Consider the following 137,610-nt stretch of genomic DNA (forward strand, 5'->3'; position numbering starts at 1 on the left):
AAAATATGTGTGCTGATTGCAACTACTATGGCAGTAAGCAGCTCTTAGGAGGACTGCAAGTGACCTATTGTCCACCAACCATTTCTAAAGCCCAAGACGTCATGACAGCCATTTGGCAACCTTTAAAAAGGAATAAGACAAGACAAATAACATTTATATTGCGCTTTTCTCCTTGCGGACTCAAAGCGCCAGAGCAGAGCTGCAGCCACTAGGGCGCGCTCTATTGGCAGTAGCAGTGTAAGGGAGACTTGCCAAAGGTCTCCTACTGAATTAGTGCTGGCTTACTGAACAGGCAGAGCCGAGATTCGAACCCAGGTCTCCTGTGTCAGAGGCAGAACCCTTAACCATTACACTATCAGCCAACTGCTATGCAGGATCTCTCCCTTAACCATCGTAGCATTACATTTGTTCCCAGAAAAAAATATGCAAAATGTCTTTTTTCAGCAAAAAAAACCTCTCATAGTGTCTAAGAATGAAATAAATTAAATTAATTAAATTAAGAGAACATTATTAAAGTATAATATGACTTTGTTATTTCAGCCACTAGATGGCAGCAAAACACAGCCAAGCAATACTCCATCTAAACTCTGCTTTATATTTTCATTACTAGATGGCAGTAAAAAAAAAATGACTGAGTAGCACTGAAAGCAGGGTCCGTATAGGGCCAAAACTAATATACTGCAAGCGCTGCAGAGAGTTAACCAGTTTTACATTTTTTTGAAATTTAAGCACGAGTATTGATCAGGATTAATACTAAGGGAGTAGTTAAAATGTACCCGAGGTGGCGTGACATGGCCCCATATGCTCCTAGGGGATATTTTCACATCTTATAAATTAAATGCCTTTTAAGCTTCTACCAACAAGTGAGAGAATACCTAGAATAGTTTTGTCAGTACTTTTTCACCTACTTTTGGTATTTTTTAGCATTGCAAGTTATTTTAGACAGAACATGAAAAATTACCTTCTATGAAAAACTTAAGTGAAAAAGTGAATTGGACCATGATGAGATACGCATGTTGATGTTGTACCAAGCAAGTTAATAACTAGGCTGTGTATATTTTTTTTCTTTTCTTGCCTGAAAGTTTTAAGGCCTATTTCCACTACGCCCGAATGTAGGCCAAATCTGCAGTGCTTCCCCGCAGACGAGAGGGGCTAGAAAACGCTGCCTATCACTTTCATGGCTTGCTGTCCAGATCGCACTGCAGTGTGTATCTGGACTGCATGTTGCAGATTTCTACAGAACGCACCAGAATCTCTGGAGCTGTGCATGGCACGGCTTAGCTATTCAGCTGAGGCCACAAATCAAAAAGGGAGCCACGGCCGAAATGGAAATGGCTGTGGCTCCTAGTGGAAATCAGCCCTTAAGACATGCAAGTGACAGCTTCTCTCTTGGTGGAACCTTGTCAGGATTATAGCGTAACCCTCAATGATAAGGAATTACTCCCATAATAATGTAGGTGACATCTGATAAATAGCATTACTAGGCGGTGCAGATATTGGCAAAGGGTGTGTTAGGCATTGGTAGAGGCAGGATTAGTGTGACAAGAAGGTTAGACAATAGTAGAATAATCGATAAAGATTACAGATATTCTACTATCAGAATTAGCTATAGCCCAGTGGTTGGTAGAATATTGGTAATTTTACCAATATTATAGTAGCAGCTAACTCCAGTGCCCAATTATCACACTGCCTTTTTTAAATGTTCTTCCCTGAGATCCCTTCTAACTTTAGTTACAGAGCGTTAAGCTCACAACCTAAATGCAATTAGGTGCAGAGATTCCTCAGGCTGGTTTCATACTGTATATTGACGTTAGCGATGCAGTGCGTCGTGACCGCCGCACTGACAAAAGCAGGGCTTCAGGGAATACCACTCTTTTCTCTTTTCCCAAAAAGAGAAATGCTTCTTGTCCTGGGTCAATAATGCCATGCCCCATGTTCCTGCATTATATTAGGGTATACATATTATAAAATTAAATTATCTGGCAGGATTTCATGTAAAAGGCATATCAGCCAGCACAGTGGTGTAGTAGATAGCACTCTCGCCTTGCAGCTCTTGGTTTTTGGTTCTCATCCCCACCAGGGCACTATTTGCACAGTTTGTATGTTCTCCCCGTGTCTGTATGGGTTTCCTCCAGGCACTCCAGCTTTCTCCCCCCCCCCCCCCCCCAAAAAAAAAGAAACATTCAGATAAGTTAATTGGCTTACCCCTAAATTTTTCCTAGACTACAATACATACACTACACAATACATACACAGACATTTGACTATGGTAGGGATTAGCTTGGGAACCCGTCTGAGGGACAGTTAAGAGACAAGATATACTCTGTACAGCACTGCGGAAGATGGAGCTATATAAATACTAAATAATAATAATTTATACTTATGAACAACTTAGTACTTTCAAATTAGGTCTCATAACCCAAACTAGATCGCAGTACACCTGTGTGTGCAAATCTCCCCCCATAATAGAGTAGCGGAGCATGTTAATTTACCCAGTTCCAGCAGCAAAACTGGTCCTCACTTCTCCATTCAGTGTAGCCCCGTGCTGCGCAACCATCACCTTACAGCTCCCGTCTCTGCATGTCATGTGACAGGCATCAGGAGCTGCAAAGCAGTACAGGGCGGAGTTGCAGAGTAGAGGAGTGAGAAGAAATGGTATCACGGCTCTTCTGCTCAGCACCGAATTGGCCCCTGTTCCCCCTCGGTGGCTGGGGAAGTCGAGGTTACTGTTACAACCCTGTATCTAAGAGATACTGGCAGACAAGAGTGAACAATTTTTGCCATTTGCCAGTGGATAGAAAATGAGCAATAAAGGCTCTGGTCCTTTACAGCTAACCCCAGTACTCAAACACCAAGGTTGGTCTTTCTGGATAGACTCACAGTATTCCAGACTGAGTACAGTTGTCAAGGTTGCAAAGAAGTGTAATCTAAGCCAATGGCGTAGCTACAGAACCATGGGCCCCAGTGCAAATCTGATACCAGGTCTCCTCAGGTCCAAGGGCTCTGGTCAGGGCCGGTTCTAGCCACAATGGGGCCCCAAGGCAAAAGTACCTTGGGGGTCACCCTAGCAACCCCCCCAGCACCCAAGCTGATTCCCAGGACCCATCCCACCACACTCCCAGCCACACAAAATCATTGTGTCCATCATATGTCCCCAAAAGCATTGTTGGCGACTCCATTATTGCATATGTATGTGTACGCTGCCGGTGAGCTGACCGCAGGGTGAGCTGAATTATACTGTTGCAGCTCAAATCCCCGGCAGGGTAAAATGCTATTCCCCCTCTAAGTCGTTGCAACTTGTAGGGAGATGTAATTCGGGGTCCAGCGATCGCCAGAGCCCCAAATAACCCTTACAGGACTAGCACAGTATAACCGTAGTATGATGCTCAGCGAGCGATGTGCTCCAAAACCACCTACTTCACCATTATTCCCCTCCTCCTTTCCCTACAAATTCAAAGTGTGCAGACAGCGAGGTCTTACCTAATCCAGGCAGGACAGAGGAGGCAACACCATGTTCTACCCTCTGGAATTCTCTCCATGGCGCCTCTCTTCCTTTTTCCCTGCAGGCATGTATGAGGTCACCAAAGCTTGAGGGGAGGGGACACACACCTGGGGGGGGGGGGGCAACAGGTTCTGGGGCACATTCCTTGGAGGGGCCTTACAGGCTCTGAGGCCCTGGGACAATTGTCCCCTTTACCTCCATTGATGTGCCAGCCTTGGCTCTGGTGAAGTCGCAACCTCCGTATCCATGGTCCTACCCCATTAATTTGAGTTTACTGGCAGTTTTGGAAATTCTTTGCTGGGTATGGATGCACTGAAAGGAAAATTATTTTTTTTTAAATATAAAACTGAAAAAAAAAATTATGCATCAACAATCTTTATTCATGACATGTTTATAACACAAGTGGAATTACTTTTCAACAGTTACTGTGTTGGATAGATCAGCATTAATGCTTTGCTTTGTTCTGGCTAATACTGAGCTGTCTTACAGTACTTTAACTTACTTGAAAATTGCTTTGGGATTTATGCATCAGCGGGGAAAGTTTATCAAAGCGTAGATTCTGTTTTATGTGATGACTATATGAGGAACTTCAGACTGTCTTCCTGAAGGAACAATATTTGTTTTCCATACGCGGCCATTCAGAGTACTGTGCTTTAAAAATGCTGTCATTTTTATTTGTATTTTAAAGTGCAAAGGCACTCACACCATGACTATACTAAATCTGTGTCAAACTGCCCAGTGATCAATAATGCAACTATAAACCATGACTAATTTTTCTGTTGTAAAGCAACTGTGAACCCCGCTAACCAAGCATTGCTTTGTATGCTGCTGTATACACAAGAAAGAGCATTGCTTAGTGTATGTGCACATGTTCTCATTAGGAGTGCAATATACCATACCTTCCAAATATACATCTAGTTTACTACAGCAAATTAACTATTTGCATGGTTCTGCCCATTGCTCTGAAGTGATAAACAAAACACACAACATTTCCTGGCAAACTCAAAACACTTCAGAGCTGTAGCCACTTAGGGCAGGCTCCACAGACGAAAAGGGTTATTATGGAGCCTCGACCAAATACTCCTTACTGTTTTATGTACTAGCTTGAGCTGGGATTTGAAACCTGGTCAAAAGCTCAAATCCTACATCAACAACAGCCTTAGCCAGTACACTATCCAGCTGATCCACCATCAGTGATGCAACATGGGTGTTGTTTTTTTGGACACACAAGTCATATACTGCTAATATTTTTCTGTCTTAAGGGGGCAGATGTTCTTCTAACAATTGAATTGTTTGTAAAAGCTGAAAATTCAATTCATGCTTTTGCTTCATAAAGTAAACTTGTGAGGCTTGGGGTGGTGGGGCAGATACTTATCTTAGGAGGGGGAGGCTTCTGCATCCTCCACAGACTTCCTCCATCTTCCTCCACCAATTCATTTAGGAACTAGAACCCCACGAAATGTGGCCGCACTGCAGCTGCGCAGAAGCACAGACCCATTTGGGCTTTGCTGGAAAAAGCTGAGCCAAATCGAGTTCATGCTACTTTGCAGGCACAGACAGCATGCGCAGTAACACGGTAGTAACGCGCAGTATCAATTTCTCCTTTGAATTGATAAATATATGGCTTGTTTATTCCCTGCTCCTGATGGTATGCGTGTGAGGTGGTTGCAGTTACCCATTCCTGGTTTGATAGATGCTACTGTACATGCGCAAGCCATTAACAAGGGCCTGAAAGCTATTTTACAGAGGGTCAGCAGAGGAACGGTGGGAAAGTGGAAGACGCTGGATCATCTAGTGACTTCCATCTATTAAAGTAAGTGCCCAAAATGGGCACTTCCCCTAGAGGTTTCCTTGATGCATTACATCGTTTTTTTTTTTGTTTTTTTTACACTGCATTCCAAATTATTATGCAAATTGTACTTAAATGTCATGAAGATTAAATAGTTTGTTTTTCAATTAAACTCATGGATGGTATTGTGTCTCAGGGCTCTTTTGATCACTGAAATAAATTTCGGACATCTCTGATAACTAGTCTGCCAGGTGAGCCAGATTAAAGTAAAAACTACTAGAAAAGGGTAATCCACATTATTAAGCAGACCATTATTTTCGAACAACATGAGAAAGAGAAATAATCTCTCTGCTGCCGAAAATTGTGAAATAGTAGAATGCCTTGGACAAGGTATGAAAAATGTTATATTTCACGAAAACTTAAGCATGATCATTGTACTGTTAAAAGGTTTGTGGCTGACTCAGAGACACACACACCGGTTTGTGCAGATAAAAGCAAAATGAGGAAGGGTTCTGCCAAACAAATACATCATATTAAAGTGGACCCAAATTAAAAATACAAGATTTCAAAAATAAAATCTATTTTCTAAGTTATAATAATAAATAGCAGCCTTTTTTCAGCTGCATGATGACAAATATAAATATTTGACATTTATTGGAGAAACCCCTCCCTTCCTTTCAAATTGCCGGGACAGGATCCGGCAAACTGGTGGAGTAGATGTATCCAGCAAAGGAGGAATTGCTAATGGCTGCCACCTGTATAACCCTAGTTATGAAAAGAGAAGGGTGAAAGGCAGTCACTGAAATGCTCATAGGCTTGAAGGAGTGTTTATTTATCTTTGTATGTGTCAGAGTGGTGCAACTAAATATTTTGAATTAAAAAAATGTTTGGTTTGGGTCCGCTTTAAGAGAGCAGCTGCTAAAATGCCATAACAAAGCAGCAATAGGGTATTTGAAGCTGCTGGTGCCGCTGGGGTCCTGTGAACATCAAGGTGCAGGATCCTCGAGAGGAATGCAGTTATGCATAAACCCCTAACCAATGCTCACAAGCAGAAATAGCTGAAATGGGCCCAGAAGTACAAGAAGAAGAATTTTCAAACAGTCTTGTCTACTGATGAGTGCTGTGCAACCCCCTGGATGGTAAAGATGGATGGTTGGTGGATGGCCACTATGTCACAGCAAGGCTTGGACATCAGCAAGAAGGTGGTGGGGTCATGGTTTGGGTAGGAATCATGGGGAGAAAGCTGGTCGGTCTCTTTAGGGTCCCTGAAGGTATGATATATGAGGATGGGAGGCAGTTTACACCCAAACAGCAGCTCTAGGCTATTCTGACATCCTGCAAAAAAATTCAAGCAAAAACTCTAAAAAAAAAACACAAGCTCAGGGCAGTTTCTAGGCTAAATTGCAACCAGGGCGAGAGTGTAAAAATTGCGCCCCCTTCCCCCCACCCCCGTGGACTCGTGAACCCTTACTATTTAGGAACAGAAACACAACCACAGGTCACAAGTAGATCTGCCTACTTTCTAGTGACCAGCCGCTCATCCAGGAGGAAGCAGGAAAACACCCAGGCGAGGAGAGCCCGGAAAGCAGACTCCTCCATGGGTGCCGCGCACTCACAGCCTGCAGTACCGCTACAAGACATCAGGTGTCATCATGTGGTGGTGACATGATGATGACTTGAAGTCTGACACAGGCAGCCTAGGAGGAGTCAAGGAAGGTGATCGCACTGGTAATCTTCTTTCTTCTTCCATTTGGCTGCACCACGCTTCACCAGCTCCCTAGCGGTAATGTCCTTCTGCCTGCGCCCCCCTTCTTCTACTTGCTGGTCTGCGCCCAGGGCGATCGCCCTGCCCGCACTGCCCAAGAAACTGCCCTGCACAAGCTCAATGGATGCAAGAATTCTGAAGCTGCTATCGAATAAGGGGTCATATGTTAATCCATAACTTGACCTGTTGAGATGTTTTTGATTGAAATAGATTTTGATTATAGTAAATATGACCTCCTAATGCTGCAAATTCAAACAATGACTATTTTCAATTCTTTACAGCCTATAAAATGTTTTTGTTTTACAACTCTGTTGTGCGTAATAATTTGGAACAGTGCATTTTAAGTTTTTTATTTTTTTTAAAAATCCCTTTATGAGGAGGTTTGTTCAGTAACATTTGAATTATGCTCTAATTGTTGATGACTAAAAGATGATGCTGACTGCCACTTGCATCTACTATTTAGGAAAATCAGAGGGAAATATGATTTGCATAAAAATTTGGAACGTAGTGTGTTTTTTTTAACGTCAAATAGGACCAGAGATTTTACTTTGCAGTCAGTTGTGGACCTTTATAAGGCCTCGTAAGCATGCTAGACCAGCAGTGGCGAAGCTCTGGCACGCATGTCAGAGGTGGCCTTCCGAGCCCTCTCTGTGGGCACGCATGCTGCTGGCCATCACCACTGATAGATCTTCATCTCTCCCTGCTAGCATAATTTAGGCCCCCATAGGTAGCCAGATGTGCTCTATTATGAGGTAGCTCCCATATAGGTTGCCAGATGTGCCCCATTATAAGGTAGCCCCCATCCCCAGTATTATGCAGTTCCCTCTGTCTATACTGACTCCCTCCCGGCTCTGCAAAGCAGCTTGTATGAGGAGACACTCAGCACCTCCCACGTTCCATCACTGGCATCTTCCTTTAGCAGTGCCCCACCTAGCATCATCTCCTGAACAAGCATGCAGATCAGATGTCAATAAATTTTACATGATTAGCTGCATGCTTGTTTCAGGTCTGAGATTTAGACCCTACTGACCAGAAAGAGCAGCAGGGCTGCCAGGCTGGTATTGTTTAAAAGGAAAGAAATATGGCAGCTTCCATAGGCCTCACACATTGGGTTCCTTTTGCAATCTATAAAAACAAAAAAAATGTCCAGAGTAATAAGAAACCTGGATTGCTGTCTGACCACCATGAATGGCATATGGGAAAAGTTTCTCCCCACACGGGTAAGAGTCTTGTGGTCGCACTCCAGAAAAGAAAATAATAGATGTGACAAATACTGTCCACCTCCCAACACGAGTTACAATGGAATCTGGCAAGGGACACCAGAAGAAGATGAAATTAGTAAGAGGTTGAAGTAAGTGTTGGATTACCTTCAGGCTTGACAGAATGTACCGAACAACCCATTTTCAAAATATTCAGTTCTGGGCACCACATTACAGGAAAGATATTGCAGTTTTAGAGCAGGTGCAGAGACAAGCAACAAAATTGATACGTGGGATGGAAGGTCTCACTTACCAAGAAAGCAAGAAGTTTTATATCAGGATGATACCATTTATTGGCTAACTAAAAATGAATAAAAATAAGCAAGCTTTCGGCCTTGCAGCCTTCGTCTGGCTTATATCCTGTTAGTTTGCAAACTGGTGGTACAGACAGCTTATATACATGCAACATCAAAAGGGAAAACAGATATTTTTTCAAGCATAAATACATGTCATTAAGATGCCTTAATTCACACAGACCATCGACCTGAGGTTAGAGGTTGTAAGCTAAGATAAGGACCCTTGTTTACTCCCTGCTCACATACCTGGGAGTTGGACTGACACAGAGGTATCGTAAATTCTTAGTTCACAAGTTCAGCTATAATGGCTGAGAAAAGTTCAAATATCATCAGTCTCATACCAATATAGAAAGTTGTTATCCTTATTCAAACCGTTCTGCACAGCTTTGAACCAATTTATAAATTTTGTTTCTGCTATTAAACGATCATTTGACGTTTTAAAGCAACCCTTCAGGGCAGTGACACGAAGATCATCCATGCTGTGTCCGTTGGACCGAAAGTGTGTAGCAACTGGGAGTCCAGATTTGGTATCTTTAATAGTGTGCCTGTGTCCATTCATACGTTTGCGCGGAGTTTGTCCAGTTTCTCCCACGTACATAGCATTGGGGCATTTAGCACACATGATCAGATATACCAGATTGGTGGAACCACAGGAAAATGTACCTTGTACTCTGTACTCCTGCTGTGAACCTGGTATCGTTACCCTGTCAGTGGAGTAAATGTTTCTGCAGGTCCCACATATTTTTTGTCGGCAGGGTGATGTTCCGTTTTGTTGAGGCCTATTCAAAGAACTCCTGACAATCATCTGTTTTAGATTGTATGGTTGCCGATATGACAAGAGTGGAGGTTTAGGTAAGAAAGGTTAGATAAACTGGGTTTATTTAGTCTAGAGAAAAGATGCCTTAGAGGGGAGCTAATTAACATATATAAATACATCAGAGGGCAATATAAAAGCTTAGTGGATGAACTTCTTGTCCCTAGGCTTTCACAAAGGACTAGAGGACATGATCTGCGCATGGAGGAAAAACGTGTTAGCCATTTATTTAGGAAAGGGTTCTTTACAGTAAGAGTGATTAAGATGTGGAATGCATTGCCACAGGAAGTCCTTATGGCAAACTCTATACCTGCATATAAAGGGGGATTAGATGCTTTCCTAGGGTTGAAAGACATCCATGGCTACAATTACAAGGTAATGCCTAATGATGTTGATCAAGGGATTTTATCGGATTCCCATCTGGATTTGGGAAGGAATTTTTCCCCTTTGGGGCTAATTGGACCATGCCTTGTAAGGGTTTTTCACCTTCCTCTGGATCAATGGGGATATGTGAGGGAGCAGGCTGGTGTTATACTTTGTTCTCTGGTTGAACTTGATGGACGTATGTCTTTTTTCAACCATAATAACTACGTAACTATGTAATCATTAAAGATAATGCATTTTAACATGTTTTTAATGATTTCATATTCTTTGGGCACATCTTCCCAGTTTCCTTTGCCTGTTAGAAAAGCACTATTTAGTTGCAAAAGTTATTGCGGTGCATCCCAGAGATCCTAAATGGACAGGTGTCAACACTCAATCCATTTTTCTTGTGCAGACAAGCCTGATGTCACTTAACGAATCGTGACAGCCACCCATAGTGGTGCTGTTTTTAGGGAAAAGATTATTGAATTAAAATACATTTCAATTAAAAAAGTTTTTTTAATTCCTTTTACACATCAGTTAAAATCAAAGCACAACGATATCCACCATAGGCAACAACGTCATCAGCAAGGTTAATCGATTTTACAGTAGTCTTTTGTTTCAAGCCATCAGTAACACTATATGTATATTGCCTTTTAATGACATATTAAATGCTTAAAGGGAAATTACATCAAAACACCATGGCATGCTTAATTTAGTATGAACAGTATGCACTGTAAGAGGTTTGCTTCTCTTCTGCGGAGGTCAAATTCATTAGTAGACATGGCAATCAAAGCACTACAAACAGCTGGCAAGAATGATTAAAGAGAAACCTGTAGATGTCTAACTGGCCAATCATAACTCTTTATAACACATTAAGTCCGGCTCTGAAAGAATGTGTGTTCAGATTGAGAAGTTGTTGCCGCTCAGTGGGGTTGGTAATCATTTTTCTTGCATGTAACACGTGTCACAGAGAAGATAGAGTAAGTCCTTGTCTGGTATGGCTGGCAGACATCTCTGGAGTATAACTCAATCATTTCATTATTTCCAGCTCTGTGGAAGCCTTAGGTCCCCGAGTCACTTAACTTGGTAGATAAAATGGTTTATGATGCTGCAAGGAAATCAGAATTCCTGTATGTTCCTTCACAGGCTACAGCTTTGTAATGGGTAATTTATTTAAATACCCATTGGGAAACGAAAGTGGAAAGATTATTGGAGTATTTCTGGAAACGTTGAGACTTTTCAGGTCGGGGATATGGTAATATTAGGTTTAACATCTCAGTGTTTGTGGTACAGCTGTTATCCAAAGGTAAATGCAAGCTATATTTACATATTCCAAAGGTTATTAGGTCTTCCAATAATGGTAAGTCCATAGAGAATCCAGCTATGGCAGTGTGAGCATGCTGCTCCATATCTAGACATCGGAGAGAAGATTCCAGCAGCTTTGATGGTCATTTTGTTGCAAGAGGGATTGCGGTATCGTATAACTGTGCACATCACTTTTAGGGTGCGCACAAGCACACGAGTACCGTCACCTGCAGGGATCAGGGCTTGATCCTTCAGACGACAGTGCTCATGTGTGTGCGCACATTAAGGTAGCCACATACACAATACTATAAAAAGATCCCGTTTTGCTACAAAGTGAAAATAGGACATAAATCTAGCATTAGCAGTCCATGCAACTGTTGTGGCTCCCTGCAGCAAGAGGGACCTAGAACTGTCCATATAAAGGTACATACAGGTAGAAAAAGAATTTATCAAGTGACTCTGCAAACATTGCGGTAACGCACTGTAACCGGTTATACCGCAACTCTTCCAACGCATTGTGAACATTGTATAGGTGTTGCAGTGCAGTGCGGTAAGCCACGTTATAAAGCATCTGTTACACCAAAACACAACACTCCACTCCACTATGAACATGGCCTTCGGTTTTTTTTAATTTTTTTTTAATGTTTTTCCTGCCTTGCCTTAAGGACTTGCATCAGTGCCACAGCTAAAAAGCTATGGGCCCTAGTGCAAGTTTTACATTGGGACCCCCCAAGCACTCTATACATAACAATTGATATGGCACTCTAAATCCTGCCAAGGAAAACCACAGTGTCAGAGGAGGAAGAAGGGGATGGGGAACAGCTTGTTAATGATTACTACTATTCAGAGCATCTATATATGGGATTATTACCAGCACAGGACCAATGGAGAGCAAATGCTGCAGTTGAGGGAGGGCCCTTCTGGCCCAAGTGCCCCAGGGCGGTCGCAACCTCTGCATCCCCTATTGCTGTGCCACTGGCTTGCATAGAAAGAATTTTGAATTCTGGTTACTTTATGTAATAGAAAATGGAGCCCCATGCCTTTGTAAAAGATAGACCCACCTTTTAGTGATATGGTTAATATACAGTAGTCAGTAAGCATACGGTTTCATAGAACTTCATTTTGAATCATTTTCATTATCGAAAAGTCAGTGGATCATTCTCAAATTGGAAACTGGGCATAGATTCCAAAACATTGTACGAGTGTCTGTAGGTCTGCAACAGGCTGCGCCCAGCAATGAGATTGTACTCTTGGAGATGCTTTTATGTTTGCATTTTGTGTATTGCTTTTATACTGTACATCTTACAAGTGGCTTATAGAATTCGAGAATACAATAATCCTCACCGTACGCTAGCTCCAGTTCCTTTGTATCGTATGTACAGTTCAGGAATAAGAGGTTAATCATATTCTTGCTACATCAATGTATTGTACTATTCATGGTTAATCCTTTTTGGAGCTAATTGTACAGTGGTTACAATGCAAACATGATAACCTGTAATATGTTATATTTTGTCCCAAACATACAGTATCTGATCAATAATCTTAACCACTTGACTTCTACAGGTTGTGTTACCCTTATGGCTAGTTCACAAAGAGGGCGATTTTTCAGCTCTTTGCTGATTGCCGGCGATCATGCAAAGCGCTGCTACTAATGTATGCCTATGGATACATTCACACAGCAGCGTTTGCGATTTCGATCAAATGCAAATGCGCTGTATGCAGCGTTTCAGGGACGATTGCACTGTGATTCTCATTCTATTAAACAGGAATCACAAGCACAAATCGTGTGAATCGCGAGATTTTGCCCGCAAATCGCGGTCGTAGAGCTGAACGTGATCGTGTGCAAGTGGTGCTCCAAGCACCGAGTGTGAACCAGCCCTTATAGACCAGTGCGATTTCCACCTTTCAGCACTCCTCCCATTTATTCGCCAATTACTTTATCAGTATTTATCCCACCGAAATGATCTATTCTTTTTTTTATCCACCAATTAAGCTTTCTTTGGGTGGTACTTTTTGCTAAGAATTATACATTTTATATGTATTTAAACAGAATTAATAAGAAAAAATGGGAAAATGCATTATTTTTCAGGTTTCCGCCATGGTAGTTTTTAAATAAAATTGAATTTGAAGCTGATACACTGCTTGCCTTTAAGGGCATACTGAGGCTTGTAGTTCCGCTACAGCAAGATATATATACATAGATAGATAGATAGATAGATAGATAGATAGATAGATAGATAGATAGATATGATCATGCAATACTGAATACCGGACCCTACAAAATAGGATTAGACACACTCATGAATGTGTACTATCACATGATCCATATTTACAATAATTGGAAACAGCTTGCACAAATCACAAGCTCCATATAGCAGCAATTGCACCAAGCAGAGGTCACACAGTAGGATGTAAGTAAAAAGGGAGAGAAAAGCAACAGATTAGCTGGATCTCTTTTGTCTGTTAAATCCACATATCTGTATATTGTTTATAATTCAGTTATTGAAACATTTAGCTTCAAGTCACTGAATCACTTTTGTAAGGAACAATACTGATTGCTAGAGTGTGTTTCTGTAAAATAATAGCTGCATTCCCAAAGGTGTCCATATGTGTCTGTGTTCTGGATGTGCAAATTTCAGATTGTTTTCCGGTTATATTAATACATGAGAAAAACAGACCTTTATTCCAAATGATCTTTTTCTGCCATCTAGTGGGGAATTTGGTGTAGTGAAGATTCAAAGTTCCATAGATCCAGAGATTTAGCCAAAAGAAAATCATTCTGCAACCAGAGGGACAAATCAAAAAAATAAGTAGCCCCGTTAGGACCAGAGAAAGTTCAGGATTAACTTAAAGGACAACTGTAATGAGAAGAATATGAAGGCTGCCACATTTATTTCCTTTTAAACAATTGCCTGGCAATCCTGCTGGTCTGTTTGGCTGCAGTAGTGTCTGAATCACACAAGAAACAAGCATGCACCTAATCTTGTCAGATCTTACAATAATGTCAGAAACACCTGATTTGCGCATGCTTGTTCAGGGGCTATGGCTAAAAGTATTAGAGGCCGAGGATTATAAGTGCAGCCAGGCAACTGGTATTACTTAAAGGCTGGGTGCACACATGGCTGTGCATGAAAGGTCACAGTTTCTGTCATGTGCATTTTTGCGTTTGTAGTGCGTTTTTTTGTGCATTTGCATTTTCTGCATATGCGTTTTTTCTTGCGTTTTGCATGCGTTTCAACTCGTTTGTGGTTCGCATATACAAAACGCTTGTGTTTTCCATGCGTTTTTCTGAAGGAAGACGACAGGAAGCGGAAATACATCAGAAAACAGTTTTACAAAAAAAAACACGCATAGAAAAACGCATGAAAAGCGCATACAAAACACATTACATTGCATTACCATTGACTTTCATTATGTGCATTTTTTGATGCGATTTTGAAAAATATGCAACAAAACCAGCGTTTTTAAAAATGCATATTTTAAAACGCATACAAAACACATATGCATTTTTTATATGCGTTTTTGATGCGGCGCATTGACTAGCATTGCAGGCAAAAACGCTCCGTTTACCACAACGCTAGCGTTTCTGCTAAGTGTGTTCTCAGCCAAAAGGAAATAAACATGGCCATGTCCTCCATATCTCTCTCACTACAGTTGTCCTTTAACCAGTAATAACTTTTTTTTATGATGCTTTTAAAGGACATTGACATTTTCTGCAGTACCAAAAAGTACTCTCAGCACTGGGTCACTAATGGCTTTTCAGAGGAGCTTGCAATCTAATGCCCTTGGCATGGTAAAAATATAAAACCATAGTCTGAGGCTAATTGGTTTAGAAGCCAATTTGCCTACCACTATGTTTTGTATAACTGTATGGAAGCTCATGCAGGCAAACATCCTGGTATAGCGGCAAGAGGTCAAGCCAGATATGGATTTGATTTAGGGGCTGCTTACACGTGTAAAGCTGGCCACTAACGGTCCAATTTCTAGCGAAAAATCATTCGAGCGATCAGAAATTCTTATCGGACGAAAAATCGTTCACTACACCATCAACTAACCAATCATTGCTTCCTATCTATCACGACCACCAAGAAAATCCAAATTTTCGTTCGGCGAAAATTCATTCGGGTGACATTTTTTTCACTCGTTCATAATCGATTGTGTCCACGAATGGAGATTATTTACAACCAATCCAATCAGAATTTCTGATCGCTCAAACGATTTTTTGCTAGTAATTGGACCGTTAGTGGCCAGCTTAAGAATTCTCTTATATCTTGCAGAATTGTGGTTTCTCTGTCATCACACACCTGTGTTGTTCTCATTCCTGCTGCATTCTGCAGTGATGCTTTTTCCATCTGTAATGTGACAATTCGATGTAATGTAAAGCTGGCCACTAACGGTCCAATTTCTAGCGAAAAATCGTTCGAGCGATCAGACATTCTGATCGGACAAAAAATCGTTCACTACACCATCAACTAACCAATCATTGCTGCCTATCTATCACGACCACCAAGAAAATCCAAATTTTCGTTCGACGAAAATTCATTCGGGCGACATTTTTTTCACTCATTCATAATTGATTGTGTCCACGAATGGAGATTATTTACAACCAATCCAATCAGAATTTCTGATCGCTCTAACGATTTTGCTAGAAATTGGACCGTTAGTGGCCAGCTCAATTAAAACATGTGCGGCAAACGTGCACCCGATTTATACGTTAATTAGATACATTCTCATGTATATTATGAACGGAAAAATTAAAATCGGAAAAACTCAGCGCCCCCCCTTCCACACGCACTCAAGTAGCCATCCCCAATGTGTAATTAGGGATGGTCGGAAAATTTCTAGGGATTTCCAAGTTTCCAACTGGAGATTGGGTTACTGCGGCAGAAATCAGTATGCAGAAATCGTAATTCCGCATTACAACAACTCGCAAATTTTAGCCCAACCACAGAACTCGGAAGCATTGGACCAAAGAATGCAGAAATTTCAGACCAATCAGAATGCTGAATTTTTCTGTGGAAATCGGATTACTGCTGTAATTTTAGGCCAATCAGAAGACTTTGGAAGTATTAAAGGACCGCTATCATGAGAAATTGGAAAATATAAAATACATGTAAACGCATACAAATGAGAGGTACATTTCTTCCAGAGTTAAATGAGCCATAAGTTACTTTTCTCCTATGTTGCTGTCACTTACAGTAAGTAGTAGAAATCTGACAGAACCGACAGGTTTTGGACTGATCCATCTCATCATAAGGGATTCTCATCATGGCCTTCATTCTTTATAAAGACACTTCCAGAAAAGGATTTTCGCACAGACTTCTTTGGCAGTTGGACTGAGCAATTGCCATTCACTAAGCGCATTTGAAGATAAAAAAAACACTGTGAGGGCCCGTTTCCACTGTTGCGACGCGATTTCACCAGCATTCCGACGCTTGTAAAAACGCATGCGGATGCGTTTCCGCATGCGTTTTTACCCGCAATTTCGCGTGCGATTTCGCATGGCAGGGTGCCATGCGAAATTAACCATGACACTGCCAGGGCAAAATAACATTGAAAAAGGTGCGAAATCGCGGGTAAAAACGCATGTAACAAACGCATGCGTTTTTACTATTAAATACATTAGCGGAGATTCGCACGGATTCCCGACGCAGGCGAATTCTGTGGGTCCCGTCGTGCAGATTTGGCCCGCCGCCAAATCGCTCCCGCACGCCGCACATGTGGAAACAGCCCCGGCCACTTCAGTGTAACAAGCGAATCCGCATCTCGTCGCCGCATGCGGATTCGCTATGGTGGAAACGAGCCCTGAATCCCTCATGAGGAGATGGGATAGTCCAAAACCTGTCGGCTCTGTCAGATTTCTACTACCGCAAGTGACAACAACATAGGAGAAAAGTAATTTATGGCTCATTTTACTCTGGAAAAACATACTTCTTATTTTTATGTGTTTACATGTGTTTTAAAATTTACGATATAATCGCAATAGTGGTCCTTTAAGCCAGAGAAAACAGAAGTTTACAGCGGTTGCCAATTGGAAATGCAGTTTCCTCACAATAGCGTACATCCCAGAAAAATAGCAGATTCCGCCTTTTTTTTTGTACAGTTAACTTTATTGACAAGAAAAAAATTAACATTTTGCAGAAAGCAGAAATTCATTGGAATCAGAGCTCGGCATTTCTGACCATTCCTATGTGCAATGCAATGTGTGCATATGCAAAACACGATAACCTAAAGCTCTCACAATTGTCAGTAACCTTTAACTCAGCATAATCTGTATAAAGCACAATAAACCTTTCATGAGGGGTGCTCCAAATTCAAAGCCGGCATGTTTTTAGAGGGTTGAAGGTTTCAAAGGTTTATTGCGGTTTATACAGATTATGCTAAATTAAAGGTTATTGACAATCATGAGAGCATTAGGCTGCGGTCTCTTGTATATGGTAAAAGGTTTACTACTAAGCACTGCCCTAGGTAAATAGGGTAGCTTGGAACTAAAAGGGCATGTTCATTGGAGTGATAATGCGTGCATATCCAATCCCTTGTGCTCTGTGTCCTCATGTGCTATTAATGTCTACTGAACTGTCATATTACTGAACCACACTAATCCAACATGCATGTCATTAATGTGGCAGCTCTGTAATATTAACAAGCTAACACATCATTGCATTCCAGAAGGTCTGGAGGTGTGTACTGGTACGGAAGGGGTTAAGAAGGTGAAATTCCGTTTTCACAGTGCTTAGTTGGGGCACTCGTCAATAACTCTTTCATTGCTAGGGGCTGGGACCAGGAAGACTTATTGGCATGGAAGGCAAACTAGCAATGGGCACTGGGACATTGAACCTAAAATGTACAGTATAATGGAAAGGAGGTATTGGTTAGGATTAGGTGCTAACCCATCAAGGCATGGACTCCACAAGACCTCTGAAATAAACAGGTGTTATCCGGTACTGGACATTAGGCGCAAATATATTTTTTTTAAAAAAGCACTGTAGTGACATGTAGTAGAATGCAGTAAATTATTCAGGATACCCTTTTATGGTAATTTTCTTGATCAGAAACACTTTCTATAACTATATATATTCAAAATCCAGGATGATTGGTTCCCAAAACCAAATATCTGGGTATATGGAATAGTAATAATGTAGCTGATGTTTATGAGAGCAACCTTCTGCCCTCGATCCTACATACTAAACAAATGGCAAATCCTTCTCTTATCCCTTATTGGCAGAACTAATCAAATAAAAATGAAAATACTACCTCGACTGTCCTGTGTGTTCAGAAATTGCCCTGTATGGATTCCTAAAAAATTATTTGCCCAACTAAACTCCATTTTCCTTAAATTCATATGGAATAAAAAGTCCCCCAGAATCAGTATTAAAAAACTACAGAGGCCATGGACAGAGGGGGTAATAGCCTTCCCCCACTTACATAAATATTTTGTCACCAGCATTCTAGTTACAGCGAATTGGTGGCTTTGTCCAGATAAGTCTAATGCAGCGGTGGTGCTAGAAGCTGCTCAGCTTGGCTCCTTTGACGCTTTAACCCAAGTTCTATACCGAGGCCTCCATGCCCCATACCCCTTAACCAGATCAATGAAAACTGAAATCAAAGCATGTCTGGAATTCACCCACCTCCAAAAATATATCACCCAAAAACCCCTTGTCGAACAATCCCACTCTTAACCACTTCGCATTCAGTCGTTTTCACTTTATGCATCCGAGCAATGTTCACCTCCCATTGATTAGTGTATAACTTTATCACTACTTATCTCAATGAACTGATCTATATCTTGTTTTTTCCGCCACCAATTAGGCTTTCTTTGGGGGGGTACATTTTGCTAAGAGCCACTTTACTGTAAATGCATTTTAACAGTAAGAATAAGAAAAAAATGGAAAAAAAATCATCATTTCTCAGTTTTCAGCCATTATAGTTTTAAAATAATACATGCCTCCATAATTAAAACTGATGTATTGTATTTACCCATTTCTCACGGTTATTTCACCGTTTAAATTATGTCCCTATCACAATGTATGGCGACAATATTTTATTTGGAAATAAAAGTGCATTTTTTCCGTTTTGCATCCATCACTATTTACAAGCTTATAAATTTAAAAAAAATATAGAAATATTTCATCTTTACATTGACATTTAAAAAGTTTAGACCCTTAGGTAAATATTTACGGGTTGTTTTTTTTATTGTAATATTTTATTTTTTTTATTAAACATTTTATGTGGGTATTTTTGGGAGGGTGGGATGTAAATTGTAATTTTTAAATGTAAATATATGTGTAATTTTTTTTTTTTTACATTTAGGTGTAGTTTTACTTTTTGGCCACAAGATGACAGCCATGAGTTTGTTTACGTGACGTCACTAAGCGTAACATGTACGCTTAGAGAGACGCATGGGGAAGCTAGAGCCAGAAAAAGCAAAACTTCTGAGAGAAGCGATCGCTTTTTCTGCGGGGGAGAGGAATCGATGATCGGGCACCATAGCCCGATTCACTGATTGCCTGGCTACCGAACCGCGGGCCGCGAGCGCGCGTACACACGCGCGATCGGCCGCGGGAGCGCACATGGCATCCTGGACGTAAGTTTTATGTCCAGGAAGGTTAATTGGTTAAGAACTTCTACACTATACCCGACCCTGTAATCTGGATGTCAGTCTGCCACTATTGAGCAATTTATTGATGCTTCAGTAAAGTATATGTTGCTGTATATTGAATGTAACCCTGCCTCTCCAAGTGATGTTTAGCTTAGGCCATTTCACTATGCGGAACTCTCCTCCCAGAGCATCCTGGGAGCTCAATCATTATGTCTACTGGCTTAAAGACTCTTAGTACACAAACATTCTGCAGAGCTGCACCTGACAGGACTAAAGAGGCTATTACCTGTGATAAATTGCAGAATGTAAATAATGAAGAGGAATGATTTTACAATGGGCAAAACTGACTGCCGTATTTTGCAGACTAAAAGAAGCTCCAGACTATAAGACACACCTACGTTTAGAGGAAGAAAAAAAAGTGTGTGCAGGGGCATCTTATGTACCTTTTCCCCCCAATTATTATGTTCCCCTTGTGCCTTCCTTGCACCACTTGTGTCTCTGTGTCTTCCTCTGCCCCACTGTGTCCTTTTATTCCCCATGTTGTTCTTTTCCCCAAAGGATAATACATAGTGGTATGGGTGCCCGCAGTTTCTGTCAGGTGGTGCAGAAGTAGCCACACATAGAGGAACAGAGGCGCTAGTGCCAGGATAAAATACGTATATATATATATATATATATATATATATATATATAGTAGTGGTGGACTTTTTTTTTTTTGATCAACAACAAATTTATTAAAAAACTCCACAATGCCTTTTCCAATTGGAGCCGATGGTCACACAGGTGGGACCATGGCTCCGTCATTGGGGCCAATCACTACCTCAAATGACGGAGCCATGGTCCCACCTGCAAGACCATTGGCTCAAATTAGAAAGGGGAGCAGAGCAGTGCGCAGCTGTGATTGGTGGGATTGGCTTCACTAAAGCCTTATGTAGCCCCTCTGTGTGGGATTACTTTCTCCTACTGTATGTATTAACCTTCAGGACAAAGAATGACATGGGGACAGAGGAGGATGGGGCAAAGGACGGACACATGTGGGCAAGGAAAGCCCAGAGGAAGGGGGTGTACGTAATTGTGGGGGGAGACAACACCTGGCTCCAGTCTGCATTATTCTGACTATAAGATGCACTGACTTTTCCCCACACTTTTGGGGAGAAAAAGTGCATCTTCTAGTCCAAAAAATACAGTACGGTAATTTATAAATGATTATTGTAAAAAAAAAAAAAAAAAGCAATTCTATTACATTATTTCCAGTACAGTTCCTCTAAAGCTGGGCATACATGGCTCATTTTTGCCACTCGATTCTTTCACCGCTTGATTCCGCAGACAATTCTCTCATCTTCCACTCGTTTTTCTCATCTTTTTCCATTCACTGCAATCCAGAATCGAGTGGTAAAACGATCGGGTGGGAGATTGGCCATGTAGGAAATAATCTATCGAGTCATCTTAACGGCTCAAAAGCGAGCCGTGTATGCCCAGCATTACTTCTTGCAATCAGGATATACTGTTACCAAAAAAGGAACACGTGGTCTGCAACAACCTTCAGGCAGGTGATACTTGTCAAAGTAATATTCACATGACTTAAAAGAGGATATGATACATTAGACCAGGCAACTGTTTTTCCATTGCTTTGTGGTTTAGTTCTGACATTTATGTTCAAGTTCTGTTTTTGGCAGTGGAAATGGGTCAGCTTAGTTACTATGATTGGTCTGGAGCTACACAAGTGAAATGGGCAGCGCAGTGGTGTAGTGGTTATCACATTTAAAAGTTTCCAAACAATTTTTGTGCTTGTTCTAGTGTTATTAGTGCTCAGGACTCCAGTTTCCAATTTCAACAGTATAATGCAATCAATATCTGCCCTCCACTCCGGTTTCCCCCCCCTTCAGTTTGGGACTCACTGAATGCTGTGTCCAGTAAAGGCGCATCAGAGCTTCTGGGATATAGCCCATCTCAAGGCCTCTCTGGCAATCTGCTGTCTCCACACAAATGGTCAAGGTCCAACAGTGGTCATCACACTTGGTCTCAATTTGTATGTCATCCCAGTGTCTGCATGGGCTTCCTTGGGACACTCCGGTTTCCTCTAACATTCCAAAACCATACAGATAAGTTAACTGTCTTCCCCCTTTTTGGATCATCAGCGCTTTCTGGTCGCTTTTTAAAAAAAGAACAAAATCAATCCCATTCACTTGCGGCAAAATCACGTAAAAATCACCACGATCACATACATTTTCCCACATTTGAGATTTTACATGATCACAGCTATTTTTACGCAATTTTACCAAGTGAATGGGAACGATTTTTTAAAAGCACTCAGAAAGCACTGATGACCCAAAAACGCTTAGAAAAGCGCTTATAGTGTGTCTGAGCCCTCTAATAACTTTTAAACATTTTACAATAGAAAAAGTACCAAAAAGATGGTGAAAAGTACTATCAAAATTATTTTGAGTATTTTCTTGCTTGCGGTTAGTTTAAAAGGCATTTTATGACAAGGTGTGGAAGTATCTCCTAGGGGAAAACTCAGGAGAAAAAGTGAATTGCATATGGGGCATTTTAAGTTACTGGCATACATTCCTATTAATAGAAAGAAGTTCTGAATCAAGAGGATACCAATGAATTGTCTAACTTAGAAGAAAAAGTAAGAGTTTATAATAAGCCTTCTTCAGATTCAATTCCTGTATCCTGAAGTAGGCTTATTAGCTTTAGGCCTGGAACCCACTACAAATCTCATATTGCTAATGCAATCACTAGCGTTTTTAAGTAGAGTTTTGTGAGCGATTTCATGAGCGTTTTCCAATTATTACAATTTTTTTTTCAGTTTGCAGTACTTTAAAATTGCACTACACTAATCCAATGTGCATACAGCATCTTCCCTAACAAGTCAGTAACAGCAGGTCTATACGTTCAACCAGTTTCTCATAATAAATATGTTCTAGCGCTGATGGGGAGCAGGGTGACATCTGTGCAGAAGCGCAACACCATTTGTGTACCCCTAGGGCAGCAGGATGCCTAAATCCAGTACTGACTGCACAATATGCAAGATGTATTTTTTCCTGCTGTCACTCACTGTCCATCATATTGGATTTAAACTAGAGGAAGTTATTATGGTATTCAGCACAAAGTACACATCTGAGTGGATGAGATTAAACGGTCTTCAAAATAAAAGCCTGAACTTTTAAAGCATGCACAAAACACTGGCTGCTTTGCCAAATTACATTTGTTCCAGTTCTCATATCCGATAAGATCTTAATTTGCTGTTGTGGGCTATAATGTTTCCTTTATGCGGATTCTTTGTGGTTCTGGAGGAGAAACACATTTCAAAACACTGACAAGTTAAAAAGAAGAGGAAGCTTTTAATAAAGGCACTCAGACAGGAAGTGATTAATAGAAGACAAAGCTGGACATGATGGAAAATCAGATAATGCAGAAGCACAATTTATTACATAAAAGGAACAGCAAATTAAAAAGACATTAACAGTTGACTGACAAGTTTTAAAAACATGGCCAATTGCAAGGAAACATTTACTGTATAATTCTGCTTTAAACATAATGGATGGTGCACAGCGATCCTCAGTAGTCAGGATAAGAAGAAACCAAGAGGCAGCAAAAGGTTTCATGATTAATATAAAGTGAAAATACAAGAATAAATTGTTCTGCACAGCGGACTACAGTATCAGCACAGGGATCTTTAAAACGTTTTGCAAGCCAGGCAGGACAAGCCAACAGGGAACCAGCAAAAGAACATTGCTTCTCATTGCGGGAGGAAGACATCACAAAGACTCTTCATAAACAAGTGGATGTTCTGCGATACTGCAATGAGAAGTGAAGAGGGGCAGGCTATGAAGCAATGCTCTATCAAGTTGTTCCTAAAGTCGTGTACAAGGACTGACACCAAGTAGAGATTAGGACTTGATCCTTCGGGTGGCTGTGGGGTCGAGGCTGTACAGAAGACATCCTGTAGCTGTGGGGTGGTGGTGGGGGGGGGATGCAGGCCGGGAGAGAAGTACAAGACATAGCACAGTTAAGGGGGAGGGGGGTGACATTGCCCTCAGAAAGCAATAGGCCTAGATGGTTTGCCCAGCTGATCACTGGCTAAGGTACAATTGGGGGCTGCTGTACACATGGTAGATTAGAGGTGGCCCTGACAGTGTGTACAAGGCTTATGGGGGGGGGGGGGGGGGGGGAGGGAGGCTTGTGTGTTCCTTAGCCAGTGATCCTGAGTTCTATAGCTGCGTGGAACTTACCTGTTAATCCTTGAGACTAGGACAAAGTGTAATCCTTTGACTTGGCACAAGTCCATAATGGTCAGAAGTCCATACATTCGATCAGTAAGCCTGTTTATTAGAATATTTGTAAATTGTTCCTACTGATCTTCTACAATTGGCTTTGTGAGACTTTTGCTTGAGTCCCATTCAACCAGCTCTCAAAATGTCCTCTTCCAGATGGCTAACCTAAGCCTCCCCAATGTAAACCTCATCATGGAGATACCCAACCCTAGATTCCACATATAACCCTTGCCAATTCTAACCTCAACAGGTACTCCACTCCCATAATCTGCTGTAAAGTTGAACACTGGCACCCAAATTGACAAATAGCTACTAATTTCTATTAGGTAAATACTGGCGCCCAAATCAACAGGGGAGCTACTTAACTGCTCCAGTCAGGAACAGGTTTTCATTGACCAGTTTACTACCAAGCACCATTTATATATGCCCCTCCACTGTGAGTTCTCCATACATAAAATGGCCCACTCTGCCCCATCAGAGTAATGCATTCTGTGGCAGCAAACTGGCACATTCCACAGTATGCAGGGCCAGTTTTAGGTACAATGGGGCCCTGGGGCAAAAGTAACTTCAGGGGGCTCCCCTGATGCCCCCCTTCCAACCAAATCACCCCCAGGGCCCCTGAGCTGCCAGGACAGAGCCAAGCCCCTCTACCCCATCCACACTATCATATGTCCCCTAAAAAGCATTTTGGGGTTCACATTATCCACCTCATTTTCCTATACAGAGTAAACACATAGCATCCCCACTGTCATGGGTCACCATAGCTGGTGGGGATGAGGGACACCTAGGGGGGTCCCCACAGGCTCTGTGGCCCTGAGGCAATTGCCTCCTTTGCCTCTATGGATGCGCCGGCCCTGCCAGTATGTTAGAAACACTGCGAACGACGACCATGTTAATTGCACATAAAAAAATCCCCAAAGTACTAAAATGGAAAAGGTTGCCTTTTATCCTTGAAACTCAGAGAAAAACCTCAAATCATTGAGAGTCTCTAAACAAAAGAACAATTGCTTTTTAAAAATCTCCATGCTCTGCCATGTTTCTCCTTTGAAGTGGACAGTTTTCCTAGTACCTGCTCGGTATGGCTGAATAAATACTATTAATCCTGAGTGATGCACATTTTATGCATGTTGGAAAATGACCAATGAGATGCTGCATAAAAATGTACATCAACTTCATGCACACAGAAGAGGAGGTTGTCTGCTCCTGGAAGCATGAGCCAGCTGCCATAGCTCCAGATTTTAACATACACTAAAGGATCAGCTCACCAGTATAACATCCAATCTATAGATTTGTGAAAAATGGACCTACAGGTGAAACTCAAAAAGTTAGGCTGCTGCTGTTGTGCAAAAATCCATTCATTTCAGTAATGCAACTGAAAAGGTAATACTCATATGAAATAGGAACCCTTTTGCGGGTGTTTTGGATTATTTAGCTGATTAGAGTGACACTGAGCCTAGAATATTGAACAGGGGCAAACGCAGGATTTTTAAGGGGGGGGGTTCCTGAAAGGTCCAGAAGCACGTATGTCCCGAGTGCTTCCGAATACAGGTGGCTCCATACTGCCCATGCACAAAAGTGCGCTGGCGTATTACGGAGCTGCCTATCTTTGGAAGTACTCAAGGACACTAGTGTTTCTGAGGGCTTCTGGTAGCAGCAAATGTGAACGGGGTACAGCGCTGGAACAACTCCCCAAGAGAGGAACAGGAGATAGACTTAGTTTGGACAATTCAGTGGAATATGTCACATGTCACATAGCGCAAGCGATACCCATATGATGCAGGGATATATGCATCTGCGGAAGATGTCGGCGCTACATAAATACTAAATAATAATATTTTGCCTCACCAGGATTGCACTTTTATTTAGCTTTCCTGTAAGACAAGAACACACAGTCAGCTCTAGGGGAAGAGGGAAACAAAGGTGAATGAGGGAGGGCTGGTGCACACCAAGAGTGCTTCTGAGCGTTTTTCAAATCAACAGTGATTTGAAAAGCGCTTGGCTAATGTTACCCTATGTGGGTGTTCCCACAGCAGCGTTGTGATTTTTTCAAAATCGCAGGTATACTGCATGTAGCATGTTTTTGAGCAATTCATTCAAAAATCGCTCTGAAAATCACTTCACAAAATCACACTCACAAATTGCTAGCGATTGCTATTGTCATTTTGGCGTTGCACTAGCCCAGAGAGAGGAGTGGAGAAATTGAGAATAGCCTGAGATGGAGCAGAGAACTTATCTGTATTGAAGTCCCATATCACACAGGCTACTTGCCTGTAATCGGACTCCTGTCCCTGTCAGTCTCTCACACAAGTCAGAAAGAAGCCCTCCTGGAGTCTAGGGACTGTCAAAAACTTTTCAGCTTGTTATCCACACCTTATCCACACATGCAGTCATTATAACAATGGGGAGAGACCAGACAGATGTTTGCCCACAGACCCTGAGTCCAGGCAAGCTCTGCATCATGCTGTGCATATTTACCAGCTTGCCTGCACTCTAATTTCATCATGTCTGACACTTCTGTGCTGTGGAGAGTCCAGGACTCCATAATCAACATTCTCTCACTGCAGGCTGCATCTTCTTGTGAGGGTTGTGAGGGAAGCTCGGCTGCCTCTCTCATTCTATTAGCTGGAGGGAGGCACCAGAAGTAAGAAGGGAGGGAGAATGAGGCTGTTTATATTATGCGGGCTTCCCTGGCTGAATACACAGCTCAGTGCAGGGGGGAGGTTCCAGACACCCGGAATAGCCCCCTGAGTTCGCCAGTGAGTCTAATGGTCTGAGACTTTAATTTGGGGGTTTTCATAACCTGTAAGCCATAATCCTAAACATTATAACAAGTAAAGGCTTGAAGTATCACGTTTTGCAGTAAGGAGTCTTTTTCATATATTAATTTCATCTTTTAAGTTGAATTACTGAAATAAATGTATTTTTGCATGATATTAAAATTTTTGAAGTTTCACCTGTATGGACAATCAGCAATTTAGCAGTAAGGGCTTGTTCACACTGGAGGCGCTTTTGGAGTTTAAGCGCTGGCCATTTTTCCAAATTGCCCTGAAAGCACTTGTGCAATGATTCTCTATGAGAATTCACATCTGAGCGGTTCGTTTCCGATCCGCTCAGAGAAGCGCTGCATGGGCCATTTTTGAAGCGATTTGCCTCAATGGAAGGTGCAGGCAAAACGCTCACAAAATCGCTTTGTCTAGCGATTGCGTGAGCGTTTTTAAGAATAAATACATTGGTATTTATTCTTTTCCAGATCAAAGAGTTCACTTCCTGGCTGACATCAGGAAATGAAAAAACAGAATCGCTCTGCAAAAGCGCTTACAAAAAACTGCTTACCAAAACCGCCCAACTCACAGAAATCGCCAGGAAGGGGAAAAAAATGTCTCAAAAAAACACCCAGCGCAAACACGATCAGATTGCAATGTGAATGAGGCCTAACAGCTCACGCTTATTGGAGCAAAAGATATCTCCTTAGTCATAGCTGGAGTGTAGCGTGTTCCAGACAGGTATATAGAGCAGGTATCACCCACCCACCGGGAGGTGTCCTACTTGCTCTTAAAGTGACAAATACACAATATGAAGTATAAAACCTGTTCCCGTGAGAAGTACACTAACATGCAGGGGCGTAGCAATAGAGGTCGCAGCGGTGGGCCCGGCTCCTGAAGAGGCGGGGGAGGGGCCCGGGGGGGCCCATGTCTTTTTACAGTGCGGCCAGGACTGAGTGCGGCCCGTGCGCCGTGCACGCTATTGGGAAGGGGGGAGCCGCAGCTGCGGGGAGAGCAGCCTGACCTCTCCCTCCCTTCCTCTCCCCGGGCCCCCCCCCCCCCCTTCAGATGCAGAGTGACGCGCACGGAAGCGCTGTAGGCTGAAACTCACCTCCGTCCCTGCGTTCCAAGCGCCGCTGATCTCCTCTCGCTGTATAGATGTTGCTACACACTGCTTCCGGCTAAACAGGAAGCAGTGTGTAACAACATCTATACAGAGCGGGAGGAGACCAGCGGCGCAGGGACGGAGGTGAGTTCTGCCTACAGCGCTTCCGTGCGCTGCGCACTCTGCATTTGAAGGGGGGGCCCGGGGAGAGGAAGGGAGGGAGAGGTCGGGCTGCTCTTCCCGCAGCTGCGGCTCCCCCCTTCATTATGGGGGGGGGACCTACCTACCTAATCCTGGGGGGCAGCTACCTACCTATCCTGGGGGGGCAGCTACCTACCTAACCTATCCTGGGGGGGCAGCTACCCACCTAACCTATCCTGGGGGGGCAGCTACCCACCTAACCTATCCTGGGGGGGCAGCTACCCACCTAACCTATCTGGGGGGGGCAGCTACCTAATCTAACCTATCCTGGCGGGCAGCTACCTAATCTAACCTATCCTGGGGGGCAGCTACCTAATCTATAATGGGAGGCAGCTACCTACTCTAACCTATCCTGGGGGCAGCTACCTAATCTAACCTATCCTGGGGCAGCTACCTAATCTAACCTATCCTGGGGGAAAGCTACCTAATCTATCCTGGGGGGCAGCTACCTAACCTATACTGGGGGGCACCTACCTCATCTAACCTATACTGGGGGGCAGCTACCTCATCTAACCTATACTGGGGGGCACCTACCTATCTAACCTGGGGGCACTTACTTGTCTAACCTGTATTCGGGGCACCTAGCTAGCCTATACAGGTGGCAACTATACTGGCTACCTATATTGGAGGCACCTACCTAACCTATACTGGGGGCACCTACCTATCTAACCTATGCTGGGGACAACTATTCTGGCTACCTATATTAGAGGCACCCACCTAGCTAACCTGTACTGGGGGCACCTATCTATCTAACCTATACCGGCGGCGCCTGCCTATCTAACCTATACTGGGGGCAACTATACTGGATACTTATGCTGGAGGCACCTACCTGGCTAACCTATACCGGGGGCAACTATACTGGCTTACCTATGCCTGGCTACCTATACTGGGGGGACCTATAGCTGGCTATAGGGATTTGGATATGTGTGTGCGTCGGGTGTTGCCGGGGGGGGGGGGGGGGGCCCACATTCAGATTCCGCATCGGGGCCCAGAGGTTTGTAGCTACGCCACTGCTAACATGTTTCACATTAACATGTTTGTGTACTACTGTGGTGGTGGTAAATGGGTCCTATTCAAACTGGGAAACTGTTAGCATTGGGTACTATTGTAGGTCTAATCTAATTATTAATGATCTAGTAGATGGAATACAGAGTAATGTTGTAGATGATACTAAATTATGGAGAGAGTTCTAAAACACTAAGTAGGATAGTGGCATTTTACAAACAGGATATCAACAGCATGGCTATATAGGCAGACAGATGGGAGACGATAGAGCAACATTTAAGATAAATGGCTTACACCTGGGAACATCAGACATGGAGGACTTGGGAATACTGATTGATAAGATAAACAACCATATTCAATGCCAAGCAGCCCTCAGTATAAATCACTTGGTAAGGTGCGTACACGCGCCGTACTTTTGCAAACGACGGGGTCCGTCAGACCCTCCCGCGGGGCGGTCGTTCTGCCGACATTTGCACGTAAACATAAGCTGTCGGCAGACTGATAAGACTGTTTTTGACTGATTCGCCGAGTGGATCAATCGAAAACAGTCTTATTAGTCTGCCAACAGCTTGTACTCATAGTGCAACTGTCGGCAGAACGACCGCCCTGCGGGAGGGACTGATGGACCAATCGTTTGCAAAAGTACGGTGTGTGTACGCACCTTAAGGCCACATCTGGACTATGGGATACAGCTTTGGGCACCACACTATAGAAAGGACATTAACATACTAGAATAGGGGAAGACAGGCAACTAAATTAATCAGGGGAATGGAAGGTCTCATGCTAGGTACACACTGAGATTTTCTGGCAGATTTACTGTCAGATCAATTTCCAACATCTGTTTTCCCATCGAGTTCTGAGTATGTTCCAATTGATTTCCTATTGAAGTGAATGGAAAACTGTTGGAAATCGGACATGTTGGAAACAATCGATCTGACAGTAAATCTGTCAGAAAATCTCAGCGTGTACCTAGCATCACTTGCCAAGAAAGATTAGACAAACTGGGCTTATTTAGCTTGAAAAATGACCGCTAAGAGGTGACCTGATTAACATGTATAAATACATCAGAATGTAATAAAGAAAATGTGGCAGATCAGCCTTTTATCCCTAAGTTTATACAAAGGATAAGGGGACATTATCTGCATATGGGGGGGGAGAAGTTTTGCCATCTAATTAGGAAGAGGTTATTTAGAAGTGTTAAAACGTGAAATATTTTACTACAGGAAATAGTCATTACAAATTCTATATCTGTATTTAAATTAAGTTTGGATGCTTTCCTTGCATTGAAGGACATTTGTGGCTATAATTACTAGTTAATTTCCAGCAGAGTTGTTCCAGGGATTTTATCTGATTGCCACCTAGAGTCGGGAAGCATTTTTTTTTCCCTCCCCCCCCCCCCCCCAAGTACTATAGTATTTGGGAGAACCAGAGTTCACTACTGATTCTTGTTGGTGGACCACATACACCACTGTAATCAGTATTGCATAACCAGGGATATATGACAAGAAAAAACAGGAAGCCAAAAGATACCGATGAACTTTTTCTTTTAACCTCCTTAGCGGTAATCCAGAGTCAGGCTTGGGACAGGAATCTGAAGCTCAGAGCAGTAAGTCCCATGCCCAAATGGGTTATATGCAGGAGCTGCTGCAGCTCTCTGTAGTAATTTTTTTTTTTTCATTTTTAGGGTCTAAATGCCTATTTAAAAAAAAAATTTGCACTGCTTTTAGACCCTAAATGTGGAAATAATCATGACGCCAGGGAGGTTAATGTCCCAAAAAAGTGCAGAATAATATAAACTTTTTACTCCATAGAAAAATCCACAGACAAAACACAATGTGGTATGGTGCATATCTATAAAATTATGAAAGGAAACCATTTATTGTAGAAAAGGTAACATCGATTTTGTCTGTGGATTTTTCTAAAGAGTAAAAAGTATGCACCTATGTAATTGCACCTGAACATGTGCTGTGTCAATGATCCTACACAATTTGGGATATACTACTATTCAACAAACTAGAAAACAGCCCATGAACATAAGGTTAGTGCAGTTTATTTCATATACAGTGTCAACTGTTCACAAAATCATAACAGTGATATGAAGTTTAGAATTTTACCACTTCTAACAGTACAAACAGAAAACTAAAAAAAAAACTCTTGGGTTGTAACGCACAAGAGATGGTTGATTTTATTTGACAAAAAACATGCATCATTTCTTACAAGCAATAAAAATACAATACATAAAATACAATACAGTTTATCTCCAGTTCCAAAGAATGGAATTTAGTCAAATAACTCCTACAAAAAAAACCGATCAATTCTGGTTGCCAAACACCACACATCTGGCTAGAAATACTGTACGGAAAATTGCCAAAACCTAGAAATTAGCTACAAATACTGAGTGATTTGACACAAACTAGAAAAAAAAACTCTGGCAACAAATACTATACTGGTGAACAGAAAAAAACAAAAAACAAAATAAGGTGCTACTTCTGTGCAAGGATGGCAATGCTTAGGAGAACTAGTAGACAAGCATGTGATCAGTTTGATCAGCTGATATATTTGTGAGGCTCTGATTTGCTGGTTATGATACTGCATTAAACCAGGAAGTCATCACAGCAAATCAGAACCTTAAAAAATCTATAAACTGATTACATGCTTCGCCTTGAGTTCTCTTAAGCATTGCCATCCCTACGTATGTGCCAGTGTAGCAGGAAGCTCCAGATCATGGTCTTCTACAATGGACAAGGCTGCCAGAGGAGGTCACTGGGCAAACCAATAAACTGGAAATATATAAAAGGTGAAACTACATAATTATAGTTGATAGACTGCTACACAACTGTATTTATAGGAGAACCGTGTTTTAGCTTCTCACTCACACAAGGCAGGTAAATTGCATCTCTACCAAGTATCCATTATGGCCAAATGTAATGCTTTGACGTCATAAGAAACTTTTTTTTTAGGAAAGAAATCCATTTATAAGATTGTCTCATCCTCTTGAATACGGTTTAAGGATTGGTATAGATCACATTTAAAAGCATCATCAAATAAAGAATTCACAAATTGGTTGCTTACCATGTTCTATGTAGTCTTCCTCAGTGTAACCCACCAAACTACCTCTACAAAGCATTATTGACTTATTTCGGGGACAATTACCTGAATATGGGTATGAATTCATTCAGGGGCTTAAAAATCCTTGAGCAAATATTGCCCAGTGCACCTTTGGTATAATTCTAGATTAGGAACACAAGGATCCTATTGCTGTCATACATCTGAAAAGACATGTATTCAGAAGTGAGTGTGATGTAAACCGTGCATATCCTGGCACTGCATGGAAGAGATGGGAAGAAAACAAAATCTACCCCCCCCCCCCCTCCAAAGAAACAAACAAAAAAATTAACAGTGGTACCGCTATAAAAGCAAAATATAAAAGTTAGGTTTTCTACAAATAAAGAAGAAGTTATGGAGCAAATATGGAATTCCGACGCCCCACAAATAAGTTTGCAAAACTAGGTGCAAATAATGATCTCACATCAGTAATTAAAAATGGGGCAAGTAATAAAAAGCAAGTATGCAGCATTTAAGAGATGGACAATAGAACACTAACAAAAAAAATACACATTTAAAAAGGGAGATTTACTCCAAATGAGTCAAACCTGGAACTCTTCCTAAAAACACCATAAATAAAATTGCAAAACCAGGTGCAAATCTCTCTCCCACTTCACATACGTAAACAAAATTATAAAAAGCAAAACGTGTGCCACAATGAGTATGGCCTCTCACTCCACAGACAATGGGAGAAAAACCAAAAAACATCCCCCCCCCCCCAAAAAAAAAACCCCTCTACAATAACACTGTAAAACTCGATAGGAGGATGAGGTTTGCTTCAAAAAACATATGGGACCAATAGGGAATTCTTCCTCAAAACCTATATATAAATTTGCAAAACTAGGTGTTAATCCTGATCTCACCAACACAATCGTAAATAAGAAATGGGACAATTAAGACTTGCAGGGCAGGTTAGGGTCTGATCTGATGGGTGGCAGTGACAGGTGGTGATTGACAGGTGATCAGTCGGTGATTACATGGGAGGATACATGTATACAGTACACGGGTGGGGGGGGGTGCTCAGGAGCCCCCAGGGGGCAGTTTAGGACCTAATCTAAGAAATAGCATCAACAGATAGTGACAGGGAGTGATTGATGGGTGATTAGGGGGGTGATTGGGTGCAAACAGGGATCTGTGGGGGTGATCAGGGGGGGGTCTGAGGGGTGCTGTGGGTGATCAGGGGCAGGATCAGTGTGCTATTGTGCTTACTAGATGGGCTGCAGCCTGTCCTGGTGGTCTCTCGACCACTGGGACCACCAGGGCAGGAGGCAGGCTGTATAATACGCTTTGTATATATTACAAAGCGTATTATACACTTATATTGTGGCAGAGTGGGGGTTAACAACCCGACGGCGCTCCTAATTGGCCGGCAGGTTGATGGGTGGGTGGAGCCTATTGCCGGCGGATGCGCGCACATCCCAGCGCACGATCCCCGGCCAGCTAGTCCCGCAGGAGCCGCCGCCAATCGGCGTATTGCGTTCGTTGCAGGGTCCACTTTGCCGCCGCTCATAGGTAGTGGGCAGTCGGCAAGTGGTTAAATATACTTTTTCTATATATAATTTATTATTTTGATTGAAGAGAAATGGAGGGAAAGGTAAAAAGTAAGAGGGGGGGGGAGTAACCAAAACAGATGAGAGAGTGTGTAGACTGTACTGCATTTAAGAGATTAAGAAAGGATAAAAAATAAAAAAGGTCTTCAATACTAGGTACTACCACAATTCAAAACAACCATACCACCACCTTTATCTGCAGACTTAACTATAATGTCTGCCTGATCTGTAAGAGGGCTTAAAGCTAGTGGCCCTTCTTGTTAAAGAGAATAGTTCCTTTATCCAGCTTCATTATGCTTAAAACTATTACAAATGCTTAAAACATGATTCAATGTACATCTAGTTTGGCTCTCAAGTGGCTTGTCTGAACGGACGGGGGGGGGGGGGGGGGGCAGGGAGTAGCAAATATGTGCAAGTGTGTGTGACTTAGTTGTGTAAAAAAAAAAAAAAACTGTACTCTTTGCAAGTTAAATATATATTGCTCCAAATTAGGTTATTAGCCCAAGCATGGCATGCTTTCTAAAAACCCCATAAATACAGTTGCAGTACCAGGTGCAAAGGTTATTCCACTTCACATATCTAAATAAAGTAGTACAAGAAATCAAAGCCACCGTGCAAAAAAAATAAAATAAAAAAAAAGTGCCCTTTAACTCCAGGGAAGGGAAAATCCCCTTTACAAAAAACAGTAATACGTCGATACAAACTAAACATAAAAGTGAGGTATGCTCCACATAAGATATGGAAGCAGTTGAGGAATTCTTCCAAAACACCATACATACATTTGCAATACTAGATGCAACTCCTGTTCTCATTGTTGCCACATTTGTAAATAGAAAGGAAGACCTGTAATGCAAAATGTATGCTGCATTGAAGAGCTGAAACCTTACAAACAACAAACCAGCAGAATAGATGCAAATCCTGCTCCCATTGCTACTCCACATCTGTAAATAAAATGAGGCAAATAGCCACAAAATAGGCTTTACCAAAGTGTTTGCTGCATGGAATACGACTTGCAATTAATGTGTGCAATGATAAAATATCCCATTTCCAGAATAAGCAGTTCTTATGGTATCTATGGTATCTAAAAGCCTTTTAATCATTAACAGTTTACACTTCTAACAACAAGTCTACTTAAAACACTATAAAATATATGGATATATTAAAATTTATAAACACACTCTCTCAGAGTTGATCATAGAAAGTGTGCAGCTTTAAAAAAAATATGGCCAACTAGGATTGGAATACTTTTGTGGGGTCCTAATGCAAAGGGGTGGAAATATGAAGGCCTACCAAGCCTTTCATTCTGTGCTGGGTACTACCACAATTCAAAAGAACAATACCACCACCTTTGTCTGCAGCCTTAACCATAATATCTGTAAGAGTGATCTGTAAGAGGTCTTAAAGCTAGAGGCTCTTCTGGAGGATCATGCTTTTATCCAGCTTAGTTAAGCTTAAAACATAAATTTTGCAAAATTAGGTACAAGCAATGATTTAGCTTTTTGGCCCCAACACAGAGCACTGTGAGGAAGCCTGTACATCTAGTTGGGCCGTCATCTGGCTTGTCTCAGCAGAATGCAAGGAGGGGGGAAAAAAAAGAAAAATCAAAAATGTAAAAAAAGAGGAGAGAAAGAAAAAGGAAAAATAAATAAATAAAATTGTGTGGGTACATATATATTATATATAGTGAATATTGCCACAATGCAAAACAACCATACCACCACCTTTACCTTCAGCCTTAACCATAATATCTGTCTGATCCAAGAGGGCTTAAAGCTAAAGGCCCTTATTGTTAAAGAGAATAGTGCTTTTATCCAGCTCCATTATGCTTAAAATTATTATAAAATGCTTAAAACATGATTCAATGTACATCTAGTTTGTCTCAAGTAGCTTGTCGAGAAAGGGAGGAAAAAAAAGAAAAAAAGGAGGTGAGGGCAGGGGAGTAGCTAACAATATGTGCAAGTGTGTTCCATGGAAGAGCTGGACATGGTTGTGAAAAGAAAAAAAAGAGAAAAAAAAAACTGCACTCTTTGCAAGTTAAATATAAAAAGGGAAGCTTGCTCCAAATAAGGTTATTAGCCCAAACATGGCATGCTTCCTAAAAACCCCATAAATACAGCTGCAGTACCAGGTGCAAATGCTATTCTTCTTCCCATATCTAAATAAAGTAGTACAAGAAAGCATAGCCACTGTGCAAAAAAATTCAAAACAACAATACCACCACCTTTGTCTGCAGCCTTAAAGAGAACCCGAGGTGGGAATTACTTTTACTATTGGGGCACAGAGGCTGGTTGTGCGCACTAAGACCAGCCTCTGTTGCCCCATCGTGTGCCTCCATGTCCCCCCTGCTCGCCGCTATACCCCCCGCATTGCTGGCTGTGTCGCCAGCTCAATGTTTACCTTGCGCTGTCAGTCAGCGCCGCTCCCCCGCCTCGGCGCCACCCGCCGCGTCACTTCCCTCCTATCAGCGGGAGGGAAGGGACACGGGCGGGTGCGCCGATGCGGAGGAGGCAGGGGAGCAGCGCTGACTGACAGCGCAAGGTAAACATTGAGCTGGCGACACGCTGCGTGTCGCCAGCAATGCGGGGGGTATAGCGGCGAGCAGGGGGGACATGGAGGCACACGATGGGGGCAACAGAGGCTGGTCTTAGTGCGCACAACCAGCCTCTGTGCCCCAATAGTAAAAGTAATTCCCACCTCGGGTTCTCTTTAACCAGAATATCTGTAAGAGGTCTTAAAGCTAGAGACTCTTCTGGGGGATAACGCTTTTATCTAGCTAGTTATGCTTAGAACATAATGTAGCAAAAATTAGGTACAAGCAAGACAAGACAAACAACATTTATATCGCGCTTTTCTCCTGGCAGACTCAAAGCGCCACAATGATGCAGCTTTTTGGGCCAAACGGAGTGCTGTGATGAAGCCTGTACATCTAGTTGGACTGTCATCTGGCTTGTCTCAGTGGTGTGTGTGTGGTGTGCGCGCGCGAGCGAGAGTGTGTGTATTAGGTACTGCCACAATTCAAAACAACCATACCACCACCTTTATCTGCTGCCTTAACTATAATATCTGTCTGATCTGTGAGAGATCTTAAAGCAAGAGGCTCTACTTATTAAAGAGGACAGTGCTTTTATCCAACTTAATTATGCTTAAAACAATTCTAAATGCTTAAAACATGATTCAATACATTTTTGACAATAGTCATGATTAGTGGCAAAATACAAATCAAAGGTTAAAAATCGGTGTATAATAGTTTAACCAGCTGGGCGGTATGGACGAGCTCAGCTCGTCCATCACCGCCGGAGGCTGCCGCTCAGGCCCTGCTGGGCCGATTTTCATGAAATAAAGAGCAGCACACGCAGTCGGCACTTTGCCAGCCGCGTGTGCTGCCCGATCGCCGCCGCTCTGCGGCGATCCGCCGCGAAAGAGGGTCCCCCCAGCCGCCTGAGCCCAGCGTAGCCGGAACAAAAAGTTCCGGCCAGCGCTAAGGGCTGGATCGGAGGCGGCAGACGTCAGCTGACGTCCATGACGTCACTCCGCTCGTCGCTATGGCGACGATGTAAGCAAAACAAGGAAGGCCGCTCATTGCGGCCTTCCTTGTTTATTCTGGGCGCCGGAGGCGATCGGAAGAACGCCTCCGGAGCGCCCTCTAGTGGGCTTTCATGCAGCCAACTTTCAGTTGGCTGCATGAAATAGTTTTTTTTTTTATTTAAAAAAAATCCTCCCGCAGCCACCCTGACGATTTAATCAGAACGCCAGGGTGGTTAACGGGAACCTTAACTGTAAAACAAATAAATAACTAAAAAGTTTTACTTACCTGGGGCATCTACCAGCCCCCTGCAGCCATTCTGTGCCCTCGCAGTCACTCATGGCTCCTCTAGTCCCCCGCTGCCAGCTAGTTTCGTTTTTGCCAACTGGGTGTAATTTTACGCATTACACCCGTAACACGTAAAAACGTATTTTTTTATGTCTGCAATAGCTTCTTTATAACTCTTTAAAGGACTTACGAGGCGAAATTACTAAGTTAATCACCTGCCTCATCTCACGCTACGTACCGTGGATCAGGGAGTTGGCCCTAGAGCTGCGCAGCCGCACTCGCGGCAAGGCGGACTGCGCAGCCGCGGCCAGAGGAAGCGGCCATTTTACGAGAGGCAAGAGAGCCCGACCCGGGCCGTGGGGTCGGCAGCCGCCCCGGGGGGCTAATGAGTGGGGGGACCCGGCGGATCGGCACGGAGGGTGCGGACGGTGTCCTCCGTGCCTTAAAAAGGTGAGGCAGGTGATTAACTTTTTTTAGTAATTTCGCCTCGTAAGTTCTTTAAGACTTAAAAGTCTTTACTGCTGTAGCAAGTAAAGCTTATGTAAAAAAAAAAAAAAAAAAAAAAAAAAACTACCTTATCCCATCTCTAAACCTGCCCACCTAGCCTAACCCTAGATGCACCCTTTGCCCCTCCCATCTCCCAAGCCAAACCTTGAAGGCCTTTGTAGCCACTACCCCCCCCCCCCCCCCCCCCATCCCATCACAGTAGCAGGAGACCTGGGTTCAAATCTCAGCTCTTCCTGTTCGGTAAGCCAACACCTATTCAGTGAGGAGTCCTTGGGAAAGACTCCCTAACACTGCTACTGCCTATAAAGCGAATCCTAGTGGCTGCAGCTCTGACACTTTGGCCTCGATTCATAAAGCATTCCCGCATTCGGAAATGCAGAAAACCGCTCACTTTACCGACCACACAGCAAAATATGTATTCATAAAGGCTTTTTCCGCATGAAAAGCCGACATTCGCGAGCAGAGTGATCAATCACCGCCTTGCGCGGTGATTATCATAGCAAAAGTAACAAATGTCAATTCATAAAGATTAGAGGTAGCGGTATGCGGACGGGTATTACCGCTACCACTGATGTGGCGAGAAGCGTGCGGAATACAGTGCAGTGAATGGGACAGACCTCCCAAGCAGCTGCAGAGAGAACACCGCACGGAGGGACTCCGCCTGCTTCTCCTGTTTCCGCATGTCTCCCGACAGCCTAACGCTAGCCTACAGCGGAATATCTCCGCACGCCTGTCACAAGTAGCAAAATTTTTATGAATTACCACCCTGAAGGCGGAAATACCGACAGCGGTGTTTCCCCGCTCGACGTTACCTTCCCGACAGCACTTTTATGAATCGAGGCCTTTGTGTCTGCCAGGAGAAAACTGTGATATAAATGTTATTTGTCTTGTCTTTGTCTTTTCCTACTTGCTGCCTAGGACTAACCTGGACTTGAGCTTTACCTTGCCAAGAGATTCCTAATCCTAATAGTGAATGTGTATATATTTCTCATACTTTCCTGACACTATTTGGACTTGTCAACACATGAACATGTGCACTACCAATACGCATATGAACCGGTCTTGCTTTAAAAAGTGTCAAGAGAACTGTCCAGATTGTAATTAATGTAAAGAATGTAATTAATAGAGCCAGTTTTTTAACACGATTACAACAAAAGCCCTTTTGTGTTAAAGTGTTCAATTAATTTTCATTTCCAAAATGTAATAAAATGTAGTATTTCGAAATAAAACCCAAACTTAAAAAAAAGACGCTTTATAAACTATTGTCATTCTAAACCTATGAGGGAGGGAGAGGGAGAGAGAGAGAACATGGTTTATTTTTACAGTATTTATTGATGGTATACAATTCATCACCCCCTCCACAATAAGTTGCATTAAAAAGGCATTGCAGCACAAAGTGTTTATATATATGTTACGGCCAGAACCCGAAGTTTGGCCAGAACTAGAAGTGGCCGGCCACTTCGGGTTCTGGCCGGCCAATGCGCGAACTGGCCGCTGCGCTGCGGCCAATGTGAGAAATGAAACAATTCCTGTAAGGTTTAATGTGATGTTGTGACCGCAGCGCAGCAGGGCAAAATGTATCACACATCTTTACTTTATTCAATGGCATTAAGCCGCCCGGCTTTTTCCTCTGCCTCTCTCTCCTCCCCCCGCCTCTCTCTCTCCTTCTCTTTATGGGCACAGCCGGGCGGGGACACGTGTGTCCCTCCGGAGTCGTTCGTCGCGGCAGGGGAATCCTGCCGTTCTTGCAGAGCGGGTGCTGGCAGAAGCAATGTCTGCAGCCTCCCCGCTCTGCTCTCCTGCCGCGAGGAACGACTCTCCTGGACACGCGTGTCCCCGCCCGGCTGTGCCCATAAGAGAAGGGGGGAGAGAGAGGCGGGGGGGGGGGGGAGGAGAGAGAGGCAGAGGAAAAAGCCGGGCGGCTTAATGCCATTGAACAAAGTAAAGATGTGATACATTTGCCCGCTGCGCTGCGGTCACAACATCACATTAAACCTTACAGGAATTGTTTCATTTCTCACATTGGCCGCAGCGCAGCGGCCAGTTCGCGCATTGGCCGGCCAGAACCCGAAGTGGCCGGCCACTTCTAGTTCTGGCCAAACTTCGGGTTCTGGCCGTAACATATATACTAAAATGAGTAATTTTAGTTATAAAGAAAAAAAAAGTTTCACTCTTTTCTCAGGCTTTAGTCACATGACATGGGAGATAAATGCTGGAGTGAGCTTCACTGAATTTGCTGATCCAGTTGCACTGTTAACAGATAGTGATCACAGCCTATAAAAGGGAAGCTTTTCACTTCAACCCCCCTAAAAAAAAAAAAAAAAAAAAAAAACACTTTTCAAAGTTATTTACTTTTAAGCAAAATAGCAATTTGTGGCGATAGTTCTGCATTACGATGCGTTTATGTTCATCTTTCTTCTTTAGAGTTCTTTAGAGAGTGTTCCCAAACTCTGTCCTCAAGGCCCACCAAAAGTGCATGTTTTGTGGAAATCCACAGAGGCAGTTAATCAGCTCTGCTGAGAAACCAATTTCCTCATCTGTGCATGTTTGTGGTTTCCTGCAAAACATGGACTGTTGTTGGGCCTTGAGGATAGGGTTGAGGAACTCTGCTTTAGAGGACTAGAGACTTTCCAGCTCCAAAATACTAGATTTTTTAGCCAAAATACTGGACATTTGGAGTAATGTCTGAGCTTCACAGCGTTGCAGTTTTAGTTGTCTAGAAAATGTATGTGAGGGCTGGTACACACCAGAACGGTTCTGGAGCGTTTTTTTAAAACGCTTGCAGGGGGAAAACCACTTGGCTAATGAAAGTGAATGGGATGGTGCACACCAGAGCGGCTCGTTTTTTCCACAAACGCAAACTCGAGGGCTGCAGCATTTTTTAGATTTCTAAGGCGTTTCTGCATCAATTTTAAAGTCTAGGAAAGCGGAAAACAGCTCTGAAAAACGCTAGATCAGAGCGGTTTTCCAGGCGTTTTTGTTACAGTAGCTATTCAGTAACAGCTTTACTGTAACTTGACATCTGCTACACAACAATGCTCCCAAAAACGCCAGGCATGTTTAGAAAACGTCTCTAAACATGCCTAGAATCGCTCTGAAATCTGCTTCAAAAACCTCTAGCGTTTTGCAGATCTGCTAGAGGTTTTTGATGTGCACTGGGCCTATGTGTTACCTCTGGCTATAGTGCATGTATGGTCGAGATTCTCCCCCCCATATGCCTTCTGAGGGAGAAAATATCAGAGTCACCTTTCCTATAAAATGCAGTCCTTTTACCAAGGGACTAGATACCAGAACAAAAAGTGCATGTCGACATATATATGACTAAAATGAAATCACTGAAAAAGTGTAGTTAGAATATGGTGTACGACAAGCCACAGGCTGAGAGGATAAAACAAAACATAAAATTCATATTGAAAAAAAAAGTCAGTAGTTAAAAAACACACCACATATACCATCTTAAGTTATCAAAATTCCAATAAAAAAGGTTTTAAAAAAAAAAAGTTTAAAAACAATGAATTGTTCCCATTGATATATGATAATCCATAAACTAAATAGGAGCACTGTACAAATATCCAGACACAATGAATGGGCAATGGCAGAGCTTGTCCTGACTTTAAGGTCTGTTGATCTGTCCTGTGAACAGCACTGCACCTAGAGGAGGGGGGGGGGGGGGGGAAGAAAACAAAAACCAGTTAATACTACAACAACCTGTTCACCTACCTCCAAAATATTTTAACTAAAGCACATCTGATGGGACAACTCCTTTGTGCCCCCAAACCGCTGTTCTGTGACTTTTAGCAAGCTTCTGTCCCAGAGCGGCACCTATCCAGACTACTGTCCCCACCTTCTTCGCTTATTGATTGTTTCATTCAACAACCCCAGTACAAAACCATGCAACTTCAAGTAAGTAGAACATTTTCAAAAGGTAACTATGTAAGTAAATTCACTAAAGAGAGGGAAAAAAAACAAACAAAAAAAAACAAACAAACAAACAAAAAAACACACCACAAAAAGTTAAACATACAGTCAGACCAGTTTCATCAGCCTCTACATTATCCCCCCACCCCAAGTCAGCAAAGGCTAGTATCACACCGCATTACCGCCTATATGGATACAACAGTTTTCAGATACAGTTGTAGGACTGGATTAAAATTACTTTCCAAGAACAACAAGCTGATTGAGTTCAACCTAAAATGAGCAGAAAAAGGTAGTAAACAAAGATTGGTCCATTTTAGTGAAGGCCGATTAAGTCAGCATCTGTACAGGCCTGAAGCCAATATTGATATTTTTGGGACAAATATGGGAGGCGGCTAAAATCCAAGAGTACTCTATCAAAAGTAACTTTAATTTTCAAAGGCCCATGGAAATATGTGACAAGGATCAGGGATTAAGCCAAGTACCCATGGCCAGATGGATCAGTTATCTCCAAACAATCCCCGATCCATCTGCCTGAATCTGCAACCCTAAACAAGCGATCATTTAACGATCATTTACGATCGTTACAACACCGAACGAGGATCAGACCGATCCTACGTGATTCAATCCAGCACAGCTGTTCAAAGAACGAGTGATCGCTGTGGGTAGTGTGAATTACGAAACATTGTTTAAGGCGTTTGTTAAATAAATGATGCGCAATATCACGGAAAAAAAAAAAAAAAAATTAAAAAAAAAAAAGTGTTGTGGGTATTGGCCTTTATAGAGATGGCATACGGTAGGTACACCGACCTACAGAGTTACAATGGTGAAACTGTACCCCGGGGAAACTGCTGTAAAATTCATGTACTACATTTGTGTCAGCTGTGTAAATACAGAACGTACCTGTTGGATCATGCCGGATGAAAAATAAAAATGGTCTGTCCACTACAAACCAGGGGGGAGACGATCTTGCTATTAAAATTGCAGCTAGGAAAGAAATAATATGAATAAGCAGTGGCAATATTTTAAGAAATTTTCATTAAAAAGGAAAAAAAAAAAGTCAGCAAAGCCAAGAGTCAGGAAGCGGTAGAGTTTATGATACACATGCAAACTTTCTCCTGAGTTTTCTCCTAGGAGATCATTTTTTCATCTTCTATTTATAATAAACTTTTCTGCACTATGCACCTGAAAAAGTATCAAAAAGTACTGTAGGTGGAAAAGTTCTATCAAAACCATTTTAAATATGAGTAAGTTATTTTTGTGCTTGCTGGTGATTTAAAAGGCTTTTTATAGACAAGTTGGAAAATATCACTTAGGAGAAAATTCAGGAGATAAAAAAAAAAAAGTTAGTTAAATTGCATATAGGCCTATTTTTACCACTATGTTAAAAGGCTAGAGTCCTGTGTCAAAGAGAAGGAAAGGCCTTCGCAAACCTAACAGCATTTTAAAGTAATCTGCAAACTTTGATATGTGTGGGAGATTGTCATGAATCCTGGCGTTTCCCTTTAAAATGTTGTATTTTGCATATTTTCTTTATCACATTGCCTTCTACTGCAAGATAGAGAAGAAACTTAGCTATGCGCTGAACAAGGAGTTGTGCAAAAGTTAGCTTATTTATTTAGAATGGTCAGACAAATAAAGACACCCTGAAACTATTAAATATGTTATCTGAGCAGTAACAAATTGTATGTCATATTAATGCCTTACATGTGGCTGCGGATGCCTTTGTCCCATCTTCTTTTACTTCTATTTTAGCTTTCTGCAACACATTTGACACATAAATAGGTTCTGTTCCTAAAAGCAGAAATGCAAACATAATATTAGCAAAATCAGACTTTTTCGGTTTGTGTTTAGCACAAAAAAACAGAATAGTAATGGTAGTTCTAAAATAAGAACACTTACCACTAGGTGGCAGCACCTACATAATGTTAATGGGTAAACCAAAAAGCTACATCATAGTCTACATTTTCTGGTACAAGCCAGGCACAAAGTAAGAGTTTTTCAATGCAAGAAATAAAACAAAAATTGTTGGTTTAACACTTTGTATTGCACTACAGGTAGTCCCCGGGTTACGAACGCCCGACGACCCGCCGCGATGACGTCACGCAGCCCGGGACGACCTCTTGTGCCCCCTTTCCTAAAGCAGAGTATGCGCAGCGGAAGCCGCAACAAGTCTCACCTCTTCCATGGCGGCTCCGGGCCAATCAGCGGCGTCCTCTCTCTCAATGTTCCTCCCAGCGGCTTCCCTAGAGTCGCGTAATGACGCAGTCAAAAAGAGACCCCGCGGCTCCTTCTGATTGCATCATTACACGACGCTACTAGTGAAGCCGCTGTGAGGAATGGTGAAGGGAGAGAGGACGTCGCTGATTAGCCCGGAGCAGCCATGGATGAGGTGAGACTTGTAGTGGCTTCTGCTGCGCATACTCTGCATTAGGGGGCACAAGGAGACACAGAGGGGGGCAGAGATGACACAGGGGGACACTGGAAGCACAGGGGACAAAGAAGGCACAGTGTTCCGACTTAAGGACGGATTCAGGTTAAGAACGAGCCTACAGTCCCCATCTCGTTCGTTAACCGGGGACTACCTGTACTTTACTGAAACCAGAGTACTTACAGAAAAATAGACAAAGCCTAGAATAACAAGCCCTGTGTTATTGAGGCTGATTGGGGGGTGTTATATAGGCCCAAAACCAGAAATCGGCCAATTCTAGAATTGGCCGGCCGTTTCTAGAACTGGCCGATTAGACGTCGGCCAAAGTCCAAAATGCTGGGAATTTCTGACATTGGCCAGCCAGTTCTAGAAACGGCCAAAGTCAGTCGGCCAAAGTCAGAAATTCCCAGCATTTTAGACTTTGGCTGAAGTCAAATCGGCCAGTTCTATTCCCGTTTTGGCCGTAACATATTATATTAGCATTTTATTACCGTTGACATAGCTGTAGCTATTAAAAATAGATATGCCACCAAATTAATTTAAACTCATGCCAAAATGCAAAATCATCTCCCTTCCATGATCCATAAACTCCCATCCTCCTATCAACCTATTCGTTAACATCATGTGCTTTAAAATGAGCTGCTCTCCCGTGGCAGTCAGGTGGCACAGGGGAGAGATCAAATTGCAGTGGTGATTAGTCACAGATGGAGGGATGCATGGCTGGGGGTGCTTTGCTGGGCGTTCTGCATGACTGGAAGGGGGGGGGGGGGGATTTGCTGAGTGCCTTTCATGACTGGGGGGGTGGGGGGGATATGCTCGGCGCTTTGCATGGCTGGTGGGCTTGGCTGGGGTAGTTTTGCTGGGCGCTTTGCATGGGGGGGGGGGGGGGGGGCTGGAGTTGCAGCCTGCGCTATTTGCAGACCTCATATCAGGGCGACCAGAGCGGCGGAGAGAAGAGCAGTGCGCGCACTACCCGCACTGACCCATACACTTCACATGCGGAAGTGAGCAATGACGTCACTTCAGCATGGAAGTGTATGCGTCTTGCGGGTCACGTGTGCGCTGCTCTGCCTCTCCGGTCCGGGTCATCCGGATATGAGGTCTGACTAGCGGCAGCGGGGGAGAAAAGGTTAGCGCCACTTCGGGACTTGGCCGGCCAAAGTCCAGAGAGAACGTTTATTTCTTACATTGGCCGCATCAGCTGGCCACTTCTAAATTTGACTGGCCAGAACCCGAAGTGGCCAGACTTCGGGTTCTGGCCGTAACATATACATTACCTGTCCTGAAGTGTTTGGGCAGATGGAGGGAGGGGTGGATGGATGGATGTACATACATACATACACTTTCACCTAAAGGATTATTATCTAATTAATGCAATTATCTAATCAACCAATCACATGGCAGTTTCTTCAATGCATTTAGGGGTGTGGTCCTGGTCAAGACAATCTCCTGAACGCCAAACTGAATGTCAAAATGGGAAAGAACCGCTTGCTACAACCGAGGTATGCAGCAAAGCATTTGTGAAGCCACAACACGCACAACCTTGAGGCAGATGGGCTACGACAGCAGAAGACCACCGGGTACCACTCATCTCCACTACAAATAGGAAAAAGAGGCTACAATTTGCACAAGCTCACCAAAATGGGACAGTTGAACACTGGAAAAAATGTTGCCTGGTCTGACGAGTCTCGATAGAGTCAGAATTTGGCATAAACAGAATGAGAACATGGATCCATCATGCCTTGTTACCACTGTGCAGGCCGGTGGTGCATTTGTGTGGAGGAGGTTTTCTTGGCACACTTTGGACCCCTTAGTGCCAATTGGGCATCGTTTAAATGCCATGGGCTACCTGAGCATTGTTTCTGACCATGTCCATCCCTTCATGACCACCTTGTACCCATCCTCTGATGGCTACTTTCAGCAGGATAATGCACCATGTCACAAAGCTCAAATCATTTCAAATTGGTTTCTTTAACAGGAAAAGGAGTTCACTGTACTAAAATGGCTCCCACAGTACCCAGATCTCAACCCAATAGATCATCTTTGGTATGTGATAGAACACGTATTAGTATGGTGCTCCTAATAATCCCTTAGGTGAGTAATACACACACACACACACACACACACACACACACGTAGACCCAAGCCTGTTTAAAAGACAGACCTAAAGCCCGTTTTTAAACTGCACATGCGCACATACATCGGCACGGCTCACTGACCCATCCTCCTGTATCAACGGCTGTCCACTCCACTTATTTAAATGGTTCCATGTCGTTCTCCGGTTTAGCAGAATAAGTGATACATTTCCTCCATTTCACAAAAAAAAAAAAAAGTTTAGTATATTTGCTTTTATGTGCCAGAGTAATAAAAACTTACCTTTCAAAAAGAAACCAACTCTTTCTTCAGTTCCCCAATAACTGTGCTCCTTTTTAAAGGCCCCACACTCGACCTGAGCAAGCAGCTTTCGCCACGAAATGCATTGTGATGCAAGTGCACATTTTTTTTTTTTTTTTTTAACATACCTTATACGCGAGAATCACTTATTTAAGGTAGGGACCCCTTTTCTACTGATTCGTTGTACAATCTGTATGTATGATATACACTGTTGCTTTTTGGTTGCCTCCCATCATTCCTTTGCTGTAATTACATCACCCCTAGACAAGGGAACTCCCTCTACGCCGCCAAATCATGTCCACAAGGCCAAGTGGGAACGGTTCTTCCCCACCTGCTTCTATGAGTGGAGGCCTCCCCTGCAACCCACCCTTTTGAGCATAAGCACTCAGCCGATTATCCATTACTTGGTAAGCCTACGATAATGCCGTTGTCCTCGTTCTTTCCTCTACAAGCCCTAAACTGTCTTGAATGGCCTCTAAGACAAAGACAAGCATTACAACATGAAACAAATAAGCACCTTAGCCATTTGCCATCATTCTTTTTGTCTGATCAATACAGTCTTGCATGCAGTTGCTGCAACATAGTGATATCACAGGAAGTATATCACAAGAGCTTTAAAGCGGGATTGTCGCCATAAAAAAAATCAAATTTCAACAGCAACTGCTCTGAGTGATAATCCTGCTGTTATGACTTGGAGTTATCACATACCTTAGGAGCACTGGCCCTTTAATTGCCGTTTTCAAACAGTTGCACGCTGGGGGGTGGGGTCTTTTAGCTATAATCTATTTCTCCTCTTCCCTTTATTTCCCCTCCTAATGACATAAGACAGTGCACTTCCTAGTATAGACCTCAGTGGGAGTGTGAATTCAAAACTAACCAAGATGGAAACTGGAATAGGATTCTCTGCTTTTCCTTTATAAAATTCACAGGAATCATAACGTGAACAGTGCAATCCATCTGTTAAGTAGAACTAGTATATCTACTTATATAATTGTCTTTATTTCTAGGTTAGCATGGGTGTCACTTGTTCTTTAAGGTGACCCTGTAGTAAGAAAGATATGGCGGTTAAAATTTTTACTTCAAAGTGCCATTGGTCTGTCTATCCTGCTTATCGTTTTGGCTTCAGTAATTTATCGCACAGCTGAAGCAAGCATGTGGCCAGTCTGACTTTAATCAGAGCATCAGCTCTGAAGACTTGTTCTAGGTCATTGGCCCAGAATGTCAAGTACAGGATCAGCAGGATTACTGGTACATCTAGTATTTAAAAATAAATTATGACACATTCTATATCCCTATTACTGCATGGTCACTTCTACATGTGTGTATCGTTCATTAATCTTCAGAAATACTTTTGGGCTCCTGATGCCCATTCACTTTTCATACATTTTGCGATTTTTCGCAATAATGACTGACTTTATATAGTGCTGACATTTTCCGCAGTGCTTTACAAAAAAAACAGTGTGGCATGGTGCCAATGTATTCGCATAAAGTGAATGTAGTAGCACTATAAATAAGAGATCAAGGCCATCAACAAGTGACTAGACCTGCAAGTTTCCTTTCTATAATAAGAAAGTAAATTAAAGAGATGCTAACAGGCCATATAAAATAAATATGTATTGGATACCAAGGTTGTGGAGTCAGAGCAATTTTTGGGTACCTCGAGACAGGGCCGGGTTCTAGCTACAATGAGGCCCTGGGGCAAAAGTATTTTGGGGGCCCTCCCTGGCGTCCCCTGCGCAACCAAATCACCACAGGGCCCCTGAGCCAATCCAAACATCCCCACCCCCGGTCATACAATATCAATAGATGTCCATTATATGTCCCCTAAAAAGCATAGTGTACATACAGCATCCCCACTTTCATTGAGCACCATAGCTGGAAGGGAGGGTGGCACCTTGGGGATCCCCCACTGGCTCTGGGGCCCTAGCACAATCGCCACTTTAGCCTCTATAGAAGCGCCGGCCCTGCCTGGAGATAGTGGATTCATAAACTGAAGAGTCGGATGAGTTTTGTACCAACTCCACAGCCCTTGTGAGTATTAGACTAATGCTGGGCATACATAGCGTGATAGTTATCCATCGAGCCGCTGATGGCTCGATTGATAATATTCAACCTGTCCGATCACCGCGGTGGATCGACTTCGCGCTCGATCCCCGCAGGCGGACAATGGAAGAAACGAGCAGCTGATAAGGAACTGCCCGCCAGGATAAGCGGGAATCGATCCACGCGCCCGCATCGAGCCAGCGGCTTGATTCCAGCGCAGAATTGCACTGTGTATGCCCAGCATTAGTATTACACTAAAGCCTAGTACACACTAGCAATTTTGATAGGCCAATCATTGGTCAATTTTACCACCTCCATGTAGTATGACCATTTACCTAATCTGCATAGAATTGAAAATCTGTTTGGCCCTCATACTACATGGAGGTGGTAAAATTGACCAATAATTGGCCAATCAAAATTGCTAGCCTTAAGGAGTCGAAGTTGAAGCAATTTTGGGTACCTGGAGTCTGGTTTCATAAACTGGGGAGTCAAGAGTATTTTTGTACCGACTCCCCAGTCCTGTTGGATACAGATGATCCCAGCCTGTGTGCACACTTAAGGGGCCCATACACTTACCAATTTTCCTGCCGATATACAGCCGATTCGATCGGCTGTGAAAATCATTGCGCAAACGCTGACCGAACGATCGATTTCCGTCCAAAATCATTCCAGTCGATTCCAGTCTTACCTGTTTGTGCGGGAGATTGCGCTCGATCGCCGGCGGGTCGGGAGTGTGTCGATAGCGGCGGTCGAATGCCCGATGACCAATGCTAGCGGCAATATATTACCTGATCCGGCCGGCACGAGTCCCCCACTGTGACCACTGCTTCTTCTCTGCGCTGGGCTCAGAGTCTGGCAGGCTTCACTTCTTCCTGTCCTGGCAGGAAGTTAAAAACAGTAGAGCGCCCTCTACTGTTTAAACTTCCCCGGACAGGAAGTTCAGTGAAGCTGGAGCCCAGAGCGGAGAAGAAGACAGCGGAGACCGGGAGATTCACGCCAGCCGGATCAGGTAATATATGCGGGGGGGCGGTGGCAGCTTCACAGATGGTGAATCGATTTTATGCTGAAATCGATTCACAATCTGTTTGCAGTAAAGGCAGCCATATGATCCCTCTCTGATCAGATTCGATCAGAGAGGGATCTATCTGTTGGTCGATCTGGTGGCAAATCGACCAGTGTATGGCCACCTTTACACAAATTATATGCAGATTGGAATTGGACGAATTAAAATTGGTAGGACATGCATCTGTTTGGCCCAATCAAAGCTGCATACAATGCAAACTAAAATAGCCTTCGATTTGGAATGGTAAGCAACTGTTTATCATCTCTATGTTAATGAATTCTAAAATAAGCAATACCCAAAGTGGATTTATCAGGTTAGAAGTTTACAATGACCTACTCGCTTGTCATGGAGAAGTCATTCCTAGAGATGATCAGTGAGATGCAAGTAATTTCTCCTAACATTCAAATTTCATTCACAGGTTGTGTAGCTTGAACTTGCACCACCAATAAAAAACAAAACAGTAACAGGACGTTATTCTGTTTGGTCCAATCTGCATATAATTTATATGAAATTTGAATGCTAGGAGAACGTTGCATACTATGAAACATCCCTAGTCAGATATTTTCTGCCAAACTACATTACATAACTTAGTGCCTTGGCACAGTCAAGCTACTGAGTGGATTTCAGTAACATCTGGGGGAGAATCATCTCACCTGTTCCAGTTGCTAAAAAGCCCATGCTGGTCTGTCAGCGATAGACCGTCCCACTGATGCCGTGGGCATTGGCTCTGCAGCACCTTTGGAGCAGTCCCGTCCATTTGAGTCCATAGATGAAGGCGGCCTCATGCTGTACCAGCATGCCTGCATGCCTGTGTGAGGGCTGGGTGTCTCCATACAGCTGTTGCTGGCAGGCGAATGACACTGTTTTTATAGCACTTTGGTCTCAGTCTCAACAGTGCCCCAAATTACTGCCTGAGTGGTAATTCCTATTAATACCTATGGCGGACCCGGTGCACCAAAATTTCCTGCAACATTTTTGCCAGACTCAGTGTGTGATACTCAGGAACACCAGACCCAGAATATACACCATTCTCCGATTGACACTAATAATCCGGGTTAGGAGCCAAACTACCGGCCAATCTTTTTAAAAATAGCACTTACAGCTTCCTATAAAACCCATCTGCCATGTCATATATATCAGCTTTGAGAAGCAGCAATCGTCCTGAAAAAAAAAAAAAAAAAAAAACACACTGTTTCCTGTCCTCATACTGCCTGGAAGCAAGAGTGCTCGCTTCTAGGACTAGAAGAAAAAAAATTTTGACTGTGGCCAAATAGTAAAACTACATCTACATACTGTATATTCTGGCGTAGAAGACTACTTTTTAACCCTTGAAAATCATCTAAAAAGTCAGGGGTCGTCTCATACGCCAGATGTAATTGCTGCCGGGTGATACACCCTATCCTGTTACGACTCTCAGATCTCGCTGCTGAGAACTGTAGTGAAGCGGCGCAAGGGCACATGTGCTAGATCTGAGAGGCAGAGAAGGAGGTAAATAGGATAAAAGGGAGGGCCAGAAGGGGGAAAGAGGCGTGTTTTATGAGCACAGAGTGACCTATTCTTCCATACCGCTCTGATAAACAGGTAGACAAGGAGACCTGACCAATTCACTTAGGGAGAGTTGACCAATCCAACCAGTCAATTGCCTATATTCTGTTATACACTGGGTACCACATACAGTACAGCACCAGTATCTGTTCATACATAGCACCAGTATATGATTATTTTTTTTTCATTTTTATTTGATGTGCATTGGAAGAGGGGTAGTCTTATACAGCGAGTATATCACAAACTCTATATTTTAACTGTAAAATTTGGGGGGGGGTCGTCTTATACACCGGATTATACACCGGAATATACGGTACATTTTTTTATTTTTTTTTTACAACCGTTTACCTCCCACACCAAAAATTATCCAATTAAGATTTTTAATTTAAAAAAAACAAAAATAAAAAAACAAAAACACTAAAATAGTTACCTAAGGGTCTGAACTTTAATATGCATGTGAAGAGGGTATATTACGAATAGTCTTTAAAATTATAAGCTTGTAAATCGTAATGGACGCAAAACTGAAAAAAATGCACATTTCCAAATAAAATATTGGCGGCATACATTGCGATAGGGACAGAATTTAAATGGTGTAATAACCGGGACAAATGGGCAAATAAAATACATAGGTTTTAATTATGGTAGCATGCATTTTAAAGCTATAATGGCTGAAAAATGGAGAAATAAGGGTTTTTTTCCATTTGTTCTTAATATTCCCATTTTAAATACATTTAGAAAAAATTCTTAGCAAAATGTACCACCCAAAGAAAGTCTAATTTGTGCTGGAAAAAAAAAAAAAACACAAGATATAGATCAATTCATTATGATAATTAGTGCTAAAGTTATTGGCGAATGAATGGGAGGTGAAAATTGCTCGGATGCATAAGGTGAAAAATGACTGAAGGCTGAAGTGGTTAAACAATATGAGTTGCAGTCCTGCGGATCTCTTTGGCTGCATTAGTGTGTGAATTAAATACCTGAAACAAGCATGCAACTAATCCAGTCAGACACATCTGATCTATGTGCTTGTTAGAGGCAGAGGAGCAGCATGACAGCCAGGCAATATGCATGGTTTATAATAAAAAAAATATATATATATGTGCCTCTATATCCCTCACAATTCAGGTTCCCTTTAAATGTGCATAATTGAGCTAGCAGAAGAGAAGCAAGGCATAGTCCCCCCAAAAAACATGCTCTCACCCTGTCCAGTTTTTCATTTGAAGGTTACCACACACACACTTACCGTATATACTCGGCTAGAAGTTGAGAAATTTAGGACTGACTCATAGTATAAAAGTGGGGGAGGGGGACTTATACAAGAGTAGTCTTAAATTTCTTGCTTTATAGCCAGAAGGGCACCACTCTCTCCCCCATCGCTGCAGCAATGAGGGCAGCAGTGTACTTTAATCCCGCCTTCCACCCACAGGGTTGGGCGCCTCTTTCTATCCTTCCCCTGTATTATATGCAGCACGGGCGACGTAGCTGACTAGCCGTCACTCACAGATCAATCGCCAGGTGCAGCATCCTCTCTCACTCACGCTGGTCTGTGAGCATTTAGCGTTGCTCCGGCTTCCGAAGTCACATGACACTGGCAGCCGGAGCTATGCTAATGCTCACAGACTGGCGGGAGTACGAGAGACAAGAGGATGCTGCACCCAGCTGTCTGTGAGTGGCTGCTTCTGCTGAAGTGACTGTGTCATTCGCTCTGCATGCAAGTACATGAGGAGGTGGTTCTAAAGAGAGAAGCGGTGGCGCGGGGTGGAGGATGGAGCTCGGGGATCAAAGAATGCTGGCTGCTGCAACTCTGGTGAGGAGGGGGGAGAAGAGGACCAGAGCAATTTCATTCGCCAATAACTTTATTGCTACTGCTCACACTGACATGATCTATATATTTTTTGCGGGACAAACTAGGCTTTCTCTGGGCAGTACTTTTTGCTAACCATTATTTAATTTATATGTATTTTGCAAGGAAGAAGTAGAGAAAAATGGAAAAAAAACAAAACAAAAAAAAAAAAAAAAAAAAAAAAAAACACCATTCTCAGCTTTCAGCCATTGTAGTTTAAAAATAAAATGTGCTATTGATGATGAAACAGACATTTTATTTGCTCATCTGTCCCGGTTATTACAACGTTTAAATTGTGTCCCTAGTACAAAGTATGGTGATAATATTTTATTTGGAAATAAAAGGTGTCTATTTTTCCCGTTTAGTGTTTTTTATATTATAATAATTATTCCAAGACTTTAATTCCAAAATCCACAGCAATGACATACATATTAACAAAATTCCCTAAGGTAACTATATATACATACATATACATACATACTTTTTTTTTTTTTAATGGTGTATTTTTTATTATTATTTTTTTACAAGTGTTTCATTTTGGTAACAATGGGGTGGGGAGGAAGAGATTAACAATACATAAAAAAAACTATTAATTACCCTATGGGTTAGTGTATTAGACTGTTTTTGGATGTATTTTTACTTTTTGGCCACAAGATGGCGCTATGGAGTTTTGTTCCGTAAATCTAACACAGGGCTCGTTTCCACTGTTGTGACGCGATTTCGCCGGCATTCCGACGCTTGTAAAAACGCATGCGGATGCGTTTTTGCGTGCGATTTCGCATGGCAGGGTGCCATGCGAAATTAACCATGACACTGCCAGGGCAAAACAACATTGAAAAAGGTGCGAAATCGCGGGTAAAAACGCATGTAACAAACGCATGCGTTTTTACTATTAAATACATTAGCGGCGATTCGCACGGATTCCCGACGCAGGCGAATTCGGTGGGTCCCGTCGTGCAGATTTGGCCCGCCGCCAAATCGCTGCCGCACATGTGGAAACAGCCCCGGCCACTTCAGTGTAACAAGCGAATCCGCATCTCGTCGCCGCATGCGGATTCGCTATGGTGGAAACGAGCCCTGAACTAAATGTTTCCATTTTGTTTCTGGGGGAATTTTTGTTAAACAGCACTGAGTCATCGCAGACTCCGTTGTCGGGGATGGAAGCATTCCCCGATCACAGGAGAGACAGGACAGCTGCGATTGCGGACGGTGGAAGTGCGGCGATCGTGGCAGCGTCGGTAAACAAACATACTGCAGACGCTTATCTACTGCAGGGGCGTAAATAAGCGTCTGCAGAATCTGGAAGTGGTTAAAGAGGAGACAATACTGAGGGATCCAGTACCACAATATAGAGCAAGCAAGGGGACATACTGGCCACACTGAAAAGTGGCAGAAGGGCACATTCTGGCCACACTGTAAAGTGACCTGGGGACACATACCTGCCACAAGGAAGAGGGAGCAGGGGGACACACACTGGCCACAATGAAGGGGAGTAGGGAGATGGATTTGCCACGCTGATAGAGGGCAGGGGAACACATTGGCTACACTGAAAGTGGGAGCAAGGGGACACAGATACTTGCCATACAGATGGGGACATGGGGAAAGATCAGAGGGTTAATGGCTGGGGGCCCAGAGGAGTTATTGGCTGCACTTGGGGGCCAGGAGTGGTTTATGGCTATAATTCTTTATGCAGTGTAGTAATTAACTCATTCTGGCCACAAGTGCAGCCATTAACTTTTCTGGATAGCCTTATACTTGAGACATTAAAAAAATCCAGCTTAAGAGGGTGAAGTTTTGGGGTTGACTTATACACGAGGTCAACTGATCTCCAAGTATATACGGAAACTAAATATCCTGCATTAGAAACTCAGCCATCCCTCCTCCCACACCTGCAATGCCAACCCTTCCCCTCAGCACACTGGTGGTGTCATCTTCTGCAAGAGGGCAGGAAATTAACACATTGCATCTAAAGCTGAGTACACACGTACGATAACGATCGTTCAAAAACGAACGATAACGACAATCGGAACGATAATCGTGCGTTCAAAAAGTGTGAACGATCGTTTTTGTGAACGATAACGATCGTTATCGTTCAATCGGACCGATCCAACCCGGCGGATTTTTTCGAAAGATAATCGTTCAATCGTTGCAGTGTGTACAAAGATCGTCCGATAACGCATGTTCTTATTGCCTGTCATAACGTCACTTCCGTTTGCGCACGCATTTTTTTATCGTTCGTCGTTCAGTACTTTATACTTATATCGTTCACGTGTGTACACAATCGTTCATTACGAACGATCTTTTCAGTCTAATTTGAATATCGTGTAAACGTCACGAATCGTTCGTAACGAACGATCTTTATCGGACGTGTATACGAACCTAAAGTCTTATTCCAATCCAAATTTGACAACTCAAAGAGCACCAGTATGTGACAGCTGCCAGATACACCAATGTAGTAAGGCTGTATACGACACATCACTACTCACAAACAGGAAAGCAATGACAAACCAAGGGCCTCTCTCACAGGATAATAAGGTTGCCTAGCTGATTCTCGTTCCACGATTTTTACAGTTCCTGACATTTTTGACACTGTAGCTGTGTTGTATTGATACAGCAGTAACGTTTTCATTACCTATGCCATCCTAATGATACACATCTCGTTTTTTTCAGTACATTCTAGGCTTTCTTTGGGTAATATTTTTCCCCCAAAATTATTTTATAGTCCATTTATGGGGAAAATTAGGCATAAATGCAGAATTTTTCTTCATTTTTCCCCCCTCCCTAATTTTCACATCTCACATCCCACAGTTATAAAACATTTACAAATAAATGTGGCCCTTCCAGATTAAAATGATGCCCCATTTTACTTCTAGCCAAGCATGTGGTAGACCGTTATCCCCAGTCTGCGCATCTGTGGCGATCAAATGCGTTCGCTAGGGCGACAGTTCAGGGGGCATAGAGCTGTACAGATGCATCACTAGGCAACGGCAGTGTGTTACATATGTAGAGCATTGGGGCCTGAAACTTTCGCCGTAGCGATTGCATCAGATCACTACTGGCGGCAGTCATTAAACGTTTATAAACCGGTATGGGTATTGTAGGGGTTAATAATTGGTTAATAGGCTAAAAAATTAATGGGGAATTAAAAAAACAAAAAAACAATTTTATTGGCCCATGTCACAATTTTTTTTTTTTATTTTTTTTTTACTTTTACAACTTTTTTTTTTGTTCTAACTTTATTGAAAGGTTGTTGCTAGCTAACAATCAGTCACAGGACCATTCACGTGACGGTGGCAGACAGCGGGAATTAATGTAGGACGCAGATTCTATGTCCCAGAACACACGGGGACTAATTAGGACATAGAATCTATTTATTTATTGTATTTATAAAGCGCCAACATATTACGCAGCTCTGGACAATAAATAGGGACACATACAATATTTAGGGGTGACATACAGCAATAGGACAATACCTGAATACAAGAAAGACCGGATCATGCAGCACAGTAGTGTTCTCCCCAGAATTTCTAACCAGCCGGGTGGCATGAAAAAGTAGCCGGGTGGGGAAGTAAGGTCACGTTGGGTGGAGTTGGAGGGTGATGCTGGGTGCCACTACTAGGTAGGGAGGGGCAGGGTGGATCGTGTTGGGTGCTACTTGGTAGGAAGGAGTGTAGGTGGATCATGCTGGGTGCTTTTGAATGAGGAAGTGGGTAAGGAGGAAACACACTGGGAACTACTGATGAGGAGTTACACTGGATGATCTCACATGCACACAAGCATGATGTACACATGCTTGTTGCTTGTCTATGTGCTAAACAGCGTGTACTACAGAGGGGAAAAAAGGACTGGGAAAGAAAAAACAAGGAGGAATGTGTGAGAGACAAAGGGAAATGTGTGAGAGGGAGAGACTAAAGGTAGAAGAAAACATATTGTATATCAGTGTGGAAAAGGAAGGAGGGGGGGGGGGGGGGGCAATAAAAACAACAACACTGTGTGGGTCAGAGAGGAGAGGATTGCAAGCAGTACCATCTAAATATGAATGTAATACAAGAATGCAGCACTCTCACAGCTCCTGTAACTTGCACAGCACACTGCAGGTCTGCAGACAGGTTTACATCAATGTAACATCTCGGAGCAGAGCAGTTGGGGGAAGGACAGCAATAGGAGCTGTAAAAATGTCTGTCTCCTCTCCTCCCAGCAAACAAAGTGCATCTGCAAGGGGGGCATGCCATAGAGGTGACGCTACACCAGGCACAGCAGCAGAGGCAGCTAATAGCTATCAGTCACCACCTTACCAGGGATTAACAGATAACCATCTGACCTGCAATGCTGTCTCCCCGGCATGAGCGAGCGCTGATCCACACTTCCCTGTGCTCTGACATCTGACCTGCGAGGTTGGAGGTGAGGCTGGAGCACATGCTGGGAAGTTTGCTGCGATGTGAAGACTTGCTGGAGGAAGGAAGAGAGCCCGTCCTCTGCATAATAGTCATGCAGATCGGGATGGGATTCACTAGCTCCAGCTCCTTTGAAGTTCCCGCGGTGCCTGTGTGTAACTTCAGTTACCACCAGGCTCTCCCCGCCACCTCTACATCACGGCTATGCAGGAGCTGAGGGGAGGGCGGAGATAGTGTAAGTGACAGCGGCTGGCTCCAATAACACACAGCCGCTGCACACTGCATTGAATGTGGAGGAAGAAAATCTGATGCACGCTGTAACCACAGGCGGGCGGGAAGCTGAGACCAGCCGGGCGCTCCGCCCGGGTAATAGGCTCTGGGGAGAACACTGCAGTATGAGTACAAGGTAATGCTTAGTCAGTCACTGGAGGGGAGCATGGAGATTAGGCAAGTTAGGTTCACTCAGATGCATAGCATGGGTTCACAGTAATGGAGGTGCATGATCAAGTAGGACACAAAAGGAGGAGGAACCTGCCCAAAGGCTTACAATCTAGAGGGAGAGGTAAGGACACGAACGGTAGGGGACCAGAGTTCAGCTATGGGTTTAGAGCACTTGTGAGGGGTAGTAGGCCAGAGTGAAAAGGTGCATTTTGAGGGCTTTCTTGAAGATGTTGAAGGAGGAGGCTGCCCTAATGGGTGGAGGTAGGGAGTTCCATAGTGTTGGAGCAGCTCTTGAGAAGTCCTGGAGGCGTGCATGGGACTGGGTGATGCGGGGGGCGGTTAGGCGAAGTTCATTGGAGGAGCGGAGTGAGCGGCTAGGTGTGTACCTCAGAGTAAGATCGGAAATGTAGGTTGGACAGGTTTTGTGGACAGATTTGTAGGTCAGACACAGTATCTTGAATCTGATTCTGGACTGGATAGGAAGCCAGTGGAGGGATTCAAGGAGGGGGATCCACCATGGTGGAGCGATGGGAGCAGTGGATAATTCTGGCTGCCGCATTCATGATGGACTGCAGTGGGGCTGTTCGGGTCATAGGAAGACCAGACAGAAGGGCATTGCAGTAGTCAAGGCGGGAAATTATGAGGGCATGGATGAGGAGTTTGGTGGTGGCAGAGGTCAGGAAAGGGCGAATCTTACACATGTTACGAAGGTGGAAGTTGCAGGACTTTGTGAGGTTTTGGATGTGGGGAGTGAAGGAGACGAGTGTGGAGTCCAGGGTGACACCCAGACAGCGGGCTTGAGAGGTAGGGTGAATGGTAGTGTGGTTAACAGTGACATGCACATCTGGGAGGTTTATGGAAGTCCGGGGTTGGAAGATCATAAATTCCGTTTTTGTCTAGGTTTAGTTTCAGGAACCTAGCGGACATCCAGGAGGAGATGGCTGATCGACAGGAGGAGACCTTGTCCATGGTAGTGGTGGATATGTCAGGGGTGTGGAGGTAGATCTGGGTGTCATCTGCATACAGATGATAGTTAAAACCCATGAAGGAGATAACCTTGCCAATGGAGGATGTGTATAGGGTGAACAGTAGGGGGCCAAGGACTGAACCTTGGGGGACTCCCACCGAGAGGTGGTTGGGGGTGGACGAGGACTCATTAAAGGCGGTCGTGAAGGAGCAGTTGGAGAGGTAGGATGAAAGCCAGGACAGGGCAAGATCGTGAATGCCCATGGACTGGAGATACTGGAGGAGTAGGGGATGATCTACTGTGTCAAAAGCTGCTGAAAGGTCAAGGAGGAGGAGAATGGAGTATTTACCTTCAGCTTTAGCTAAGGCAAGGTCATTGACTACTTTGGTGAGAGCAGTTTCGGTTGAGTGGGCAGGCCGAAATCCAGATTGCAGTGGGTCTAGCAGTGAGTTGGCATTGAGGAACTGGGTCAGGCGTTTGTGAACCAGACGCTCAAGGAGTTTTGGGGCAAAGGGGAGGAGGGAGATAGGACGGTAGTTGGAGGGTAGCGAGGGGTCGAGGGAGGGTTTCTTGTGCAGGGGGTAGTACAGTGGCCTGCCCGAAATCTGAGGGGAAGGTGCCTGTGGATAGGGAGAGGTTGAACAGGGTAGTGAGGACTGGGGCCAATTCCGTGAAGTGAGGCTGTAGTAAATCAGAAGGGATGGGGTCAAGGGGGGGGGGGGGGCGCAAGTAGTGGTATGGGAAGTCTGCAGTAGGTGGATGACTTCCTAGGTGGTAGTAGGAGTGAAGGATGTGAGGGGAGGATAGGGTGGAGGAGAAGCTGGTTGGGAGGTGATGATTTGAGATTGGATATTTCCTGGCGGAGGGAGACAATTTTGTTGGTGAAGTGGGTGGCTAAATCTGTGGCAGAGAGGGAGGAAACGGAGGGTGGGGTGGGGGTGGGGGGGTTAAGCAGGGAGTCGAAAGTGGCAAAAAGACACCGGGGATTGGAAGCTTGTGCTCCGATGAGCTTGGTAAAGTATTCCTGCTTCGCATGAGCAAGGGCAGTGTGGAACTGCAGCAGGTTGGTCTTGTACTGTAGGAAATCCTGGTTAAGTCTAGTTTTCCTCCATTTCCATTCAGTGGAGCGTGTTTTTCTCTGGAGGTTGAGAGTATGGGTAGTGCGCCAGGGCTGGGGGTTAGGGGGTCGGTTGCGGCAAAATATTGGTGGAGCAGCTTTCTCTAGGGCTGATGAGAGAGTTTGGCGATACTGAGCTGCAGCAAGATTAGGACAGGTTAGGGTGGGGAGAGTGGAGGAGAGGGCATGGAGGGGGTCAGCAAGGACACTAGGGTTGAGCTTGCGTAGGTCTCGCTGCCATCGACCAGGTGGGTGGGCGGGTAGTTTGGAGGTGCCTTCCGTGAGGAGGTTGAAGGTGAGAAGGTGATGTCTGAGGGTGGAAAGGGTGCGGTGTCAAGGTCTGCAATGGTGGTGGATTTCGTGAATATAAGGTCGAGAGTGTGACCTGCAGTGTGAGTGGGGGTGTTGGTGTGTTGTAGTAGTCCAAGTGAGTTGGCAATGGTGAGTAGCCGGGTCACAGCGGAGTTCTGTGCTTCATCGATGGGTATATTGAAATCCCCAAGGATGATGGTGGGGAGGTCAGAGGAGAGGATGTGAGGGAGCCAGGAGGCAAGGTCATCGAGAAATTGTGGGGTGGAGCCCGGAGGACGGTATAAGACCGCAACAATGGCAGGGAGGGGGTGGTAGAGGTGGATGGTGTGGGCCTCGAATGATGTGAATTGTAGGGAGGTAGGTGGGGTGAGGACACGGAAGGTGCAGGATGGGGAGAGGAGCAGATCCACCCCTCCCCCTCTACATCCTGAAACCTTAAATGGAACCTAAACTAAGAAGGATATGGATTTTTCCTTTTAAAATAATACCAGTTACCTGACTCTCCTGCTGATCCTGTGTCTCTAATACTTTTAGCCACAGCCCCTCAGCAAGCATGCAGATCAGGTGCTCTGACTGAAGTCAGACTGGATTAGCTGCACGCTTGTTTCAGGTGTGCGATTCAACCACTACTGCCAGGCAACTGGTATGTTTTAAGGGCCCGTTTCCACTATTGCGGTTTCCGCCGAGTTTCCCCGCACATGAACTCTGCCATAGGGGATAACAGCGCCGCGGCCGAATCGCTTGCGGGAGCGATTCGGCCGGAACCCTCCTGCAGAATTCGCGGCGGAGGCTGTGAATCCCATAGCCGTGCATGGCACAGCTCATGGGATTCACCTGCGATCCCGCCCACCAGCTCAGTGCCGGCGTGCGTCTGTGAGACGCACGCCGCACTAGTGGAAACAAGCCCTAAAAGGAAATATCTATATCCCTCTCAGTTTATGATCCCCTTAAGCAGCTAGATACAGCTTTACCAATACTTTCTGTATTTTATTACCACTGTAAGCACACCAAGTGGAGGCCTTCCTGTATTCAGTGCACCAAGATCACCACACCACATTGTGCATACAGTTAATACTATGAACCTGTTAGGCAACATAATCAGACTATGGTATTCTTCGATACAAGAAATTATGGCACTGCTGACACAAAAAAAAAAAAAAAAGTGACTTACTGGTGATTTTTGTGAGGTTGGCTTTATAAGAGTCGAACATATCACTGATGCCAAGGTTTTTCAGAGGTTCCTGTAGATCCGCCTCAGCTTCCACGGTGAACCTGTGCCAATACAACCATTGGAATTAAAAAAATTCCTAAGTTTCTTACTGTAATAAAACATTAGACCACAGTTTGAGTGGTAAGCCAATCAACAACGAGCAACAAACATTGCGTATTCTGCCCTTTAAAACTGGCGGGTAAATTAAGACTGTTAAATAACCTGCAGTTGGTTGGCGTAAAAAGTGTCAAATGACATTGTTTAAGAACATGCATGCACATGGTCTAAATGTCACTTCGGTTTGTGTGCCCAGTGATCGTGTGAGTGTGAGTGTGTGTCATTTAAACTACTTGTTTATTTTTTTGTCAGGAAATATAGGAGCGAGAGGTGAGGGACATACATGTGGAAACAGTCCAGGGATGTTACTTTTGAAACAATATACACTTGGGTTTCAAAATAAGTAGGCAAGGGGGTGCCCCAGCATCCTGCTAAGAAATACCAGAAAACCTTATTTTTAATTAAAATTAAAACAGAGAAGGGACAGCGGTGAAGGATATGGCTAAATAGTATCATGAAAAAACAAAAAAGGACAGAGTTTATCCACACATTACCAACATTTATGTCCAAACTCCATGTAGAAATGACATTTTCATTTAAAGTAAATAGGAACCTGTTAAAAAAAAAAAAAAATCCTTCCTCTCACCAACTCGTTCCAGCGCTGGCTCCCCTGGTAGCCGTACTCAACCAAATTGGTCAAATACTGCTTTCTGCCACCAAAGGAGGCTTCGGGAGCCCAAGTGCTCCTGAAGACAGACGGCTCTATACTGTGCGAGCACTCTCTCTCCCTCTCTCTCGCATGCACTCACGCAGGCGCAGTACAGAGCCGCGCGTCTTCAGGAGCACTCAGTCACTAAGACTTTCGAAGCCTCCTACAGCGGGGGATTCAACCGGGGGTCCGAGCGCTGCAATGAGGGGACAGAGAGAGGAGCAGGATGGCTCTATTGGACCAAGAGCCTTCCCTCTCCAGTAACAGATTTTTTTTTTCCTCAAGTCCCAATTAATTTTAAAGCCCAAGACCAGAAAAATATTTTAGTTTCGATACTGTAGATGTTCCATGTTACAGCATGTTCCAACTGCAAGATATTTCCCTCACCTCAAAGCTTTAAAGAGAAACTCCGACCAAGAATTTAACTTTATCCCAATCAGTAGCTGATACCCCCTTTTACGTGAGAAATCTATTCCTTTTCACAAACAGACCATCAGGGGGCGCTGTATGGCTGATATTGTGGTGAAATCCGTCCCACAAAGAAATTCTGAGTACGTACTCTTGGCAGTTTCCTGTCTGTGAACCCTGTTGTATTGTGGGAAATAGCTGTTTACAGCTGTTTCCAACTGCCAAAACAGCAAGCAGCAGCTACTTCACTTGCCAGCAGTAAAAATGTCACCATGTAATAAATGTCAGAATGTAAATCAGGGATTTAAAAGATTTTACAATGGGCAAACACTGACAATCATTTATACATAATTATTGTAAAAATGAAGCACTTTTTTTATTACATTATTTTCACTGGAGTTCCTCTTTAATACACAAACCAGGTTGCAACTGTATCTCACTCCCCTTCAACTGTTCAATAAAAGGAAGAGAGAGCAGAGTAAAATCAGGACAGGAGATTATCTTCTAATAGATAGGGGCTTGGGCTGCAATAAGGATTCAAGAAAGTTTATAAAAATCCCTCTTTCCCACATTAGCAAACTATTGACAGGCACACTTGTTTAGGCGATCTATCCAATATCTACATTTATCAACCCTCAGACAAGATTTCCCTAAGCCAAGTACATACAGACCAACTTGCAGCCTGATTATCGTCTGACTTTAGTCTGTTGGATGATAATCAGGCATGTGTATGCATGCAAACAACTTGACAAGCAACTGATAACAAGCGGTTTGCCCGATCTTACTGTCTGATCTATGTTGGTCTGATATCATGCAGTTGGTGCATGTGTACAAGTTGTTTGAAAGACTTCTACTTGTTTTGAATGTGTAGTCCTTCATTCCTCTTGCGTGTGCAGTATGTTAATTGAGTTGGTTGTTTAGCCATCTAGGCGTGTGGACATACAGGTTGTGTGGTTCTTCAGGTTGTGTAGTTTGTCATGTTGGTCGTGTGCATGTTGGACGTGTGTACAAGCCTTACCACCCGCTTTGTAACGCTGCTCACTGCACCACCTAAAAGGGACCCATACACTGGTCGATTTCAGCCATCAATCGATTGCCGATTCGACCGATCTGATCAAAATCGGCAAGAAATTGATGCAGCAGGAAGCCTGATCGATTGATTTCCAGCCAATTTCACGTTTGCTTGATCGCTCCGGGTGGAAAATCTAAGTCGAATAGCTGCTGGCAGCAGATCGAAGGCCGACAGAATTGCACTGGATAGAATGGTGCAAAAATACATTTTGATTGACTCAAATTTCATTATGAAATCTATTGGAAATCTGTTTCTAGTGTGTGGCACACATCAGATACAATCCTGTCAGATTCGACTTGACAGGCATCTGACAGCAATTCTGATGGTCGAATCTGCTGCAAATATCTAAGTGTTAGGCCACCTTAAAAGGGAACCTGAAGCGAGGAAATTTTTTAAAAAAATAAACAAATGACGTAGCTGCAAATGCATATTACATATTAATGTCACCGTCCGTTCTTTTCAGAAGCTCACCATTTTCTTCTTACAGTGATCCCTTACAGTGCTGACAAGATTTAGTCAGGACTTGAAATATACCAGTTGCTGTCAGTTATACTGTATATCAGCAGCTGACATTTACAACTGAATGTGCAAGGTAATGTCCATGTTTCCCTATGGCTCAAGTGGGTGATATTACAGTTTAACAGTGTGCTGACCAGGAAGCTGTTAGGGGTAATGGCCATTTTTAAAATGGAGAATGCCATTGATCCCAGTGAACAATTGGATGCAGGAGAGGAGAAAGATTGATGAGTAGACTACATGGGAGGCAAGTATGACCCGTATATGGTTATTTTGACTTTTTATTTTCAGTTCAGGTTCTCTTTAAGCAACATTCACAGTACAGCATGTGCATAGCGGTATATGGGCATGCGGCATGGTAACGCACTGCATGCAGTGCATTACCGCAAAACATACAGTTTAACCATGAGGGCGAAGCATACTTTTCATTGACTGTATGCTTCACTGTACCAATCGCAACGCGAGTATAATATATGGTGCTGCTGGCCAGATCTGGTGTGTTCCTGCTGTCACACGGAATGCAACAGCCACAGTGAAAGTGGCCCTGACGTTATGCATTACCGACCTCTCTAATGTTTATTATAACAACTTCCAAAAATATACACCCCCACATAAAAAGGAGGGACCCCCTCATTCTGGGTTTAGTTGTAAGATAATGGCACACACAAAAAAAAAAACATTAGGTTTTGTCAAGTCTGTACAAGTAGCCACACACTGCCTGGCAGGGCTGTGGAGTTGGAGTCGAGGAGTCGGAGTCTGGGCAATTTTGAGTACCAGGAGTCTGAGTCAGTTGTATAAACTGAGGAGTCGGATGATTTTTGTACCAAATCCATTGCCCTGGTAAGTATTAGACCAAGGAGTCGGAGCAATTTTGGGTACCTGGAGTCGTAGTTCTAGTCCGTGGCTTGATAAACTCGTCGGGGTGGGAGTTGGAGTCGGATGATTTTTGTACCGACTCTACAGCCCTGCTACCTGGAGGTGGTAAAATTGGCCAATCAGGGTTGGAGGTGTGTACTGGCCCTACGTTTTACATGATTAAGCACCAATAGTGAAAAAAATGCAAGGGCGTGCAATATTTTACACAAATATGATGGAAAAGAACAAATAGAGTGCACAAATCTGGGGAAAAAAAAACAACAGACAGATGTACACAGGCTGCCGGGAGCTCAAGACAAGGCCCACCCAATTTAAATTACATGGTTAATTGCTAACATATAAATCTGATAATATATAATAAAGCAAACCACATCAGCAGTCACACACTGACTTATTACAGCCCTACAAAATTAATTGAAGCCATTTAAAACCACTGCTTAGAACTGCGCAACAGTGACATGTGCTAGACAACTGCTAGTAGTAGCTGTGACTGGATTATTGAAATCTGGCTGCCATGCCTGACAGAGGCTTTCCAGCATTACAGCAAGAGACATTACAAGGACACAGGAAGGATGCTTTGAAATGTAATTCAAATATGGCACACAGAAAATTACTAGGAACCCCACAGACATGAGCAGCTTAAAATACACCTAAACTGAGAGGGATATGGTGCTTGCCATAGTGCTTTATTTTAAACAATACCAGTTGCCTGGCAGTCCTGCTAATTTGTGGCTGCAGTAGGGTCTGAATTCACACACCTGAAATGCTGTCAGAGCATCCAGTCAGAAACTGAACTACAGGTTTCTGAGGATCTATCGCTAAAAGTATTCAAGGTAGAGGATCAGCAGGATATCAAGGCAATTTGCATTGTTTAACCACTTAATCCCAGAGGATAGTTTTACCCTCACCACGAAGACTCTTTTTCCTGTCGGCACTTATCTTTAGGCATTTTTTTGGCTAAATAAAAAAAATAAAATTAAAGGGGGGGGGGGGGGGGCGAAGAGGAGAAGAGGACACCATTTCTCCTATTCCATCCCCTATAGGCGCGTACTCACACCTGATTCCTTCAAACGACGGGTCGTCAGACCAGACAGTTTCCCTTTATGTACAGTCTGTTGGCAGGCCGATAAGGCTGGTTTTGACTGATCCGCTCGACGGATCGGTCAAAACCAGCCTCAGCCTGCCGACAGACTGTACACATGGGGAAACTGTCGGCAGAACGGCCGCCCCGCGGGCAGGTCCGACGACCCATCGTTTGAAGGAATCAGGCGTGTGTATGCGCCTTTTAGGTTTACATTTACCCATTTTTTTCAGGTTAGCACTGGAGCGGAAATGCACAGGCATGGCTTCCATACCAGAGGTTCAGCAAAACAGAACATATCACGGAGCTTATGAGAAAATTTAACGGATTTCTTGAAATTTAATAGTTTTTGGAAGATTTCTAAAATTAAATACTGCTGCAGATTGGAAATGGAAAAAAGGTAATTTTAAACTTACAAATAAAAAACCCTTTGACTCTTAGGCTGAAAAACAAACAAAAACAAACAAAAACAAAAAACCTTGCACATCTCCATAACATCTTACAATTTGACCTATTTCAAACGACACAACAGCATGAATCCCCGGAACACTAGATGTGTTGTAGAGTTGAAGGCAAGATGCTGTGTGAAGCAACTAAATACCTGGGTAAAATGAGCTGGATTCTCTTAGTATTCATGGCCATCCAACTTTGCAGGGTTTTTGTACTAATATGTGGGATGATTGCAGAAAGAGGTGTACGCTCTTCTGTAGGTAGTGCTACCAACATGCTGATGCTGTCTCCATGATACGGGAGCTCTATCACCTTGTAATGCAGCCCACTAGGAGTCTGAAACACACCTGGAGTTTTAGAAGAGAAAAAACAAACATTTTACACACATAATAGTTAAGGATAACTCAGACTCCGCACAAATTTTTTTTTTTTTTTTTTTAAATGGATATGTGCTGCCCAAACCTCAGTGACTTATTTGCCATTTATTGCAAACAGTCAATGCAGTTCGGTCAGACATTCTTGTAGATTTTAAGATTGCCCAGCAAGCTCCTGGTGAACCAGAACTCATAGGAGTGTGTAAGGGGCTGAAAGGGACCAAAAATCCTCCTTACTACAATTCTAAGCAAAAAACAGAAGTTATACAATACAATAACATTTCTATAGCGATTTACTCACATAGGACTCAAAGCACTTAGGCTCTCTCAGATTCAGGAATTAGTAGGATGAAGTATTCACACAACAAAAGTTATATTTCTGCAAATGCCAGACTGAACAGGTGGGTTTTCAGTCTGGATTTAAACACGTCCAGGGATGGAGCTGTCCTGATCTGTTGAGGTAAGGAGTTCCAAAACGTAAGCAGCATGACAGAAGGCTCTGGGACCAAAAGTTTCCAAGTGGGCTCTGAGTATGACTAGATTATTAGAACCTGTGGATCTGAGAATGCGGGGATTGCTACGCAGCTGTAACATATCTTTCATGCATCCAGGGCCCAGATTATTCAGTGATTTAAATGTCAGTAGGCAGATCTTGAATAGGACCCTCCATTCTATAGGTAGCCAGTGAAGGGAGTGCAGGACTGGCAGTATGTGGCAGTGACGGGGTTGGTTGGTTAGCAGTCTGGCAGCAGTGTTCTGTATAAGCTGTAGGCGGTACAAGTCCTTTTTTGGAAGGCCAGTGTAGAGAGGCCTTCCTTCTTAAAACATTTTCAGGTTTATGAAGGTTGGAATGAGCTCTGTGGTGTACCACAATGCATCACTGCTAATATGCAAATCCTTTGTTGTCCACGATAGCTAAACAGAGCTGCTGGAATGCAATGATGTGTCAACTTACTAATCCAACATCAGGGACAACAAAAATGACTTGCATATTCAGCAGTGATGCACTGTGAGACACCTCAGTGCTCACTCCAACCTGATTAATCACATATACCTTCTGTCTGTATTTTGACTGCATATTCTGGAAGGAGCAGAACTCCCATATGTTTAGGGGCTAGGGGCACACCCACATAAGTCTGTTATTCCTCTTTCACATGGAAGCACCCATCGCATCATGGCGTGTCTCAGCCCTAAGGGTGCATACATACATCAGACCATAGTCTTTGGAAAATGAAAGATCACGGACTAATTTTACCCCCTTCCATGCAGTATGAGAGCCATACCTACACAGTCTATTCTATTGAGCTGAACTCCCCATCAGGTAGATATATTTGCAAGATGCTGTGCACATTCAAAAGATCAGTATTTGCAAAAAATCTGTTCCTGCAAAAGATCCGTTCCTCGAAAATGCATTCATAGTCTATGATATCTGCAGATCCTCATACACACCTTGTTTAACAGGCATTCATCTGCAGATCTGAAGATCCATCCTGGTGTATCTGATCTGCAGATGAAGGTCTGTTAAACAAGGTGTGTATGAGGATCTGCAGATATCATAGACTATGAATGCATTTTCGAGGAACGGATCTTTTGCAGGAACAGATCTTTTGCAGATACTGATCTTTTGAATGTGTACAGCATCTCTGTGTGCAGCATCTTGCAAAGATTTCTATCTGATGGGGAGTTCAGCTCAATAGAATAGAGACTGTAGGTATGGCTCTCATACTACATGGAAGGGGGTAAAATTGGTCTGTGATCTTTCATTTTCCAAAGACTATGGTCTGATGTGTGTATGAGCCTTAAAGGAATACAATCGAACTTTAACACATTTCTGTCAGTAGCATAAATCAAAATTGCATTAACAGCTAGTGCAAACACAGCATATCTTTTTGCTGTGCAATGTTTCTTTTTCTTTTAATTTGCCTTTTAAACGGACCCCCTGACAAGCTGACGGCGTCGGCTAATGGGGCAGCTCATTATGACAGAGGGGATTCCTTTTTACAGTGCAGTAGTGTATTATACTATTGTCACGTTTCCCCATGCTATTTATTACTATTACTATGTTTCCCCGACACTATTCAGCATGCCAGGCATCTGTCACGTAGCCTGCTATGAGGAGCGAGAGACAAACGCTCTCGCTCCTATTCTGCCCAGCCAATCCCCGCAGAAGGAGACTTCCGTGTGTCGGGCTCGGGCTGCCGCCGCATTAGTTGTTTTGTCATCGCTACGCAACGGCAACCATATGAGCTGGAGGAGGGCGCATCATTGCTCCTTCCCTTCGGCTCCTGCTTCCGATGCGCAGCGATGACAAAACAACTAATGCGGCGGCAGCCCGAGCCCGACACACGGAAGTCTCCTTCTGCGGGGATTGGCTGGGCAGAATAGGAGCGAGAGCGTTTGTCTCTCGCTCCTCATAGCAGGCTACTGTGACAGATGCCTGGCATGCTGAATAGTGTCGGGGAAACATAGTAATAGTAATAAATAGCATGGGGAAACGTGACAATAGTATAATACACTACTGCACTGTAAAAAGGAATCCCCTCTGTCATAATGAGCTGCCCCATTAGCCAACGCCGTCAGCTTGTCAGGGGGTCCGTTTAAGAGGCAAATTAAAAGAAAAAGAAACATTGCACAGCAAAAAGATATGCTGTGTTTGCACTAGCTGTTAATGCAATTTTGATTTATGCTACTGACAGAAATGTGTTAAAGTTCGATTGTATTCCTTTAAGGCTCATACACACATCAGACCATAGTCTTTGGAAAATTAAAGATCACAGACCAATTTTACCCCCTTCCATGTAGTATGAGAGCCATACCTACCCAGTCTATTCTATGGAGCTGAACTCCCCATCAGACAGAAATCTTTGCAAGATGCTGCACACACAGATGCTGTACACATTCAAAAGATCAGTATCCGCAAAAGATCAGTTCCTGCCAAAGATCCGTTCCTGCAAAATGCATTCATAGTCTATGATATCTGCAGATCCTCATACACACCTTGTTTAACAGACATTCATCTGCAGATCAGATCCACCAGGATGGATTTTCAGATCTGCAGATGATTGTCTGATCTGCAGATGAATGTCTGTTAAACAAGGTGTGTATGATGATCTGCAGATCTCATACACCATGAATGCAATTTGCAGGAATGGATCTTTGGCAGATACTGATCTTTTGTGTGTGCGCAGCATCTGTGTGTGCAGCATCTGTGTGTGCAGCATCTGTGTGTGCAGCATCTGTGTGTGCAGCATCTGTGTGTGCAGCATCTTGCAAAGATTTTTTTCTGATGGGGAGTTCAGCTCCATAGAAATGACTGAAGGTATGGCTCTCATTCTACATGAAGGGTGTTAAGATTGGTCTGTGATCTTTTATTTTCCAAAGACTATAGTCTGATGTGTGTATGAGCCTTTACACTGGTCCATTTTCAAGCTGTATACTTTTGCATACAAAGAGTCTATAAGTCTGCATAATTGTGGAACATTTGCATCTCATTGACCTAATAACTGTCAATGAGGTTACAACTTTTATCAAAATGTACACCTCACATTACATGAAAAATCATGCCTGGTAGAAAATGTTTGAGCTGAACCTGTAGTATTTCACCTAGTGACAAACATATAGTATTACAACAAGTAACAAAGACTTACCAGTCTTGAACAAGGAAAGCTGAGCCAACATAGGCACCTGATAGGTTTTGCCATCTGGTCCATGGAAGAGTCGCTTTTTTGTGTTTTCACGCTGGAAACGAGATTTCCACAGTCCCTTGAAATAGAGCGCATTGACTATAACTAATCTCACCATGGGACTGTCCAATGACTCAGGTGATAAGAGTTGGTCAATCATGCCTAGAAGATAAAATAAATAGAAGAGATCAACTGAGGATCACCTAATACAGGAAATAAGCCTGATGTGGTTTATGAAACATTTTAATATTTTATTAAATCACTTCTATTGGCAGGGCTCCTGCTACTATTAGATTCTGCTATAGCTGTAGCCACTTTGCAGTTTCATCTGTAGGTATTGTGGGAGTGACCCTTGGGGACCCTTATTACTCATTTGCTATACCTAATACATCTAACACATATTCCTTTTCTTGCTCATGCGTATAACCATATAGTAGGATAGACAGGAACATATACTTATATAAACAGTGTTAGGAATTGCTTAGTTCTGTAACCCGCAAGGCATATCATAAGGCTTTGCAGTGCTTAGCGACTGTTCAGACGCCATGTTGTTCAGAGGCGTCCATATTGGTTATATTAGTTACATATAAAGACATATATTAACAATACTATACGATCACTTTGAGTCTTCATATTAAAGGTAGTTTTGCAAAAGCTCTTTCCTGTAACACAAACCACAATGCCTCTTCTTGCCTCTATCTGATAGTAACACACCCAACAATAAAACCCCTACCAACCCATGCATCCTGTCAATAGTTCAGAAATAGGACAGTACATGCATAGCATCCTCCATTTTGTATCTTCATATATTAAAATACATATATAAGAAACTATGATATCTGCTGTATTAGCTGAAACTGTTAGTTAAGGTAATTGGTACTGAGGCTTAGCAGAGGGTGCTTCATGGGCCTAAGGTCACCATATTGTCCAGTCTAAGTTAATCATATATACTTTGTATTTCCATATGATAGGATGGGATGTAATAGTATGATTTGGCCATTATATTGAATGTCGCTAAACAGATACATTCTTTTGAAGCCTAAACCACAAGCTTATATCCGTTGTCACACCTATGCTACATTTCCCTTAATGGCCCACCACATGTTCTGGGCGCACAGCCAAACAGCCTCACACTTGTTGATTTCCTGTAACAAAAGGTTTAGAGATTTTTTATAAGTTTCCCTATAAGATGTATACTGTAGCTTCTGCGCATGTTTCAAATTTGTGGTTTGAGAAACTTTATATATACCACTCCCAGTTCTATTAAATTTCATTCTGGCTATTGATACCTGACCGCTCGTCTGTGTATTATTTCATATAGTCAGAATCACTTGGCATGCCATGCGCTGACCAAATTATCTGACTAACCAAATTTAAAGTTAGTTTATAATTGTTTTATATTTGTTTAAGATAAGTTTTAAGCCTACAGGTATATTGTATTGTATTGTATTGTGCTTTACAACTGAAGGAAAAGTATGGAGGGGGTGCAGATGGAATAGTGTAGAGGCTAAGCCTTTTGCCCTAAATTCACTTTCGTAGAAACTGGTTTAGCAATTTGAAAAGTAAATCTAATCCACAGGGCATAACCAAAACGTTTCCATTTCAGAAAGTAACTTTACGTTTGTTTTAGGAGGACACTTGAGTGTTTACTTTTATGAAGAAGGAAAAAGGAGAGCAATGTGCAAACACCATCTGTTGCAATCTGACCAGCAAGTGTTGCATCTGAAAGGCTCCCATAAACATGACAGACACAAGACATCGCTGTAGGACCTTTAACCACTTTGTGCTCATTGATGTATAAAAACGTCGAGGACAGGCGCGCTCCCGAGGCCAATCGCGTGCGTGCACGCGCACTCCCGGCCGCGGATTCAGTAGCCCAGGAATCAATGTAGCGGGCTATGGTGCCCGATCACGGATTCCTCTCCCCCGCTGAAAAAGCGACAGCTTCTCTCGGAAGCTACGCTTTTTCTGAGACTACGTCCCTCTAAGCGTACATTGTACGCTTAGAGTAACGTCATGTAAACAAACTCGAGATTGCCATCTTGTGGCCAAAGAGTAAAACTACATCTAAAAGTGAAAAAAATTACACTACACAAATTTTTCCCTAAATAAAAACACAATTTACTCCCCCCCCCCCCCCTACCAAAAAATGCCCACATAAAATGTTTATTAAAAAAAAAAAAAAAATATTTACCTAAGGGTCTAAACTATTTAAATATCTATGTAAAGATGAAATATTTCTATATATTTTTTTTTTTTTTATAAGCTTGTAAATGGTGATGGATGCAAAACGGGAAAAATGCTCTTTTATTTCCCAATAAAATATTGTCGCCATACATTGTGATAGGGACATAATTTAAACGGTGAAGTAACCCTGACAAATGGGCAATTACAATACGTGGGTTTTAATTATGGAGGCATGTATTATTTTAAAACTATAATGGCCGAAAACTGACAAATAATGAATGGTTTCCGTTTTTTTCTTATTCTTACTGTCAAAATGCATTTACAGTAAGGTAGCTCTTAGCAAAATGTACCCCCCAAAGAAAGCCTAATTGGTGGCGGAAAAAACAAGATATAGATCAGTTCATTGTGAGAAGTAGTGATAAAGTTATAGGCGAATGAATGGGAGGTGAACATTGCTCGGATGCATAAAGTGAAAACGACTGAGAGCTTAAGTGGTTAAAAGTACTGTAAGGGTACAAAAAAAAATAAAAAAAAATAAAAGTATAACTTACCTGGGGCTTCTAATGGCCTCCGGCAGATGTCCTGTGCCCACGCCAGGACAAAACGATCCTCCGGTCCTCCATGCCGACTCACCTTCTGGAATTTGCAACTTTAATGTCGCAAGCATCCTCTCTCCCTCTGACGTCACCTGGAGTGTACTACGCAGGCGGTGGTGTCAGCGAGAGGATGCGTGCAGCAAGGGCCACGCAGGTGCAGTGACTTGCGACATTAGAGTCGCAAATTACGGAAGTAAGCCGGTGACGGGGACCAGAGGATCGCTTTAACCCGGCACTGGAACAGGATGGGGAGGAAGGGGGGGGGGGGGCGTTAGCCTTGGATGAGTTTAAAAAATAAAAAATAAAAACTTGTCATAAGGTTTATGGATTGACACTTCAGCCAGAGTTGTAAGTTGTGCTTGCCCATTACCTAGAGTCATCCTCTCTAATCATGGGATATTGGTGACTGCTGCTTATGGATTCCAGCAATCCCAAGGATGTGAGGAATGAATGTCATTGTAGTTCACTCTGCAAAGATAGTAGATGTGCGAAGTGAGCAGTACATTTAACTTCCCGCTCAGCACAGAAGTAAGAACCAGTAGGACAAACAGAAGAGTCCAGGGCATCTTTACACAAAGCTGTTCATGATTGCCATATGTTCTCTCAACCATCCTAATAAGAAAATGTTACAGAAGCTGTAGGCTGAAGATGAAAAATTATGGCTATAAAAAATGACTTTAATAGAGAGGATGTGTTATATACCTTCACTACCTTTTTTCATCATCAGAAATGCTACCTACATCTATATAGAGCTGTAAATTGGTTATGTAGCCCCCACCCTCCCAGTGAGATTTAGCCTTAGCTTTTTTCCTATGAGGAATTCTTCTCACAGAGCATTCTGGGAGACCAGATGTTATTTCTGCTGATTTTGGAACACCGTAAACAAACATTCAGCTGTGATCCACCCTGCAGCAGTAAATAAGTCACCTCCTGTGATACACTTGTAAACCAGGGCAAAGAAAGATTTTAAATAAGTAAACATGGACTAAATAATTTATACATTTACTACTGAAAAAAATGCTTCTTTTTTTACATTACATCCAGTTAGTTCTCCTTTTACATTTATGCAGGAGACACCTACATACATAAACACACAAACAAATCTATATTTTGTGTTTATGTGCTTCCCTCATAACTGAGCTGTCCCTGTAGAACACCACATCTGTGAGAAGCTCACCCTTTGTTTCATTCTTTACCCACTGGTTGATGAGAACAGCAGCTGTGTCCCTGTCCTGGAAGTCAACATTCCTCACATGGCAGTGAAAGATTTCTTTATTCCGGCTGACAAAGGCGTCCTCCATCTTGAATCCAGTGTTGGCAAACACAGCATTGGCTGTAGTGACAACGTCTTTATTCTTCTTCGCCACTATTCCCTTGTTGATTCGTTTTAGTATTTTACCAACCACTGAGAGAGACAAAACACAACATTTATAACAAGAGTGAGTTTTGGCAAAAGTATTCTCACATCAATATTTATCCTAGGTGACATTTGTAAATTGGCCTGCATGCTTTAAACTATAAAAAAAAAAAATTACACATTTTAATCCAAGGATCACAAATGACCATTCATCTACTGCCCATTCTGAGTTTCAGTACGCGTACTGCTCCTGCGCAGGAAGCTCCTGTGACGTCAGCAGGGGTGAGGATGCGTGTGGCCAGGGCCGCGCAGGCGCAGTGGTTTGCAACATTAAAGTTGCAAAATATGGAAGTGAGCCGGGCAGTTGTCCGGATAGTTTTGTCCCTGCGCGGGAACAGGACATCTTTATTTTTTTTCCTTCATAGATCCCCTGTGACTGATTGCTGCCAAACTTTTCCAGAGAGCTTGAAATACTCTGTGTTATCTGCATGAAGGGGAAAACTGACTGTGTCCCTTCTGACCGATTGTCAATCACAGCTTCTGAGTAGCCGGGTGAAAGATGTGAGCAGGGTGCAAATATTTTATTGGCATCTTATTCCCCAAATATTTTTGTCAGTACAGTTTGACAAAAGAAAAAAAAAAAGTCACAGTTGGAGACACATATGATATTTAATTCATACATAAAAACTGTAACCCCTAATACAAACCCAGAGTATCAATACTCAGTTTACCTCTAAATACTACCACCACTCTATAGCAAACTTTTCTTGCATTGTACTGTAGGGTTTTGAAAGCATCAAACAGTCGAGTGACAGCATCGGGTGAAAGAAATAAAAGACCAACCCTTAGCACCTCCAAAACATATAGCCAGAAATTACATTTGGTCATGTATTTACTGGGAAGAAACGGTTCAATAACATACCTGCATGTAACAAAAAGTAAGTGAATCCTTAGGATTATCATATAATTTGAAGGTGAAATCATAGTCTAGGGTTTTCAATCAATAGGATGACAATCATGGTGTGAGTGAGATGCTACTTCAGTGGCTGGAGAGTGTAATGGTTAAGGGCTCTGCCTCTGACACAGGAGACCTGGGTTCGAATCTCAGCTCTGCCTGTTCAGTAAGCCAGCACCTATTCAGTAGGAGACCTTGGGCAAGTCTCCCTAACATTGCTACTGCCTATAGAGCGAGTCCTAGTGGCTGCAGCTTTGGAGCTTTGACTCCGCCAGGAAAAAAAGCGCGATATAAATGTTTATTTAGGGAAAAAAAAAAAAAAAATCAAAACAAAAACCACAAGGATCCAGCAAAACCCGATCATACATGCACCATGTTGATGTCCATAAAGCTGGAACAACATTACAAAGCCAACTTTAAAGAGTTTACGCTCTACAAATCAACAGACAATACAATTAAACAACAAGGCTGCGCTGTCAACAATAGTTCACATATACAATGTCCACCAGATATTAACTGCCCCAAAAGAACTTCTGCACACTGCAATGGGGTTGCTGTCTCACTTATCCAGACAAAAGATATTGGCAAGGCTGCTGGACTGCGCTCTACACTTCCTATAGGCAATACAAAACTTCACATAGCGTAACTCTGTTATACTAAGTTAACACCCCACCCATGTCTTAGTGACTAGTGCAGCACATGTGATCACACTCTCCTTTGATTGCGCTCACCAAATTGTAGCCACCTCAAACATGAGGTGGATCGATCGCTCAAATCAGTTTCCCACAAGGCACTTGCTGCTATTCTTCACCTTTAATGTATAAAATTTCCTCCAATAAAACATAAAAACACAAGTGTAATACTGTTAAAAATCAGAAGAGCACCCGTCAATGTTATGACATAAAATTTACCGTAAGCTTTCATAACTTGTTCTTTTTTGATCCTATTTTCAAATAAAACACTAGGTTCCATATATTTTTAGAGTACCCAAAGGTAATAAATACTCTATATACCTAATTAACATCATTTGAGAGGTACTATAACAGTTCTCAATTCAATTCTCTTCATATAACTTTGTACCTATAACCTGTTAATTGTTATTAGCATAAGATGACTTATGTGAACTCTGTATCATTTATAAGTGTTATAATTCCTGCATATATAATTTTATCTATATTTGGAAATAAGTTTAATGAACCTTCTGGAAACTTCTGTTTTTTCTCTGAAAATCAATAAAAACAGTATAACAAAAAAAAAAAAAAAACAAAAAAAAAAAACGGGAGGGCACCCACGCGTTTCGACCAATCGGTCTCATCAGGGGCCCCAGATTAGACGGATTGGTCAAAACGCGTAGGACGTGGAGCTGGGATGCCGCTCATCCACCTGACGCTGGGCAGACCTCGCTGTTGTGTGATCTGTGATGTGCAATGTTACAAGTGGAAACCATGCGAGTGCGCAGTCTGTGCATGGGTGCTCTTCTGATTTTTAACAGTTCTACACTTGTGTTTTTATTGGCAGAAATGTTATACATTAAAGGTGAAGAATAGCAGCAAGTGCCTTGTGGGAAACTGATTTGAGCGATAGATCCACCTGATATTTGAGGTGGCTACAATTTGGTGAGCGCAATTAAAGAAGGAGCGTGTGATCACGTGTGCTGCACTATTCACTAAGACATGGGTGGTGTGTTAACTTAGTATAACAGAGTTACGCTATGTGACGTTTTGTATTGCCTATAGAAAGTGGAGAGCGCAGTCCAGCAGCCTTGCCATAGACTGTACAAATGAAGGATATTACCCTATCCAAAAAGTGGTTGACCAGCAAAGATAATTACTAAAACCAAAGGCCTGTCTCACATTGGTGAATTTTGAGGTTCACGAGACCACGATCAGGAAAACACAGATGTCTGGGTGGCAAGGAGAAAGCCACTGCTCTCCTTCAAGAGTACTGCTGCCATCTAGTTCACTAGTGATCATGTGGACAAACCATAAGGCAGAAAGTCTTGTGGACAGATGAAGCCAAAAATAAAATTTTAACTGAGGAGCATTGTATTTGGAGAGAAAAAAAAATCCATTGCAGAATAAGAATCGACCTACATCTGTGTAAAATGTTAGGGAGAGAGTTCTGATCTGATTCTACATACACGAGCTGTTCAAATGAGGAAATCCACCAATGTCCGAGAGCTGAACTTGCCCTGTGTGGTGGAATGGGCTAAAATTGTTTAAAGAGAAACTCCAACCTAGAATTGAACTTTATCCCAATCAGTAGCTGATACCCCCTTTTACATGAGAAATATAATGATTTTCACAAACAGACCATCAGGGGGTGCTGTATGACTGATTTTGTGCTGAAACCCCTCCCACAAGAAGCTCTGAATACCACGGTACTCTGGGCAAACTGCCACAATGTAACAATGTTCACAGACAGGAATTAGCTGTTTACAGCTGTCTCTAACAGCCAAAACAGCTAGGAGCAGCTACATAACCTGCCCACAGTAACAATGTCACCATGTAATACATGTCAGAATGTGAATTTGGGAGAGGAAAGATTTTACAGTGAGCAAACACTGACTAAATCATTTATACATAATTATGGTAAAAAATGAAGCACTTTTTTTACTTCATTATTTTCACTGGAGTTCCTCTAAATCAATGTGCAGGGCTAAGCAACAGTTAGGGCTTGTTCACATTATAAGTGATTTTGCTTATTTTTAAGCGTGAACGATAAAAATAAATAAAACACCTTAAAAGCGCTTGTGCAATGTTAGCTTATGTGCGTGTTCTCACATAAGTGATGAGCTTTCTATCCAATCGCATGTGGCTCCTGCACCATTTCTAGAGTGTTTGCGATTCAATAGAAAGTATAGCAAAATCACTAAGCGCAAAAAAAAAAAAAGCTTTGAAAAGCAATTTGCTGAGCGCTTTAATATTTATTTCCAAGTCAAAGAGTGCACTTCCTGATTGACGTCAGGAAATGAACAAAAACATTGCTACACAAAAGTGCTTAGAAAAGCTTCTCTAAGCAAAAATAACCACCATGGATGTAATGAATATAAAACGGATTACCTCTAAGAAGAAGGGGCAACGCCAATAAAGGAAAAACAACATTTGAATAAAATCAGACAGAAACGATTTGTGTCCGATAATAGTTTGATTATTAAAAAATGTTTTCATATATTGGCGTTTCCCCTTCTTAGAGGTAAGCCATTACATCCATGGTTATTTTTTGGGGTGCCTTCTCCCTCCCAGTGATATGGTTTACAGCCCCCTAACTATTAGAGGTTTCTATGAAGAAAAAAACCAAAAAAAAAAAAAACACATTTATAATCTTTTCTAGGGGTAAAACCATAGCCCTAATTGAATTCACTTTTTCTCCTTAGCTTACTCCTTGGTGCTATTTTCACAACTGTATCAATATGCCACCAGAAACCAAGGAACTCCGAAAAAATTTACGGTACATTTATTGCAAAGTGATGAAACGTATTTTTTTGGCTAGGTTCACAGTGGTCAGTTGCATAGTGCATGCATATGTGATGACTGAACTGCAATGGGAGACTGGACAGACTTCCATACAAAGCCTGCATGCAGCAAGTTAGAATAGAATAATGTGCTTAGTTACAAGGCAGTACTGTGAACAGGCCCATAGAATTATATGGTCAGCGAGCTGACATGCAGGATTATTCTGCAATGCAACGGACTACTGTTAACACGGCCTAAAACAGAAGATGAAGATTATCTCCCCGTAGAAAAAAATCCTCAAAAAAAATAAATAAATAAATACTTTTTAAACCTCCAGCAAGCAAGAACATTAAAATCATTTTGATAGTACTTTTTCTACTACTTTTTTTTCCCCTAGAAGAAGAAAGAAAAAAAAAAAAAAAAAAAAAACACTTATGAGAAAAAAATGGAATTGCATATGGTCCCTGGTGTCCAAGCCATTTATAATAATATCTTAGATCTTCATGGAATAAGCAAAGCTAACTTTTCACACATGCTTTGCTCTACTCTGTGATAACAGCATACAGGTTCACTTTGTACAACGGTGTTTCATATAAAGCATACAGATCTTTTCTAATGAGCTCATAAAGTTGTCCACATCCATAGGCCTGAACGATTTTAGGAAAAGATTGAATTGCACGATTTCTGTCAGAAATTTCGATTGATTCGATTCACGATTTTCAAATTCAACAGTGAAACCCAGCCTCCCCCCACTTCAGCTTTGCAGAATGATCACCACACCGTCAGCCACACCACAGCAGTCATTACCACGCCTGACACACAGTGCAGCATGGCAAAGGCAAACAAAAAAAAAACAAAAAAAACTTGACTGACAGGAGTGTGGCGAAGTCTGCTGGCCATGTTACATAGTTTGATTGACACGCGTGGGTGGAGTTGGCCGCCCGCCCAGCAAATGTTGAAGCACTAGGAGGAGGGAGTTGCCAAGTGAGAGCCTGCTGCTCATCATACCACTTAAAAAAAGTGACACAAATCGCCCAATACAAATAAGTAATTGTCAGCAGCAGACTCAGCCTGCCACCTGCCCAGCTTATGATGGATGTGGAGGTCCAGGGAATATTAAGCCGCCGGGATGGCGTGTGAGAGCCTGCGGGCCGGGGTGGGCGAGTCTGCCGCCCCGCCAGCTAATGTTGGGAGAAGGCGTGTGAGAGCCTGTGGGCTGAGCAGAGCCTGCTGCCCGCTCATCTGATTGGCTGCAGAGAGAGAGAGAGAGAGAGAGAGAGAGAGAGAGAGAGAGAGAGAGAGAGAGAGAGAGAGAGAGAGAGAGAGAGAGAGAGAGAGAGAGAGAGAGAGAGAGAGAGAGAGAGAGAGAGAGAGAGAGAGAGAGAGAGAGAGAGAGAGAGAGAGAGAGAGAGAGAGTGTCCCGCCTCCACTCGGAGAACAAGTGTACACAATGACAGAGCTGCAGAGGGGACCGCTGGATGGGCTACAGAGGGGAGTGAATATCGTTGCCATGGCGATCACGGAAACGGCATTTCCAGGATCGCGATTTCGATCCAAAAACGATATATCGTTCAGGCCTACACATCCATACATAGGTGGTTAACGGACAACTGAAGCAAGAGGGATATGGAGGCTGCCATATTTATTTCCTTTTAATACTAGTTGCCCAGCAGTCCTGCTGATCCTTTGCCTCTAAAGGTGGCCATACACTTATAGATTTGCAGCAGATTTGACCATCACATAGATTACTGTCAGATCAAATATGACAGGAATCTGATGTGTGCCACACACTAGGAACAGATTTCCAATAGATTTCAGAATGAAATCAATTTAAAAAAACTGATCGAAATGCATTATTGCACAATTCGATCCAATGCAACTCTATGGGCCATCTATCTGCTGCCAGCAACCGGTCGACCTAGATTTTTCACCTGGACCGATCGAGCAAATCGATTGAAGTCTGTTGGAAATCGATAGACCGGCCAATCGATCATGCTTCCTGCTGCATCGGTTTCTAGCGGATTCAATCAGACCGGTCGAATCAGCCATCAATCGATGGCTGAAATCGACCAGTGTATGGGCCCCTAATACTTTTATCCATTAACCCTGAACAAGCATATGCAGATCAGGTCTGATAAGATTATCTGCATGCTTGTTTCTGGTGTTATTCAGACACTACTGCAGCCAAATAGATCAGCAGGGCTGCCAGGCAACTGGTATTGTTAAAAAGGAAATAAATATGGCAGCCGCCATTTATTTCTCACTTCAGTTGTACTTCCATTTCTGCCGCCCGGACGTGACGCTCACGTCCAGGCGGCTGCTCTGCTGCGGTGCCATGCGCGATCGCGCCCCCCCGGTAGCCCTGGGATCAGTGAACGGTAACATGGTTCCCGATCACCGATCCGTGTCCCCAGCAGAAAAACCGGAACGCTCTTACTAGAGGCTTCAGTCTTTCTGCAAATAACAATTTCCACGCCCTCCTTGTTCTTCCGGTTAGCGAGAAGCACAAGGAGGGGAAAAAAAGAAAAACAAAACATTAAAAAACTCAAGGTGGCCATCTTGTGGCCAAATCGTAAAAAACTACATCTACATATTTTTTTACATTACAATTTACACATATAACATTAAAAAATAACTATTTCCCACAGCAAAATATTACCCAAATAAATTTTTAAATGTAAAAAAAATGTTTCCAAAAAAAAAAAAAAAAATAGTTACCTAAGGGTCTGAACTTTTTAAATATGCATTTGAAGGGGGTATACTACGAATAGTTTTTAAATTATTAGCTTGTAAATAGTGATGGATGCAAAACTGAAAAAAAATGCACCTTTATTTCCAAATATTGGAGTCATACATTCTGATAGGGACAAAATTAAGGTTTCAATTATGGTAGCGTGGATCATTTTAAAGCTATAATGGACGAAAACTGAGAAATAATAAATTTTTTCCATTTTTTTCCTTATTCATCCTGTTAAAATGCATTTATAAACAAATAATTCTTAGCAAAATGTACCACCCAAAGAAAGCCTAATTAGTGGCGGAAAAAACAAGATACAGATGTGTTAAGAAGTGATAAAGTTATTAGCGAATGAATGGGAGGTGAAAATTGCTCTGGTGCATAAGGTGAAAAATTCCCGCGGGCTGAAATGGTTAAACATGACAAATGCTTCACAAATACAAAAATGCAATGGGCAGGGAACGTGCACATCTGGTCCATGGGGATGCCACTCCTTAACTAGAGCCAGTCATGGCTATATATTAACTAAGGCAAAATACATTACTTGCAAATATACACTAAGCACATTCAAACTATTAGGTAAGGAAAAGTAAACAGACCATTCACTTTATAGCGCATAGCCGTTGTCAGCTGCTTCTTCGTCTTCCCATCAGCCCCCAGCTGAAGGATGCCCAATATTGAGGCAACTCCATGGGGAGACATAACCACATTGTCATAAGGTCTAGTCTTCACCACCTGGTTGAACACCTGGATTCCAATGTCTGAGCCAAGTTCTTCAAGAGACTTTGAATTTATTGCAGAGTGTGCTGAGGTCAGATATACCACTGCAAACAAAGCCAAGAGGAGCCTCATCTTTCAAAGAAATTAAAAATACCTAGGAAGAAAACATGAAAAGTTACTATAGAACACACATCCTACAGCACTGGAGTTAAGGAATTAAACAAGTCATCTGTATGGTTTATATTTTTATTGAATTTGTGTGGGCTTAGGTTATGTTTTGTTTCTTTCCTCAATCCCACAAAAACAGGTTAGTTCATGCGTTTCCACCCAAACTGGCCCTAAAGGGTGTACAAATTTCACAGTTTGCATCAGATTGACGACAACTGAGGGACATGGACTTATGTGAGTTATTGGACACACCCTGTACTGTGTTGCAAGCTATGCCACTGGTTATGAAACAGAACCAAAAAAAAAAAAAAAAAAATTAACATACAGTCAATGCAAATAGGACATGCGTTTACCACTTTCAGACTAAACAGCTGAATGAATAGTACATATATAAAATTTCAAATCTATAAAATATTTATAATCTCATCCAGCAGGGTTAACAGTGTTAAATTTTATGAATAAATCCTACCATATAGTCTAAAGTAAATGGATCTTTCACTGTTTGGCCCTACCCCTTTATTACCATCATTAAATAGTTAATTCCTCCCAATCTAATCCCTACCAGTCATATGTCTATTGTTGTCTATTAGGGGGAAGCCAATTAGGGCTCGTTTCCACTAGTGCGGTGCGAATCGCCGGGATTCCACCGCTGACGAAATCGCATGCGGATGCAATTCCGCGTGCGTTTGATGCGATTTCGCATGCGATTTAGCATAGGCGGGGTATATGCGAATTTAACCATGTCACTGCCTGGTTCAAGTTACATTCGTTTTCATGCGAATTCGCGGCAAAAACGCATGTACGGTTTCCCTATCAAATACATATCCTGCGAATCGCCTGCATTCCACACGCAGGCAAATTCTGCAGGCTCTACTGTGCAGAAAAATCCTGCACAGAAGAACGCAGGAAAAAAAAAACTGACAAGTGGAAACAGGACCATCCACTTGTCTGCATGCGGATTCTTACCACTAGGGATGGTCAATTGAGATACAGGTACTTTTTAAGTTGGCACAAGATTAGGCAAACTGTGTGCAAATATATGCACTTTGAAAATTAGCCAATCAAATTTCATCTTGATGGGATTGGTCCACTTTTTTGCCCAAAAAAAAAAACCAAAACAAAAAAAAAACCTGCTTCTACTTATTGAAAATGATCCAATTAACCTTCCCCAGTTAGAACTACTGCTTATAGCAAACTAGTGACACTTTTTGTCACAAATAAAGTCCAATGTATAGCAATTGCCACAACAACACTGTCCATTGGTTATTCTCACTGGGCAGTTTAACAATACAATTATAATGGGCTTAAAAAAAAAATTTTTTTGCAACATTAAAAAGCTAAGTACCCCTTCATGGAGACTACTTGACGACTCTTTTCTATAGCTGCATTGACATGAGGTATTGTAACAAACGTTGGAGAGGCAGTTGCGGCAAACAGCGCTACCACCGCAGCTGCCTCCAGCTCTCTGCCTAGCAATCTATCCATGCCTCGGGCGTCTAGCACGCCGAGGACGGGTTTGTCAGCTGCACATAAGGTCGCCTTATCGCGTGCGCACAGACAGGACCTTTATGCGGGGAGGAGGCGCCTCAGCTGACGGCCGGTCGGCTGACGTCAGAGGAGACACTCGCGGCTCCTCATTGGCTGAGAGGAGTAGGCGTGACGGAGGGGTCTCCTCTGCTTCATAAGCCAAGCTGAATCACTCGCAACTTGTCTGCTGTTGCGAATACTTGGTGTTAGCGCTCAGACCTTAGATAGTTCCGGTGTGCTTTGATCCGGGAGGAAACCGGGGATTTCACACAAGATAGGAATTGTTTGATAGCTATAAAGATTATTCATCACTGTGTTATTATCTGTGCATGACTCTGGCTCGTTCGGACTACTCTTCTGCTCAGTGATTCTGTACCTCTGCCCATCTGATCTTGCTGCCAACTCTGCCTGTTTAAACCTTCTTTACATAGTTATTTTGGTTGAAAAAAAAAAAGACATACGTCCATCGAGTTCAACCAGTACAAAGTACAACTCCAGCCTGCTCCCTCACACATCCCCGTTGATCCAGAAGAAGGCGAAAAAACCCCTACAAGGCATGGTCCAATTAGCACCAAAAGGGAAAAATTCCTTCCCGACTCCAGATGGCAATCAGATAAAATCCCTGGATCAACATCATTAGGCATTACCTAGTAATTGTAGCCATGGATGTTTTTCAACGCAAGGAAAGCATCTAAGCCCCCTTTAAATGCAGGTATAGAGTTTGCCATAACGACTTCCTGTGGCAATGCATTCCACATCTTAATCACTCTTACTGTAAAGAACCCTTTCCTAAATAAATGGCTAAAACGTTTTTCCTCCATGCACAGATCATGTCCTCTAGTCCTTAGAGAAGGCCTAGGGACAAAAAGCTCATCCGCCAAGCTATTATATTGCCCTCTGATGTATTTATACATGTTAATTGGATCTCCTCTAAGGCGTCTTTTCTCTAGACTAAATAAACCCAGTTTATCTAACCTTTCTTGGTAAGTGAGACCTTCCATCCCACGTATCAATTTTGTTGCTCGTCTCTGCACCTGCTCTAAAACTGCAATATCTTTTTTGTAATGTGGTGCCCAGAACTGAATTCCATATTCCAGATGTGGCCTTAGAGAGTTAAACAGGGGCAATATTATGCTAGCATCTCGAGTTTTTATTTCCCTTTTAATGCATCCCAAAATTTTGTTAGCTTTAGCTGCAGCGGCTTGGCATTGAGTACGATTATTTAACTTGTTGTCAATGAGTACTCCTAAGTCCTTCTCCAAGTTTGATGTCCCCAACTGTATCCCATTTATTTTGTATGGTGCTAGACCATTGGTACGACCAAAATGCATGACTTTACATTTTTCAACATTGAATTTCATCTACCATGTATGTGCCCATATAGCCATCCTATCCGGATCCTGTTGCAATATGACACTATCTTCCTGAGAGTTGATGATTCTGCACAATTTTGTATCATCTGCAAAAATAGCAACATTGCTCACTACTGCATCTACTAGGTCATTAATAAATAAATTGAAGAGCACTGGACCCAGTACAGACCCCTGTGGGACCCCACTGCTAACAGTCTCCCATTTTGAGTAGGATCCATTGACCACAACTCTTTGTTTTCTGTCCATTAGCCAGTTCCCTATACACACACACACACACACACACACACACACACACACACACACACACACACACACACACTTCCCCAGTCCTTGCAGCCTCAACTTTTGCACCAGACTTCTGTGGGGAACAGTGTTGAAGGCCTTTGCAAAGTCCAAGTATATCACATCTACAGCATTCCCAATATCCATATTAGCATTCACTACCTCATAAAAGCTGAGCATGTTAGTCAAACAGGACCTGTCTTTAGTAAACCCATGTTGATGCTGAGAAATAAGATTCTACTATGAAGTCCTGTATAGTATCTCTAAGTAACCCCTCAAATAGTTTGCATACAACTGATGTTAAGCTTACAGGTCTATAATTTCCTGGATCTGATTTTTTGCCCTTCTTAAATAATGGGAAAACGTGGGCTGTACGCCAATCCACTGGGACTCGGCCAGTTGCAAGAGAGTCACAAAGATAAGATAAAAGGGGTTTATCTATAACTGAACTTAATTCCCTTAGGACCCGAGGATGCATGCCATCTGGGCCAGGTGCCTTGTCTATTTTTTAATTTATTTAGTCTTGCCTTCACTTCTTCCTGCGTTATTTAATATTACAGTTAGAAGATTGAGACTCTTCTGCCTCTAATTTGCAACAGTGCTGTTTCCTTTGTGAAGACAGAAGCAAAGAAAGCATTTAATAACTCTGCCTTACCTTGGTCATCCACCATTGAGTTCCCACCCTCATCCTTTAGGAGGCCTATACAGTCAACCTTTTTTTTTTTTTTTTTTTTTTTTTTTAGAGTGGTTTAGAGATGTATTTGTAAAACTTTTTTTGGGTTAGATTTGATATTCCTGTCTCTGCCTTCCGATTTTGTACTGCATCTGTCTGTCACCAACCCGATTAGTCTGACCACTCTACTCTCACCAGAGGGCCCTTGACTCTGGTGAGGGGCGCTGTACTGTTAGTACACACCAGCTCCTCTGGTGAGGTATAGCTAAACCTATCAGTACTACTTGCTATTGCTGTCACATCAGCTGTCTGATATACCAGTATTATAGGTGATTCTGCAGATCACCCTATAATCAGGTATATATCTGCATTATAGGTGATACTGCAGATCACCTAATAATCAGAACTCTGTTTCTTGCGGACACAAATCGTTACAGGTATACAGTATGTGGCACAGTGTAACCCATGGGAGGGTTTTGAGGGGGAAGTAGGGTGGGCTTTAAATACATGAAGCATTCCTTTTGTAAGTTTATCTGGTTTTCATTTTGTCTCTTGACCAAGGTTTTGTGTTAAACCAAATAAAAAAAAAAAAGGGAAAAAAAAATAAATTCCAGTTCCAGCTGATCACATGTGACCACCGGTATTTCACTAGGCACCTTGCAGCCTCCTCACTCTCCTCCTACATTCCCTCCCCAGGAGTCAGATCCAGATCATGGGCAAGTCCCATGGCAACCTCGTGCTGTTGGTGGCAGGGGCAAGGGAGGTCTCCATTGCAGCCACTTCAGTGATTGATAAAACAGTGGACAGGCCATCACTAGAAAGGTTTATGTATACATTGGGGATCAGTCAGAACTGCTAAAATAAAAATTATAAGGAGTAAAAATAAGGAGTAAAGATAAATTAGTGCTGAAAAGTCAACTTGATCTTAAGGTTTCCATTATTTGATCTCAGGTCTGAAGCATACCTGGATAATAGTTTTGTTCATCCCTACATGACAGTAGGTCATCTATAATGTGACGATTAGGCCTAGTGAAAATTAAAGGTTTTCCCCATCAAAAGTGAATTTCACTTTAAGGGAATGGAATGTAAGAAAAAAAAAAAAAAATGAATAATTCCATAACATGCATACATTTACTATATATGAAAGCAGTGTTTAAAAATGACCTATGAACCTTGCTTGTGCATTTTATAAAAATAAAAAGTGAAGCTGTCTGAATAAGATTGTCTAAACAAAGGTTGCCAAACTCCCTGCTATAATCCAGATACACAGCAGCAAGAATTATGCCAGTGAAGGAAACAGAGGTGGGGAAAGTCTTGAGGGAACCTAATCAGCTGAGAGTAAAAGGGCTGCCAAAAATCCAAGAAGTCAGAATTGATGTAATGGTAATTGCTAAACAGTTCAGACAAAGGGGAGGGGTCAGTCCGTAGTGACATAATTTAGCAGTTATCTCACAGGATTGTCAGGTCACAGAACAATCACAGAATATCCAAATACAGATCACTGTCAAAAGATTTGTGAGAAAGGACTCAAAACCGAGGTGACAAAAGGGTATACCAGCAAATATTTCTGGAACACACATGCCACTCCAAGATGTCCCTATTAAAGCTAACCTGAACTGAAAATAAACAAAATGAGATCATTGTGTAGTACTAATGGTAAACAGAACATTGGTAACAAATGACATGAGATTGGCTGTACAGAATGTTCTCAATTCACAAAGCAGTTTAGGCCCCGTTCACACTTGCGGTTTTGCAAAAACCGCACCGGATGTCCGGACCGCACCGGAGCCGGATCGGACCTGACCCGTACGGTTCCAGTCCGGATCCGGTCCGGATCCGGTCCGGTTGCATACGGTTTCCGTGCGGTATGAACACGGTTGCGGTCCGGATCCGGATTCTTAAAGAGATAACAACCTGTATAAATACCTGGGGTTCTGGAAGGTCAGCAGAAGCTCTGGGGTCATTGTTGGAGACAGCTGGACGTGTGGAGACCATCCTTGGATACAGAGACAGCAGTTGGGACCATGGATCCAGTCATTTTTTACGCTTATTACCTGGGAATTCTCTCCTTCCTGTTGTTTACCTACTACTATGTGGGGAGAAGGCGTGCTCCTCGCAGGAGATGGTGGGTGCACCCTCTACTAGCCAGGAGGCAGAGGAAGGGAGAGTTCCAGGCCCTCTACCGGGACCTCAGACGACACCCACAGAAGTTCTACAGCTACACTCGGATGTCTATTCCCCTGTAAGTATCTAGGCCTAAATACACCAACCCCCACCATCCCTAAACACCCCACCCTCACCCCCACAACACCTCATCCCTGTATACCTAGCTAAACACACCACCCTGACCCCCACACCCCTGTATACCTAGCTATACACTACACCCCCACCCTCCACAACACTCCCAAACCTCTGTAAACACACCTCCCCCATCCTCCACCCAACACCTTGTCCCACAACATACTTTACAGCTTCTTCCTTTCCATCTCCTGACAGGTTTGATACCCTTTTGGAGATGGTGAAGGATGACCTTAGGAAGAAGGATACCACGTTCAGGAGAGCAGTCACACCACAAGAACAACTACTCATCACACTGAGGTATGTAAAAACAAATTTTTTTATTGCAAAAACAACCACTTTCCAACATGGAAACATTCTTCCAACATGGAAGACAAAAAAATAACATATCTATGGTATAGCCCGGTCAGTTTTAAGGAACACCAACTTTGTGCTGGAAGAGTTGCAGGGCATAGCTGCCCAAGTGTCTTTCGGGGACACCAGTCCCTAATATTAAAGTGCTTCAAAAACCTAACCACTGGCACAGGACCCTCTGAGCCATGGATGAAGGACACAGGTCAGTGAAAAGGCTAGGCCTCTCACCGACCAGTGTAGGTGTCCTTCATCCATGGCTCCAAGGGTCTTGTGCAAGTGATTAGGAACAAGAACAAAGTGAGGAGCAAGAGGAACCGATGGCAGAGGAGCAGGACTACAGGTAGTGTCTTTCGGGGACACCAGGCCCTAAATTTTTAGTGCTTCTAAAACCTAACCACTGGCACAGGACCCTCTGAGCCATGGATGAAGGACACAGGTCAGTGAAAAGGCTAGGCCTTTCACTGACCAGTCAAGGTGTCCTTCATCCATGGTTCAAAGGGTCTTGTGCAAGTGGTTAGGAACAAGAACAAAGTGAGGAGCAAGAGGAACCGATGGCAGAGGTGCATGACTACAGGTGCAGTGCAACAGGCACAAGGTTGTGACCCAGGTAGTGTCTTTCGGGGACACCAGGCCCTAAAATTGAAGTGCTTTAAAAACCTAACCACTGGCACATGACCCTCTGAGCCATGGATGAAGGACACAGGTCAGTGAAAAGGCTAGGCCTCTCACCGACCAGTGAAGGTGTCCTTCACCCATGGCTCCAAGGGTCTTGTGCAAGTGATTAGGAACAACAAAGTAAGGAACAAGAGGAATCAAAGGCACAGGTGCAGGACTACAGGTGCAGTGCAACAGGCACAAGGTTGTGACCCAGGTAGTGTCTTTCGGGGACACCAGGCCCTAAAGTTCAAGTCCAGCAAAAACAAAAGTTCCCTGACATGGTCATCTGAACACCTCTGAACCTTGGTTGAAGGAGATGGGGCAGGGAAAAGGTTGGGCTAAAAAGCCCTGGGATGGTATCCTTCCTCCGAGGATCGGAGGTATTCAGAGGAGCATGTCCAGGAACAATTTGACTTTTTTTTTCAAATTGGATCGGCACCACTACTAGAAAAGGTGGGAGTTGCTGCCTGGAAATCTGGACTCTCTTGGGTGCTAGTCGTGGATGAGCTGGACCCTGACAGCAGTGGCCCATATTGACTGCCTCTGTAGCCGGTGTACATCTGTGATGATTGCCAGGTGGGCACCGCTGTTGGTTGTGGGGGTCTAAAAATTGGTGGTTGCAATAATGGCGTGTCCATGTGTTGTTTGATCACCTCCAGCAAAGTGGAATGGCACGCCATCATGTTTTGGGAAGGCACCTTTTCCAAATATGGTATTAGAGACATCACAGTGTGAAAACACGGGTGTGCCTGCAATTTCAGTAGTTCCTTGCTTTGTTGATGCATTTGCTGCATCATGTTCTGCAGCTGGCCCACCGACTGATGATGCTGCGCACGCAGTTGGTCGATTACTCCTCTGTGCATCTCATGCATCATTTTAAACTCGTCCCTGTAGTGCCCATGTACAGCGTCGAGCTCACATTGCAGTGAAGTGATGTGGGACTTGTACTGCTCCATGATATGGCCCCTGTCCTCATCTTGCAACTGCCGGGTTATGAGAGTTTGGTGGCTCTGAAGAATCCCGAGAAGTCCGGAGACGGCCCCGGACATCTCGGACTCTGTCTCTCTCCTTGTTGGGGGGAGGGTACCTCGACGCCTCACTGGTGGGGTGGTCCTCACTGGTGGTGTGGCAGCATCTTCCCGTCCTCTGGCCTGTGTCGGGGTTGCCCTGCGCGCTGGTTGTGCTGCAGTCTCTCGGTGCTCCTCACTTTGTTCTTGTTCCCCTGGAGCTTCCATAGCGGTCGATTGTGGAGGTGCAGCTTCTTCCACACTCGGTCCTGCAACCTCAACATCCAAGCTCTCTTCTACCAAGTCATCATCAAAGGAGAGAGCTGGGATAGCTAAGGACTCCCTCCTCCTACTCCTCTCCTCGGGGCAATGGGTTACATCGGCGACGTCATCATCCACCAAGCTCTCCTCGCTGCTGAACCGTGCCTCCTGGTTCGGTTCCTCTTGCTCCAAATTGTCTTCAGTCCTGTAGATAAAAACAATATTTATTGGTGTGCCAAACAGCATGTGGCGTCAATTCACAGAGCTAGCAAACACTAGCAAACACTTTATCAACCGTTTCTACCAAACATTTGATAAAGCTTGTGAGAAAAGTTCGCTAGCCATGGGAATTGAGGCCAGTTTATAGCAATACATGGCCGAAGTCATGGTAGTTGTCTGCTAAAATGAGCTCTCAGTTCCTGCCCACAGTAGTGGTACTTACAGTCTAGGTTCCAGGCTTGCATTGATGAAAGACAATTGCTTGGCAAATTGGTAGTCTTTTTGTCGCTTTCCCCCGCCACTGCCACTTCGTTCGGCAAGTTTTTTCTTCCGTAGCCATTTCACGTATGCATCACGTATATTGCGCCACCTTGTCTTGAACCTTTCTCCTGTAACGACATGAAAAATTGATTTCGATTATTTCTCTTGTAGGTACATCGCAACTGGACAAACATATACATCGCTACATGTCACATTTCGTATTGGGAAGAGCACGGTGGCAGGCATCGTCGTGAGGACTTCGAGGATCCTTTGGACGCGACTGAGGGCCAGATACATGCCTGTGCCAGACACCACGAAATGGGAGGAGATCGCCCAGGGCTTCTGGACCGAGTGCAAGTTTCCTAATTGTGTTGGCGCACTGGATGGGAAACACATCCGGCTTCAGAAACCCGTGGGGAGTGGCAGCCATTATTTCAACTATAAAAAATACTTTAGCATTGTTCTAATGGCAGTGGCAGATGCGGACTACAAGTTTGTGTACGTGGACGTGGGGTCGTACGGTAGTTCCAATGACTCTGGAATTTTCCAGCGTACGACCCTTTGCCGGCTGATGGAGGAAGGCAGACTGCGTCTCCCCCGTGACAGACCCTGGCCTGGGACAAGGGCACCGGCCTACCCCTATGTGTTTGTGGGGGACGAGGCCTTCGCCCTGTCCGACCATGTAATGCGTCCGTACCCAGACAGGGGACTTGATGCCAGCCAGCTACACTTCAATGCTCGGTTGAGCCGTGCAAGGAGAATGGTGGAGTGCACATTTGGGATCCTGGTGTCAAAGTGGAGGGTGTTCCACACGCCCATGCTGCTGAAACCGGGCAACGCAGTTGTCGTGGTGAAGGCAGCATGCATCCTCCACAACTTTGTGCGGCAGGAGGAAAGAGAGACTCCGGAACCCCCGAATGTGCTTCCACTAATGCCCCTGCGGAGGTATGCAACCAGGCCAAGGGTAGTGTCACTGCGGAACAGGGACCAACTGAGACTTTATTTTACCACACCACCAGGACGAGGGTGAATGTTTGGTTTTTAATATGTTTTGTTGAAATGTGTTTATTTTGGAGTTTCAAGTTTTTAAGTGATTTTAAATGTCTTAATTTTTTACAATAAATTGATGTTTAATAATTGGTCATTGTGTATGTTTTATGTGCACAGGTGGGGTACATCGCAGGTGGGTGGGAGACATCACAGGTGGGGTACATCACAGGTGGGGTACAGGTGGGTGGGATACATCACAGGTGGGTGGGATACATCACAGGTGGGGTACATCACAGGTGGGGTACATCACAGGTGGGATACATCACAGGTGGGATACATCACAGGTGGGGTACAGGTGGGTGGGATACATCACAGGTGGGTGGGATACATCACAGGTGGGGTACAGGTGGGTGGGATACATCACAGGTGGGGTACAGGTGGGTGGGATACATCACAGGTGGGTGGGATACATCACAGGTGGGGTACAGGTGGGTGGGATACATCACAGGTGGGTGGGATACATCACAGGTGGGGTACAGGTGGGTGGGATACATCACAGGTGGGTGGGATACATCACAGGTGGGGTACAGGTGGGTGGGGTACAGGTGGGTGGGGAACACGTGGGTGACACAAATCCATAGCAAAAGTGGAATACATCACAAGCTAACCACAAGCCCCCCCAAAAACTTCTAGTCAACATACCCTCTGTGCCTTGCTGTCTCTTGCTCAAGTGTTCAAAGTCCTCCACATACAGCTTGGCAATTTTTTTCCACAGGCCTCTGCATTTTTTGATGTTGCTGTGGTCCGCATCCCCCTTGTCCCACAGGGCTGGTACCTGCTGCACCTGTAGGATGAGGTCTTCTGATGTGTAGGGCCTCACCCCCTCGTTATCAGACATGTTGCTGCCAAAGAGCTCCAGCATGAAGTCACTGCTGCTCCACTCTGTGAACGCTGGTGCCATGTGGTCCCCATCCAAAATGGCCACCATACCATAGAGTCAGCATAGGAAGTGTGGTATAACATCCGGTTTTTATAGCCAGTGTGTTGTGCGCTCTCCGGTTCTCATTGGTTTCCATTGGCCGGATGCAACATTCCGGCTCCGGTCCGGATACGTCAGCCGGACCAGCCGGACCAAAAAATAGCGCATGTTGGAACGGACGCCGGAGTCCGGATCCGGACGAAACGGACGCATGTGAACGGTCGCATAGACTTTCATTGCTATGCCGTGCGTCCGTTTCGTCCAGTCCGCATGCGGTCCGGCTCCGGCACGGCAATTCCGGATAGCAACCGCTAATGTGAACCGGGCCTTAGACTACGCTACCGAATGTTTGGTAAAATCCTGCATTCAGTAGTGTACAAGTTTAATTCACATAGAATTACCTGACATACCAAATGTTTTACCTGGTTTAAAAATAGTATGTGAATTCAAAGTTCATGTCAGAATTTCCAGAGTGAAAGTGGACATGGTCAGTGTGCATTTCCCAACAGCGGCCTCAATTCACAAAGGGCTGGGTTTGGTAAAACAAAATGTTACGGTATTTGTTCTTAATTTTTAAATTCACTAGAGATTTTACAAATGCTGGTGACATTCAGTAAAATGTCAAATTGTTTGGTAGCCATCGGTAAGGTAGTCTAAATTAAAGTATTCTGTAAATCAGAACCATCTTTATTGTCGCCAAGCACACCGATTGGTGAGCCCGGAATTTCTTGTGGTTCACATGGCAAATGGCAGTTCAGGAACATATAGAATACATAACATATAACACCCGGCAAACATATACCACTCGGCAAACATAAGCAAGGCAAAGCAAAGCATACATGCAGATATATGGAGCAACACAGTTAGAGTCTTTGAGGGGTCAGAATTAACAGCTGGGGGGGGGGGGCGGTAGCCCTGGGGGGTAGAGTGTCCTGGTGGTGGTGGTGGTGGGGGGGGTCTTGAGTTCAGTGAGTTCAACAGGTGGACTGCTTGGGGGAAGAAGGTGTTCATGCGCCTAGTGGTTTTGGTGGGGATGGATCTGAGCCGACGTCCCAACGGAAGGGTCTCGAAGTAGCGTCTGCCCGGGTGGGAGGTGTCGAGTAGGATCTTGGAGGCCCTTGTCTTCATTCTCGTGGTGTAGAGGAGATCTAGCGAGGGCAGGTGGGCACCGATGATCTTTTCTGCTGCGTTTATCACTCTGTGGAGTTTGTATTTATCCTTAGCAGTTGTACCGGCGTACCAGACGATGATGGAGCAGCAGAGGATGGATTCGATGGTCGAGGTGTAAAAGCTGGTGAGCAGTTCCCGTGACATGCAGAATTTCTTCAATTGGCGCAGGAAGAATAGCCTTTGCTGTGCTTTCTTCTGAGTTTTTGTAGTGTTCTGCTCCCATTTGAGGTCGCTTGTTAAGGTTGTGCCGAGGAACCGTACACTTTGAACTCTGGAGACCTCGGAACCGTCGATAAGCACAGGGAGGGGGGCAGGGGAGAGTTTCCGGAAGTCCACGATCAGTTCCACAGTCTTTGCCGTGTTGAGAACGAGATTGTTGTCCTTGCACCAATTACAGATCCTCGCAATTTCATTTCGATAGGAGTCCTCCCCGTTTGTCGATGAGGCCGATAAGCGTGGTATCGTCTGCGAATTTAATGACTTTGACGGAGTCGGAGGTCGAGGTGCATTTGTTGGTATACAGGGAGAACAGGAGTGGAGACAGCACGCAGCCTTGCGGTGCACCAACATTAGTGGTTCTCTCGCTGGAGATGTGACTGCCAAGCTTGACCCGTTGGGTTCTGTTGGAGAGAAAGTCCTTTACCCACCTGCAGAGGAGGGGATCTACCCCGAGGTGCGCAAGGTTGTCGATCAGAATGTCCGGGCAGATGGTATTAAAGGCCGAGCTAAAGTCTGATTTGTGTGGTATTATCTGGATGTTAACAGAAACCCTTCAACCAAAAGTTATGTTTGTAAAGTTTACTATTTGTGTCGCACTTCAAGTAATATGAAATAAAAATTCTATTACAATATGACTAATTTTCCTTGACAGATCTAACAGCTGTCTGTCAGTAATCCTGCGCTTACCATGTCAGTTTCTTCCGGTGCGGCTGGTCGCATTGACAGTGAAGGTGTCGGCATCGTTCATGCGGAGATCCTGCCGCATGATACTCAGACAGTAAATGAGTGTGGACGCATGCACTGGCAGCGTCGCTCCTCTTATGCACTAAGGAAGAGTGTCAGCTGGTCACCTGTCAGCTGACACGTATGGTTCCACCTCTTGTTCCTGATTGGCCTAGCGGCTTGGGGGTGTGGTCTCCTGATTACCCGGGCTTCTTAAGCGCTGTTCTGACACTTGCTCACTGTCTGCTCTAGCTAACACTTCGCAGTGAAGGCTTCAGACCTTAGTCAGTTCCGTGTGTGGCTTGAACCGGCAGGACCCCGGGGATTCCATACTAGCTCAGCTTATTATATATTGATAATACCGGTGTTTGACTTCTGCCTGTTTCTCTGACTACTCTTTGCCTGCCGATTTCGTACCTTTGCCAATCTCATCTGTTACCGACCACTGCCTGATTACTCAGATATTGCCTGCCGATTTTGTACCTGACCAATCTGATCTGTTGCCGACTCTGTTTGACCATTCTTATATCTGTATTATATCTGTATTCAGTGTTGTACTGCCTTCCACTGTTACTGTCTGTAAAGCCGCATCTACACGCATCTACACGCGTAGATGCGGCCGCGATGTGCCTTATCAATCGAGCCGCTGATGCGGCTCGATTGATAAGATCCGACAGGACGGATCTCCCTGCCGCCGATTCCCTGCTCGCTCCCCGCGAGGGGACAATGGGAGGGAATAGAGCGGAAGATAAGCGGCGCGGCGACGAGCGGGAATCGAGCGGGTATTGATTCGAGCGGTGACGTGGCAGGGACGCGGAAGAGGCGATCCGGCGGCTAATCGAGCCGCTGGATCGCCGCCTCATCTACACGTGTAGATGAGGCTTAAGACTTTACCCTTCAGGGAAAGTCTGATATTTGTCTGTCTGCTAGTGCCCATACACACTAGCAGATCGTTACACTGCCTTTGCCTAATTTCATTTTTTCAAGTTAATGTGATATTATACAGTCTATATCCTTATGTTTTTTTTAGTTTACCCAATCCTTGAGTCCCATCAAATTAAAAAAATCCTAGTATTGGGATTATATCATTTTTATAGACACTATTGCTGTACACTATACAAGTTTCATTTTATTTCAAGTTTATACTATGAACAATGAACATCTGTGTAGTTATTTACAGACACTGTGTACTGATCTGATCAAGTGGGCAAAAAAAAAAAAAATAAAAACAAGACAATTAAAAACCGCTCTCATGCAAAGTTTTCTTCCTTTTTAATTAAGTGAATTTTCATTACCTACAACCAACTTATTTTTGGGGTGCCTCTTCTCTGAGTATTACAACCACCCCCCCTCCCCATCTTGTGTGTGGAGGGTCTGTGTACTTTCAGTTCCTTGGAACTTCTAGTAAACCCCTTTTTTTTACAGCGCGATACCCCTCTTCCAACCTACAGACCAATAAAACAGAGCTAGGATGGGTCTTCCTCAATTGCCTTTACACTGTGGCTGATAGTGCTGCAACCTACACTTGTGAGTATTAAGGCGCATACACATCCAACTTTGATTGGCCGATCACTGACAGATATTGCCACCTCCATGTAATATATGAGAGCCAACAGGCTTTGAATACTATGAACATATTGTTCAGGTAAACTCTCATACTACTTGGAGGTATTAAAAATTGGATTTGTGTACTGGGCATTACTACTACACACTTTAAAATTACCCGGTGTAACTAAATAGTACACTATACGGGTCTCCTGGGGGGGGGGGGGGGGGGATCTGAGTTTTTTCCAGAAATTACCTTTGAACTTCTCCAGACGTCTCCCTACATAATGTCAGTCATACCAGAGACATGAAGTGTATCATATGTCAGTATTGGAGGCTATATGATCACATATACAACACTGTGAGGGCCCATTTCCACTATCGCGAATTCGCATGCATTTTTCCGCATGCAAATTCGCATAGCAATACAAGTGAATGGGACTGTTTCCACTTGTCAGGATTCCTTTGCGTTTTTTCTGTGCAGAAAAAAAAATTCGCATGGCAGGGCCATCAGAATTCGCATACTGCTATTGTCCATTGTTTCTATGCGAATTTGCATAGAAACAATGGAAAAGCATACCAGCACTGCCATGGTTAAATTCGCATGCATCGTCATCCATGCGAATTCGCATGAAAATTCGTATACCGCGGCGCTTTCCACCGCACAAGTGGAAATGCAGCCTAAAGCTACAGTTTCTGTGCACATACAACAGGTTAATCACATACATCACCTGCTGAACTACTAATGCTCATTCTGCATTAGTCTCATTTGAACACATCATTCTGCAGTTTTCAGTAGTAGCCATGATCATAAAACCTCTAAGCAATGTAATGCACTGTAAAATGTGATTTGAAATGCCTCCCGAAGACCTGACCACTGGTTATGCCGCCTACAAGAGTGCACAGAAAGCACCAGTGGAAAAACTACACCTTAAAAATAAAATGCCCACAACCACAGGCTGCAGGGGACAGTGCATGCATAAAAGCAGGCTTTCATCACCAACAGCACAGCGGAAACACTAGCAAAACAAAAGCCTGGATTGTACATCCACAGGAATGGACTTTACCTCACGATTTATAAATGGAACAAAATGAATAACTGCCACATGCGTCAGAAACAGCAGCCCAAGAAAATCCATTTTATCACAAGTAGTCATCTATACAAGTTATGAGCAATATGCTAATTATAGTAACTCAGACTCCTCAAAATACACCCAGTCATTTCCTCAGCTTTGTTTACACTGGTCTCATTAAGGTACATTTCCAGATTAATGCCTAGTCAAAAATATATAAAAACACACAAAGCCTCAGTATTGCATAATATTCAGAAGGCATTGGTTAAGGATTTTTCTCATTCTGGAAAACCCAAAATTGTGCATCTTTGTAAACCAGTAGTTAACTTTTTCCAGTTCAGGGCACTCATTGTTTCAATGCATTTCAGCTGCGGTCAAAATGAGTGTGACCGTACACCGTGTGTTACAGCTTTCTAGTGCCCCCAGTATGCCACAGCCTTTTCATAATCCCTTAAGATTTGTGTCAGCTGCTTCCCATATCATAAAGGGTTACAGTGCAGCTGTTTCCCCCATTATAGAGTTACAGCTCCCCCCCCCCCCCCCCCAAAAAAAACCGGCTTCTCTCAATAGGGCCCCTCATACTACATTATAGGGCACCCCTTTGTTAGGATTCCCCTTTTCACACTCTTATAGTGCCCCACTTGCAGTGCGTCACTTCTAGTAGTTGATCTGTTATAATGTCCTTTATTATTAAGTCCTGTTAATGCGCTCTATAATATGCCCCCTTCATGGTGTAATATATTATGGTGGCCATCAATTATTTCATTTCACATCATTCCTCATCAGCACCACCCCCAAAGCATTCCTTTTAATTGTAGAGTTTCCGTTCATATTCCTCTTATAATGCACAACCAATGCATATAGTCCCACATGCAGATGCGCACAAGACTTATATTCATCTTTCCCATTCCACAGTCCTTTCTCAGTCGCTGACATTGTGCAAGCTACATGGGCTCCATGTTTGTGAAGCAATAACCACTTGACCATCTCTTCTCAGTGTAACTGACAATGATGGCAATGCACACCACTGGGAAAAGAACCACAAATTGGATCATGGACAGACGAGACTAACCAAAAATTAGGTCCAAAGGGCAGCCTTAAATAACTCAATGTATAGGCAGATCGACCATGAACAAGGAGGGATCTGTTGCCTGCCCGTATACCCGCAGACAGATATTCAGCATGAAATCTATCAGAAATCAGCCTAGCGCCAACGTTGCCTAGCTGGCGGCCATGTAGCAGCACAAATTCTCTTTTGATTCAATAAAGTTATTGAATCGGAATGTCGATCGGTCCGTAATGTCAAGTGGTGTATGGATAACTTTTGTCAACCTGCTTGTGGAATTAAAATAGTGCTCTAGCATTGAGTGAACCTAGCTTTAGAGGTGACTGCTCTGTCGCTTTGCATGCGCAATGAATTCCTAGTGACTACTCAACAACAAAAAAAACAACCATCATATAGGTGAACAAAGAAGAAGAGGACCAAAAATTCATTTTCTGCTTTGTTCATATAACTAAACAAGTGACAAGATAAAAATTAGGTACAAAGAAAAAAAGTGACCAACTGAAAGGCCCAGTCCCCATTTGAGCCTGAAACAGAGCTGTCTAATGGCAGATCCCCCCACTCACACACTCAGTGCTTTTCTCAGTATGGCCCCGCGTACTGCGTACGTTAAAAAGGGGCGCTGGGAAAAAAGGGCGCCGGGTTTTTAACGCTAAGCATGGATAACGTTTAAAATTGTATTGTACTGTATTTCGTTTAAAATTAATGTTTTTTAAAGTTATAAATCATTAAATAATGTGCATTAAATCGGCAATTGTAAAAACGTTAATCTTTCGTTTAAATAGTGAAACGTATAATAACGTTTAAAAAAAAAATTACTAAGTAACCCTCCCTGTACCTACCCCTAACCCCTAGACCCCCCTGTTAGTGCCTAAACCTAAGACCCCCCTGTTGGTGCCTAAACCTAAGACCCCCCTGTTAGTGCCTAAACCTAAGACCCCCCTGTTGGTGCCTAAACCTAAGACCCCCCTGTTAGTGCCTAAACCTAAGACCCCCCTGTTGGTGCCTAAACCTAAGACCCCCCTGTTGGTGCCTAAACCTAAGACCCCCTGTTGGTGCCTAAACCTAAGACCCCCCTGTTGATGCCTAAACCTAAGACCCCCCTGTTGGTTTTTTCGTTTAAAAATAATGTAAAAAAAAAAAAAAAAAAGTACTGTTTTTCGTTTAAAAATAATGTTTGGAAAAAAATATTGTACTGTTTTTCGTTTAAAAATAATATTTAAAAATGTATAAATCATTAAATAATGTGTAATCATGAGAAACAGTAATAAAACATTAAGTCTCCGGGCGCCGCTTTTAAAACGTTAGTTTTCTCCGGCGCCCTTTTTTCCTATCGGGCGCCCATTAAACGATATTTATTATAGGAGTGAATGGCGGCGCCCGATTTGTCCACTAGCCTCAGGCGCCCGAATTTACTGTTTCCCCGCGTACTATAGGACACCCCCTTTCAAGGATGCCCTTTTTCACACTCTCCACCCTCATACTGTGCCCCACTTATGGTACACCAGTACTAGTAGTTGCTCCAAAAAAAAATAAAAAAAAAAAAAATAAAAAAAAATTAGGAAATAGAGGAAAGATGAGTAAAGACTGAAAAGAAAAAAACATTCCCAGCACCACCAACTTCAGGGAAAGGAGGTGGAGTCACAGACTCATAATGGTAGAGTAATCAACCGAATACTTAAAATCCACCCAGGCCAACCAGGTGAGAATATATGGATCTATGCAATCCTGTGATCAAAAGAACCAACTCGTTCAGGTCTGCAATAGAGTAAATTTCCCTAAGCCATGCCTTTATCGAAATTGCCTCAGCAGACTTACAATGCATAGTAAGCTAGGCCCTTGCAGCATTTACCATATATACCAGGAGTTACCATAATCGCATCATTGGTAGAGTGTAAGAGAAATTGTGCAGGTGAAAAGCACAATTTGGGGGAGGAAATAGTTTCTATAAGCTGATGGATCGGTCTCTAAAAGGGCTGAATAAGCAGGCAGGATCAAAAGATATGCAGGATGGAACCATCGTACCTGCACCTCCAACATGTCCCGGAATCGAAGGGAACATTTTGTGTAAGATACGGGGAGTCCGATACCAGCGGGAGAGGATTTTGTACCCCAATTCATGCGTACTGATCCTCAGGGACCTCTTGTGATTTAAAGAGTAAATTGTTGCCACTGTTTATTGTCCAAAGTAGATGTTAAAGGATACCTGAACTGAAATGTGACATAATGAGATACATGTGTATGTACAGTGCCTAGCACACAACTATGCTGTGTTCCTTTTTTTTCTTTCTACGTCTGAAAGAGTTAAATATCAGGTATGTAAGTGGCTGACTCAGTCCTGACTCAGACAGGAAGTGACTAAAGTGTGACCCTCACTGATAAGAAATTCCCATTTTTATCTCTTTCTTGCTCTCAGAAGCCATTTTCTGCTAGAAAAAAGTGTTTTATAGTTGGAATTTCTTATCAGTGAGGGTCACACTGTAGTCACTTCCTGTCTGAGTCAGAACTGAGTCAGCCACTTACATACCTGATATTTAACTCTTTCAGACAGAGAAAGAAAAAAAAGGCATAGCAGTTATTTGTGTGCTAGGCACTGTACATACACGTCTATCTCATGTCACATTTCAGTTCGGGTATCCTTTAAGGTCTCTTTCCCACTTTTCTTGAAACTGAAGTTTCCTATGCCCAGCCGTGATAAGGAGCATTTCATAAAGTAGATACCAGGGCCCATACGCAAATCACTTTTTCTCCTTGGTGATATTTTCTCAGTCAATAAGATGTCTTTTAAATCACCGGCAAGCAGTACAATACTTAAAATAGTTTTGATAGTACTATTTCATCTATTTTTTTGCACTTTCAATTGCTAAGTGCTGAAAAGTTACTTTAAATAGAAGATGAAAAATTATCTCCTAGAAGAAAAAAAGTTAATTACATAGGGCCTTGGCTTCTATAGAAACCCTCCCTAAGGGCTTGTTCACACGATTTTCAAAAATCGACCGAAAACGCTTGTGCAATGATTCCCAATGAGAGTGTTCACATATGAGCGGTTCAGTTCCGATCCACTCACCAAAGCGCTGCCTGTACCATTTTTGGGGCGTTTTGCCTAAATGGAAGGTATAGGGAAATCACAAAACGCTTGAAGTGCTTTGTAAAAGAGATTTCCCCGGCGCTTTTAATAAATACATTGTATTTATTTTTTGGGTCAAGGAGTGCAGTTCCTCAAGAAGTGAAAAAACAAAATCGCTCTGCAAAAGCACTTTACAGAAAAAAAATAAAAAAATAAACCCACACATCGCAACGCACAGGTAAGCGCCGGGAGGCACTAAAGATAATCACGCACAAAATCGCAAGACGCTGCCATCAGCGATTGCGATTTTAGATGTGAACAAGGCCTCACTCTGGATCAAATTTACAAAGCTAGTGAGTGCTTTGGACCAGAATGGCACAGCTATATATATATATATAATAATAAAAAAAAAAAAAAAAATTACCACCTTGAGAAAACGATTCCCAACTTATATAGGATTATATATACAGTATATGTATCTATACAATGCTATTTCACGAGTTTGTCTCCTGATTTTCGCAATTGCAATCATGCTCATCACTAGGCATACTTTAGAATGGCCAGATAAAGGCAAGCCATGGGTAGTAGTGTTCGATTCTACTACCTCCTCCCTTGATAACTGAAGTGTGTAGGTTACAATTCAATAATTGTAGAAATGTACAAGAAACTGCAGGTCAAAAAAAAAACTATGGTTTTCATTTGTGTGTAGTAAGAAGATGTCCTGACAGGGGACCCAGGGCCGCCATCAAAAATTTTGGGGCCCCTCACACATCAGGCCTGGGCCCCCCTCCCTGGGCCGACCCACTGGTTGCTGTGCTTGCCTACTAGCCACCCCACCCCCGTGTCCGTACGCGAAGTGCGCTGCGGGGAAAAATGTGCATGGCTCCGACACTGAAGAAATCAGCATGCACAGCATGATGTGGCAAAAAGTGGGCGTGACCATGGCATGTTGTGGGTTGGAGCCAAATACTAGCAAAATACAGGTAGTCCCCGGTTAACAAATGAGATAGGGATTTGTAGGTCCGTTCTTATCCTTTATCTGTTCTCTTCTGTCCCCCTCTTTTCTTCCTGTGGCTCTTTTGTCCCCCTCTATCTCACTCTGTTTGTACCTCTTTTGTGTCCCTTTGTGTGACCTCATGTTCCGGTGTCATCTCTCTTCTCCCTGTGCCTCTTTTGACCGCCTCTGTTCCCCCTGTGCCTCTATTATCCCCCGTGTTACCGCTTGTCCCCTTCTGTCTCAGCTCATCCCCCTGCCCTAGCCAGGTATAGGTGCCCCCAGTATGGGTATCCATGCATAAGTGTCCCCAGTATAGGTAGCCAGGTATATGTTCCCCCAGTATAAGTAGCCATCTATAGTTGGTACCCCAGTATAGGTAGCCTGGTGTAGATGACCCCAGTATAGGTAGCCTGGTATAGCTGGTGCCCCAGTATAGGCCAGCAAGATACAGGTGCCCCAGTATAGGTATTTCAACTATAGGCGGTGCCCCGGTATAGGTAGCCTGGTATAGTTGCCCCCAGTATAGGGAACCTGGTATGGGTGGTTAACCAGTATAGGTTAGCCAGGTACAGGTGTCCCCAGTATAGGTAGCAAGCAATAGGCACCCCAGTATAAGTAGCCAAGTATAGGTGGTGCCCCAGTATAGGTAGCCACAAAGGCCTGAAGCCAGCACATGCGGCCCTTTCAGCGCTTTGGGGGGGCCAGGGCCCCCAGAAGCTCTGGGCCCCTCACTGCAGTGTCAGTTATCCCCCCCTGATGGCTGCCCTGAGGGTACCTGTCACTGCAAAGCATGGCCAAATTGTTATGTTGAGAAGCGGGAGTGTGCAGTAGACCATGTCCCAGTTATCACCCAGTACATACATATTTTATTACCTGGAATATTTGCTAAGTAACATGAGCGCAGCGATGATTCAGGCGTTTACATTTTTGAATGGGGCTTTTGTTTTCCTGACAATCATCTAGAACCTCAGTTTTAATCTCTTTAGTTTGTATTTTAACATTCTTCAGTATGGGTTGCAAAATGTGTTGGCTTCTAATTAAGTTTTGCCTCACATTCTCAGCAGCCAATCAGTTAGGGTGTGTGTGTGCTCTCATTGTTCTCTCGTTAGGAAAGTACATTAAATTCCAGCAGTTACTAAGTGCAGCATTGTTCAGCAGGCGTATATTGAATAATCTTTCAGTTTTATAGGCACCAGTAACTGCTGTGCTCAAGTCTGTTGTAGTCTTGGATCAAAAGTCTCTGCTGCTAGCACTTGTATTGAACACATCTGAAGTGACTGATATTAACATAGGCACATATAGTACTAATCTTACAAATAAATTGTCTGTACCTTTCCGTTTTCCTGGAGAACAAGTAACTAGAATTGTTGTATATACAAATAAGCTTGTCAAACAGCTTGGCAGATTCAGTCCAGTCTCCTGAAGAGTAAATAGAAGTAAAAAAAAAAAAAACACACCTTTATCTGGCACAGAAAGAGCAGCTGACAAAGTTTTAGTACTAAAAAAAAATAAAAAGTTAAAATGGTCATTACTTCTGTTTTTCCTCAAAGAAGATTTTAAAGACAGTCATGGTTGCAGATTAAAATGCATTCTTAAAAATTGAGCCCTTGGAGTACGTACACAAATGCAATTTTACCACTTCCATGTAGTAAGAGCTTATCTACACAATCTGTTACATCCTATACAGTGCTGCTCATCCAGATTCGGGATATCCGGGTAACCCAGATATCCGACCATTTTTCAGCTATCCGATTCGGATTCAGATACTGAATTTCTGTAGAAATCCGGATAGCTATCTGCGGATAGTTGGCTGGCAATGCGGATATCCACAGAAATCCGACTATTGAGCTACTGTATGACGTCCAGGACGTCATCGAGCCAATCAGAGGGCCCCCAGCAGAAGCCCTAGCAACCAATCACAGAGGGGAACCCTGGCCTGCCCCACCTGACCTCATTGAGCCAGAGGGCTCCCAGCCTAAGCCCTGGCAGCCAATCACAAAGAGGAACACTGGCCAGCCCCCCTGTATAATAATGAGGGCTGCCATGATGAGACATATCGTCCTTGCTTGTGAATGCTCACTAAGAGACATGCTCCAGTGCTGCTGGCCAGTGGCGAACCTAGGGTATTTGACACCCGGTGCTGATTATCCACAGGTACCCCTGTGCGTGACAGCGAGACAGTGGTAGGATTAGATTGTGAACTCTTCAGTGACATGACTATGTACTCTATAATGTGCTGCAGAAGATGTCACTGCTATATAAATACAGTGTAAAATGGTAGGGCATTAGACTGACTATAGCAGGATTAGAGTGCAAGCTCCTCTGAGGACAGTCAGTGACAGGACTATGTACTCTGTACAGTGCTGCAGAAGATGTCAGTGCTATACAAATACATAATAATAATAATAATGTAGTACATTAGACTATGGTAGGATTTGATTGTGAGCTCCTCTGAGGACAGTCAGTGACATGACTATGTACTCTGTAAAGTGCTGCAGGAGACCTCAGAGCTAAATAAATACATAATATGGCAGGACATTAGACTAGGACTATGGTAGGAGAAGACTGTGAGCTCCTCTGAGGCAAAGTGAGTGTGGCCATAACATGATGTGGGTGGAGCCACCACTATATAGCCAGATGTGGGTACCAACTCCCCAGTATAGGTGACAAGATGTCACAAACATGCAGGGTGCCCCCAGTATAGGTAGTAAGGTGACCCCAGGCAGTGGATGGGTAGGTAGGAGTGTGTGGTTTTAGGTAGGTAGGAAGCAATGTGCATACCTCCCAACTTTTTAAGATGGGACAGTGGGACACTTAAGCCATGCCCCCGACACACATATACATACATACATACATACATACATACACACATATACACACATATACACACATATACACACATATACACACATATACACACACACACACACACACACACACACACATCTTTATTAAAAAAAAATATTTGTGGGTGGGGAGAGGGTGCCCATGGGTGAGGAGGTAAAAGAAATGATCGAGGCCCCAGCCGGCGGATGCGGTGTGTGGGATGCGGGTCTGGGATAGTATTGTCCCCCCCTCCCTCTGAATGTGCCCCCCAGTGTCCCCCTGTATGCAGAGATAAGAGCGCAGCGGAGCGGGCAGTCTTACCATTCCTTCTCGTGTACGGGCATCTCTTGCTTCCATCTACTTCCTGTGACGTCGCAGGAAGCGGAGAAGACCAGATGCCCGTACGCGAGAAGGAATGGTAAGGCTGCCCGCTCCGCTGCGCTCTTATCTCTGCATACAGGGGGACACTGGGGGGGCACATTCGGAGGGGGGGACAATACTATCCCAGACCCGAATCCCACACACCGCATCTGCCGGCTGGGGCCTTGATCATTTCTTTTGCACATCTGACCCCCCAGCCGGCCGGGACACTGGGGGGTCATAACGGGTTAGCGGGACAGCCCCCCCAAATCGTGACTGTCCCGCCGAAAATGGGACGGTTGGGGGCTATGAATGTGTGTGTAGTTAGGTAGATGCTTGTTAGGTTTTAGATAGGCAGGTAGGTAGGTAGTAGTGTGTGGGTTTAGGTAGGTAGTGTGTGGGTAGGTAGGCAGGTAGCAATGTGAGGGTTTAGGTAGGTAGCAGTTGTGTGGGTAGCAGTAGGTAGGTATGTAGGAGCTTGTGGGGTTTTAGGTAGGCAGCCAGGTAGCAGTGTGTGGGTAGGTAGGAAGAAGTTTGTGGGGTTTTAGGAAAGTAGGTAGGTAACAGTGTGTGGGATTTTTAGGTTGGTAGGTAGCAGTGTGCGGGTTAAGGTAGGTAGGTAGCAGTGTGTAGGTAGGCAGGTAGGTAGCAGTGTGTAGGTAGGCAGGTAGCAGTTTGTGGGGTTTTAGGTAAGTAGGATGGTAGCAGTGCGTAGGTGTAGGTAGGTAGCAGTGTGTAGGTAGGTAGCAGTTTGTGGGGTTTTAGGCAAGTAGGTAGCAGTATGTGGGTAGGTAGCAGTATGTAGGTTTAGGTAGGTAGGTAGGTAGCGGGCGGTAGGTAGGCAACAGTGTGTGCGCTTAAGTAGGTAGGTAAGGTTTAGGTAGCAGTGGGTGGGTTTAGGTAGGAGCTTGTGGGGTTTGGTGAGGTTTAGGTAGGTAGACAGCAGTGGGTGGTTAGGTAGTAGAGTGGGTAGGTAGATAGATGGGTAGCAATATGTGGGATAAGGCAGGTAGTGTTTCTCTCTCCCCCCTCCCCGCCCCAAACAGACCTGCAGATCAGCGCGGCGAGTAGGGACAGACCTCAGATCAGCGTGGGACCCGGCTGACAGAGCGGCGCACACTGTGCAGCCGCGCGAGTCGGCTCATATGCATGTGACAAGTGACGTCACTTCCGCATATGAAGTAGTCGGGTCTTGCGCTGTCTGTAGGTCTGTCACGGCGCTCGAAGCGCTGATCTGTTGGTCTGATGGGAGGGAGGGAACAAAGGTGGGCAGCCCAGCCCGAGGCCCCTGCAGGGGTTGAGGCCACAGGCGAGCCGAGCACAGCAGCAGCAGCACAGGGCTCCGGGTGTCACCCCCCACCATGAAGACACCCGCTTGACGGTAGGAACGCCACTGCTGCTGGCGTAGCAAGTGCTTACACAGTGATAAACCTAAAGCTGTTCAGTGATTAACCCCTTCACTATCATTACACTATTGTTGTATTGGTAATTAGCTTGATTTCATTGTGTGACAGTCAGAGTGTGTGCTGCAGGCCTGCTGCTAGGTGTCTGTGTGTGTGCTGTGCACAGACCAGGCCAGCTGCTGCCTGCTGGCCAGCTATTAGCCTTAGCTAGCTACAGTATAGGTTAGGGATTAGGGAATAGGATTACTGTGTTATTGTGTAGTTAGTACTGTAGTACTGCAATCAGCGCTAGTAGTTAGAGTAGAAGTACTACTGTGTTAGCTTACTACAGAACTGCTGTGCTGCTGAGCAGTGCTAGTGTGACAGTGTCCTCTCTTCTGCTGTCTGACTGTCACTCGGCCCTTGGAACGTGCAAAGTGCCACGTGACGTGGCACTTTGCACATGGCACCTGCAAAGTGCCATGTCCGGCATTGCTCCTGGCAGACGTTACACCTGCTGCTGCTGCATTGCCCTGCTCCCACCGCCAGGGTGCCATAGGCCACTGCTGCTGTGCTGATACCACCTATATTTAACCCAAAACACAATATATTTAAGTTAACCCAAAACACCTAACCTATATTTAACCCAAAACACAATTGCTGCGTAATTTTTTGGAGGTGTCTGGACTGAAAACATGTCCTAGTTGTGCGGCTGGACTTTGGACACAATGTGGCTGCACGATCGCTGTCTGGAACCTAGTCCCGATGTTGACAGCCATTTTTTTTTTGGGGGGGGGGGGGAATATAAGTCCCCACATCATCAATGATTGTTCCCCTTTTAAAAAAAATAATGATGCTACAGGCCTAATTTACCCTAAAAAAACGTTTAACAGCAATTTAACGGCCACTTCCGATTTTTCTATCCAGATATCCGAATTTGCCCGGATATCCAGGATACTGGGGTCTGATGTCCGATTCTATTCGGATACCCAAAAGGTCAGATCCGGATTTTGAAAAGGGGTGTTCGAGCAGCACTGATCCTATACAATAAAACGCAAGTGTCCCTGCATCATCAACTGAATGGTTGTGTTTCCCTGGCTTTTTTGTACTGAGCATGTGCGCAGCCAGGGCAGTTAGGACACAGGGCTGGATCTGACAGTTTGCTGTGTGTGGTTCACAGAGGTTCTCATTGCATTGTGGGAAATAACAGCTTTTTCCAACTGCCAAGCAAGCAGCTCCCTGTGTGCATATACTTCAGACAGTGGTGGGGAACGAGCAAGCGGGACACGTATGTGCGAGCATTGCGGGGGATAGCGGCTGTGACCTAGCACCCGTTTAACGGGCAGGCCTTTTTACTAGTAGTTTAATAAATCTGATGGTTCTTACACTGCATGGAAGTGGTAAAAATTGGTCAGTTGTTGGACATTTAATACTGGAATTGTATATGCAGCCTTAAAGGGAAACTAAAGTGAACTTAAAAAAAAAAAAAGTTTCACTTACCTGGGGCTTCTACCAGCCCTGTGCCCGCATCATCACAGAACAATCCTCCGGTCCCCCTCAGTGACTAAGCTTTGATTTTGGCGACAGTCAGTCGCCAAAATCCTCTGCACCTGCATGGCCTTGGCCGCGCGAGTCCTCAATCACACGCCCTTCAACGGAAGTGGTAAAAGGCCCACAAGAAGCAAATGATGTATTTATGTCTTACTATCAGAACCTTTTACTAAATCGGTCCCCAGAAGCATAACAGACGGAAAATTTGGATGCACCATGCACAGCCATAGGTCGTAATGTGAATTACATCTATAGCGGCGCTCAGCATAGTTCAGCGGCCAGCAATAGCAGGATTAGGTCTTTCCCCCCTGAGTCTATGGTGACCTAGAGGAAGAATAATAATTAAGGCCTGGAACCCAGTACAAAACGCTATGTAAGTGTAAGTTTTTTTGCCAGCGATTGTGTAGCGATTAGCATTTCAATTCTGATTGGCCCTTTCAATTAAATTTTTTTACAGTGTGCAGCAACTTCAAAACGCTAGCAAAATTGCTCTATGTAGGTTTTGATGAGCGATTAGGCCAGCTTTTATATACTTTACATTGCAGAAATGCTAACGCTATCCGCGAAAAATGATGCATGTCCTGTGTTTATGCGATTTGGTAATCGCTCCAGTGAAATTTGGCCTATCCATTAACATTAGCTGCGCATTTAGGGAAATCGATAGCGCTTTGAATCGCTCCCTTAACCACTTGCCGACCGCACACTCATAACGTGCGTCGGCAAAGTGGCAGCTGCAGGACCAGCGACGCAGTACTGCGTCGCCAGCTGCAGCCTAATTAATCAGGAAGCAGCCGCTCGTACGAGCGGCTGCTTCCTGTCAATTCACGGCGGGGGGCTCCGTGAATAGCCTGCGGGCCGCCGATGGCGGCTCGCAGGCTAGATGTAAACACAAGCGGAAATAATCCGCTTTGTTTACATTTGTACGGCGCTGCTGCGCAGCAGCGCCGTAAGGCAGATCGGCGATCCCCGGCCAATCAGCGGCCGGGGATCGCCTCCATGTGACAGGGGACGTCCTGTCACTGGCTGCACAGGACGGATAGCGTCCTGTGCAGCCCAGATCTCCCGGGGGAGCAGGTAGGAGAGGGAGGGGGAGGATTTCGCCGCGGAGGGGGGCTTTGAGGTGCCCCCCCCGCAAAATGCCAGCCAGGAGGAGCGATCAGACCCCCCCTGCACATCATCCCCCTAGTGGGGAAAAAAGGGGGGCGATCTGATCGCTCTGAGTGCCCTTTGATCTGTGCTGGGGGCTGCACAGCCCACCCAGCACAGATCACCTAAAACAGCGCTGGTCCTTAAGGGGGGGTAAAGGGTGGGTCCTCAAGTGGTTAAAGAGACACTGAAGCGAAAAAAAAAATATGATATAATGAATTGGTTGTGTACTATGAATAATAACCAGCAGATTAGCAGCAAAGAAAATATTCTCATATTTTTATTTTCAGGTATATAGTGTTTTTTCTAACATTGCATCATTCTCTAATATGTGCAGATTACACAACACTCAGCATTCAAAATGATTCCTTCAGAGCAGTCTGTGAACTAATGACCTCTCCTCTGGCAGAGAAAAAGACATTTGTTAACTTACAGTTGAGATAATAAAAGTCAGATAACAGCCCTCTCCACGACTTTGAAAGTCGTAGAGATTAATGGCTTTTTTGCATAGAGATAACTAGAGTTTCTTAACTCTTCCTGTACTGGAAACAATTACACTGATGTAGCTGATCTTAATGTTTTATTTCTTAGCTGTGCTACACATACAAATTATAATATCATAATCTTTTTTTTGCTTCAGTGTCTCTTTAACGCTCAGAAAATCTCTCTAGTGGGTTCCAGCCCTAATGCTGCTGGGAATTTTGCAGGAGCAGGGTGAGCAGTTTTTTGGCTTCTCCCTGGGCCCAAACTTCCCAGCACCATTTTGCCTGTATGCCCTCGGCAGTATCAATCAGATAATATATCCATCTGAAGTTAAGTTCCCAAGATGCAGCATCAAGAGGTGGAAGCTCGCAACACTCGAGGAAGTTCAAACTGCGAATGTATTACGGTATTCCCTTATTGGAAATCTCCAGGGTTAGATATAATCCCAGTATAAAAAGTTTAAAAAATTAGCCCCAAACCTGGTACAGTTACAACCAGAAGCCTTTAATATGCGTAATATGCTGCGTAATATGTCGGCGCTATATAAATACTAAATAATAATAATAATAATAATAGGCATACTCCCAGCCTCAATAACAGAGGCGTCAATTTTCATCCTGATAAAATCAGGAATCCTCAGTAAGCAACTGGTATCGCCCCATCTCCCTCCTTTCAATCAACATGAAAATATTAGCAATAAAGGTAGCCATACACTGGTCGATTTGCCATCAGATTCGACCAACAGATAGATCCCTCTCTGATCGAATCTGACCAGAGAGGGATCGTATGGCTACCTTTACTGCAAACAGATTGTGAACCGATTTCAGCCTGAAACCGTTCACAATCTGTTGTGGTGGTGGTAGTGCTGCCGCCGCTTCCCCCCATCCCGCATACATTACCTGCTCCGCCAGCGCGACTGCCCCCGGTCACCGCTGCTCCGTCTCCGCTCTGGTCTCCCGGTCCGGCATGCTTTACTTCTTCCTGCCCGGCAGGAAGTTTAATCAGTAGAGCGCCCTCTACTGTTTAAACTTCCAGCCGGGCTAGAAGTGAAGCATGCCGGACCCGGAGACCAGACCAGCACTGAGACGGAGCAGCGGTGACCGGGGGTAGTCGCGCCGGCGGAGCAGGTAATGTATTGCCGCTCTATTGCGTCGGTCGTCGGGTACTCGAACGCCGCTAGCGACGCGCTCCCTACCAGCGGGCGATCGACGGTAATTTTCCGCACGGAGCGATCGACGGGATGGATCGAAATTCGGCGTGTTGCGGGAACAATGTGACAGCAGATTCGATCCCATTGATCTAATCTGCTGTCGATCTGGCGGGAATCGGCCTAGTGTATGGCCAACTTAAAGAGGAGCTGTTAGGTATAAGGTCTCAGAGAAAATAAACACATATATCAGTAGCTAAAGATTGGCTGTACTTACATTACATATGCATTTCACTGTCCACGTTTGGATTTCACAGAATTTGTATATAGTATATGCAGAGATAGATGCTCCTGACAGCTCATGGCAGGCTCCATGTTTTTCTGTCAAATGTGTCGTCATGTCCTGCCTGCTTCCTGATCACAGATAAGCTCCTACTTGAACAACACAGTGTGCAGTGAATATTAATGAGCCATGTGGCTAGGAACAATAGCTGACTCCTGCAGATTACTCTGCCCCGAGATTTATCAGTGCTACATGCTGGACTGATTACAAGCTTCTGTAACGTCTCATTAGCAGCCGAGGGGAGGGCCCCAGAATGCTTTGCAGTTTAGTATGCGGCTTGCGTCCTTATGGCTCTGTAACAGACTTGCTGATAAGCACACATCAAAGGTAACTGAGATTTTTATCTTCACTAATGGCTTTTGGGCTTCCTTCTAAACTGTTTAACACAGGAGAATAGAGGTTCAAATTAGCTTCTGCAGCCTGACAGTTACTCTTTAAGGCTGAATAAGCCATATTGCTTTGAAAATATTACTGCACTGGAAACTTCAAACCATGCATATGAAAGAGTTCCCCAAACCCTGTCCTCAAGGCCCACCAACAGTATACGTTTTGCAGAAAACCACACACAATCACAGGTAGGGTAATTAGTGTTGCAGCAGAGCTGATTAACTACCTCTGTGGCTTTATACAAAACAAACAGTGTTGGTGGGCCTTGAGGACAGGGTTAGGCCCCGTTTACACTTAATCAGTTGCTCTCAGTTATAACTGAAAGAAAAGTGATTTTCAAAGTAATGCCCATGTCTTCCTATGGCACCTTTCACACAATGCGTTTGAAATCTTTTTTCACAATGCACGGCTATGGAAAAACACATACTAATGCGTACCAACGCACACTAACACACACCAACTGATTAAGTATAAATGGGCCCTAAAGGCTCATACACACATGGCAAGACTGTCGCCACAAACACATGGCATGCGCACGTTGCGGCGTCAGGTCCCCAGTGTGTATGAGGCGCACGCTATGAACAGTCAATAATCAGAGCTGTCGCCAGACGATTGACGTGGCAAATCGCCAGCAACAGCCGTCGCCGCAACTGTCGCTAGTCCGCCACGCGTCCTGCGTGTGTATGCGCACTAGCGACAGCAACCCATACAGCATGCACGGGGCTTCGGGCAGGGGAGGAGCCTTCAGCGACAGCTTCCGCCGCATCTCTGTCCCTCTGTGCGCCGTGTGTACGGCTGCTGCACAGAAGGACCTGGCGACGAGCTGTCGCTGTTTTTTTTTTTCTTGTCTCTTGTGAGACATTTGTCCTTCGTGTGTGAGGCTTTAGGGAACACTGAAGTATGGCATCTTGGGTGTGCTTCTGCAACACAAGTCACTAGAGTTCAGACTCCGTGGGAGAATTAAGTTGGCCAATTACAAGATGATGGGGATGTTCTAGGAATTCAAACTGTAACTGATTACTATGTTGCCTAACATCACATGAGAGCTTTTCACGTCAGAGAAGAGGGATATCCTTCCAAAACTGAGCAGCAATTTGAAAAAGATCAGTGGTTTTCTTTGACTTCTACAGTAAGACAAAGCAGCAGTCATTAGCATAGTGAAGAATTTGCATTTTGTGGTTATCAGAAGATCTGACATTCCATTTTATAACTAACTAGTGGTATTTTGGCCTGACTAATTGCTTTCAGCTGGTGTGAGGGGTGCATATTAATGCTAGGATCACACAATACAATTTCCTGACAGATCCGATCTGATTTCCGATTAATTTTCCATACCAGTGAACAGAAAATCAATTGGAAAATAGATTGGGAATCTGACACTAAATCTGTCAGAAAATTGTATCGTGTGTTCCTAACATTAGAGATGTGGAATGAGGCTTGACGGTCTCTGTAGTGTTCTCCCCAGAAATTCTTTCCAGCTGGGTGGCATGAAAAAGTAGCCGGGTGGGGTGCAAAGGGGGGAATGCATAGCTGATGCAGCTCTGCTTACCGCATAGGAGGATGAGTAGGCGAGCCGATGACAGCTGGGTTCTCACCAAAATTAGCCAAGTGGAACACCCAGCTAAAAAGAGTCTGGGGAGGACACTGCTCCCTAGATCTGACATCACTAGGTCATGCACATGATGTAAGTAAGTCCTGACCCAGCACACCGGAATAGGATCCCGGGAGGCTTTTAGGTGAGCTACAGGAGGCAGATAGGAGACGGGGAGTGGTGGGCATAAGGACATGTTATGTTTTGGGACTCTGGTATCCTTTAAAGGACAACTGAAGTGAGAGGTAAGTGGAGGCTGCCATATTTATTTACCGGTATTTCCTTTTATACAATTCAGTGTTCTCCCCAGAATTTTTTCCCAGCCGGGTGGCATGAAATAGTAGCCGGGTGGCATGAAAAAGCAGCCGGGTGGGGCGAGTTGAAAATGCAGGGCAACTGTGCTTACAGCATAGGAGGAGGTAAGGAGGTGAGCCGATGACAGCCGGGTGGTCACCAAATCTAGCCGGGTGGAGCACCCGCCTAAAAGAGCCTGGGGAGAACACTGCAATACCAGTTGCCTGGCAGCCCTGCTGGTGTATTTGGCTGCAGTAGTTTCTAAATAACACCAGAAACAAGCATGCAGCTAATCTTGTCGAATCTGACAATGTCAGAAACACCTGATCTGTTGCATGCTTGTTCAGGGTCTATGGCTAAAATAATTAAAGATAGAGGATCAGCAGGATAGCCAGGAACCTGGTATTGCTTAAAAGGAAATAAATATGGCAGCCTCCATATACCTGCAGGTGGCATTGCTAAAGAGTGCCTACATCTGAGGGCCGCATAATCTCTAGCTACGCCTCGGTTCCAGGGTTTATTCCTAGGCCAAAGGTGCTTGTAACTATGGATGGTCAATTAGATGCAAATAGTTCCTAGTTGATGCAGGATTATGCAAATTCTGTATGCAAATGTATGCAGCTTGAAAATGGACCAATTGAAGCCAGCCAAGGTAGAATTGGACTAGTTCATTTTCAAGCTGCAAGTTTGCATATTAAATCTGCATAATCCTGTATCAACTCAGAATTATTTGCATCTCACTGACCATCCACACTTGTGACAGCAATGAGGGCCACTTCCTACCATATTTGGGTCAAATAAGGTGGACCACGAGATTCCCAAACAAGGAAATATAACTGAGGCCAGACCACATTTCTCAGTATCGCAATAGAAAGCATTTGGCTGAGGGTGGTGGCAGAGTACTGACTGAGGGCTGGTGCACACCAAGAGCACTTCTGAGCGCTTTTTAAAATGCTAGCGCTTCAAAAAGCGCTTGGCTAATCTCTTTGTATGGGATGGATCACACCAGAGCGATGCGATATTTTCCCCAATGCAAACAGAGGTCCTGCAGCATTTTGGAGGCAATTCAGCCTCAATGTTAAGTATAAGAAAAGTGGAAAATCCCTCTAAAGAAATGCTAGAACAGAGATTTTCCAAGCTTTTTTTCCCCAGTGTTTTTAAAAATTGTTACACCAAAACTCACTAGGCATACCTAGAAAAATGGCTTCTAAAAACGCTAGGCCTTAGCAATTATGCTAGCGTGTTTTGGGGTGTAAACCTGTCAGCTAGAGGTTTTCACATGTGTTTCTTCAGCTGTGCAGTTCCCTGCCCACCTCAGTCATGCACTGCTGCACGCATTTTTCAAAGCACAGTGCTGATCGCACTCCTATCTGCGCTTTGAAGTGCGCATGGCCTAACACAGGGAGCAGTGCATCATGTCTCCTCCTCCCAGCAGCCACTGCACTCTCTATACTCGCCCACCTCCCAATCACATAACATACATCAGGAGTCAGGTAGGCTGTGGGGAGGAAGAGGGGACCTAATGCAGCAAGATCAGGTACTTTCATAGCACTGCTGCAAGAGGGTAGACATTCTATAAACTGTGTAATGAATGAGGAAACACACCTAAAAACATTTGGCTGCACATGATTAGTTTTGCTTTGGGGAGCGGGGGGGGGGGGGGGGGGTATTATGCCCCCAGGCAGAGAGGAAATGAGGCAAATAAAATAGTCCCAATTCCAAGCTGCAGGAAGTGTGCAACAAATTCACTAAATTAGCATCGATCATCTCCAATGCTTACTTCAATCTGGATCAGTGTATGCAGGAAAGTTAAGCCTACTGTGCTTTCACAGTACTAGCAGAAATCCACAGCAGAGCAGGGAGAACATACAAACAACAGGCAGATAATGCTTGGCACTAGTCTACTTTAGGGTACCTATTGGGAACCCTCAGAGGGAAACTCAGCTAACATACTTGGCTGGGAGATAAACCAGAGTGTCTAGCAGTGCAAGACAAGTGTGTAAGAATAAATAAACCCATTTTTATCAAATGATAGAAATAATAAATGAATAAAGCCTTAAAGAGACAATGAAGCAAAAAAAAAAAAATTACAATATGATGATTTGTCATGTGTAGTACAGCTAAGAAATAAAACATTAGGAGCTGAGATACGTTTCCAGTATAGTAAGCGTTCAGAAACTCCAGTTATCTATGCAAATAAGCCATTGAGCTCCACCACTTTCAAAGTCACAGAGAGCTCTGTCTTCTGAAGCTTATCAAGTGTCTGGCACTGTATTGTTTTTTCTTTTGCACAGGACAGATCAAAAGTTCACAGCCTGCTCTGTAAAAATCATTTATAATGCTGAGTAGTGTGTAAACTGTAAATATTTGAGAATGATGCATTGTTACAAAAAAAGAAAAAAAAAAAAAAAACTATATAAGGGCCCTTTTCCACCAGCGCGTTTGCGCTGGCTGAATCGCAAAGACGCAAACCGCTAGCGATTTTACAATCGCTACGGTTTGCTTTTTAACATAGGAATCAGGGTAGGTCATTTCCACTACCGTGATTCGTTTTTTACGGGAACGCGAACACACGGCGGAGCGATATTTGCCGCGATTTAGCTATGCAGTGCATAGCATAGCAAAATCGCGGCCACAAACGGGGAATCGCCGGTAATTGCAATTCAGCAATCGCTAGCGTTCAGCGTGAACGCTAGCGACTGCTAGTGGAAAAGGGCTCTAACTGAAAAACATGAGAATATTTTTTTTTTTTGCTTCGGATATTCTAGTAATTATCCATACTACACAACCAACTCATTTCATCATTATTATTTTTTTTCGCATCAGTGTTTCTTTAAATTAAATCCTATGTCCATTATTCCCCATAATTATGAGCCTGTGTAGTATTACTTCATGTCCCCGTACTTTTACTTCTTTGAGTAAATACAGATGTCTGCCAGCCACAGGAGTAGCACAGATGCGCAGACTGTGTGCACAAAGAGGTCAAGAGGTGCCCTGCCTTATCACCTAAGGTTATAATTAGCCACACAGGCTGCTTACTCAGCTTGGAATGTAGCCCAATGATGTAAAATCATCACAGCCACATAGCCTGCGCTACAGGCAATGCCTTTCCACTTGCAATGCATCACACGTTATAAGCGAGGCTGTTATAATAACGAGAGACCTTACCTCTGCCGCCAGCTGTCTGCTCAGCTTTGGATGAAGCCGCTCGCTGAACTAACGTGATATTCCTCTAGTGTTTTTCCCTCTGCGCTGCGCCTCCCTCTGTATTATCATAAGGCACGCCCACTTCTTAGCCCTCCCTTCTCCGGCTACTCAAAAAAGGGGTTTATTCTTTTTCATGGGAAGAGGAGATTGAAGATCAGGCGATCCTTCTGAATAGAGACTTTCAATGGTGTGATTGCTTCACCAGAATCAGACCACGTTATAACTGCTTCAGCTATGTGAGAAAGTCACGATCATTTTGTTTTGTTCAAGTAGGCTGACTTGTTGAACTACTGGTGTTCTTGAAAGTGCACAAGTTAGAAATAAAGCGGGAATGCATGCCTTGAGAGCTTAAAGGGACACTTAAACCAGGAATAAAAAATCAGTTTTACTTGCCTGGGGCTTCTACTAGCCCCCTGCAGCCATCCTGTGCCTTTGCAGTCACTCACAGAGCCTCCGGTCCCCCGCCAGCTAATTTCGTTTTCACTGACTGAGTCGGCAGGCTTTCTGCACCTGCGCTGGCCTGGCCACGCGTATCCTTTTTCACGTTCCCGTCCTCAACACCGTCCTGCACAGGTGCAGGACTCTATTCCGGACGGGAACGCGAAGAAAAGTATGCGTGGCCGGGCCTGTCAGCGAAAACGAAGCTAGTTGGCGGTGGGAGACTGGAGGCTCCTTGAGTGACTGCGAGGGCACGGTACAGCTGGAGGGGGCTGGTAGAAGCCATAGGAATGTAAAACCGATGTTTTATTCCTGGCTTAAGTGTCCCTTTATAGTGTACCTGTTACTTTAAAAAGTGAAAAAGACACCGTGCATGGGCGTAGCAGTAGGGGTTTGAGAGGTTGCGACCACGTTTGGGCCAGAGGGGCCCAGGAGGGCCCTCCCTTAACTGCAGTATTATCTCTCTATTGGTCCTGTGCTGGTAACAATCACTTCTATAGATGCTTTGAATAGCAGTCATTAACAAGCTATATCCCCTTCTTGCACTTCTGACGCTGTAAGGCAGGGGTCCCCAAACATTTTGGGTCGAGGGCCTGGTCAACAAACTTTAGACGGCCGGAGTATACATAAAATGATGTAGAAGTCTTTGCGGGCCAGACAGTAAAGCATACCCAGGTGACGACCTGCAGTCCAATTGGACAGCAGTGTCACCTAATGTGGAATTTGATTGAAAGCCAGCAAATTACTGCTTTCTGGCTTCCATGTGGAAGGGTGGAGCCAGCACTGCTGTTCTATATGCGGGCCACCAATACTTAAATGTAGCTGACCGCATCTATAAGTAATACATTTTGTGAGTGGGGGGCCAGTAAAATAGCCTCAGGGGGCCACATTCAGCCCGCGGGCCTTAGTTTGAGGACCACTGCTGTAAGGGCTCGTTCACACTGGAGGCGTTTTTGGCCTTTTTTCACGCGCAGACGATTTTAAAAATTCCCTGCCAAACGCTTGTGCAATGAATGTCTATGAGAATGTTTATATCAGCGCGGGTCGTGCGCTTTGCAGGCAGCAAAGAGGTGTGTGGACCATTTTTGGGGGATTCTGCCTCAATAGAAGATATAGGAGAAATGCAAAATACTCACAAAATCGCTTTGTGCAGTGATTGCGTTAGCTTTTTAAGAATAAATACATTGGGCTCTATTCATAAAACTGTTCCGCAAGTTTTCAGCTCAAAACAGCAGACTTTCCCGTCCATTTAGCAAAGTGGGCATTCATAAAAGCTGTTTCCGCATGATAAGCTACAATTCCCCAGCAGAGCGAGAAATTTACGCCTTGTGCAGTGTTTTTCTAGATGTAACAAAATGGCCATTCATAAAGATTAGAGGAAGCGGTATGCGGACGGGAAATACCGCTTTCTCTGATGTAGCGAGAAGAGTTCGGATTACATGAAAGTAAATGGGACAGACCTCCCAGAGAGAGCAGTGCACGGAGGGACTCTGCCCGGAGCAGTGCTTTTCAGCGCTGCTAGATTTGGGCGCAGCCGGCGCCTCCATAGACTTCAATAGGAATCACTCCTATTGAAGCGCTCAGTGAGTAACGTCGGCTCCGTCAGAAGACGGAGCCGAGGTTGCTTAAAAACATAATAATTCGGCCTCCAGCAATCGCTGGAAGCCGAGTTAATTCATTCACCCACTATCCATGGCGGCCTGGAGGGGGAATAGTAATTAAATCGGCCCGGACTTGTGCAGAAGCAGGATCAGCCATATACCACTGTATCCTGCGCCCAAGTCTACCGGCGCCGATTTCAAATGTACTCACTCTGCCGGCTTCAGTGTTTCCGCATGCCTTCCGACAGCTTACCGCCAGCCTTCAGCGGGAGATCTCCGCTCTGCTATCGCAGCTGCCAACATTTTTATGAATGACCACCCAGAAGTCTAAAATACCGCTGCGGTATTTTCCCTCCACGAGTTTTTTCACCGCAAATTTTTTATGAATAGAGCCCATTGTATTTATTATTTTCCAGGTCAAAGAGTTCACTTCTTGACTTGCATGAGGGAGTGAAAACACACAATCGCTCTGAAAAAGAGCTGATTGAAGCGCTTTACAAAAACCGCAGTGCCCACCCGAGTGCCGGGAGGAGAAAAAAACCCCTCCAAAAACAACAAACGTGAACGCTAAAGCAAACGGAACGCAATGTGAACGACGCCTCATTGCCACTGGCAGGTTTTAGTGCGCCGTATTAATAGCTATGTATAGAGAGCTTCGGGGGCCCCAATGTAAATCTTGCATCGCCACAGCTCCTTAGCTACGCCTCCACCTCAAGATCACTGTTCCATCAATGGGTCCCTCTAAACCAGAGCTCCCCAACCCTGTCTTCAAGGCCCACCAACAGGACATGTTTTGCAAGAAACCACAAACATGCACATGTGAGGTAATTAGTGTCTCAGCAGAGCTGATTAACTACATCTGTGGATTTATACAAAACAAGCACTGGTGGGCCTTGAGGACAGGGTTGGGGAACACTGCAAACCACCTATGAACCTATTAGCGGAGCAGTGCTTTTCGGCGCTGCTAGATTTGGGCGCAGCCAGTGCCGCCATAGACTATAATAGGAATCAGTCTATAGCGGCACTCAGTGAGTAATGTCGGGGCTGTCAGAAGACGGAGCCGAGGTTGCTTAAAAATCACAATAATTCGGCCTCCAGCAATAGCTGGAAGCCGAATTATTTCATTCCCTACCATCCATGGTGGCCTGGAGAGGGAATAGTAATTAACACGGCCCGGACTTGTGCAGAAGCAGGATCAGCCTTATACCGGCTGTATTCTGCGCCCAAGTCTACCGTCACCGATTTCAAATGTACTCACCTATTAGACAAGAACTTGTCGAATTGCTCCCATCCATGTATGAGTGTGGCTGCATTGAGCAGGTGTGCGGATGGCCCTTGCCTGTGTAGTAGTTTAGAGCTGCTAGTGCATGGCTTTTTACTCCTTATGCTAGGAACTACATCGCAGGTGCGTTCCTGTGCATTGCGGCCACACAGGATACAGGAGCAAGCCACGAGTTAGATGTGTGGTGCGACCATACAGTGAAGCATCCCGTAAAATACAGTACAATAAAAGTGTGCTTCACTGCCACTGCATGCTGTGCATTACTCCGACGGGATCGCTGCACCGCACCCTATGCGAATGTAGTACCATAGAAATATTGTATTATGTTGGGATGCGATGATTGATTGACAGTCTGTGGCGTTGAGGACCAAAGTTTCAGTTTTTCCAAATAGACGACACCAACGTAACTGTAACAAGTCTTATGGTTTTCTGTCTTGCTTAAAAGATATGAGTACTGGGTTTGAGCCTCAACTGCAATTAGTTTTTACTGCGTTTTTGGTGCGTTTTCTGTTAGCGTTTTTTTACCGCAGATGCATTTTTCAAGCATTTTGTGTGCGTTTTAAAGCATTTGCGGTTTGCACATACAAAACGCATATGCATTTTGTATGCGTTTTACAACTGCGTTTTATGCAAATTCAGGGGCGTTTCTAGGGTCCTTGGAGATCGGGGGCACCTGTGGGCACCAGGCGGGGAGGTACATGGCAAAAAATGGGCGTGGCCATGAGGTGAGTGGGCGTGGCCATGGGTGGGGCCACATGTACATGAACTTAGCAGCGGTGTAAGCTACGGATAACGGGCCTGCCCATCGAAATATTGGACGGAGCCCCCTGTCCTTTATTTAGATGATTTACAATCAGTATAGGCATAGATCAAAGATGTATACGCACAAACAATTTTGATTGGTCAATCACTGACCCCCAATTTTCCCTACCCCGTGCAGTAAGTGGGCCAACAGACAATGAATTTTATGAACAGAGCTAAAATTGGCTAATCAAAATTGTATGTGTGTACCAGGCTTTACAGCTAATACTGTACATACTGAAAGTAGCAGGGATCAGCATACAATACAGCTGGTTTACAATCAATAAAGACACAGAGTAACACCTTACACTGTACACACTGTAGGTAAATCAGCACACAGTGCAGGCACTAGAGAACAGCGTATACTGTACATACTGTAGGCAGCAGAATTCAGCACACTGCAGCTAGCGTGCCAAAAATATGAGGATCACGTTGTGCGGCGTGCTTATCGCGCTGCACCAAAACATGGGTGGGCCATGGACCAGAATATAGGTGTGGTAACGGGTGGAGACAAATTTACATGAACCTAGCAATGGTGGGACATCAGATTATGACAGTGGCGAACCTTTTGGAGGCCGAGTGCCCAAACTGCAACCCAAAAGTCACTTATCTATCGCAAAGTGGCAACAGCAATTTAAACTAAATACTGTACAAACGTTTTAACTCATACATGAACATTATGGAAAATCCAAGTTGAAAATAAACTGTGACATTTGGAAACATATTCCCAACGGATCATCACCTCTAACACAACCTATGTCCGGAACTTTCAGTTGAGTATTGTCGTTTAAAGTGGATCCGAGATAAACTTTTACTCATTGCATAATTGTGTTCCTTTCATATAGTTTACAGGGCATTCCTCAAGCCAAGTACCTTTTTTGTTTTGTTTTAATACTCTAATTCCCTATAAACTAAACAAGCCTCGCCCACAGCTCCTTTTGTGCCTTGGCACTATAGCAAGGGCTTATGGGAGCTCAGTCTGGGCAGGAGGAGGAGGAGGTTACTAGCCATTGATTTCAAAGGCAGAGGGGAGGAGGAGAGGGAACTGAATTTACACACAGGCAAGCTGATAGCATCTCCAGCCCTCAGCCTGTGACAATGTGACAAACAGAAGATGGCTGCCCTCATTGTATCACAAGAAATAAATATTTATAAACTTTTGAAGCTGTTTGCAGCTAGATATGCTGTGTAAACTATCTAAACTTTAGATAACATATATAGACAAGTTACTTGTTATAGTTAGTTCTTCATCTCTGATCCGCTGGAGCTTGAGAACTCTGATAATGGTGTTCCTATAATGGTGTTCCTATAGACAATCCATACTCTGCACGAGCCGGTCTCTGTAGATCTCAAGTCTCAAGCCTCTAGTTTTGTTCCCAAAGGCCCTCTGAGCTATTATTGTCTAGTTTTATTGGAGTGATACCTGGTATGACTTTCCATGTTGTGGAAAAGTTGTTACTGGGATGGTGTGGTTCTTTTGTGGACAACTGGACATCTTTAATGAACGGCACTATTATTCCTTGATAGTGCCGTTATGGGTATGAGCCTGTTTCTTGTAGCTAGTTTATCTGTGCTGCTTTGCGTTTATGCATGGCTGTTAGCTTGTTTAGGCATTGCGTGTGAATCATGTCCAGGTCAGGTGCTGTGCAGTTCTTTTTTCGTTTTGACTACTGTGATGGTGACAGTTTGTGGTCTGCTTTTAGGTCCTGCATCCACTTTGTGTGGTGTCATGAGTCTTCTTTCTTTTATATGTTCTTCCAGTACTGTTCAGTTTCTTTTGTTTGTCGGGTCCTCTCTACTTTTACTATGTAGTTGCACTGCAGTTGGCAGTACAGATGGCTCTTTGAAGAACAGGGCATTTATCTTTTTGGCCTCTGTATAGCAAGTGTTTCTCTGCATTTAGCCCCATACACACGCTAAACATCAGTCTTTTATGCTTTCACAACTTTTGTTGAGAAACAAGTTGAAACACCTACAAAAAGTATTTTGCTATTGTTCAAAGAGCTGATATCAGTCTTATCAGCTCTTTGAACAATAGCAAAATAATATTTTTAGATGTTTCAACTTGTTTTACAACAAAAGTTGTGAAAGCATAAAAGACCACTGTTGAGCGTGTGTATGGGGCTTTATGCTGGGCATACACTGTTCTTTTCTGCCATGCGTTTCTCCTCTCCATTGTTTTTGCCACTCGATTCTGCAGTCAATTCTCTTATCGTCCACAAGTTTTTCTTATCTTTTTCCATTCACTTCTATCAGAAATCCAGCGGCGAAAGAATCAAAAGGGAGATCGGACATGTCGAAAATTATCTATTGAATCATCTAATCGCCTAAAAAATGAACCGTGTATTCCCAGCATTAGAGCACAGTAAAACTTGTGTTTTGTAACTGGGTCAGCAAATGCATCATCTCAGGATTTGGAAAAGAAATTGACAAAGTAGTGGAGTGTCTAACAGGCCGGAGACAGCTGTAGAGTGATGTAAACTCAGATGTACCTCTCTACCACAGTTGGCAGTACACCTTGGATGGCTCTTTGAAGAACAGGGCATTTATCTTTTTGGCCTCTGATTATCTAGTGTTTCTCTGCATTAGAGCACAGTAAAACTTGTGTTTTGTAACTGGGTCAGCAAATGCATCAAGAACCAGTTAGTTCATCTCAGGATTTTGAAAAGAAATTGGCAAAGTATTGGAGTGTCTAACAGGCCGGAGACAGCAGTAGTGTGATGTAAGCTCAGACGTACCTCTCCACCCACCATTCTAATCACATCCTATTCATGCCTGCACTTCCAGGAAATTCTGTCTTTTAAACAGTTTGCAGCTACGTGTCCAGAGTGAATCATGGAGTAAACATGATTCATTTTCTTGACACGGAAAAAGAATGAGTAAAGTCTGTAACTGATAGCCTGCTCTACACTGTTCACTAGTGCTGACCAAATTGGTCTTTGATTTCTGACGTGTGTTCTTTGTAAATGTGGCAGTAGTTCTAAATTGGCGACTTGTATGAAGCAAGATTTGATGTAAATGTGCCCATGAACTCTATAAAGCCTTGCCTAATGCAAGCCTTTACAGAGAAACGCATTCCAAGTAGCTTGACATTCATTGATTATGGAATTGTTTCTGAAAATGAGGCTCCAGTCCAAAGTGCCACAACAGCTCCTCAAAATTGTCACGAAAACATGAACTTTCTGTACAGTCTTATTTTAGGATGACAATCATTTCCCTTTCATACCTCTCAACTTTGCTCCAGCCTCTTCATTGGTTAATAGGAGATTGTAGACTTAGTCTATTGGAGAGCACTGGAACCATGGACTTAAAAAGAAATGCTCAACTCTTAAGCATAATACAACCCTTCAATTGTGATTGGCCAGTCACTGACCAATTTTACCATCTCTATGTAGTATGAGAGTTTACCTACACAATCTGTTCATAGTATTCAAAATCTGTTGGCCCTCACACTACATGGAGGTTGTAAAATTGGCCAAATTTAAGGTTTGTACCGGGCTTTAAGGTTCAAATCCTGGTGTTTCAGAGCCAAATTCTATAGCAAATGTGACAATAGGCAGTCCTGCCTTGTGCCCATCGTCAATGGAAAAACCCCAGAGACAGAAATCCTGGAGTGTACTTGTGTAAATGACTAGGAATACATAGCATGATAAAAGTTTATAAACTCTCAACAAAAAACATCCATGTCAATACTGTCTCCAACCAGTTTGAGTGAAGATTATTACAAGCCTTTTCTACATTGAGTAAGAGAATAGTATAATCTTTATATGCCTTTAGTTAGGCCTGTGCATAGTAAAGGACTGCCAAAACCTTCCTTTATATTGTCCACTTAGGACCTGTTTTTGATTTAAAAAATGGGTTTGATTTTAATTGATTTACTTAGGTAAAAAAGAAAACAGTTGTCTGTTATTTTTAACAAGATCTCAGTATCCTGATATATCTGGGTCCATAAGCTGTTAGGTCCAGAGGATCCTTCCCCAGTTTTTTTTGGTTAGTACCTCTTTGTGTCCCACTGGAAATAGGGTTTTTCCCTGTCCCTGAGACTTCCCTGGCTCTCAAAAAGATTGTGTCAGATGTAGATACATCAAATACGTCCGTTTGTTGAATTTCCTGCACGGAATTTTGTTACTCATTGCATAGAGTTTCATAGATGTCTGTTTTATATATTCTCTCATCAGCTGCTGGGAAAGATCTCCCAGTGGAGAGTGGCAGATACTGAATGTTGCTGAATCTGCTATGAAAGCTGAAAATATGTTCTGTGCAAAGTACTGTATTTTTGAGTCCATAGTAGACCACAAGTCCCTACAGACCCCGGGTTGGTAGTTAAGGATTATTCATTTAGAGAACGGCTACTTTACACTAATGGTATTCAAATGTTGCCATCTGCTAACCTTTTGCCGTATAGTTTCTGTGACTCATTTCTGCCAAACTATTTTAAGTTCAATCCGCAATGCTTAATTGTGTACCACTGGGAAATGGTCATAAAGATTAACAAAATAATCTGAAAAGTGAAGGGGGTTCTCATCTCTTTATTTGTATAAGTGGGAAAAGGTTGCAAAGATTACAGAAATAGGAAATTGTTATTTCTAAGTTATCATTTCCTGTATGCTAGAAATATTGTGAGATCTATTTATTGCTCGGTAAGCTTTCACTAGCGAGGCTCTTAGCAGGACTTCATAATTAGGCCCTACGTTTGATTAGATTTGACATGGAAACTTATTCTTAGGGCCTATTTCCACGGAATCAGCAGCATTTCCCCACAAGTGATTTGAGTAGGGAAATGCCTCCTATTCCACCAATAGCCCTGCGTACTCGCATCACTGCAGGTGACAGTGTGCATCCTGGAAGTGGAAACCATCCCTTAAAGTAAATTTCGATCGATTTCGATGGATTTCCATCGAACTTGCAGGGTGGAAAATTTAGGTCGATCTGATGAGATTGCTTATCAGTTTGCATTGGCCTTAATGGAAATCTGATGGCAAAAAAATGCCATCAGATCGAATTTCAATAGATTTCAAACTGAAATCTATTGGAATTCTATCCTGGTAAAAAATGTTCTAAAAACGCATCAGATAGATCATCAGATGCATTTCTTATCTATCTGCTGCCAATCTGAGAAGTGTATGGGCACCTTAAAACTATTGAAAACAAACACATGATGTACCTGCAAATTAGTATTACATACTTGCCTCACTGTCAGTTCCTCTCAGAGGCTCACTTTTAACAATGATCCCTTCCAGTTCTGATAAGATTTTGTCAGAAGTAAAATATATAAGTTGCTGTCAGTTATAACTGAAAGGACAACTGATGTGCAAGGTAATGCTCATGTTGCTCTATGGCTCAAGTGGGCAATGTTACAGTTTAAGAGTGTGCTGACCAGGAAGCTGTTGAGGGATAATGGCCGTTTTTAAAATGGAAGATGGAGAATTCCATTGATCACAGGGGAAAAACAGGACACGGGAAAGGAGAAAGAGGCAGGTATGACGTGTATGTTAATTTTGACTTTTAATTTTCAGTTCAGGTTTGCATTAAAGTAAACTTGTTACTTCTTGCTGTGTTTTTTTCACTTATATATTCTATGAGAAGCCGTAATCTTTCTAAAGAAAAAAAAAAGTTTCATGTCCTCCCTTCACTTGTGCGTGATCGCTCGCTTACAGGAAGAAAAATAAAAAATGACTGAGGCCATCTTGTGGCCAAATAGTAAAACTACATATACATAATTTTTTTCTTGATAAACACACAGTCAGTTACATTTAAAATTAACTGTTTACCTCCCACACTCCAAAAAATACTCAAATAAATTTTTGAATAAAAAAAATTACAATTACAAAACAAAACATAAATAGTTACCTAAGGGTCTCAATTTTTTTAATATGCATGTCAAGAGGGTATAGTACTATTATGTTTTAAATTATAAGCTTGTAAATAGTGATGGACACAAAACTGAAAAAATCCCCCTTTATTTCCAAATAAAATATTGGCGCCATACATTGTTGTAGGGGGGGCATCATTTAAATGGTATAATAACAAGGACAAAAAATGCACCGACTCCTAATGAATTTAAACTGTAATTAAAATAGAAAATATGATAAAATATTCTATGTCTCAGATAATAGTTATCATAAATAATTTATATATACAGTAATAGCCGTGCTTAGTTCACAAAAATGAAATAAACCAAGCAAAATGAGTTACTTGTGCTGCTTCAATAAAGCAGTCCCCGTATTATAAAGTCAGATATACATATCTGATTGTGACTGTACAGTATATATGATGTGTACCAGAGTCGGGACAAGGTCCTCCAGCACCCAAGGCTGAGACACCAAAGTGCGCCCCTCCATCTCTCCCACCCCAGCCACCACACACTGATTGCTATTAGACTAAAAGGGCCCACAACCTCCCAAACACCTTAATATCTAGTTATCTGGCTTGCAGTCACTGCCATGTATCCCCTTTTCTTATTTCTTTCTGCTTCAAACACAATTAGGAATGACAGCTGAATGAATTCTGCGCCCCCTCCTACACTGCGCCCTGAGGCTGGAGCCTCTCCAGCCTATTCCTCGGCCCGGCCCTGATGTATACATAGGAATCTCTTATATATGTTACGGCCAGAACCCGAAGTTTGGCCAGAACTAGAAGTGGCCGGCCACTTCGGGTTCTGGCCGGCCAATGCGCGAACTGGCCGCTGCGCTGCGGCCAATGTGAGAAATGAAACAATTCCTGTAAGGTTTAATGTGATGTTGTGACCGCAGCGCAGCCGGCAAATGTATCACATCTTTACTTTGTTCAATGGCATTAAGCCGCCCGGCTTTTTCCTCTGCCTCTCTCTCCTCCCCCCCCGCCTCTCTCTCCCCTTCTCTTATGGGCACAGCCGGGCGGGGACACGCGTGTCCAGGAGAGTCGTTCCTCGCGGCAGGAGAGCAGAGCGGGGAGGCTGCAGACATTGCTTCTGCCAGCACCCGCTCTGCAAGAACGGCAGGATTCCCCTGCCGCGACGAACGACTCCGGAGGGACACGCGTGTCCCCGCCCGGCTGTGCCCATAAAGAGAAGGAGAGAGAGAGGCGGGGGGAGGAGAGAGAGGCAGAGGAAAAAGCCGGGCGGCTTAATGCCATTGAATAAAGTAAAGATGTGTGATACATTTTGCCCTGCTGCGCTGCGGTCACAACATCACATTAAACCTTACAGGAATTGTTTCATTTCTCACATTGGCCGCAGCGCAGCGGCCAGTTCGCGCATTGGCCGGCCAGAACCCGAAGTGGCCGGCCACTTCTAGTTCTGGCCAAACTTCGGGTTCTGGCCGTAACATATATACTAAATAACATCTATGCTGTAAGAATAAAGCCTGATGTGTAGCCGTGTCACTAATAGAGATGGTCAATGAGATGGAAATAATTCTGCGTTGATGCTGATTTATGCAAATATATGCACTCCCTTTGCTCATGAAATCAAATAATTTGATATGTTGTTAAAATTTGGTTTGGTGACTACAAGTTAAATGGTACCTGAGACGGATGAAAATAAAAGAGTTTAGTATATGCTTACTGAAATTCACTCCTTCCCTTTTTTGATTATATGTATTGTATTTTGTCAACAATCTATCTGAATTGCCATTGCTGTTTTCTCTTTCTCTCCTTGTGTATATTCAACTCTGTAGCTTCTCAGTGGTAATGTTTTCTACATTTTATATGACATTTCTAATGTTATTATTGTATTTTTACATTGTATTTTGTGGGGATGTATATCTCTTTAAGAGGCAGTTTGTGTGTTCCCGGGGATGGAGTTCTCTTTCCCCTGGTCCCATATAAACTTCCTCTTGCACTGGTTCACTTTGACTACGACTAAGGGCAGATGGTAGGCCCGATACGCGTTAGTTGATCCTGTGATTTTATTGTACTGTCTGTGGATTTTCGAATAAACTTTCTAGCCCTTTTACCTCAACCTACTCTGGTTTGCGGATCCTCCTTTGTACATTGTTCCTGCTATGGCCTGGCTTGCCTGATCCTGCACCGACTGGTATGATGGTTGGGGGTAGAGCGATTTGAACCTTCTTGCTGCTTATATATACCTGGGGCTTCCTCCAGCCCCCTTCAGGCTAATCCAGTCGCTGTCCTCCTCCGCCACCTGGATCTTCTGCTATGAGTCCTAGTAATTCAGCCAGTCAGCGCAGTCCGGCCACGTGCCACTCCTACAGCCAGGAACATTCTGCACCTGCGCAATAGTGCTGCGCAGGTGTAGTACGCTCCTGGTGGCGGAGTGTGTGCATGCGCACTACGCCAGACTGGTTCAAGTACCTGGATTCATAGCAGAAGATCCAGGTGGCGGAGGAGGACAGCGAGGGACTGATTATCCTGAAGGGGGCTGGAGGAAGCCCCTGGTATGTATAAAACTTTAATTTCATCTGTCTCAGGTTTACTTTGTTACACAGTAGTACTATACTCTACATATGCACTCTCCACAGAGCTGCAGGGAATCCACTGAAAATGTTGTGCACATTGAACACAGAGGTGTTGTCTATCACCCATAAACCTGGTTCAGATTGTGCATGAAGAATGTGTAATAGAGGAAGAATCTCCTCATTACCCTGCAGAGTACCTGCACATCACTCTTACATGTACCCACATTCACATTGCCTAGGGCCTGATAGATGTTCTTTGTTCCAGTCTGTACCTTTTACAAGTACTCTCACCAAGGACTAGTTTTAGTCTATGACTAAAGGGAATAAATATGGCAGTCTCCATATCCTTCTCACTTCAGTTGTCTTTTAAAATTCCTAAGCGTTGGCAGTTAAGAGACGAATTTCATGTTACATACTTTCAATCAACAAGATTGAAATATGCAAATTAGAGGAGTCGGAGTCGAGGAGTCGGTGGAATCCTATTCCTAACAAAATATAGGTATAGGTAGAAGGCTGCGCATCCCTGACCCAATATTGTACAATTGAATGGTTAATCGCTGTGGCGCACACCGCCCCCCCTGGACTAAAATGTACGCCCGCATCCAAACAATGCAATACTGGTTTATGGAGAAATTTTAGCTTCCATCATAGTTTTGCATGCAAAAATACAATATACTGGACATCTGCACCAACGTTGAGGTAAATCTCCAGAGCAGATGTCCTAACACTAAACTGACCTAAGTTAAAAGCAAATGTCTTTTCCCTGGCAGCAGCTATGCTAAAATGTGTAACTTACATTCAAAACAGACAGCAGAAAACAAAGCAAGCGCTCACCAATATGGGCTGCAACTGAATGACTCATCACCTCATATGCACCGCTTAAATAGCTCAAATACACACTCAGCAATCAGACAGATGCAAAACATATGCAAAACTAAACTAATTACTTACCATGCAAAACAGGATAGCACAATGGGTGCTGCTAGCCTGGTAGTTACAGAACTGTGGAAACAAAATATAGGTAGAAGGCTGCGCATCCCTGACCCAATACTGTACAATTGAATGGTTAATCGCTGTGGCGCACACCGCCCCCCCTGGACTAAAATGTACGCCCGCATCCAAACAATGCAATACTGGTTTATGGAGAAATTTTAGCTTCCATCATAGTTTTGCATGCAAAAATATAATATACTGGACATCTGCACCAACGTTGAGGTAAATCTCCAGAGCAGATGTCCTAACACTAAACTGACCTAAGTTAAAAGCAAATGTCTTTTCCCTGGCAGCAGCTATGCTAAAATGTGTAACTTACATTCAAAACAGACAGCAGAAAACAAAGCAAGCGCTCACCAATATGGGCTGCAACTGAATGACTCATCACCTCATATGCACCGCTTAAATAGCTCAAATACACACTCAGCAATCAGACAGATGCAAAACATATGCAAAACTAAACTAATTACTTACCATGCAAAACAGGATAGCACAATGGGTGCTGCTAGCCTGGTAGTTACAGAACTGTGGAAACAAAATATAGGTAGGTGCATTGTTTGGATGCGGGCGTACATTTTAGTCCAGGGCGGGCGGTGTGCGCCACAGCGATTAACCATTCAATTGTACAGTATTGGGTCAGGGATGCGCAGCCTTCTACCTATATTTTGTTTCCACAGTTCTGTAACTACCAGGCTAGCAGCACCCATTGTGCTATCCTGTTTTGCATGGTAAGTAATTAGTTTAGTTTTGCATATGTTTTGCATCTGTCTGATTGCTGAGTGTGTATTTGAGCTATTTAAGCGGTGCATATGAGGTGATGAGTCATTCAGTTGCAGCCCATATTGGTGAGCGCTTGCTTTGTTTTCTTCTGGAATCCTATTCCTAAACTGAGGAGTCGGAGTCGGTGGATTTTTGTACCGACTCCACAGCCCTGGTTTCTACTCCAGACTCAGTCCACTGCTTTCGCTGGTCCCCCAAGGTCTGGAATCGGTCCTTCTCCACAATCTTCCTCAGGGTCCGGTCACCTCTTCTCGTTGTACAGCGTTTTCTGCCACACTTTTTCCTTCCCATAGACTTCCCACTGAGGTGCCTTGATACAGCACTCTGGGAACAGCCTATTCGTTCAGAAATTTCTTTCTGTGTCTTATGGCCCATACTCACAGGCTACAAATGTCACCCATGAGTATGAGGCGTTGCACGGGCGCACACCCCGAACCGTCACTCGTCGCTGATGTCGCCAGGCGATTGACCACGGTCAATCGCTTGGCGACGGTTGCCGCCGCAACTCCACCGCAACTGTCGCTAGTCCGCGTGAGTATGCGGACTAGCGACAGCAACATAATTGCAAATAGACGGCGCTTCCGGCGAGGGGGGAGGAACGTCGGCGACAGCTTCCGTCGCACCGCTGGTCCCTCTTCCGCGTGTGTACGCGGAGGGACCTGGCGACGAGCTGTTGCCGGCCTGTCGCGCACGCGCTCACGTGTGCTGGCGACAGGCCACTTTTGTAGCCCGTGAGTATGGGCCATTACCCTCTTGCTTGAGGGTGTCAATGATGGCCTTCTGGACAGCAATCAGGTCGGCAGTCTTACCCATGATTGCGGTTTTAAGTAATGAACCAGGCTGGGAGTTTTTAAAAGCCTCAGGAATCTTTTGCAGGTGTTTAGAGTTAATTTGTTGATTCAGATGATTAGGTTAATAGCTCGTTTAGAGAACCTTTTCATAATATGCTAATTTTTTGAGATTGGAATTTTGGGTTTTCATGAGCTGTATGCCAAAATCATCAATATTAAAACAATAAAAGGCTTGAACTACTTCAGTTGTGTGTAATGAATCTAAAATATATGAAAGTCTAATGTTTATCAGTACATTACAGAAAATAATGAACTTTATCATAATATGCAATTTTTTTTAGAAGGACCTGTATATCCCCAGTCCCAGAAATATCCCTTTGTGGCTATTAAGCTACGTACACACATGAGATAATGACCGTTTCAGCTGCCAATCGTTTTGTGTGTCCGTTCAGGAGTCATTAAGGATCCGTCGTGTCGGATCGTTATTGATGCCCAAGCAGGACCGATTGCAACGTTATTTTCGTACGAGACACACACGCAGGAATCTGCTCCCCCCCCTCCCCCCCCCACACACACACTTACTGGCAACAGAATGCATCACTAGCTGGTGATGAGTCTGTAGCATCAGCCCCTGAATTGTCACCAAAACATTGTTTTAGGATCCCTGATTGTCATAGACAGCCCTTCTACCATTCCCATCATATGCGATGCGCAATCACACTGTTGCATGCATTTTTTGGAAATCGCAGCGCTGACCCATTCACTATATTGAATGGGATCAGCAGTGCAGATGGCGTTGCGTTCCGATCACACAATTAATGAGAACGGAGACCTTAGTCTAAGTACCTAGGAGGAACATTTACTGAACCATCTTTTTTATTTTTATAATATTTATTCAGCATCAGTAAGCATACATGAAGTAGAAGTAAACATTTTTGTTTTTGTTATTGCCTGCGATGTGCTGAAACCATTATAAACAAGATGGACAAGATAGTTGACGTGATAAACAAAACATGTTCAGTTTGTCTTTTCATTTCAAACAACCTGTAAGATTCTTGAAAGATTAAATAATAAAAAAAAAAAAATACCAGCAAATGATTTCCACTAGTGCCAAATTTGGTACGTACCGAATTCGGTAGCGTGCCACAGGGGGCGGGAAACGCTGCTTTTCTCTTGTGTGGCCTGCCATCCAGATCACATTTTGGTGTGAATCTGGATGGCAGATTTCTGCAGCATGTAGCCAAATCACTATAGCCAAGCATGGCACGACTTAGCGATCAGGGCTGCGGCTCACAGTGGAAATAAGCCCTTAACTGAAAGGTTGTAATAATGTGCTGCTTAAATCACCCCGATATTAAAATATATACAGCACATCACAATTTCTTAAAAATGACATCATTGCTTCAGCAGCACATTCCTCCAGACAGTGCTTTACAGATACATTAATAATTAACACTCTAGAAGTTCCAGGCACCTGAATACAAAACCTGTATTTCAATACCCAGTTGGTATATTACCATACAAGCCACTGTGACAGAGATCTGAAGACTCAGACCTATTCATGCATTGTTGCTAAAAAACCTGGTCTATTGAGAAATTAACACATGTAACAAAGTCTACCTCTGCCAGTTGTTTACAGAATAACAAATCCTATTGTCTCTGCTGTCTGTACCATGTCTATGCTATTGTTTCAAATATTTTCTATGTGCACTCCGGTCTAATCTGGTTTTTTCCCTAACATCAGGGTGTATATAAGATTGACCTGTAAATAAAGATTTCAGATGCTGTTCCACCAATTTAAGTGTTTGTGGTTCTGTATCTCCCAGCTGGAAGAGAGGGTATTCACTTGGATTGGGGGAGAACTTTAACCTGGGTTGCAGATTATTCTGCTAAGTCATCTTGTAGCTGCCTCCGCTGAAATTGAGCTAACAGTTTGGTGTCGAGAAGTTGGATCCGCCATATACAGTATCGGGTGAGTAATTCTATTTTTTGATTACCACCCTATACTGTCAGAGCGGATTAATAGAACCCGGAGGGAAAGTGCTTCTGTAGCGCCTCTCCCAGGAATCTGATATTCCTAAAGTAAATAGCGGGTCTGATGCCCCAATTAAGAAAGCAGTACTGTGTGTCTAAGTGAATATTCTCTCTAAACCTTGTATATTGTTGTATAGTCGCTTAAGTGAATTTTAGTTATATAAGATTGCATGTTACTGTATAGATTTGTGTAGATTGTATGTGAGGTTAAGCTGAGATTGAAGGTATAAACTTGTCCACAGAGGATAGTTAAAATTCAAACCATAAATCGGGTGTATTTAAACCTGATTAGAAACTATAGAAGAATCACATAAGCTGGAGACCAGGTTTGCCAGTAAAGTCTAATACTGACGTCACCATCCCTAGATAAACCTTCAAACTCAGCTAATCTCACTCTATTTTTTTTTAGCTTGGCATAATGGGAAAGTCTCAAGGTAAGGGGACTCCCACGGGTTATTTTTGATTTATGATGTATCATATTCTGTGATGCTGTTTAATGCGGATATATAGATTTGTAAGTTTTAGAAAGAATCATGTTCCACAATTTGCTTTGAATCTTATTTCTGACTAACTCTATTTAGGAGTTTCATTTTTTTTCTCGGAGACACTCAGCAGTTGCAGGTGTCTCTCTGGACCAGGACATTTTGAATGGGCATTGCGGCCGCAGGATAACTTTTTTTATCAGTCCCTCCAAAATGTTCTGGCCTGGCTACTAGATGTTTCTGAGCCTTTTCTTCTAATTACTATAAATGTGTTTGTCTATCTCCTCTCACTGTAGTTTCTGTGGAACTGTGATTTAAATTGCTTGTGTATGACTGGTTGCACTTTTTCAGCTAGGTTGTACTTTAAATATGCATCTCTGGACATCTGCTCAGAGTTGTTGCAGGTTTCTACCCCTTCCCTCAATGTATTAGGAGAGACTTGTGTTAATGCTTTTGTTTTTTCTCTTTCCTCTTCCCTGAAAAGACTGGGGGCAATGAGGAGAGTGTCAGGAAACAGAAACAAAAGAAGATCCCAGCTATATGTTGTTTGTCTGTTTGTGTATGTGTCTGTGCACAGAGAGTATCCAAATATTTTTTTTAGAGTTAGGAATAAACCTCTTAATTTAATTGATCGTTTTTTTCTACAGTCAGAAAAGTCAAAAGCTAAATTATTGTTGGAGTCTAAGGTATGCGGACTGTGGTTATGTAAATGTGCATGTGTTGTCTTTCTTTGTCTACTATAGGAGAGGGTTTGTAAATTGTCTTGAGGCAAGGCAGGTGAGATTGAATGTGTAATTGGTTTTCACCTCATATAATGAATGACCCATGCACAAAGTTGCTGGCCATTGTGATGTTTTGAATTTAGTGTTTTGCATAGGAAACAATTTATTTCAGGTGAACCAGATGTAACATGTCTTAAAATTTGTAATTTAAAGTTGGTTATAAAAAATTAACATACGGAAAGGCATGTTCCATCTGAAGTTTTTTGTTTTTTTATGTGGGTTTTTTTTTTTGTCAGGTATTTTTGCATATACCTGAGAATTCAAAGCACACAACAGTTTTGCTGTCAATGGGTGAATTAGGTTTGTAAATCTTCCAGTAGGAATTAAGTTGCTGTGAATGAAATGTAATCATTTTAACTTGAGCTTGCACTCATGCCGATATGAATGTAATGTAGAGATTGTGTCCAAAATCATCTTGCTCAAATTACTAGAAGTTATGCTCATGCCAGGTTTTCTGTTCATATTGCCAAGAATAATGCAAACAATTGTGTGAATGTTTGGGTACGTGTATAATATTAATGGTGATGAGTCCCTTAAGCAAAGTGACATACTTATATTTTTTCACTTGTAATTGTGTAAAATTCTAACAAATGCTTTTACAGCAATTTCTTTGTTGGTTTCTGGTCTGTCTCTGGTTACAATCTGAGGGGTGTGGGAAACAAACCCTGGTGTTGT

The 137,610-nt window shown here is 43.5% G+C and overlaps 1 protein-coding gene across 2 annotated transcripts; it reads right to left on the reverse strand.

Moving 5' to 3' along the window:
• Positions 1-40,151: 40,151 nt before the first annotated feature.
• Positions 40,152-118,575, reverse strand: SERPINE2 (serpin family E member 2). Of its 2 annotated transcripts, XM_068279220.1 has the most exons (10): positions 118,517-118,570; positions 105,170-105,257; positions 82,812-83,086; positions 74,886-75,113; positions 70,890-71,087; positions 67,020-67,215; positions 61,661-61,761; positions 43,647-43,733; positions 42,843-42,926; positions 40,152-41,675 (listed from the first exon to the last, which is right to left on the reverse strand). In XM_068279220.1, exons 3-10 carry the CDS (start codon positions 83,062-83,064, stop codon positions 41,638-41,640), a joined length of 1,185 nt encoding a protein of 394 aa, XP_068135321.1. In that variant the 5' UTR covers positions 83,065-83,086; positions 105,170-105,257; positions 118,517-118,570; the 3' UTR covers positions 40,152-41,637. The 2 variants fall into 2 exon arrangements, with proteins under 2 accessions (XP_068135321.1, XP_068135322.1); XM_068279221.1 differs by lacking the exon at positions 105,170-105,257 and having other exon boundaries at positions 118,517-118,575.
• Positions 118,576-137,610: the final 19,035 nt, after the last annotated feature.

This window comes from Hyperolius riggenbachi, chromosome 4, assembly GCF_040937935.1.
Source record: "Hyperolius riggenbachi isolate aHypRig1 chromosome 4, aHypRig1.pri, whole genome shotgun sequence".
In the NCBI taxonomy this organism is placed as follows: Eukaryota; Metazoa; Chordata; class Amphibia; order Anura; family Hyperoliidae; genus Hyperolius; species Hyperolius riggenbachi.

What these genes read in the sequence shown, in the direction of transcription:
- SERPINE2 (XM_068279221.1), bottom strand. Translation starts at nt 83,064, where the DNA reads ATGAGGCTCCTCTTGGCTTTGTTTGCAGTGGTATATCTGACCTCAGCA. An exon ending in GGTAAAGAATGAAACAAAGG is followed by an intron (nt 71,088 to 74,885) that starts GTGAGCTTCTCA and finishes TTTATCTTCTAG; the next exon opens with GCATGATTGACCAACTCTTA. An exon ending in GCTTTCCTTGTTCAAGACTG is followed by an intron (nt 67,216 to 70,889) that starts GTAAGTCTTTGT and finishes CTAAAACTCCAG; the next exon opens with GTGTGTTTCAGACTCCTAGT.